The following is a 142511-nucleotide window of genomic DNA, read 5'->3' as shown; positions in this document are numbered from 1 at the left end:
GTGATGTAAATGTTAAAGGCGAGGCTGACCTCACAGGGGCAGGCTGCTACTAGAACAGCAAAGCACAGTGGTCTCTCTGGGAAAGGAAAGCCTGCATCCAGGCACAGAGAACCTCAAAGGTTTCAAGGGTAAAGAAGGGATTTGTTTTGGAGGTGTTACGTTCCATCTGTAGATCTGTTCCCTGTAGTTTCAGGATGGTAGAGGCTGTAGATGTTCCTGTGGTATTGCTTACTCCCCTGTCAGGAGTTTCTCAATTTGCCTGAGGCTTTTTTTGTCATTCTTTCATTCTAGACCCTGAGATAAAGTCTGCATGTGTGGGGGGGGGGGGGGAGCATGGTTCTTTTTGGCTGGCTTCTTCTTGCTAGCAGAGGGAGCATTATTCGGGAGTTTTTGCATCTGGAGTGACTTTAAGAGAAGCGTTGCTTCATCTTATCCTGTGTGGTAGACCCACAGATAGTACTGATCTGATCCAAGAGGAACGTGTGTGAAAATTTTAAAAGATGAGTTAAAATCCTAAATATAAGGATAATAAGGGAAATTAGAGTTGGTTATCGTTAACAAGCACAGAGCAAGCACAGCTGGCTCATAGCTAGTCCATCCTGATTGGCCTTTAACCAGTCCATCATCAGGGACCCTATTAACAGGGAGTGGGGGATGGGTTGTTGTCAGGGCCTTGCTTCTAGGATGTTAGACTTTTGTCCCTGGAGAGGAAGACCCCAACCATTTTGAAAGCTTAACATCTTCATCACCTACTCTACCCTCTCCCCATCTGCGTATCCATAGGGTAGTCTATCCTCTTTCTCATTCTCTTTCTCAGAGGAAGAGAACATGCAAGAAAACCATCCAAAGCACCTTGGACATGTGTCCTAGAGTCCTATTGCTATGGCAAAACACTGAGCAAAAAGCAAGTTGGGGAGGAAAGGCCTTATTTGGCTTACACACCCATAGCACCATTTGTCATCAGAAGGAAGTCAGGACAGGAACTCAAACATAACAAGAACCTGGAGGCAGGAACTGATGCAGAGGCCATGAATGGTTGCTGCTTACTGGCTTGATCCCTATGGCCTACTCAGCTTGCTTTCTATAGAACTCAGGCCCAGGTATGGAACCACCTACTATGGGCAGGGTCCTCCTCTATTCATCATCACTAATTGAGAAAATGTCCTACAGTTGGATTGCATGGAGGCATTTTCTCAATTGTGGTTCCCTCCTTTCAGATAACTAGTTTGTCTGTCAAGTGGACGTGAGATTAGCCAGCACAGCAGGCTTTGCCATAGGTGTTAGCAAGACTAATTTCTGTCATTTGTCCATTACAAGAAGTAAGGCATTGGATGGTGGAAGAAATCAGACATTTTCCACTGGCCAGTGTGTGTTCAGCATCGGTCATCTGTTTTCCTCCTTTATAACCTTGTGGGGAATGTAGTGGTTTGAATGAGAATGGACCGTATAGGCTCATAGTTTGGATACTTAGTCATTAGGGAGTGGTGCTATTTAAAAGGAGTTGGAGGTGTGGCCTAGTTGAAGGAAGTATATCATGGGTTGAAGGGAGGTTGGGGTTGAGCTTTGAGGTTTCAAAAAGTCAATTTCTTGTTGCCTGTGGATTAGATGTAGAATTCTCAGCTACATCTTCAGCACCATGTCTGCCTACATGCTGCCATGCTTCCCACCATGATGATAATGGTCTGAACCTCTGAACTGTAAGCCAGCCCTAGTTGAATGCTTTCTTTCATAAGAGTTGCCATGGTCACCATGTTTCTTCACAGCAATAGAACACTGACTGTGACAGGGACCTTTAAGAGATGAAGTTCATGAGAAAAATGTTTTAGCATCACAATTAACATAAGTTTTGTTTAGTAAGGTGAAATGCAATTGTCCAACAGCCTGGCCAGGCACTAGAACTCTGTAGAAGGATAAGGTAATTGTGTGATTATCTGTTTACATTCGACTCCTGCCTAAGAAACTACCTCCTAGAAGCTTTGTAAGAGAAGTCTGTTAAACTCAGCATCTGATGGACCACTTAAAAGAGAAAGAGGATCTTAATGAGTCCTTTTTATAAGACTGTCCAGCAGTATCCCACAGACACCATTTAGGTATCCTGAATAATTTCCCCAAACCTGTGAGTTTGACCTCAGGCTATTTGGTAGTCTCCTTTAATTAAGAAAATGGACAATTACGGTATAGATAGAAATATTGGCATTTAAGAAGATTAGTCTAGTTGGGGTTTCTATTGCTGTGATGAAACAGCATGACCAAAAGCAACTCGAGGAGAGAAAGATTTATTTGGCTGATACTTTCACACCACTGGTGACCAGTGAAGTCAGGACAGGAACTCAAACAGGGCAGAAACCTGGAGGCAGGAGCCGATGTAGAGGCCATGAAGCTTACTGGCCTTTCCCTCATGGCTTGCTCAGCCTGCTTTCTTATAGACCCAGGACCACCAGCCTTGGGATGGCACCAATGGGCTCTACCACTAAGAAAACGCCCTACAGGCTTGCCTACTACCAGATATTCTGAAGGTGATTTCTTAACTGAGGCTCCCTCCTCTCAGATGACTCTAGCTGACATCAAGTTAACATAAAACTAGCTAGTACAGCCTTAAACACACACACACACACACACACACACACACACACACACACACACACACACACGAATAGAATCAGTAGTGAGAAGTACACCTTTTCGGCTGGTGTTTAAGACCATGTAAATAGCCAAAACCAATCTTGTCTCCCTTTCTGTCAAAGCCAGTTGAAGGTGTAGTCTTCAGCCCAGTTTGGTCTGGAACAGTCTTTGAATCTTCTGGTCAGTCTTTCTTTCCCAGTTAATTCATCTTCTCCAGGATGAGTCAAAAGCCTTGCTTGATGAGTGTTACACTTGGAGATGTGGAGGAAAATTTTTGTGTTGACTCTTTTCTTAGAAGGATCCAATAACCTGGATGCTGGGGAGAATCCGCCAGATGGGGTTTCCATGGCCTTCCTGAACAAAAGAATAGGAGACTCCATGTGGAAACAGAACACTGTGATGGTCCATGGTCTCCTGGGACCTGGTTGACCTTGGAGGGCAAAGGAGAAAATAGTCCTCCTTTAAATTCCTTTAACCATAATAATATAAACCTCCAAATATGGTTATTGAATATTCAGAAGGTCAGTTACAACAGTCTGGTATTTTTCTTTTAAGATATGGTTTCTCTGTGTAGCCCTGGCTGTCCTGGAACTTGCTGTGTAGATCAGGCTAGCCCAAACTCAGAGACCTACCTAGCTTTGCCTCCTGAGTGCTAGAATTAAAGGCCTGAACTATTGAGTAGACAGACCAGACAGTGTCTACTCCTTCCTCATAAGGCTCTATAGACAATCCAGAGTTTGATTTCACCAGTGTTCTCCCTGGGGAACAGATGAGCCCACCAACTTTACCTACAGGGAATGATAAAAGGTCACTGATAGGAATGATCCAGAAGTGGTCACACTGAAGTGTCTTCACCAGGTAGGTATGGCTGATTTCCCACAGCTGCCTAGGCAGCTCTCCCTCTTTCTAGCCTTCTCCAGTCTATCACCCTAGGTCCTTCATAAGACTTTGAGGCATCATATAATTAAGCCTTAATTGTATAAGATAGGCTGGGATGGTGGGCCTATCTGCTCTTTATCTATGAATAAGTCTTAACATTTAATGAGTCCCTGTATGGTCTCTTTGGGCTGGCCCAGCTGCAGGTATGAAGATGCTTGGATTAGAAAGCTAGGATAGAAGCCCTGCATTCTAACACATAGACACTGTTCTCTCTTCTGCCGGAAGCTATGTAATAGTCTAAGGTCCTATTGTTTGTGGTGATGTAAATTCTTCCTCTCATGGACAGAGGTGAGTAGGACACTGGCACATCTTAGCTAGTGACCTGAACAAGTGATAGTCTATGAGAAAGTCACAAGGCCCTTGGCTTGACATGAAGTGCTGAGTTTCTCATGGGGGAGGGGAAAAGTACATATTGTCCTGGTGAAAAGGGGAGGATGGAGTTATTCAGTTTTAGGGTCTTCCTGATACCATGCCCATTTCCAAACAGATAAGCACTTCTGGTGATTTTATTTAAAGAGGGCAATATCAATTGGGAGACCATTCTTCCCATCTACCACAGGCAAATTGGGTTTAAATCCCTGTAATCTAGGAGGATATTGGCCATAAAAAAATCAAAACTAAACTAAACAAACAAACAACTAAATATCAAAAAGAACTCAGCCAGGCGTGGTGATGCATGCCTTTAATCCCAGCACTCTGGAGGCAGAAGCAGGAGGATCTCTGTGAGTTTGAGGCCAGCCTGGTCTACAGAGTGAGTTCCAGGCCAGCCAGGGCTACACAGAGAAACCCTGTCTTGGCAAAATCAAACCAAATGAAACAAACAAAACCAAAAAGAACCCAGAAGCCCAGGGTATTAGACTGTTCCTTTGTCTTAACCTGTTACTGTGATGGAAAGACCAGGGAGTTTCATAGGCACCACCATTTTGATTTATGCCATGTGATTACATTAACCAAGATGGTAGTAAAGTATTCAGTATTTGCCTTCTTCATATCATTAGCGGAGACAACAGTTAAGTCATACACCTGCTCCTTGGTGATGGTGAGCTCAGCTCAACAACAAAGTGAGTCCATCCTCATCATATACAAATCCCTGTGGGATCTAGATATTTCACTGACTTAATGTGGACCATCACTCCCTTTCTTTAAAAAAAGACACTTTAGTTAGGTTGGTACCAGTAGAGGAAGAGATGGCACCTATGGTTTAGGCAGATAGGCCTAATAGAAAAATAAAGAAACAGAAGAAGGAATTCCATGGCCTCAGCTAAAAGAAGAGGAATCCATGTGTACCCATTAGAGTAGCTAGAATCCCAGTGTGAGTTCTTCCTCAGCTTGGGTTTAAAGAGGGAGAGAAAAGAAATTCAAATGTCATTTAATTTTCATTCAGAACAATAACGAGCCTGTCTTTCTTTCTCTCAGGATTGCCTGACTAGACAAGGGAAGGATAAGAGATACAGACACTTTGAGAAATCAAAAAGCTTGTCCATCCCCAGGGAGAGGGTCACTTCCCAAACCTCCCTAAGGCATGTCCATCCTTCCAGCTCATGGGTCAGCTGTGGCTCTGACCAGTGTGAGGTAAATCTGCCTGGAGCCTGTTCCCAGGCTAATAGCACAATTTTAACATCCGTTTCCAGGTCTCTAGTCATCAAGTGGTTTAACTCATTTCCTATGATATATAGACATTAATGTGAGAAGGAAAGGTGTCCAAGGGGACTCTTTTAGAGAGAAGACAAAAATTATGGCCCTTTTCCAAGACTCTGGGACCTTGGAAGGATGCCCTTGGCTCAACAGTTACTTTGTATTCTTTCATCCTAGTTGTTTTTATTTTTATTATTTTTTTCAGCACAATGAGACAGTCTTTATTATATTTGTAACTACACACAGCAGGTAGCAAGCTCACCAGGCATGATTTGATAATTTTCAAATGAGCCTTCGACAACAATAATCAAAGAATAAGCCTTAACTGCACAGGTAATTTGGTCCCTGTTACAATCTCCCGAGGTATAAGAGCCAGCAGCATAAAGTAACATAAAGGTAATGACAAAGAACTCCTGATGTGCCAAAGCTACAGGTCACCTCGTTAAACCCTATCTTTGCATTCTTCAAGTTACAGTTATTCAGCAAGATGTCAACCAAGCATGCAGTCCTCATATAAGAATCCTGCCTTGTTGTTACCATTAACACTCAACTTTTCCTTACCCGAAAAATTCAATGAACTGTGACTCCAGTGTTTATGTGGATTTTGCGTCACTGGTAGTATGCAAAATTGATTTCATTTTTAAGGCTAAATGGCAGACTGACTTTGCATTTGGTGGTGAGTTGTGTATCCTAATGTTTATCTTTGATTTTCTTAATAAATTGAACTATATTTCATAAGCCCCGAGATATTAGATAACCTGCTAATGATTGTTCACTTTTAATGTGTATTCTATTCCGTTTGTCCTAACTCTACATAAGTATTTTAAATTATTCACACATAGTTGGAACTAATTCAATGATAAAATGTATTACTGTATAGCTAAGACTACTGATAAGGCCTTTAAGTAAGAGTTGCATATTTGATGTATTACTTTGTGGGAAGCAACCCTCAAAAACTACTTCTACAATTCTGTCACCAATTTGTGCTTTCTTTCTGGTTAATTTTCCATGGAGGGTCAGACTCTTTTCCTTTTTTTCCTTTGTTCTCCTTCAAACATAAACACTGGTTTTTCAACTGAACAACTGCCAAACAAGCTTGACACATGAAAACCACATTAAGAGTTGTCTGCCCGGCAGAGAAACATTCAGAGCACACTTTCAATAGATATCCATCTCTCGTGGAAGGAGTGGATTGTAAGGCAGTTGTCTGAGTCATAAACCACTGATCATATACTAAAGTAATTTTGCTTGTCTAGGAAACCTGGTCGATCATATTTAATTCTACCTCAAGTGTAAATGTAGGAAACTGATGTTAAAAAAAAATCAATGGATTTGCCAGTTCTCAGGACAACAAAACTGGTGAGTCATGGCAGCTACAATAACATTAGATGGGGCTGGGGGTGTATGTCAAAATCACTTTCCATGAACTACTATATGCAATTCAACAAAGAAAAAACTTAAACCAGAAAGGTATTAGCTAATACACGTCATTTTCTCTGCATTGACCCATGTGGTTTTTTAATACACATATTTATCCTGCTATGTTTTCTAGTTATAGATAAGGTTAATATCTAAATAGATTTCCCTATCTCTGTGGGAACATAATACAAATGAAAGGCCTGGATAAGTAGAAGATTCTATTTTTAGGTCAGCCATATTTCTGCATTAATTGTTGGCTAACATTTTATGTCCTTAAGTAATGCTGTATACTTTCCGTCTCCGGCCGCCATAGGGAGAGGAGCCGCCGCCATGTCCGCGCATCTGCAATGGATGGTCGTTCGGAACTGCTCCAGTTTCTTGATCAAGAGGAATAAGCTGACGTACAGCGCGGAGCCCAATAATCTCAAGGCCCGAAACTCCTTCCGCTACAATGGGCTAATTCATCGGAAGACCGTCGGAGTGGAGCCCGCGGCTGATGGCAAAGGGGTCGTGGTGGTTATGAAACGCAGATCTGGTCAGCGAAAACCTGCCACTTCTTACGTGAGGACCACCATCAATAAGAATGCTCGGGCCACCCTCAGCCGCATCAGGCACATGATCCGAAAGAACAAGTACCGCCCTGATCTGCGTATGGCTGCCATCCGCAGGGCCAGTGCCATCCTTCGAAGCCAGAAGCCTGTGGTGGTGAAGAGGAAACGGGCCCGCCCCACCAAGAGCTCCTGAGCCCCACACCCCAGAAGCAATAAAGAGTCCACTGACTTGTCAAAAAAAAAAAAAAAAGTAATGCTGTATAGAGTATGAGACAATCTGCCGACCTCCTCTTAGACTTCTGCTTAGCACATTCATTTCTCTGTTGATAGCTTTGAAGCATGTTGCACACTTGCCATCTAGCACACTAATACGGAATTGTTACTTTTTAGAAAGGACACACTCGCAAACTTAAGTTAATGGCTTTAGGCTTTAACCCAACAGTCAGTGCGTTACAGGTTACAGGACAATTGCAACTGCAAAAACATTAACGATGCAGTTCGTGGTTCGGTTCTCCCATCCGATGGTACAGGCTCCATCAGATGTTGTATCCCAGAAACAGGAGCTGGCTGCATAAAATCCATATGGGCTCCTCTGGACCACTGCACAGATCACGATGTACTTGTAAGCTTTTCCCATTTTGACCAAATGGGCTATGAATTGCTCCACTATGTTTGCGGTCCACTGGTTGATGTTATTCTGGTTGTAATTGTTACCACCAAGACTCCATCAACACACTCTTTGACTATATTATGTACTTCATCAGCATTGAAGCCAACCTTGCTGCAGGGCTGGTGGTACCCGTCCATGTTGGCTTTAGTAGTCCCGGGGGTGGGGGACGAGCAACTCTACTAGTTGTTTTTAAACACAGAGCCACCTCAACAGTTACTTTGTATCTTTTTATACTTGTTTTTAACACAGACATACTGTATTATGAGATAAGTAATAACAACATGATGCAAATAGTTTACCAACTATCTGTCCTTAGGTCATGTTTTTTTCTTCTTGGCTATTTCATTTTTCTTTTTTTTAAATTTCTCCATCACAGAGTCAGGGCTAGTCTGACCCAGGACAAGGGTTTTTAGAGGATATTTTGAGAGAAACATAATTGAGTCTACAGTGGGAGGATCAAATCCCACCCTCAGAGCCAGCTTCTCCAAGGACAACTGTCAGCACATCCTGTACATAGTAGGTAATGTGTTCCTTCGAGCACAGGTTTGATTTTAAACCAGTGGTCCTCAACCTTCCCAATGCTGCAGCGCTTTATGTTCCTCATGCTGTGGTGACCCCAAGCATAAAATTAGTTTTGTTGCTACTTCATGACTATTATTTTGTTACTATTATAAATTGTAAGATATCAGCGATGCAGAATAAGTGATGTGGAACCCCTGTGAAAGGGTCTTTTGAAACCTGTCCCCTCAAGGGATTGTGGCCCACAGGTTGAGAACTGTTTTAGAAGCTCTTGTTTGGCATCATAGCAGATAAAATTCCACTGTGACATACCTGAGCTAATCAATCAAACAAACAAACACACAAAAAACATCCAAAACCTCATGGACAACAATATGCCCTTTTATTATGGGCAGGACTTAGGGGTCCCTCAGGAGACAAAAGGTCCCAGATTTCAATTGCACCTTTTATATCAAAGAAAAAAAAGTCAGAAGTTTATTCCTGAAGCCTAGAGAGGGTAAGCTTCAGGGATCCACAGAGAGAAAGAGGGCACTGGTGGGTAGATGGTGGAGATGGGGTATTGTGGAAGGAAAGGTGGGTGTAGAAAGGCAGAGTGAGAGAAAAGTTTGCTGGGTGGAGATGGAGACCTCAGCTTGATCAGCATCTGAGAGAGAGAGAGAGAGAGAGAGAGAGAGAGAGAGAGAGAGAGTGAGTTTAGGAAATTATGTTTAGATGTTTGAGCTGCTAAAGTCTCATGCACAGAAGTGGAGGAACAAAGGGACAGACAGAAGTGGAGACAGGAAGACTTGAAAGTGGGGAACTTCAGAGCGCTTGCTATTCTGTCTTATGAAGTTGTCAGCGAGACTTTGGACATCAAAAGCACCAAATTCAGGCTATACGTTATTGTTTAATTTGCACTGGGTCCAGCCCTTATTGGGTGGGAGTACCGATTTCTTGAGATTTTTGTTTGTTTGTTTGTTGTTTTGTTGTTGTTTTGTTTTGAGGTTTGCTGTTTGTTTTTAGGACAAGCCTTATTTTTGGTGATAAGCCATCACCTACAATTGCAAAGTGGCCTGAAGTGATAGACTAGGGTCTGAAATGGGAGACCCCTGCCCCCATCCCAGAAACCTGGCAGCAAAGTAAAAAATCCCAGGATTCTAAGGGGTTTTGGTCAAGGGTGGCTGTAGACTGAACTGAATCTTACCTTGGCATGTAGATGACAGATGTGCCACTGAGGAACAAATGGCTTCAGAGGAGGTAGGGAAGAGGAGGGAGGAGGAGGTGTGTGAGAGTGGGAACTGAGTTTACCTAAATTGGTCAGTAAGATTCCAGAAAGGGACTTGTACCACTTACAACAGCAGAGGCTATGAAAAAAACCAACGTTTTTTAGGAAAGAAAAGAATTTCATTTGGTTTTCGTTTTCTTATAACAGTCAATCACCAAGGGAAGCCAAGGCAGGAACTCCAGACAGAAATCTGGAGGCAGAAACTGAAGCAGAAGCCATGGAGGAGTGCTGCTTACTGGCTTGCTCTCCATGGCTTGCTCAGTGTGCTTTCTTATACAATCCAGGATCATCTGCCTTGGACAGCATCATCCATAGGGAGCTAGGCCTTCCCACATTAATCATCAATTAAGAAATGTCTAAGAGATTTGCCCACAGGCCAATCCTATGAAGGGAATTCCTCAATCATGGCTCCCTCTTTCTGGATGACTGTAGCTTGGGTTAAACGGACAAAATATTATCCAGGACAGGTTCTTAGGGTAAGTATATAATACACCCAATTATGGGAGTAAGCTTCTCAAGAGAGGCATGTTTAAATATCTTCATGGTAGCCATATCTATCTGATTTTGGTGGCTCTTGAAATTATATTGCTAATATATAATTTCTTCCTTTCTCTCTTTCTTTTCTTTCCCCCACCCCTCTGTGTTTTAATGTCTATTTGAATATTGAGGCGGCACTATCTTAAACTCTCACTAATCCCAGGGTGGCACATGATTCTTATCCTTACTTTAAATTATATTTTCTTAGTGTGTCTCTGTTTGTGTGTCTGTGCATGCGCCCAACTGCCCTTGTGTTCATGTGGCGGCAAGAAGATAGCTTTCAGAAGGAGGTTCTCTTCTTGCACCTTACTGATCCTAGGAATCAAATACACATCATCAGACTTGGCTGTATGTACCCTTACCTCCTGACTTATCACAACATCCCATCTTATACCTACTTTTCAGATTAGGAAACTGAGACACAGTGAGATAAAGAAACAGTTGTCTCTTATACAGAGGTCTCAGGGTACCTTTAGGATTTAATCACATTTATTTCTTTACAGGGCATGTGCCACAGTACAAGTATGGAGGTCAGAGGACAACTTTCAGGAGCTGCTTCTCTCCTTCCACCATGTGGATCCTGGAGATCAAAGTCTGATTTTGGTGACAAGGCCCTTCCCGGCTGAGCCATACCAACTCTTCTACCTTTGAGTTTTAAATCATGGTTCACTGGCTGTGGGGTGGGTTACAGACAGGGCTGTGAAGAATGGACTTTCTGGGCTGTTTGGGAGACTGAGGACAGTCCTGAGTGGGGCAGACCAGCAGTTTGGCAGACAAGGACTTTAAGTGACCAACTCTGGGCCAGCTTCTCTGGCTTCATGCTCTGGAAGACTCAACTCAGTACAAAGAAGCAGTAGCTTTGCATAGTAGACAAGTGACTTCAGTTCTGCAGACCCAGGTAAGAGCCTCTCTTCTTAGAATTGCAGACTTTAGATGAAAACCTGGGGGTTGTCCTGTTATAAGGATTTCTAAGAGACTCACATTTAAAGAAAATGGCACAATAGGACGGTTATGGGGATATGGGTAAGATGAGCGCTGGTAAAGGCGGAATTGTGGGTCACAAAAGAGTACCTTCCTTTTACTATACATGGAGGTTTTAGTCTTGTTGTGAGAGTCCCAGAAAATTGTGGATTTATAGCTAGTCACACTTTTTTTTTCTTTTCTGATTTTATTCATGTTTTGGTTTATTTGACAATCGTGGAAGTCAAGAACTCCAAAACGTACACAGGATCCACAAAGTTACTTGTAAAGGTTCAAATGTAAGAAATAATCCAGTCAAGCCAAATAACAAGGTCACTACTGTAACCTCAGGAGCGCACCAGACATACTCCAAGAATTGTTTTTTTTTTTTTAATGACATGTAAACAAACAAGACATATTCTATTTATTCATTAAATCTTTCAGTGAAGAACAAAAAGTTTACAAGGCTATGACAAAGCATCTCAAAGCTGCCATGTTGTCTTTCTGAATTCACTATGTCCCTGTTCCCACAGTCCATCCAACCGTTCCCTAAGTCAAGCTCAGCCCCCAAGATCCCAGTCACTGTACATCCTTTTGTTTCCAACCATCTGAGTAGTGTCTAAAGTCACAGTCCCCGAGCACTCTGAATGAGAGATGTGTCCCAAAGTGTCATTTATTCAGGTCCAGAAGTCCTGTATCCATTTTTACTGCAAGCAATGACAAAGTCTGGGCCCCTGGCCATAGAGATTGCGCTCACCACACTTGTGGCACATATCTGTGGCAAAACAGATGCTCTTGGGCTGCCTTATGGCCCTGAGTGTATCCATGAGCTCCAGACAATATTGGACAAAGCTCTCTCCAGAGACACGACCCAACTCATCATAGGACTCCAGAGGGGCAGGGTATTGTTCCACAGTGACCTTGCTCCAGTTGCTTGTGTGCTGAAAAAGGTCCTTCAGGATGGGCATGGAGAAGTCATTGTTGTAGAAGTTGACCTTGTTGAGCTGAGAACATTTTCCGAGGGCAGGTAGGAGGGCATTGAGCTGTGAGTCTTTCATCCTACATCCCTTCAATTCCAGAGTCTCAAGAGTGTCTGCCACCTTCTCTAGGAGACCACTCAGAGGCATAATATCCAAAGCCACTAAGACCACACCCTTCATCTCCAGATGTTTTAGCTGAAACAGGCTCTGACAGCAGGAGAAGGAATCCAAGTCTGACTGTGAAATTTGGTAGTGAGTGATGGAGAGGGTCTCCAAGGGTGTCTTTAGGCACCTGAAGAACTGATTCATGTGGTCTTTGAGAAAGTGGATACCACTCATGGAGAGATGCTGGAGACAATTGAATTTAGAGAAGAGAGCAACGAACTTCTTGACACACTTCTCTTCTCTGTCTCCTGTCCTATTGGCCATCTTGAAGACATTCTTGTAGAGGGGTGCCAGGAGGAGTTTGCGAAGATTTCTCATTTGCCCAAGACAGGGAGCAAAAGAGGCCAGCTTGAAGATATTCCACTCAGTGTTCAGTTCCAACTCCTCGATGTGCTCTGGATGAAAGATATTCAAGACCTTTCTGATAAAGTCCAGGGGCATAGCCCAGATCTTCATCTTCAGACAGCAGAAATGTAGGGAGCCCTTTCTCTGCTGTGCCCACTTCAAGAAGCATTCTTGTGCTTCATCGAGGCGAGGCCTGAGGCACAGCTCGGTTACCACCTTCAGGTGCCGCCTCAGCGCATATCTGGGCAGGACCCTCACTGCTGGCTTCTCATCCAAGGTCTCTGAAGGACAGCTGTCGTCCTCTGCACCCGCCCATATGTTCCAGAATGCATGGTGCACATTCCTCAGGTCCAGCACCTGAAGCTTCCCTCTAGGGTAGGACTTTCTTGTCACTCGCATGTCTACTCCATCTAAAATGGCCTTCAAGGTTTCTAGGTTATGTGTCTTAATCAGTGCCCCCACAGGGAGACATGGGAAAGGCCAGGCTGCCACCATTGCCTTCATAAGCATTGTGTGTCTGCCAGCAATGGCCTCTTTGAACAGTACTGGGAAGAGACCAGTAGGCAGCTCCTCCAGAGAGGACACAGCCAAAGCCTCCTCTCTCAGCAGAGTCTGCCTTGCCAGCTTCTGGAGTGTGGGTGGGTTCTGAGCACTCATCCTCGAAGGTCTTCGGTCAGAAGCCTCCTCTTCATCCTAAACAAACAAAAAGCCAGGCTATGTGGATCAATATTGATTTCCAGTAAGCAGGGTAAAATCAGGGAATTTCTACAATTTCAATTTCTTTTTTTGGGGGGGGGGGTCTAGAAAGAAGAACATGTTCACAGACCAAAGCTATGTGTAAAAGATGCAAAGCAAAGCACAAGTGTAACTCCAGGGCTTGGGAGTTGAAGTAGATCAAAGATACATGGTCTACAGATCTACAGTGTTAGCCAGGGTCTCACCAAAACAAATGAAGACCATCTGTGAAATGAAACATGAGAGATCATGTTAGTCAGAAAAATCTGATTTCTAGCTTACCCAGAGATACATGGCCTGTTCTAGGAGAGTGTATTAGTCAGGGTTCTCTAGAGTCACAGAACTTGTGAATAGTCTCTATATAGCAAGGAGGTATTTCCTGGTGACTTACAGTCCGTAGGCCAGTCCCTTAAAAATGGCCAACAGCAGCTGTGGAGTCCAAGGACCTAGCAGATGCTCAGTCCCACAGGGCAAACAAGCAGAGTCCCACGAGGCAGGCAGGCAAACTCCCAGAAGGCAGGCAGGCCCAGAGAGAGCCTTCCTTGTTTCACCGTTTTTATGCTTGTCTCCAACTGTAGGTGTGTCCCAGATTAAAGGTGTGTACCACCACACCTGGATCTGGGACTTGCTTGTCCCAGATGATCTTGAACTCAGTGATCTCCTTGCCTTAGTTTCCTAAGGTTCTTAGTCTCTATGCCTCAAGATCAAGATCAAAGGTGGGCCTCCCAATTCTGAATTGTGGTTCATTCCAGATATGGTCATGTTCAATCCCCTAACAGGGTGTGTGCTCACTTGGTAGGAAGCTGTTCAGCATATACTGATTCCAGGGTGTCCTCAAGGAATTTCATCCAAATTGTGGAACACTGTAGATTATAGTTTTCTTGCCCACACATTTTTTTCTCTTATCAGTCCTTGTTGCCACATTAGGAACTGTGAAGTAACACATGTAAGCCTTAGAGCAACACCCATTTGCTGCCGAAAGGCAAGAGCAGACATTTGCTCTCCTCTTGATATTTACACTCCCCAGGCAGAAGCCAGACACTGTACACTTTTAATCCAAAGAAAATGCTGATCTTGGCTTTTCCATATAATTTTTCCAGAAATTTGGCTGTTACAGGACACTTGCCACACTCTTTCTGACTCTTGTATGTAAACAAACAGCCAACTAAACAATCCTGAGACAGAGCTAGGTGAGGTGGTACACCAGTGTAGTGGCTAAATCTGGTTGTCAACTTGATCATATCTGGAATGAACCACAATCTCTAATTAGGAGTGCATCATTTGCGTTGAGGCACAGAGGCTAAGAATCTTAGGAAAACAAGGCAAGGAGATCACTGAGCATCTGATAGATCCTTAAACTCCACAGCTGCTGTTGGCCATTGTCAAGGGATTGGACTACAGACTGTAAGTCTCCAATAAATACCTCAATATGTAGATACTACTCATATGTTCTTTGACTCTATACAACCCTGACTAATATAACCAGTGTAAGGAACAAGCAGAAACACCTCCTGACTTGTCTACCAAGTGAGTTATAGACCATCCTGATTTATACAGAGACCCCATCTTGAAATACAAAGTAATAAACAAACAAAATATGGGAAAAAGAAAAAAAAGCAACATACAATTTGGACCAGGCCAAAAATATCAATAGAAAAATAAGTCATAAGTAGAAAGAAAGAAAGAAAGAAAGAAAGGAAGGAAGGAAGGGAGGGAGGGAGGGAGGAAGGAAAGAAGGAAGCCCAAGAATTGTTTTTAACTTTCCCTGTATGCTGTCATTGGTTTTCAAAATTCCTTTAGTCTGTCTTAGTGTTGAGAAGAACAACTCACAATCTGCTTTGAGCATTCTGGCTGACTTAGCAATACATAATGCCACACATTCTTTCTTCTCACTGTGGGAATTGCTGTCAGTATGGTTGGGTTACAGTATTGAATAATGTCTACATTTAGTTGTAGATAGCCAGAATTTTTCTCCTGAATAAAAATCTGTAAATTTATATATACATAGGCCATATACATAACACACTGCTATTAAACTAAATTCACAGTGTCACAATTCTCACCAGATAATACAGATGCCAAATACTCAATGGAGTTGGAAGATCATGGAAATCAATAATTCTTATTCTTATATGAAGTTTGTCTTTAAATTTTTTTATTAGATACTCCCTGTATTTACATTCGAAATGTTATCCCCTTTCCCCATGCTGCTCCCATCCCTCCTCCCACTCCAGTTGTCTCCACAAAGTTATACCTGCTCTTAATCACCCTTTCCACCTCAGTGCCTTGGCATTCCCCTACACTGGAAAAGTATGCCCTCACTGAACCAAAGACCTCTTCTCCCATTGATGCCAGACACTGCTATCTTCTGCTACATTTGCAACTGGAGCCATGGGTCTCTCCATGTGTGCTCAGTTGGTGTTTCAGTCCCTGTGGAGAGTTTGGTTGGTAATGTTGTTCTCCCATGAGGTTGCAACCCCTTTTAGCTCCTTCAGTCCTTTCTTTAGCACCTTCATTGGGGTCCCTGTGTTTAGTCCGATGGTTAGCTGCAAGCATCCTCAGCTGAAGCTGTATGGCTCTGGCAGAGCCCCTGAGAAGGCATCTCTATCTGGTTCCTGCCAATAAGTACTTCTTGGCATCAGCAATAGTGATTAAGTTTGGTGGCTGCATATAAGGTGGATCCCAAGCTGAGGCAGCCTCTGAAAGATCTTTTTTTTTTCAATCCCCACTCCTCTATTTGACCTTGTATTTCCTCCAGTGAGTGTTTTGTTCGCCCTTCTAAGAAGGACTGAGGCATCCACATTCTGGCCTTCCTTCTTTTTGAGCTTCGTAAGGTCTGTGAATTGTTTCTTGGATATTCAGAGCTTATCAGTGAGTGCATACCATGTGTGTTCTTTTGTGACTGGGTTACCTCACTCAGGATAATAGTTTCTAGTTCCATCCATTTGCCTAGGAATTTCATAAAGTCATTGCTTCTAATAGCTGAGTAGTACTCCATTGTACCACATTTTCTGTATTCATTCCTCTGTTGAAAAACATCTGGGTTCTTTCCAGCTTCTTGCTATTATAAATAAAGCTGCTATGAACATGATGGAGCATGTGTCTTTGTTATATGTTGGAGCATCTTTTGAGTATATGCCCAGGAGTGGAATAACTGGGTCTTTAGGTAGTACTCTGTCTAGTTTTTTGAGGAACTGCAGACTGATTTCCAGAGTTGTTGTACAAGCTTACAACCCCACCAACAATGAAGGAATGTTCTTCTTTCTCCACATCCTTGCCAGCATCTGCTGTCATCTGAGTTTTTTATCTTAGTCATTCTGACTGGTATGAGGTGGAATCTCAGAATTGTTTTGATTTTCATTTCCCTGATGACTAGAGATGTTGAGCATTTCTTTAGGTGCTTCTTGGCCATTCAGTATTTCTCAGTTGGGAATTCTTTGTTTAGCTTTGTACCCCATTTTTAATAGGATTGTTTGATTCTCTGGAGTCTAACTTCTTGAGTTATTTGTATATATTCAATATTAGCCCTCTATCAGATATAGGATTGGTAAAGATCCTTTCCCAATCTGTTGGCTGCCATTTTTCCTTCTTGACAGAGTCCTTAGCCTTACAGAAACTTTGCAATTTTATGAGGTCCCACTTGTTGATTCTTGATCTTAGAGCATAAGTCATTGGTGTTCTGATCAGTAAAATATCCCCTGTGCCTGTGTTCTAAGCTCTTTTCCACTTTCTCTTCTAATAGTTTCAGTGTACCTGGTTTTATGTGGAGGTCTTTGATCCACTTGCACTTGAGCTTTGTACAAGGAGATAAGAATGGATCAATTTGCATTCTTCTGCATGCTGACTGTCAGTTTTACCAACACCATTTGTTGAAGATGCTATTCTTTTCTCATTGAATGTTTTTAGCTCCTTTGTCAAAGATCAAGTGACTATAGATGTGTGGGTTCATTTCTGGGTCTTCAATTCTGTTCCACTGATCTACCTGCCTATCTCTGTACCAATACCATGCAGTTTTTATCATGATTGATCTGTAATATATCTTGAGGTCAGAGATGGTGATTCCCCCAGAAGTTTTTTATTGTTGAGAGTAGATTTTGCTCTCCTAGGTGTTTTGTTATTTCAGATTAATTTTACTAATTTCTTTTTCCAACTCTATGAAGTATTGAGTTGAATTTTGATGGGGATTACATTGAATCTGTAGATTGCTTTAGGCAAGATGGCCATTTTTACAATGTTGATTCTTTCAATCCACGAGCATGGGTGATCCTCTGAGATTTTCAATTTCCTTCTTCAAAGGTTTGAAGTTCTTGTCATACAGATCTTTCACTTTCTTAGTTAGGGTCACACCAATGTATTTTATATTGTTTGTGACTATTGTGAAGGGTGTCTTTTCCCTAATTTTTTTCTCAGCCTGTTTATCCTTTGAGTAGAGGAAGGCTACTGATTTGTTTGAGTTAATTTTATAACCAGCCACTTTGCTGAAGTTATTTATCAGGTTTAGGAGTTCTCTAGTGAAATTTTTGGGGTCACTTAAGTATACTATCATATCATATGCAAATAGTAATATTTTGATTTCTTCCTTTCCAACTCGTATCCCTTGTCTTCCTTTTGCTGTCTAATTGCTCCGGCCAGGACTTCCAGTACTATATTGGATAGGTAGGGGGAGAGTGGACAGCCTTGTCTAGTTCCTGATTTTAGTGGGGTTGCTTCAAGTTTCTCACCATTTAGTTTGATGTTGGCTACCGGTTTGTTGTATATTGCTTTTACTGTGTTTAAGTATGGGCCTTGAATACCTGATTTTTCTAAGACTTTTAACATGAAGGGGTGTTGAATTTTGTCAAATGCTTTCTTAGCATCTAGTGAGATGATCATGTGTTGTTTTTTTTTTTTTTTTTTTTTGTCTGTTGAGTTTGTTTATATAGTGAATTATATTGATGGATTTTCATATATTGAACCATCCCTGCATCCCTGGGATAAAGACTACTAGATCACGGTGAATGATCATTTTGATGTGTTCTTAGATTCTGTTTGCAAGAATTTTATTGTGTATTTTTGAATTGATGTTCATGAAGGAAATTGGTCTGAAGTTTTTTTTCTTTGTGTGGTTCAGGTATGAGCTTAATTGTGACTTTGAAGAACGAGTTGGTTAGTGTTCCTTCTGTTCCTATTTTGTGGACTAGTTTGGAGAGTATTGGTATTAGGTCTTCTATGAAAGTCTGATAGAATTTTGCACTGAATTCATCTGGTCCTAAACTTTTTTTGCTTGGGAGGCTTTTGATGACTGTTTTTATTTTTTTAGGTGTTATAGGAATGCTTAGATGGTTTATCTAATCCTTATTTAACTTTGGTACCTAGTATCTTTCTAGAAATTTGTCCATTTCCTCTAGATTTTCAAGTTTTGTTGAGTATAGGATTTTGTATTGGAATCTGATAATTTTTTGAATTTCCTTAGCTTTTGTTATTATGTCTCCCGTTTCATTTCTGATTTTTGTTAATTTGGATACTCTCTCTGTGCTCTCTAGTTAGTTTGGCTAAGGGTTTATCGATCTTGTTGATTTTCTGAAAGAACCAGCTCCTGGTTTTGTTGATTCTGTGTACAGTTCTTTTCGTTTCTACTTGGTTAATTTCTGCTTTGAGTTTGATTATTTCCTGCTCTACTCCTCTTGGGTGTATCTGCTTACTTTTGTTCTATAGCTTTCAGGTGTGTTGTCAAGCTGCTAGTGTATGCTCTCTCCAGTTTCTTTTTGGAGGCACTCAGAGCTATGAGTTTTCCTCTTAGTACTGCTTTAATTGCATTTCGTAAGTTTGGGTATGTTGTGCCTTCATTTTTATTTAATTCTAAAAAGTCTTTGATTTCTTTCTTTATTTCTTCCTTGACCAAGCTATCATTGATCAGAGCATTTTTCAGCTACCATGTATATGTGGGCTTTTGTTGTTGTTGTTGTTGTTAAAGACCAACCTTAGTCCATGGTGATTTGATAGGATGCATGGAATTATTTCAGTCTTCTTATATCTGTTGAGGCCTGTTTTGTGACCGACTATATGATTAATTTTGGAGAAGGCTCCATGATCTACCAAGAAGATGGCATATTCTTTTGTTTTAGAATGAAATATTGTATAGATGTCTGTTAATCCAATTGGTTCATAACTTCTGCTCGTTTTTGCTGTGTCTCTGTTCAGTTTCTGCATCCATGATCTGTTCATTGATGAGAGTGGGGTGTTGAAGTCTTCCACTATTATTGTGTGTGGTGCAATATATGCTTTGATCTTTAGTAAGGTTTCTTTTATGAATATGGGTGCACTTGTATTTGGAGCATAGATGTTCAGGATTGAGCGTTCATCTTGATAGATTTTTTTTTTCTGTGATAAGTAAAAAGTGTCTTTCCTTATCTTTTTATATAACTTTTGGTTGAAAATCTATTTTATTCAATATTAGAAAGATTACTCCAGCTTGTTTCTTGGGGCCATTTGCTTGGAAGGTTTTTTTTTTTTTTTTTTCCAGCCTTTTACTCTGAGGTAGTGTCCGTGTTTCTCTCTGAGATGAATTTGCTGTATGCAACAAAATGTTGGATCCTGTTCATGTATCCAGTCTGATAGTCTATATCTTTTTACTGGAGAATTGAGTACATTGATGTTAAGAGATATTCAGGAATAGTGATTGTTGTTTCCTGTTATTTTTGTTGTTAGAGGTAGAATTATGTTTTTGTGCTTTTCTTCTTTTGGTTTTCTTGCAAGATTATTTTCTTGCTTTTCCTAGGTGCAGTTTCCTTCCTTGTGTTGGAGTTTTCCATTTATTATCCTTTGTGGTTAAATTTGTGGACAGATATTGTGTAAATTTGGTTTTGTTCTGAAATATCTTGGTCTCTCCATCTATGGTAATTGAGAGTTTTGCTGGATATAGTAACCTGGGCTGGCATTTGTGTTCTCTTAGGGTCTGTATGACATCTATCCAGGATCTAGCTTTCATAGTCTCTGTTGAGAGGACTGGTGTAGTTCTAATAATAGGTCTGCCTTTATATGTTACTTTTCCCTTTTCCCTTACTGCTTTTAGTATTCTTTCTTTGTTTTGAACATTCAGTGTTTTAACTATTATGTGTCAGGAAGAGTTTCTTTTCTGGTCCAATCTATTTGGAGTTCTGAAGGTTCTTGTATGTTCATGATCATCTTGTTCTTAAGGTTAGGGAAGTTGTGTTCTGGATTTCTTGGATGTTTTGGGTTAGGACATTTTTGATTTTTACATTTCCTCTGACTATTGTGTCAATATTTTCTATGTTGTCTTCTGCCCCTGAGATCCTTTCATCCATCTCTTGTAGTCTGTTGGTGATGCATCTATGACTCCTGATTTCTTTTCTAGGTTTTCTATCTCCAGGGTTATCACTTTTTGTGATTTCTTTATTGTTTCTATTTTTATTTTTAATTCCTTCACCTGTTTGTTTGTGCTTTCCCAGTAGGTCTTTGAGTGATTTTTGTGTTTCCTCTTTAAGGTGTTATATTTGTTTACGCGTGTTCTCCTGGTGTTTCTGTAATTGTTTAAGGGAGTTATTCATTCACTTTTTAAAGACTTCCATCATCATCATGTAGTTTGATTTTAAGTCTAAATCTTGTTTATCTGGGGTGTTGGAAAATCCACTATTTGCTGTAGTGGGAGAACTGGGTTCTGATGTTGCCAGGTTGTCTTGGTTTCCATTGCTTGGGTTCTTGCACTTTCCTCTTGCCATCTTGTTATCTGTGATGTTAGGTGATCTTGTTGTCTCTGACTGGAGCTTGTCACTCCTGTGGGTCTGAGGGAGATTGCTCCTGGGTGTTCAGCTCTTTTTGGGCAGGCAGTGAGTTCTGATGGCAGTGACTCGATTCTGTCTCTGTGGGCTTGGGTGGGAGAGTGCTTCTGAGGCTCTTCTGGGTACGCAACAGAACAGACCCATTCCCAGAGAGCACCAAGCTACCTCCCCTGAGAGTTCCTGGAAGTCTCTCCCTGGATGGTCAGTTGGGGGCTCACCAAGGGCTCAGGTGGGAGAGCACTTGTGAGGCTCTTCTGGGTGCTCAGCTGACTGTGGGCAGGTCCTGAGTCCCGATGGCAGTTACCCGGCTCTCTCTCTCTCTGGGCTGGAACGAAGGAAAAATCACACTTGATCGCATATACTTACACCTGAGCATGGGGAAAGTCACACTTGATTGAATACACTTACACCTGAGCATGGGGAAAGTCACACTTGATTGAATACACTTACACCTGAACAGGTTCACCTGTGCTCACAGCACCGTGTGTCAGATTGCAATTGAAATCTTTCAGGTTTTTTTTTTTTTTTTTTTTTTTTGTCTTACTATGTAACTCTCCCTGGAACTCGTTGTGTAGACCATGCTGGGCCTTGAACTCATATAGATTCATCTGCCTCTGTCCTCCCAAATACTGGGAGTAAAGGCACGAGCTACCTTGCTCAGTTTCTGAAATACTACTGCATAAAAGGAATGGTAGGCTGGGGAGGACTCAGTGGGTAAGATTACTAACTGTGCAAGCAAGGGGACCTGCGTTAGAATCCTCAAGTCCCATGGGAAAACAAATAAGTTAAAGGGATATCACCTCTGTTGCCTGACTTCAGAGTAAATTTTATTGATTGCACTGGGATTTTTGTGTTTGTTTGGTTTTGGTCATTTTGAGACAATGGTTTTTCTACATATCCCTGGCTGTCCAGGAACTCAATCTGTAGACCAGGCTGATATCAAACTCAGAGATCGTCCTGCCTCTGCCTCCCGAGTGCTGGGACTAATGGCGTGTGTCACCATGGCTTCCATGCTCAGCCTGTCCTGGGGTTCTTGAGCAGTTAGTGAGTGAAAAGCCCGAATCTTTTATGCTTAAAAGTTTGTCATCCTTACTTTTAGTAATGACTTAACCTCCCTTCTCTACCACCCACCAGACGAAGTAGAAAAGGAAGGCTACAGGAACCTGTTTAGAAATTGTTCTTTGAAGTAAATCCCATATGCATTTGGAGTAAATCCTTCATCATGTGTCTTTTCACATGCTTGCTTTAGCAAAACATTCTTTCGCCTGTGTCTGCTTCAGGTAAACACACTTCACGTGTTTGCCCCGGCAAAACTCCATGCAACACAACTGACTTTCCAAAAAACCTTTAAGTTTGCACTTCATCAGTCAGACTCTGGGGTAAGTGGTTCCTTTTCCCTCCCATGTCTCCCTGATTTTCTTATCCTGTCCTGCCTCAGGACGACTTAGACCTCCTACTACATAAAGTCATAATGTACCTTGACCAGTAAGACGGGGGAGGAGGATGGGAAGGGCATTATTGAAGAGACCTGGGAACCTGATTCTTTCTGTCTCTCTCTGTCTCTCTTATGGTGTGTGTGTGTGTGTGTGTGTATAAGTGTGTAGGGCAATGCACATGCCTGTGCTTTATCATGATCCAACTTCTCCTTTGAAATAATGTCTCTCACTGAATCTGATGCTGGGCTGGTGACCAGCAAGCTCCAGTGACCGTACTGTCTCTGCTCCATCCAGACAACACAGGACGTTTTCTATGGGCTCTGGAAACTTGACCATGGTCTTACTGGCTCTTACTGGCTGACGATCTCCCCTCTCACAGTTTCCGTATCTATCTCTATGGAGTTTGGTCTCTAACTGCCTGCGTCCTCATGTATCCATCTTTACATGCCCAGACACAGAGGTCTCTGGAAGAGGGAGCCTCTTCCTGCATGGCCTCCCTTCCCACAGAGGCAGAGAAGGATGTAACCCTGGGCTAGAGTGCTCTCTACAGTTGTGCAAGTGGCCGTTTGAAAGCCTAAGCTGTGGTCATGTGCGTGCATGTGTGTATGTGTATGTAGACATCATCAAAGACCTTGGGCTGTGCTGTCTGGAAAGGACTCCCCAGGCTCTTGTCTAGTGTCTGAATTCCAGGAGGAGAAGACACGTGACTTTGACGCATGTGTTAGGGTGAGCATGGGTTCTGGCTCCTGGCCCATGTCGCTGCAGGAAAGTAAGACAGAAAGAAGAAAACCGGAATTAGGAAGTGGAATATCTCTAAGGGCCCTGAAAGCAGGTCTTAGCATATTAGGGAGAATTATGGAAAAAGCAATGGCTTCAGGCTCTGCTGTAAACTAGAGGGCAAACTGTTGCTGGGCAAGAAACATTTTCTCTCTACCCTTTTATGATTAGTACCTGGGCACCTACAAATTAAGTGGTGAAAAGAGAGAAGGTTTACTGGTGTGTAACAAGCATTCAGGAGTTCTGGGTGATGAACAACGGAAAGGGAGGTATATCAATCAGCTGTAACTGTAACTCAATGATCAAGGTAGCCAACTTTATAAAGAGAAAAGGTTTATTCGCACTTTGGATGGCTGAAAGCACAAAATCAGGGATCGGGGTAAAGAATGGGGAAAGGGACACAGTCTGGCCTCTGGTGGGGAGGGTGGTGGATGATGGCCCATCACAGCCGAATGTGTGAGGAAAGGTGTATATCAGCAAACAGAAGTCATAGAGGGACCAGGATCCCCCAATTCTTTCCAGTGGTATACCTCCACTGACCCAAGGACTTCCCACTAGGTCTTACCTCCTAATACCACCACTGTGGGACCAATCTCTAAATCTCATAGTATCTTGGCAGACACTCATGCCATTCCTAAACCATACCAGGTGTATACATTAAAAATATATTTATACTGTAAAATATTATATATTTAATATATGTATAAATTATATATTATAGTTAAACGTATAATATAATATATATTTAATTTAATAGCTATATATATAAAGGAAAAGTTAGAGAGGGATAAAGTGCAGGCATGTACATTGCCCTCTTCCACATATAATATATAACATGGAATGTAGTATAATATAATATTACATATAATATTATATATGTTATATATATTACATATAATATAATGTATAATACTATATTTACATATAAAACATATTTACTTTTATCTCTGTCATTCCTAGCATTACTTTATCTCTCCTTATGGTTGTCAAGTGTTTTCTGCACATTCACTTCCCCCATGGATCAATGCAACAAGGTCTTACCCGGCAGGACCTTGACTTGGAACTCCCCAGTCCTAGTGACAGAAATACATAGCATAAAAGAAATCAACCTCACCATCTTGGTTAGCCGGTTTGGCTGGCAATAGACTAAGACATACATACCTTGGTTGGGAAAGGGATAGGAGAGAAGAACAGACAGCAGAGAGGGAAGAGATGCCTTCGGGAAAGGCAGCTGGGGATTTTAGGAGAACAAAGAGGAAGGAGGCCAGTTTGTAGATCATACTGTTTATCTGGACAGCCATGAGAAGTCTGTGAATCTTCAGGGTCAGAAACTAACCCCAGGAGTGATTTACAGTGGTTTTACCCTTCATATCTTTACAGGGAGTAGGGCTACTATTGGAGAGAATGTATGTGAGCCCTTACTTTTCAGAACTCCCTGCTTCCCTTCAGATAAAGAGGGAAGAAAGTCTTTCTGCAGCTGCTGTATCTCAAATGTCCTCCCTTCAAAACCGGCTCTGTGCAAACATAGCAGTGCCTGGGTGGTCATCCTGCCCAGTTGGCCCTCCTCTGTCAGAATCTGTGAATTAATTAATTAATTAATTAATTAATTAATTAATGAGTAAGTAAATGAGCACACAGAAGGTATGTGAGGAGACTGGATTTTATCTACCACTATGTGCTTAACCACCAAGCAACAAATTGCCCTCTCTGGGGAGGTGACCCCATAGTGCTAGGCTAGACTTCCCCTGCGCACAGTTCAGCGCTGACAGAGGCTGCACAGACTAATCTGTGCACCAGCTGGGCTCCTGGGCTTCCCTGACAGCTATCTGCTGGGGCTCGGCAGTTGGTTCCTAAGAGGATTGAAGCCACAGGTAATGTGCAGTGGGTTTGAAGGGAGAAGTCTGAGATTGTAAGTCTGCAACTCAGTTCATCTATTCGATTTGGTCTTTTTTGAGAGATGAAACTGGAAAGCAAGCGCTAGACTGGTTCTCCTTAGGGCTGCTGGCTTAGGAAAGGAGCGGTAGGCAGGAGAAAGAAGACAGTTCTCCAGCGGGTCAAAGGGCTTTGCACTGAAAGACTCCCACCCCTTCCCAGCAAAGCCCTTCAGGCTAGGAGAAAGAAGGAGGAGGAGCTGGGCAGGCTGAATGCTGCCCAAGTCAGTGAGAGAATGAGAACTGGTTATCAATAGCTCTTCAGGACTGTGCTCCATTTCTTACCCCAGCCCTGCCCAATCTGGGTTCTTTTAAAAGTCTGTTCCCCGTGCATGCAAAGTCCCTGGTATTACATTCAAAGAGGGAACTTGATGTTCTTCACAAAGTGGCCGCTGTCTGGACGCAGACAAGATGGGTTGTCCAGATGTCCGGCTGGTCCAGCTGCAATGGTGTTAGCAGAACTTTATTAGAAATACATAATTTGAATTCCATAATCTTCAACTCGGCAGAGCTGATATGCCCTCTGGGCTAGCATCTTCCTTTTCTCACAGCAGATATAGAGTTCTCGTGGGCTAACGGACAGCCGGAAGAAGACAGAACACCACCCTCCTCTGTGTTTAATGTAGCTTCTCTATATAGCCTTCTCAGGCTGTTCTTAATTCATGGCAATCCTATCTTTGTATCCCAAGTGCTGGGATTACAGGTATGTACCATCATGCCAAGCGGAGGAGGCAGTTAAAATGTGTATGTGCATGTATGTATGCATGTGCACACATGTTTTTGTATGTGTGTGCACACATCAGTGCATATAGGTTCAGTTGTTCTCCAAGGACAGAGACATCAAATTCCCTTAGAAGTGTAGTTGTAGGCAGATGTGAGCTGCCTATATGGGTCTGGGAATCGAACTCAAGTCCTCTCTCTACAAGAGTAGTCCATACTCTTAACAACTGAACTCTCTCTCCAGCCCCAAGCACTCAACTTCTGAGGGAATAAAACCCGAGTGTCCCGGCAGCAGCTTGGCAAAGTCTTCAGGCAGGTAATACGTGAATGTGAAACCCAAATTCAGGTCTCAGGCTCCAGACCTTTCTTTAACCATTCCTGGATGCCTGTCAGAGAATGGCAGACCCAAGAGCAAGAAGACACATCGGGTGCCTTTCCCTGGTGAGTGGGAGCCACTGGCTGGCTCCACTGTTCCTCTGCCAGACATTGAGCGGAGGGAAATTAGTCAATATTGGAAGGAGGTCCAATAGCCGTTCTGGGTGGGGCAGTGGTCAACAGAATCCTCCAGGGCGATATGGAAAAACCACACAAAGAAAGCTCAGAAGAGAACCGTTTTAGTGAGGAAACATTTTTTCTTTCCAGTTTAAAACTGAAGGCATGTTTATTCCCCAACACTGGCCTCTGGACCTTGGCCTCTGGCTTAGGAACAAAAGGGGGTTGTTTGGTTCCTGAGCCTGCCTTTGCTCACAGACTATGATGTGTGCCCAGAGCATCTGGTTTTGGGAGGTGGTGTGCATTTGGAGGGATGAGCACAGGGCTGTTCTACTCAAGCTTAGCCGAGGCTTGCAGTTGACAGCATTGTGGAGAAAGGAGATGGGACTCTGAAGCTCTCCTCCTCTCCGTGGAGAAGAGAATGTAGACCCCTGAGGTCACTTGTTCTTATGAACACACCTTCTTCCTGACATGGGTCCTTTGGTCCAGTTGCCAACACAGGGATCTCACTTCCACATCTGTGGTCTGCGTCTCATTGCATGCAGATCTCTGCTCCCAGGATGCATCTATCTCTTCTCCTCCTCTCCCTCCCCCATCCCTCCTTCTGGCCCACCCTCCCTTCCTTTCTTCCTTCCTTTGAGACAGGGTCTCCACATCGACCAGGATGACTTCAGCCTCGTGATTCCCCTGTCTCAGCCTCCCAGATGCTGGAATTACAGGTGTCCATTACTGCTCCCTGCTACTTCTGCTCTCGAATTAGGTCTACACCTTGGGTCTGGACCTACTCTAGGGAACAGCCCTATTATCCATCCAACACCCATTTGGGAAGGTGCTTTCTTTGTACTGGCCACCATGCTCAGCTGTGCACAAGGAGATGCCTGTTGTGGGTGAGACCAACAGGCAGCGGACCGTTGATTTCATCTATCTCCTTGCCAGGCAGTAGCTGGGTGGCCTCCTCTGTTCCTCTCCTGCCTGACCCCACATACCCTTCTCATCAGCACGGCGCCGGGCTGGTTCTAATTCTGAAACACATGTGCCATTCACTTTCTTGCTCTCACTTTTTTCCACACTCTCTTTTTGCCAACCGCACTCCTTTTTCCTCCTGTACCCGAGCAACCACCCCAAGCAACCACCTCATCTCTCCTGGACCAATGCACTGAGCATCCTGCTAGGCTCTGGCCTTCCGTCCTGCCTCCCCAGAGCCTCTGTTCCACAATTAACCAGAGGGAGGACTCATCTGAGACTCTCAACACTCGTCTCCTTGAGACATTTCAGTAGGTTTCTTTTTAGGTTTTTCTTTTTAAATTAGTATATATTAATTGTGCTGAGCAATGAGTTTCCTTAGAACATTTTCATGTATGAATACAATATCTTTTGATCAAATTCATCCCTTGTTACCCTCCCTTCTCCCCTTTGCTCCCTTCCTTTTCTTTTTTCTTAGTAGTCTCTCTATCATTTCATGAGCTTTTAGGATTTTATTTTATTTTATTTTTTTGCTATATTTCACACATGAGAGTAAATGTATAAAATCCATCTTTCTGGGTCTGGCTTGCTTTGTCTAACAGTGTTAAGTTCCATCCAATTTCCTCCAAACAACATGAATTTATTCTTCCTGGCAGAATACACTTTACCTGTTGATGGACACCTAAGTTGGTTTCATGTCTTGACTATTGTAAACCATGCCAAGACAATCATGGTTGTGCATGTATCTCTGTAGGTATCTCTGTGTAGCCGGATCATATGTAGTTCTGGTTTTGTTTCTGACAGGGAATGAGTTGAGAGGCCTGGTCTCACAGCAAAGCCAGCCTTGGACTTGCTATGTGGCTAAGGATGATCAGGAAAGGATTCTCCTACCTCCCAAGTCTAGGACTAAAGGTGTGTCCCACCATGCCCAGACTCTGTTTTTAGCTTTTTGAGCACCTATTATATTTGTTTTTCATAGCTGCGATAGTTTACATTCTCACTATTTTTTTTTCTGTTAACGTTACAAAAACTAGAGTCATCTGGAAAGAGTCTCCTATGAGGGTCTGTCCTGGTGAATGTGTGTGGAAAGTGTCTTGATTGTTGGTTTATTCTGGAGGGTCTGAGGCCCAGCCCACTGTGGTAGGCAGTGCCATCCAGGAGAGGGAAGGAGGGGAGGAGGGAAGGAGGAAGGAAGGGAGGGGAAGAAAGGAAGGTAGGTCTTCCATGGAAAGGAGGGGTATTCCTCCACAGTTTCTGCCTCAGTCCCTGCCTCGACAGCCAGCAGTAATAAATTGCCAACTGGGGATGAAAACTGAATAAACCTTTTCCTCCCTAAGTTGTTTTTGCTCACGGTGTTTATCAAGGCAGCAGAGAGCAGCCTGGAGTACCGACTATCAGCATAGGAGGGCTCCTTTAACTGAGGGTTCAAGACTAGCCTGTGCTACATGACAAACTCCTGTCTCAAAAGATCAAACCAAAGCTGGGCCCTGGAGGTGCACTGAACAGGGAGAGGCGGGCATCTGTATGCTCAAGGCTAGCCTGGTCTACATAGTGACTTCCAGGTCAACCTGGAAGCAACAACAATGAATGGCTACCACACTGACTTCTTTTTGTTTTGTTTTGTTTCTTGAGACAGAGGTTTTCTTTGGAGCCCTGGCTGTCCTGGAACTTACTTTGTAGACCAGGCTGGCCTCAAACTCACAGAGATCTACCTGCCTCTGCCTCCCCATTGCTGAGATTAAAGGCATGCACCACTGGGCGACTTCTGACTTTTAAGTTACTGACTTGTCCTTCTGACTTTGACTTTCATATACGCAGAATCAAAGAACATACACTTTTTGTGACTAGGATACAAGCATTCTCGCCATTGAGTGAATGATGAGGAATATTGGTTTTAATCTATGTGTAAAAGCCCCATATAAAGTCCACAGAAGGAACAAGGTATGATACTTGGCGACATCTACAGCTTAATGCATATCCTTTACGGCTGGTGATCCCAGCAGACATTGGCATAGCTCACCAAAAGACATGCAAAGGTTTGATACAAAGCTCAAGCTAGAAACTCTCAGGAAGCAATATTAGCCCCATTTTACAGGTTGGGAAACTGAAGCTTGGAGAGAAATTAGAGAATTTGCCCAAGATCTTTCACTTGGTATGCAGCAGAGCCAGAATCAAACCCAGGTTGACAAGGCCAAACCAGACTGGCCCCTCTTGACTCTGTGGTAGTCTTCTCTCCTGTCACCTGTAATTAGTCCAGTGGGGGTAAGCATTCTTGCTTAGTTAAGCAGGCTTATGTCTTTCTGAAAGCCTAGTGTGGTCGTTTAAATATGTTTGGCTCAGGAAGCCTCACGATTAAGAGATATGGCCTTGGCCAAGGAAGTGTGTCACTTTGGGGCTGTGCTTTGAAACCCTTCTTGTAGCTACCTGGATGAGAGTCTGTCCTAGCTGCTGTAGGATCAAGATGTAGAACTCTCAGCTCCTCCAGGGCCATGCCTGCCTGGATGCTGTCATGCTTCCTACCTAGATGATAATGGGCTGAACCTCTGAACCTGTAAGCCAGTCCTAATTAAATATTGTTCTTATTGTCTTTATAAGAGTTTTCTTGGTCATAGTGTCTCTTGACAGCAATAAAAACCCCATTTAGTACATCTAGTTATCTTTTTTTTTCCTTTGGAACAGAATCTCATAAAGTCCAGGCTGGTCCTGAACCTCTGATCCAACCGCTTCTACCTCCCAAGTGTTGGGATTACAGGTTTGGCTACCTCACCAGATTTCACACTGTACTAAGGATTGGATTCAGAAGTTTGGGCATGCTAGGTGAGTACTCTACCACTTGATTTATACCTGCTACACTAAAGGCCTTTAAAAATATTTTAAATTTTAGAATAGGTTGTACATATAGAAAACTTGCATTTGGACACAGTGGCAAGCGCCTGTGATCCCAGCACTTGGGGCTGAGGCAGGAGGATGCCTGTGTATTCAAGGCCAGCCTAAGCTATAGTATAAGATGCCCTTTTAAACAAACAAACAAACAAACAAAACGACAAAAAAAACCAGTATGGATAATTAAACAAATAGAAAACTTACAAAAAGTTCAGAGTTCCCAAATCCTTACTGTGAACATTTGTCACAGCTCAGACAATAATGCCAGCTGAGATTCTGTGTCCCTTAGATCTCCTCAGCTTGACATAAGCTAGAGTCATCGGGCAAGAGAAAACCTTAGTTGAGAAACTGTCTTCACCAGACTGACAAAATGTGTGCAGCATTTTCTTCTAACGGTTGACATGGGAGAGTTCCTGCCCTGCCTTCCCTCCATGTTGGGTAGCCTGTGAAATTACGTAAATGCTTTCCTCCCCAGATTGTTTTTGGTCATGGTCTTTATCACAGCAACTAAAAGCAAACTAGGACATCCTCCGTGCTTTGTTTGGATGTCATTCACCTTTTCCACATCATTTGTTTTGCTTCATTTGAGACAGGGTCTCCCTGTGTAGCCCTGGGTGGCCTCCCCTTTCACAATCCTCTGGTTTTTACTTCCTCAGTGCTGGGCTTACCAACTTGTCCCACAATGCCTGGCAGGATGGCATCTTTCCTTGGCTCCAGCGTTCCATCCAGGGACACCACAACTCACTTACGTCTGCCTCCTCTAGCCTGTGACATTTTCTCAGGTTCATTTTCTTTCTTAGGACTTTGACAATGTCAAGGAGTCCATGATCTGGCTCTGTGGATGTGTCTCAGCAACTGGATTTGTCTGATGTTTTCTAACCCAGAAAGCTTAGACTGGAGCTGTGGGTGGTTGGGAGAAGATGGCCGAGTTAGAGCTCACATGATAATCTATCAGAGCATCACTGAGGAGCCTGTCAAAGGAACAAGCCACTTTCTCTAAAATGGTTTCACGGACACGTCGCTTCTCCAACGAGTTTACAGAAATTACTTGTAATTCTTCCTTAAGGAGGATGTGCCAGTCTGCTTTCCACTGCTGTGAGAAAACACCTGAGACAAACAACTTTCAGGGACAGAAGGATTTGCTTAGGCTTACAGTTTCAGATGATTAAGATTTTTTTTTTGCTCTTTGGGATTTTTACACATGTATGCAATGGTTATTCTTTTTGTTTGTTTGTTTGAAATATTATTTATTATATATTACCTCTCTCCAATTCTCCATGGGAGTCAGCAACCTTTCTTCCTTCTGACTTCATGTTTTCTTTTTAAAAAAATAAAGTTATGATTGTTAGTGGCCCACTGTGTCTAACGAGTGCCGACTGACCATGAGCAAATAGACATGGGACCATTCACCAAGGAATGGACAACCCACCAGAGGCCACATCGTCAAGGAAAAGTGCCACCAACTGCCACTAACTCCTTAGGGAGATATCACAGGAGTGCGGCCTCAGGAACTTTCCCTCCATCCTTTCTGAAAATGTGACTGGCTTAATCTTATTGCAGGCACCAGAGTGCCTGGGCGCTGATGTGTGCCTCGAACACACCATGGCCACGAGAGCTTTGATGGTGCTCTTCCACTTCTCCAGTTCTTATAGTTCCTTCCTTCCTTCCTTCCTTCCTTCTTCCCTTCCTTCCTTCCTTCCTTCCTTCCTTTTTCCCTTCCCTCCTTCTTTTTTCCCTTTCTTCCTTCCTTCCTTCCTTCCCTCCTTCTTTCTTCCCTTCCTTCCTTCCTTCCTTCCTTCCCTTCCCTCCTTCCTTCCTTCCTTCCTTCCTTCCTCCCTTCCCTCCTTCCTTCTTCCCTTTCTTCCTTCCTTTTTTGGTCTGTCTTTCATTTCTTTTTAAACCTTTTATTGACTTTTTGTGAATTTCACATGATGCACCCCTATCCCACTAATCTCCCTGTCCCTACCTACCCACCCTTCCCGCTGGTAAACCCCACCCCCTAAAGGAAAAAAAAATTCACCACGGAAGCTAAAGTATGTCATCCTGTGTCACAAGTATATCCTTTTGTCCAGACATCTTTATTTTCAAATGTTCACTTCTATGAGTCATTGGTCTGTTCAAGGCCTCTGACTTCTGCTACACTCTCATTTCTGGATCATCACCCACTCCTCTCGGATATCCTGTTGCCCTGTGTCGTGAAGACCCTGGAGCTTTGGATCTGCACAATTGGCTCCTTCATGAGCTCTAGCAGTTCACCAATGGGGTAGACGTTGGGGTGGGCCAACTCGAAGCCCTGGATTTGGGCCTGGGTAGTAGCTGAGCAGGTCAGCTGCCAGCTCTCCCATACCGGGGCATCAGCACTGCCGGGGCTAGTTCATACAAGTGTCAATTTTCCTGCTCTTATGCCCTGCCCTTGGGCTGGCTCATTTGCACCCATGCCACCAGGGCCAGGTCTACGGTGCTGCCCAGGAGAGATGCAGGGTTGCCCTCTTGAGTGCTGCAGCCAGTTGTCTTGGCTGGTCCTCTGTAGAAGTAGGTTCCAACAGATGCTCTGGCAAGTAAGTGCAAGCAGGCGAGGAAGTCTGAGTCTTCCTTTATCTAGTGTCCTTATATAGGCCTCCAGCAGAAGGTGTGGCCCAGATTAAAGGTGTGTGCCACCACGCCTGGGTCTGGAACTTGCTTTCACCCAGGCTGGCCTTGAACTCAGAGATCTGCTTGCCTCCATTTCCTGGGATTAAAGGCATGGACTATAATTTTCCTGGGCTTAATCTTTTCATAGCCACTATCAAGATCTCCATGTCAAGATCTGGTTCAGAAACCGGAGTCTTCCAGCCTTAAGATCTGAGTCGCAGGTGTGCCCTCCATCTCTAGATTGTAGTTCACTCCAGATGTAGTCACCATGACAACCAGGAAGAGCCCTCACACTGGTCCACCACCATGTGAAGAACATTCATCGAATGCTACCACCACAGATGGAGCTACTCTGACCTGCTTCCCTCCCATGGACTCAAACCCGGAGTCTAAATAAACAGTTCCCCCTCAAGTAGATTCTGGATAGATGCGATCTGGTATTTGTGTCCCGAACTTAAAAAGTAGCAAATGGGGCCTCCGCCTAAAGAGGTTTCTGAATTGTTACCCTGTATCTCTACGAGAAACAGCTTGTCTGACTGCACACCAGTGATGGCGAACAGTTGCTGCCTCTGTAGGTTTTCCTGTCAAGACGCTGCTTTTCCAAGCTTACCGAGCTCATTCCTTTCTTCCCCACCACATTCAGTGAGGCTGTGTCCTCGGCTGCCACGTGGTCCCAGTCTGGCACTCACAACGTTCAGGTTGATTTTCAAAACCTTGACAACAAACATTAAAGTTTATTCATTGTGTTGTAAGATCCTCTGGGCTAGGCAGTTGCATGGTGTCATGTGTCTATGAGTCCAGTGTCACACAGAGCAATGGCATTCTCTGAAAAACCCTCTCCGACAAACAATGGCTCTTCTCCAAGTCCTGGCAAGCACGGATGTGGTTTGATTGATTGTTTTTCCAGACCTGTTCTCACTATCTCAGGCTGGCCTCAAACTTGCCATGTATCCAAGGATAGCTTTGAACTCTTGATCTTCTTGCCTGCACTTTCCAAGTGCTGGGGTTGCAGATATGCATCAACATGCCTGCCTGCCTGTTTTTGTAAAATATGGTGGATCAAACATAGGGCTTTATGCATGATGAGCAAGGCCTCTGTTAACTGAGGTACATCCCCAGTCCCCCACCCCCATTTTTTTTTTTTTTTTTTTTTTTTTTTGGAAACAGCTTCTCAGTGTGTAGGTCATTATGTACAGCAGGTTGGCCTTGAACTTGTGGCAATCATACTGTTTCTGCTCTTAAGCATTGGCATAACAATTGTGAACAACCACATCTGGTAAATGATATTTGTGTGTGTGTGTGTCTGTCTGTCTGTCTGTCTGTGTGTCTTTGTGTTTGTGTGACTCAGACCTCTCTTTCTCTCCCTCTTTTCCTAACAAGGTCTTATACTACTATATAGCCCAGGCTAGCCTGGGACTTGCTCTGTAGGTCAGTTTGGTCTTGAACTTATGATTCTTCTGCTTTCAGTCTCCCGAGTACGCAGCTGGCTACAGAGCAGTGCCTCCACATCTGTTTCTTCTCCTTCCTTTCTTTCTCTCCCCTTTTTAATTTTTAATGGGGGGTTAGAATAACAAATAGCAAGTGCTGCTTGACTTAGAAGTAACTCATGTGGCTGGCCTCAAACTCACAGATACCTCCCAAATGTTGACATCAAAAGTGTGCATGGCCATGCCTGGCCCCCCCTTTTTTCTTCTTTTCCAAAAATGATTACATGTATCTGTGTGTGCAAATGTCCACGGAGGCTGGAGGCATTGAGTCTCCCTGGAACTGTACTTACAGGTAGTTGTGAGCTACCTAGTGTGGGTGCAGAGAACTGAGCTCAGATCTTCTGTGGGAAACACCAGGCACATATTCTTTTTTAAAAATTACTTATTCTCTGCATTTACATTTCAGATGTTATTCCCTTCCCCCAATCCCATCCCCCCTCCCTCTCCTATTGCCTCTATGAAGGTGCTCCCTTTCCTGACCACCCTCTCTCACCTCAGTACATTGGCATTCCCCTACACTGGCAAATGAGCCTTCCATGGACCAAAGGCCTCTCCTCTCACTGATGCCAGACAATGCTGTCCTCTGCTGCATATGCTCCTGGGGCCATGGGTCTCTTTGTGTGAACTCATTGGTTGGTGCTTTAGTACCTGAGAGCTATGGCGGGTTTGGTTAGTTGATGATTTTGTTTTTCCCATGGGGTTGCAGACCCTTTCAGCTCCTTCAGTTCTTTCTCTAGCTCCTTCATTGGGGTCCTCGTGTTCAGTCTGATGGTTAGCTGCAAGCATCCTCCTCTGTATCAGTATGGTTCTGGCAGAGCCTCTGAGGAGGCATCCATATTATGTTCCTGTCAGTAAACTCTACTTGGCATCAGCAACAGTGCTTGGGTTTAGTGGCTGCATACTGGGCATATACACAAAAGAAGCTCCAATATATAACAAGGACACATACTCCACAGAGCAGCCTTATTTATAATAGCCAGAAGCTGGAAAGAAACCAGATGTTCTTCAACATAGAAATGGATACAGAAATTGTGGTACATATACACAATGGAGTACTACTCAGCTATTAAAAATAATGAGTTCATGAAATTCTTAGGCAAATGGATGGAACTTGAAGCTATCATCCTGAGTGAGGTAACCCAGTCACAAAAGAACACTCATGGTATGTACTCTCTGATAAGCGGATACTAGCCCAAAAAAAGCTTGAATACCCACGAAACAATTCACACAACTTATGAAGCTCAAAGAGAAGGAATGGCAGAAGGTGGATGCCTCAGTCCTTCTTAGAAGGGAAAACAAAATGCTCAAGGGAGGAAATAAAGAGATGAATAAAGAAGCAGGAATTGAAGAAAATAAATATCATCCAGAGACTGCCTCACCTGGGGATCCGCCTCACAGGCACACACTCTTAACCACTGAGTTGTCTTTCCCCACCTTGCTTTTTTTTTTTTTTTTTTTTTTTTTTTTTTTTCTATCTCATATAGCTCGGTCTGTTTTTGAACTTGCTATGTAGCCAAATATGTCTTTCTATGTGGAAGGTGGCTCTTTATGGGTGGTGTCAGCCCTGAGTTATAAAAGAAAGCAGAGTGAGCAAGCCAGGGTAAGCATGCAAGTAGGCAACAGTCCTCCATGACCTCTGCATCAGCTCCTGCCTTTAGGTTTCTGGCCTACTTGAGGTTCTGCCTTGGGTTTCCTCAGTGATGGACTGCAATGGGAGTCCTAGGCCAAATAAACCTTGAACAAGTCTCTTTCTGTCATGGTAATTTATCTCAGCAACAGAAAGCAAACTAGGATGTCATCTTATCATTAGACTCTGGTCCAGGATACTGAACCAACTCATAGCTCCACCAATGAGGTGTAACTGTATCAATGTCCCCATGACCCACTGGCCCAAGATTTTTAGCAATTTAATCTCTAATGTTAAGTCTGTAGAAAAGATAAAAGGTTTCTTAACTGAGTAAGCCTATGACTAATGAAAATACATAACAACTGTAAACGTGGCTTTGCCACTTGTAGAAACAAAATCTGAAGGTTTGGGTCAGGTGTGGTAGTGTATGCCTTTGCTTCCAGGACTCAGGAAGCAGAGGCAGGAAGATCTCTGTGAGTTCAAAGCCAGCCTGGTCTATAGAGTGAGTTCCAGGCCAACCAGGTCTATCTACATGATGAGATTTTTCTCTCTCTCTCATATACATAATCTGAAGGTTTTATGGACTGCTTGCTTACTCTGGCTAGTGTGATAGGGTCCATGGACAATCTAATCAAATCTTGAGTGTAATATCACGATGTCCCGTTGCTGAGGACAAGAAGTTCTCAGGCTGAGAAAACGCCATTCACTCACTGCCTGTCTGAAGATCAGGATATAGAAGATACACTCCTCCAGCCCTTCCTTTGCTTGCTATCAGCTCTGGATCCCAAGGCCAAGGTCTTTTCTTTCTCAGTGAGTCTGCCTAGTGGTTCTTACACTGGTTGTGCAGTTGTTGAAAAGAAATGCAGGTCCTTAGGTTTCATCCAGGGATTCTAATGTAATTGGTCTGTGGGGAGGAGCCTGGTGGTTGATGGTTTAGTCACCAGTGTTACCGCTTCTTATTACTGCATTAACCACATGCTCAGTGGGTATTTGCTGAATGACTCAGTGATTGAATGAGTCTGGATGAGGTAACTGTGGCAAGTGGGTAGCAGAGAGCTGGTAAGGGCCACTAGGAGTCTCTCCTCTGCAGGAAGAAGGGCATCCACTGATCAGGGGGCTTGCTGTATAGCTGAGCATGACCTTGAAATCTTTATGTGTCATGTGAGGTAAAGTGTCTTTCTTCTTCTTTTCATTTTCAGTCTCGGGGCTTGAACCGTGGGCCTCCCACTAAGTTGCCCAGGCTGGCCCTGAACACGCTCTTTATTCCAGGTAGGTCTTAAACTGTTAACCTGCCTCAGGCTCTGAAGCAACAGAAATGATTGGCTTGTGCTATTAGGTCCAACTAAGAACTAGAATTGCCTTTATTAAAATATAACTCATATAGTAGTCAGCCTTGTATAATGTACACTTTAGGGGCTTCTAATATACTGTTGTGTGACACAACTTTTCCTGGGATATTTACTACTTACCAAAGCTAAGGAAGCCATGACAGAGAAAACTACAGGTACCACCAAGAGTCCAACTTGGTGAACCCGTTTTTTTATTGGGATTGCTTACAGGAATGTGGGTGAAGGGTTAGTTACGGTAGCAGAAATGACTCAAAGACATCATCCAAATCCACAATAGGTGACAGCTCACAAAAGCTGGGGACCTGGAACACACTACATAGCCCGCAGACAGCTCAACAGATTGGAGAGTGTTCTTTCCAAGTGGTCTAGACCTCTGCCAAGGCAGCTCAGCTGGTTTCTGCTACTGCCAGGCACCTGGTCTGCTCTTCGAGGGCCAAGGTCCTGCCTCAGTGTGAGGAGGGTCCTGAGGAGGGTGGGAATGGGAACGGTTCTGACTCAATAATGGCTCGGAGTCAGCAGTAGGTGCAGGATGCTATTTCAGATGCTCTCTCTGTTCCCCGACAGCTCTCTGTATTCTTTATTCTTCAGCTTAATAGCCAGAGAAAGCCTAAGCTCAGTCTTTTATTTACTAAAACTACATCATCAAGGCTTTGACCATTGTTAATAATCATTAAAAGTCTTAGATTTACATAAATGCTATAAGTCCCAGATCAATAGTGCCCGTTTCCTTAAAGCAGAAACTAAACTCAAAGCAAAAGCACTTTTCCTTATAGGTGGGCACAGCCTGTTCTTCAGCTCTTGCGGTCTCCTGGTGCAGGAGACAACTAACTGTCTTTAGTAACTAGTCTCATGTAAGAACATTAAAATGACATTAAAATGAATCCTTGCAAAGTTTATGAATTTATTGAATTTATGTAAACAAAACGGCTAGCTTTCGCTAATATCTTTCCACGCGTTATTATCTCCAGTTCTTCCAATGGCCAGGAGAACAGAGTCCTAACTTTTATGTGCCTCTACATTATCTTTTAATTCTTCATTTACTCAGCTTAGCAATCCCATGGCCTCATGTGCTTTCCTTCTGATCCGGTTTATTCCTAAATCATACATAATTTCCTACTTTTTTCTCTCCATGCATTTTCTTCCCTGATGTCCCCAAGTTCACCCTGGCTAATTAATGCGGCAGTCATTGGACCAGAGGGGACATGTATCTCCTCATGATTCCACATCCAAGGCCAGTCTGGCAATGAACTATGTGTACAAAGGACCATGTAGGCTTTTATGGCCTCTGTGGTTATGTTGTCTAGCTCCTTTCCCGTGGCCCCAATGCAAAGCGGAAGGCCTGTTCCTTGTCTCCATTCCTCATTCCTGAAAACCACATCTGCTTCAGTTACTACGGCATGATTAGCTCTGAGTAATGGAGGAAGTGTATTCCCCAGGAAGAAAGATCGAAAGTAGAGTAGTAAAGACAGCAGATCCGGCTTTGGGGCAACAGCATCGGCAAGCGTGCGGATGACGGGGATCAATGGCCTGGCGATGCGCCAGGGGCAGGAACTCTGTCACACCTCCCCTTACATAGCTCTGCTGGTCCAGCACTTGAGTCTTCTTTGTGTCTTAGCTTTCTTCCATCTGAGAGTGACTCTCGGCCTTGATCACTTACTCTGGCAGGGAGGAGCCTAGTAAATCTGGTTCATTTCAGGGACTTCCTGAAAATATTCCTTACAAAGTTTTGAATTTATGTAACTAAAACTCAAAAGTTGTTTACCTTTGTTTAAGGAACTTCCCGTAAGCTGGAATGTTTTAGTTTTTGAGGAAACTGTTGCACAGCATACACTCACAAGGTTGTAAATTAAAATTTTTAGCACTGTTGAATTAAAAATCTTTACTCCTTAAACTAAAACTTAAATAAAGTAAAAAAAAAAAAAAAAGCCAAAGTCTTGCGTTCCTTCTTCTCCCTTAATTCCAGCCCTGGGTGATTATGAAGTCTCTGTCTGTCTTTAGAGACTTACCAGATCTGGACATTCCTTTTCTTTTTTAAATTTAATTTCATGAGTGAGAATGTTTTGCCTGCATGTATATTATGTATATGTGTAATGTGTAAATGTTATATTGGGGTTTGGTGTCTGTAGAAGTCAGAAGTTGTCAGATCTTCCGGAACCGGAGCTCGAAGGAGGTTCGCAAACCATCATGTAGTGTAGGGAATGGTTGTGATGCTAATATCCTGTTCCCCAATTAGTTCTTGATCCATAAGTAAAGATACCAGCAACTAATGACTCAGGATGGGGGCGGGACACTTAGGTTTTCAGGAGGACCAGGGACAATGGGGAGAACTGGAAAGAAGGAGGTGTGGCAGGAGATAAAGCCAAACCAGCCATGTGAGTTTTCAGTTGGAGTGGCCAATGACCACTCTATCCGATTATACCTGGGGTGCAGGAAAGGCTGAGTGCCCAGTCATTGAGTTAGCAAAGGCATTTTAAGGTTAACTGGCTCCTCTCTCTCTCTCTCTCTCTCTCTCTCTCTCTCTCTCTCTCTCTCTCTCTCTCTCTCTCTCTCTCTCTCTCTCTCTCTCTCTGTGTGTGTGTGTGTGTGTTGATTTCAAGGGAATTTGGGCAGGGCTGGTAGAACAGGCCTCCCCACCCCCCCAGGTTAAGGCAGAGTATCAAAAACTACACGATACAATGTAGCTACTGGGAACTAAACCTGAGTCCTCTAGAAAAGTGACAAGTGCTTTAAATACAGAGCCATCTCTTTGGCTAGCCTTGGACATTTCACATAAGAGCTATATGTTACATTGTCAGCATAATTCCAGCACTTGTGAGGCAAAGGATCTCTGAGTTCAAGACCAACTTGGTCTACAGAGTGAGTTCCAAGGTAGCCAGGGCTACACAGAGAAGCCCTGCCTTGGAAAATCAACAAGACAAAGCAAGCACAAACAAAAAACATACTTAGCATACTGTAGACCATGGTTTTAATCCTCAGAACAACAAACGTACATATACACACATATACATATATTATATACAACACACATATACATATAATATACTCAAAAACACAAGAACGCAAAAACACAAGAACAAGTCCCAGCTTCAGTTGAAGACAGTATTTTTTTTAGGGACTGGCTGTTGTCTTTTTACAGTCCACTTTCCCCAGTCTGTGAGTGCCGGAATCACAGGTCCCTGCCACTGAGGCTTTGTGTCTGGTCTCTCCCACGGAGGATGTTTTCAGGGTTCACCCATGTGTTAGCATGCGTCATTATTCAACCCCTGTTAGGACTGAATAGTTTTTTACAGCCTAGGTATACTACACTTTTGTTTATATATTGGTCAGTCAATAGGCATTTGGTTTTGGCAAGCTTTTAGCTCTTATTAATTTCCACGTGTGAATTGTTGATTTTCACTCTTCTGTATTCATACAGGACCTAAGCTCAAGCCAGCCTCAAATTCACTATGTCCTATAAGCTCCCAGGATGCCGGAAATGTGGACACCTGGTACCTCTTCTTCTGAAGAAATGTATATGTAAATATGCATGAATAAATATGCTATATAGGTTTGCATTTAATTTTGTTTATTGAGGTAGTCTCAGGAGTTCAAGCTGGCCTTTAAACTTGTTGTATATGACCTTGAATTCTTGGTCCTCCTGCCTCCACTCTCCAAGTGCTAAGATCACAAGGATGCTTCACTGTTTGGAAATTGCATATTTATTTTATTTTACACTCACATTTATTATATGTATGGATGCTTTCTCTGTCTGTACGTATGTGTACCCCGTTTGTGCCTTGTGTCCAAACTGGACAGGAGAGGGCATGGGATTCCCTGGAACTGGAGTTACAGACAGTTGTGAGCCACCATCTGGATGTGGAAATCAAACCCAGATCCAGATCTTTTGGAAGAGCAGCTGGTGCTCTTCACTGCTGAACCATCCTTCTCTCCATCCCCTGTGTGTGTGTGTGTATGTGTTTGTGTGTGTGTGTGTGTGTGTGTGTGTGTGTGTGTATTTCTCCCATTTTTCAGTATGTGGTGATATAAATACATCCCCATATTTCAGTACTTGAGATTATACCAGAACCCTGTTCATGCTAGGCCAACACCCTATCACTGAGTCATACCCCAGTCCTAAAATAGCTCTTTAGCTTAGGCTGGATCTGGCTACGTGTATGCATGTCCATATGCTGTGTGTGTGCAGTGTGTGTATAGGCGTAGTGTGTGTATATTCTTGGTGCTAGAGATTGATCCTGGTGTCTGATGCACGGTAAGCAGTGTTTATGGATTTTAGAGAACTCTGATTGTAACACATGTCCTTGATATGTACATACCATCTTGTTCAGCTTTAAAGTTCGACCATGTGAACTCAGCAGGGATGTGTGGGTGACTTCACCCGCTTTTGCCTGATGTACACTGAACTTTGGTCATTGTTTAGTAGGTAAATAGTAACTTGCACTAGTCTAAAGCTTAGGAAATGGGAAAGATTCTTCTTTTCTTTCTTCACTGCTAGGGATTGTCTTTCCAATGCTAGACAAAGATTCTACCACCAAGCTGTATGCAGCTGTCTGACAGACTCTTGACACCAGCGTGAACACTGACAAACTCACTGTGGATGTGACCACGGACAAGCTCAGGTGATTATGTCTTGCTTGACCATGTTGGTATTCTGGTTGGGAAGGGTAACCTAAGACCTGTTTGATATTTGGGTTTAGCTAAGGACCAGACATGGAGTCAGGGTTGGTGATCCCAGCACTCAGGAGTCAGGCACATAGGAAACAAGTTCTGGGCCAACCCGGACTACACAGCGATTTCAAGGCCAGGCTGGACTACATAGAATCCAACAAACAAAACAAAGCCAGACTTTGGCAGGAACCTGCTTTCTAGGCTGAAACTGGAACCAGCTTTCTTTTGGGTTGTGCTAATGGGTATCTTCATCCTTAGCCAATTCTTGATGTGGTGCTTTGGCCCTGTGGTGGGAGGAAGGCCTTTTCAAATATCACAGAACAAGCACTTGTCTTGGATATTTCTTCTTGCACTAAAATGAAGACTAAGCCCAATTTGGTTTCAAATGTCTATTGGGAGAAAAGAAACCTAGTGACTGATTTGATTTGTGACATATGAATGGCATCATTAAATCTATTTTGTGCATGGTACTAGAAATCAAACACGGAGCCTTATGTATGCTAGCAATATACTTGGGACCTTATCTGCTCCTTACACATCCATTCTTCAAGTCCCCAGGTTTTCTGCTTACCCCCTCTCCCCAGTTCCTTTCCCCTTCAGAGACAAGGTGTCATGAGGCTCAGGATGATCTGTGACTTCTGATCCTTCTGCCTCTTCCTCTGGAGCAGGATCATAGATATGGACACCTTGGCCAACTTAGTGCTAAGCCCAGGGGTTAGTGCTAGTGCATGTTAGGCAAATGGTCTACCAGCTGAGCTCCACGCTTGGTACTATTATCACATTTAAAAAAATATTTATTTATTATGTACATAGTATTCTGCCTGCGTATATGCCCGCATATAAGAAGAGGACATCAGATCTCATTACGGATGGTTGTGAGCCACCATGTGGTTGCTGGGAATTGAACTCAGGACCTCTGGAAGAACAGTCCATGCTCTTAACCACTGAGCCATCTCTCCAGCCCCCCCCCCATTATCACATCTTATTTTGATAATAAAAATTCTTCCTGTAGTACTCCACCCCCCACCAAAGACTCCTGCATTAAAGGGGGAGGGCCACTAGGGGTGCAGTTCATAGAGCTCAGAGGTAGTGTTGGTTTAGAATATGTAAGGCTCTGGATTTGATTTTCACCAAAATAATATATGCAAAAAAAAAAAAAAAGAGTAAATAAATGAAGTGCCAGTGTTTGGGCTGCCGCAATGAATAGAGGGGCTTGCCACCAAATCTGATTAGTTGGTTTCGATCCCTAGGACCTACTCACTGGAAGGAAAGAGCCAACTCCTGAAAGTATTATTCTTAGACCTCGGCAAGTATGCTATGGCATGAGGGTGTGTCCTTTCCCTGAAGTAATTAAAATAGAGAGATTTGTGTACAGTCATCTTGTGTCCTGCAGCCTTGTTTACCCCCATGAGCTTTCATAGTTTTTGTGCATGGGTTGTTTAGACTTTTCTAGGTACAAGATCATGAGATCTGTGATTAGCTATAGTGGTAATTTTACTTCCTTCTCTTCTACCTGAATAGATTTCCTGTTTCTGACCTGATTGTCCAGGTTCCCATCTCTTGTGCCATTTTAGAGGAAGTGGCTGAGCAGAAATCCTTGTTTTGCACCATCTTATCCCCTTAGTGATGGTATTAGCCGTGTTTGTTTATTGGGATCCAGGACCTTTAAGGACATTTCCGTCACTCCCAGTGTGCTGAGTGTTTCCCATGGAGTGTTGTTGAAAATGGCCGATGCCTCTCCCTTGGAGGGAGCTAGACTTCTATTTTTAGCTTTGTTTCTATTTTATGTGCATCAGTGCTTTGCCTTTCCTCAGAGGCCAGAAGATTGTGCTGGATCCCCCGGAACAGGGGTTACATATGGTTGTGAGCCACCACGTGGGTGCTGGAATGGAACCCTGGTTCTCTGTAAGAGCAGCCAGTGCTTGTAACAGCTGAGCCATCCCTTCAGGCCTCCTTTTTAAACAACAAAAACAAAAACAAAACAAAAAGAAAAAGCCAGTTGAGGAGTCATTTATTTTGTGTCCCCAGTAAGGCATCTTGTTGATGGCTTTTTGGTAGCCACCCTGTAACCTTTTGTGCTCAGTCTTGACCTGGGACTGGACTTTAGTCCTAAGCAGACTGTGAGGGTGTTTTATTCTTGTATCCATAGAGACTGGGCTCCACAAGTCTGCATTTGGATTGGTTGTGGTCTTCTGTAATGCTCTCTACCTGGTGCGAAGAGAAGTTTCACTGATGAGCGGCTACACTTATCTGTGGGTGTGAGGACAGGGGTTTAGAATGAAATTAGACATTAGGCTGGTTCAGTGACTTGTCAGGTCACTGGTTGTCAGGTCCCCTCCAAGATCCGTGACTCCACTAGCACCGAGCAGTTGGCTACGTTGTCTATAACAGGCATGGTTTCCGTTTTGTGGGTGGGTCTTAAGTCCGAATAGAGAACCGGTGGTTACCACTAAGGGGCGCGTGCCTCTGTACCCTTTAGGGGTACCATGCCATGCTGCTTATTGTTGTGGTTTGTAGGCATTGGAGCTGGGTAGGACTGTCGTTTGCTTCTCTCTTTGCAAACTTGCATGGAGCCTTCTGATCGCTCTCCGGGAGGAGGTATTTAGGTCAGTTCCAGCACAGTTTTGACCCCCTGCTTCTGTAGTACATGGTGCGCTCAGCAACAGGGACTTACCTTCTACCTCTGCCACGCCCCCATTTTGAGACAGGGTCTTATGTAGTGTAGGCTGACCTCAAACTTGTTCCGTAGCCAAGGATGGTATAAACTCCTCCTGAGCAACCTGCCCCCTACCTTCCAAGTGCTGGGATTACAGGTGCGCACCACCGCGTACCAGGCTCCTTTCAGAACAGTTGTAGGAGGGGTCTCCTCCTCATAGTAACGTGTCCCATCGCAGGTCTCAGTGCACAGCCGGTACAGAGCCATGTGGCTGCTCTTTGTTTCCATTTCACTACCCGGACTCAAATACTGTTATTAAAACACGTACGTGGAAATGGGTTGCATTCGCAGGATTAAAAAGAAAAATCCATAGCCTGTCGGTAGTGACAAGCCCCTCCCCTTCAGCTCTGTCCTCTTGTCAGCCCTGTAATACTCATTTTCCTGCGGTAAAGGTGCTTTCCAGGGACAAGGCTGTTTGTTATACTGGTCATCAAGACCCTAGAGCCCACAAATCCTAAATTTTGTATAGTCACCGCCACCACTGCCACCACCTCCACCACCGCCATCATTGTTTTGTAGCTATTATTCTGAGGCATTGGGTCTCACGTAGCTCAAGTTGGATTTCCAACTCCTTGTCTAGCAGAGGATGACCTTGAATTCCTGGTCCAATTTCTCCACTTCACTCGTGTTGGGATTACAGGCCAGAAACTTTTAAATGACGCCATCATCATCCTCATCACCACCACCACCATTAGTGTGTATGTGTGTGGGCACACATGTGCCACTGGATGGGTGTGGTGGTCAGAGGTCAGCTGTGTGGACTTGGACTCTGCCCTCCCAAAGGACTTGTGGGCACTGGACTGACGTTGCCACGCTCTCTCAGCAAGTGCTCTACCCACTGAGCCATCCCTTTAGCCGGACTTTTATTTCTATTTTCATTTATTTATTTTTGAGATAGAGTCTCACTCAGGTGGTCAGAGTAGCTGAGGACTCACTATGTTGTCCAAACTAGCCTTGGACTTTGTATAATTCTCCTGTCTCTACTTCCAGAGTACGGGGATTACAGGCCTGAACTACCACACTGGCCAAAATCCTAAAGTATTTTCTATTTGGAACTTATACACCTTTGCTGGTTTTTTTTTTTTTTTTTTTTTTTTTTTTGTCTTTTCATGGTCTGTAGAGATGTTATGATATCACTGTGTAGTGTCACTTTTGCACAGATGTTTGTCTCATGGACACAGCTGTCTCTGAGCACAGCTGCTAGGTCTTAAGGTGTTGATATTTGTCATTTTGAAAGATATTACCAAAGAAAGAAGCTGAGCTGGCTTATACTCTGTCCAAGGTCCGCATGCCTCGGCCTGTTGCTCCACAGCCTCCACTAACTGCTAATGGCCTGATGCTTGCCAATCTGATAAAGAAAACACAGTACACATTGTAGCTTGAATTTGCTATTCACTGACTACAAATAAGAATTAGCATTTTAAGTCTAAACAGTTATTTTTAATTCATTAAGCAACAAATAATCAATAAACAAACACGCTTAGGAAAGAGGGTCCCATTCTGTAACCCAGACTAGTGTGGAACTCACTACGGATAGAGCCCACATTAGGACTGCTGTCTGATGTGGAATTGCTGTCTGATCCTTCTGATCCAGCTTCCTAAGGGTTGGAACTACAAGCCTGAGCCATCACCACTCCTGGATTATTTTATTTTATTGACTTATCTTTGCCGGGTTGAGGATCGAATCCAGGTTCTCCGGTATGCTTAGGGAAGCACTGCATCGTCGAGCCACTTTTTAAAATCCCTCCTGAGCAATTTCCCTCTGTCCAGTTCACTCAGGAAGCGGGACCTGGCTTCAGGCTGCAGACTGGCAGTGAGATGCAGGGTGTGGCTCGCCGGGAGGCTGAGGCACTGGACCCCTCACTTCAGCCCTCCCTCTTTCCACTGTGGTCTCGGAACTCCGCCCAGAGTCTGCCCGGGGCTGTCCGGGGCGGAGCCCTTGGGCCAGTGGGCGGAGCTGAGCGCCTGATTTATTCCCTTGTGAGAGGAGCGGACGCAGGAACTCTCGGATCCCGGCGTCAGAGCGCGTGGACCCTTTCCCGCGTCCCGCAGGATGCAGCTCTCCCGTGTGCTGGCCGCGCTGTGCGGCGTGCTGCTCTGCGCCTCCGGCCTCTTCGCCGCGTCGGGTGAGTCCCTCTGGCCTCACCCCTCTTCTGCCCGCCGCTCGGAAGTTCTCAGCGGCGCCCTCCCTCTATCCGTACTGTTGACAAACTTGAGCAGAGCCTGGAGGGGGACGCTCAGGGGCTGCGTCCGGGTAGGAGGGGTGAACGTGCCTCGGCACGCTCTGTCCTGGGGCCTTGGGGCTGTGGTCGTAGCTTTTGCACCGAGCGGTGACTCTGGACACCCGGTGACAGTCCTGCCTCCCCCAGGGATGTGACTTACACATAACAAAGGAATCCGCTGCGCCGTGCCTCTCTTTACCGCGTCTGTAAATTGAGGCCACCGAACTGTGTCTGCTTTCTAATCCTAACAATATGGGAGAGTCTAGGACTCTTGTGCGGGGGGTACATCTCCAGCTAACTTGACCAGAAACTCTCTTCTGAACACGCCTGGCTAGAGAATCCAATGAACTTTTGCGCCCCACTTGTTGATGTTTGATCAGCTAAGGGAAGAAAGGACTGAGGGGCGGGTGTGAGAGACTGACTGTAGGTAGGGCGGGTCTGGAATTTAGAAAAGAGTTTTCTGCCCCCGGCTGGCCTTGGCCGGCTGCTTTATCTCCCTTAGCCCTCCTCCTCCGCCCTGAGGTCCCGGGTAGAAGTCCGGGCCTCTTGCGAGATGCTACTGGACAGTTCATCATGAAAAAGCAGTGCCCACGTGGGGCGGGTTAGCTCTGCGGCTCCAGCAGTCTCTTCATCATTTCTCATAGAAATGGTACAGGCGAGATCACAGGCACGAGAGATCACAGCTGGGCCCAGCTCTGTCGCCTAGCACAGGATCTGACCTCGGGGCTGGAGCTGAAGGCATTGGGTGCTCCAAGCTTCCACGAACTGGAAACTCCTACTCTGTCCACTCAGCTGGAAAGATGCTTGGGGTCTCCTTTGTCCCTTTCCAACTTTGCCCTCCCCACAACCTGTACCCTGGCCAAATGTTCCTGGAGACACTTCCTAGAGCAGGACCCTGAAGTCCCATAGGATTTATAGAGGAGCTGGCCTATTCTGGATTCATATGCAGGTGGCCAGCCTCAGTCCCAACGCCGCTGCTGGCCACCTTCCACTTTCGGATTTCCTCTCTTGGACCCTTGGTTTGGTTCCAGGGGCAGCTGTAGGGAAGGCTGGAAGCCGGGCCCTTGTTGGTGTGGGGTGCCTAGACCTTGGCCGATCCAGAGCCTCCACGTGAGGCTGTGACTGTGCCCTTCCAGGTCAGAGGGGGATTAACCTGCTATTTAAAGCAAGTGACTAATAGTTCTGCCACAGAGCCTTAGGATCCCCAGGCCCTTGCTGAGGGAGCTGTGTGGGCTGGTGCTCATTAATGGTGTTGCCTGCCTTCAGCTTGGGAGCCTGAACTCCCTGGGGCCTTGAGCTTTGAGGAGGGCCCTTGTGCCTTGGGTGGGCAGCTGTGGGGAGGAGGAGAGATCTCTTAGGTTTGATTCCAGCCCTGAGTTTGGGGTGGAGTCTAGTAGGACAAAGGGGAGCTACTGTTCACTGGTGCCAGTGTCAGGGTACCGGGAAAGATGGGAGTAAGGTAAGCTTCTGAGACAGGGTGCTTCCAGTCCTTGTTTGGACATGGTGATGGGGTGGGGTTTGCCAGGCTGAGCTGCATATAATATAGCCCATCAGATCATAGGCCAGGTGATGTCAGCTCCTGCTTACCCCACCCCTCTTCCTGTGTTCTCCGTTCTGGTTGACAGTGCACATAGGTCACTCAAGGCGCCCCCAAAGCTCCAGTGATCAAAGCCTCACAAATTCACCTGTTGGTGTTCCCCTTGTTGTGATGAGCTTCCTCATCATTCAGGCTGTCAGCCTGTCAGCCTGTCAGCCTGTCAGCCTTGTCCTGAGGTTTCCAGCCTTTCGGACTTCAATCTGTCTGGCTTCAGAGAGGGAGGGACAGAGATGGAGAAACACATACACACGGTGGTGGTGCTGGTGTGTCTGAGACTTGTTAGCCAATGCTGGGGAGACTTAAGGAAGGTTAAAAAGCTACCAACAGAAAGGTTAAAATGCTACTGCAGCATACAAAGTCTAAACTTCTCATTAAAAAAAAAGATTTATTTATTTGTTTATTTATGTAATGTATATGAGTACACTGTCGCTGTCTTCAGACACACCAGAAGAGGGCATCAGATTCCATTACAGATGGTTGTGAGCCACCATGTGGTTGCTGGGAATTGAACTCAGAACCTCTGGAAGAGCAGTCAGTGATCTTAACCACTGAGCCATTTCTCCATCTCCCTAAACTTGTTATTCTTAAGGTCCCTCTCATTCTGGCCTGAGTCCAGTCACATCTGAACAATTCTCCAACATACCATGCCCTCAGTGTGTCTCTGCTTCTCTCTAGAATATTATTTTTTTTTGTTCCTTGTCATCTTTTTCCATTCTGTCTTTTAAAAATTGTATTTACTTTATTGTTTCTCTCTCTCTCTCTCTCTCTCTCTCTTTCTCTCTCTCTCTCTCTCTCTGTGTGTGTGTGTGTGTGTGTGTGTGTGTATGTGAGCCCAAATGTATTATATGTGCTCTGTTTGTAAACTACCATGTGGGTACTGGGAACCGAAACCAGGGGTTTCTGCCAGAGCGATAAGTGCTCTTAATCTCTGAGCCATCTCTCTAGCTGCACCTATAGATTTTAAGATTTATTTATTTATTTGACAAAAGTCTCCGTGTGGGCAAGTGCATCTGAGCACAGGTGCCTAGTGGGCTGCACATGGTAGACATTGGGCTATATTCCTAGTCTCCATGACTTCTTGAGGATAGGCTAACAGCTGACTTCTGTCTCAGGAGTCCAGCGTGTGCACATAGTAGCGGGACTCTTGCATGCTTACCAAACGATTGTGTGTGGTCTGCTGTTGCAGGTGACTTCTGTGACTCCAGCCTGTGCCAGAATGGAGGGACTTGCTTGATGGGCCAAGACAATGACATCTACTGCCTCTGCCCCGACGGCTTCACAGGCCTTCTGTGCAACGAGACTGAGAAAGGTACGTGCTTCTGGCGGCCTGCCTCCCCTGGTTCTTCCCAAGTGGGTAGCCCTTGTTCCAGTAGAAACTCCCAGTCACTTGGAAAAGCCAGCTACATTAGTATATGGGCAAATTGATCCTTCTTTCAGTGACCCTCTTGGGTCCAGGATGATGGGAGGGAAGAGGCTGATTTGGATGGATCATTTGAGGCTGGGTCATGTGCTGCTTTTTGCTGTGTTCTCAGCTTTTTTCAGACCACCTCTTCATCTTGCTTCCAGGTCCGTGCTCCCCAAACCCTTGCTACCACGATGCCAATTGCCTGGTGACTTCGGAAAAACATCGAGGGGACATCTTTACCGAGTACATCTGCCAGTGCCCTGTGGGCTACTCGGGCATCCACTGTGAAATCGGTGAGCATTAGGGACCTGTTGCTTGGCACGGGCACTGGTGGTGAGGCTGCATCTGTGAAGACTGAGGAACGGGCAGAGTTTAGTGAGGACCCCATTGACCCGTACCAGGCTTCAGGCCTAGCTTGGAACTTTAGGTCAGGCTTGGTGTTGTTGTGGGGAATGAGAGAGTGTCGGGACCGAGGTCATGGGAATGCCATTGCCTGAAGACATACAGTGTCAGAGTTAAATCTTGGGACTCTTTGTTCACCAGTAAGAAGAAATAGGCATGCTATTTAACTTGGAGCGGGGACCAGATCATAGAGGTCAAGGAGGAGGGGGAAGCTGGGTTGCCCTGTGCTATAGGAAGGCTAGAAGCCTGGTATATAGGGAGGAGCTGACCTGTCTGACCTGTTTGGCTTTCCCCTGGGATCCAGAGTGGCCTGGATGAACGCCAGCTGACATTACTGGTGATAGTTCAGCATGCTGCCCCCAACTCTGTCCCAAGCATACCAGGGCATTTTTTTTAATCCTGTGTCACATGGGAAGGGCTATGTTCAGACAAGGGAAGGAGGAAGGGGTGTGTGTGTGTGCACTCTCGTTTTTATAGCTATCTAAGTCAGGAAGTGGACATTCTGGGGGCCCTCCTTCAGGCAGGGGTGTATTGTGCTCTGAGGTTAGCTGAAGGGGGTATGTTGGGACTGGGCCCCAGGATGGGAGAATATAGGCAAAGTGCCTGGGATGCCCCTGACTTAAAAGAGACAGAGCAAAGGCCTGGTCTTTGAAGGCTAAATGAGTTTGAGATCCTTAGGGGAGGAATGGGGGAGCTCCTGATTACTAAGGCAGATGGAGGGCAGGGTGGAGCCAGGTAAGCCTGCTAATTACCGAGTGGGAGCCGGGCTAACCATGGTGTACCTGGGTGTGAATTAGCTACGCAACCTTCTCTGGGCTGCCAGGTCTAGAGTTGGCTCTAGGCTGGATGGTGGCACCTGGAGCAGAGGGGAGGTGGATGGTGGCACCTGGAGCAGAGGGGAGGTAGATGGCGGCACCTGGAGTAGAGGAAAGGTGGATGGTAGCACCTGGAGCAGAGGGAGGTGAATGGTGGCACCTGGAGCAGAGGGGAGGTGGGTGGTGGCACCTGGAGCAGAGGGGAGGTGGATGCTGGCACCTAGAGCAGAGGGGAGGTGGGTGGTGGCACCTGGAGCAGAGGGGAGGTGGGTGGTGGCACCTGGAGCAGAGGGGAGGCTGATGGTGGCACCTGGAACAGAGGGGAGGTTGATGGTGGCACCTGGAGCAGAGGGGAGGTTGATGGTGGCACCTGGAGCAGTGGGGAGGCTGATGGTGGCACCTGGAGCAGAGGGGAGGTTGATGGTGGCACCTGGAGTAGAGGGGAGGCTGATGGTGGCACCTGGAGCAGAGGGGAGGTGGATGATAGCACCTGGAGTAGAGGGGAGGTGGATGATAGCACCTGGAGTAGAGGGGAGGTGGATGGTGGCACCTGGAGTAGAGGGAGGTGGATGGTGGCACCTGGAGCAGAGGGAGGTGGGTGGTGGCACCTGGAGCAGAGGGGAGGCTGATGGTGGCACCTGGAGCAGAGGGGAGGTTGATGGTGGCACCTGGAGCAGAGGGGAGGCGGATGATAGCACCTGGAGTAGAGGGGAGGCTGATGGTGGCACCTGGAGCAGAGGGGAGGCTGATGGTGGCACCTGGAGCAGAGGGGAGGTTGATGGTGGCACCTGGAGCAGAGGGGAGGCGGATGATAGCACCTGGAGTAGAGGGGAGGCTGATGGTGGCACCTGGAGCAGAGGGGAGGCGGATGGTAGCACCTGGAGCAGAGGGGAGGTGGATGGTGGCACCTGGAGCAGAGGGGAGGCGGATGGTAGCACCTGGAGTAGAGGGGAGGTGGGTGATAGCACCTGGAGTAGAGGGGAGGTGAATGATGGCACCTGAAGTAGAGGGGAGGTGGATGGTGGCACCTGGAGTAGAGGGGAGGTGGTGCCCACACAGGCCACAGGAGCGAGGGGCACAGAGGGACCACACTTGTCTTTGTTTACACTGTTTCTGGTGCCAATGCCAAGGCTGCACCTTGGGTCCCTTGGTGTGAGATGGTGGGAATGAGGCATCAGCAAGCTGAACTTGCCCAGATCTTAGGTGTCCAGCCCCACTTGACATCTTCCCCTCTCTGTAAGATTGGTAGCACTTGTTCAGGATGAGCCTTCACTGCTAGAGCCCTGTAGGCTATCCCTGGGTCCCCCTAGTAGCAGAGCCTGACCACCCACCGTTCCTGTCCAGAGGGATGGAAAGGTCCTCTGGCCAGCAGTTTCGATCGCTATCCTGAGTTTCTGGTGTCATGATACTGATTATGCACAGCTGATGGAGCTACGGCTGGGAACATTCTGGTGGGTGGGTAAGGACTTGGTGGTCAAAGGTGCAAAGGCTACAGAAGAAAGCAGAGTGGCCCTCATACTCTCCTCAGAAAACTGCTGAGGGGATTCTAGAAGGTACCATGTAGAGACAGATGTGATGCCAAAAGCCTCTAATTGGAGCCAAGGCAGGAGAATCCACAGGTCCAAGGCTAGCACGGGCAACTGGGAGTGACCCTGTCTCAAAACAGTAAGGATTGGGGATGTAGCTTAGTGGTCGAACCCTCGCCTAGCTTGTTCAAGTTTAATCCCCCAGTACTACACACACACTAAGAAGATGAAGAAAAGCCTGCTTTGTGTGGAATTACCTTTGCTGTTCTGAACTGTCCAAGGCAACTCCTCCCCCAAAGCCACCCCTCCTGGGTGAGCCAGGGCTAGGGATGTGGAGGAAAAGGCCATCCTGCTTTTCTCTCCTACCAGAGACCACCTACTACAGCACGGATGAAAACTTCCTGTCCACCACAGAGGTCTCCACCACAGTCATCCCCACCCCGGCCCCCACCCCCGATCTTTCCAACCGCGTAGCCTCCCGTGAGTTAACGCTGCTGGCTCCTTGTCTCCTGTGTCTCCCGTGCCGTCTTCTCTTCATTTGGTGTCGGTGCCCCTTGGTGTTATCTGCTCTGAGTGAGGGTCTGAGGTTCTCTCTGTCTCTAGGTCCTCATCAGAGGCCATGTTGGTTTTTTTTCTTCTCTTGTCCTGTGGACATGGTTGGGCTATAGAACTTTGGATTAGGCCCCTGATGATCGCTCTCTCCCCGCAGGTTGTTTCACAAAGCTGGGCATGGAAGGGGGCGCCATTGCTGATTCACAGATTTCCGCCTCGTCCGTGTATGTGGGCTTCATGGGCTTGCAGCGCTGGGGCCCGGAGCTGGCTCGTCTGTACCGCACAGGGATTGTCAATGCCTGGACAGCCAGCAGCTATGATAGCAAGCCCTGGATCCAGGTAAGAAAACACACAGGGCAGGGTGATAGGGAACACAGAGAGGTGACCATGAGTGAAGCATCTGTCTATGGAGGGCAGCCTTGGGTCTGGAACCAGTGGGCAGATTATGAGAAGAGATGGCCTTCTTTGATGGAGGGGTTTTGGCACCTACAGGCCTCTTGGGGTCTTGAAAGCCAGGGGCTTTTCAGAGCATAGGTTCTAGAGCACCAGGAGAGAAACCAGCCCCTTGGAGAAAGAACTAGTGAGTTAGCGAGTTGGCTTTGGATGGAAAAACTAAATGATGGGGAGACCACCTCTCTCACCCGGGGTCCAGGTGAACCTTCTGCGGAAGATGCGGGTGTCAGGCGTGATGACGCAGGGTGCCAGCCGTGCCGGGAGGGCGGAATACCTGAAGACCTTCAAGGTGGCTTACAGCTTCGATGGACGCAAGTTCGAGTTCATCCAGGACGAAAGCGGTACTGGAGACAAGGTGGGTCTAAGGAGGGGGCGCTAAAGTCAGGACCCCTAAGAGTCTAGCACTGATGGAGAAGCAAGAGAAGTCTTGAGTGATGGGGTTGGAGTGAATCTTCAAGCATCCCTTGATATGTGGAAATGGATAGACCTTGATCACGTGCTGTGTTTGCAGGACGTAATCTCACCAGACAGAGACTTGCTGTGATCATAAAGCCTTTTGAGGATGTACCCAGAGGCCTTCTAGATAGTCCCATGTGAACGGGTTTATGCCAGGGTCTTGTGATGACCAAGAGGCAGGTGACAAAGACACCATCTTGATGGTGGTGGAGTCAAAGCAAGGGCTGCAGGCTTAGTCCTTGTGGGCTCGGTGGAGACTGGTCTTCCAATCTTTGATGGCCTCTTAGGCAGGAAGGAAAAGAGGCGTACCTACTTCCTCCTCCAGTCCTTACCGTTTCTTTTCTAGGAGTTTTTGGGTAACCTGGACAACAACAGCCTGAAGGTTAACATGTTCAACCCCACCTTGGAGGCACAGTACATAAGGCTGTACCCTGTTTCCTGCCACCGAGGCTGCACTCTCCGCTTTGAGCTCCTGGGCTGTGAGCTACATGGTGAGTGCCCAGATGAAGCTTTGTTCGTCTGTCTGTCTGTCTTATGTCGTGAGCTGCTCAGGAGCTACTGTGGAGCCTGACCCCTTGCTTCCTGCCTGGGAGTTCCAGTGATGTGCTGTCTGCCAGTCCATTGCTCTGGGCATTTTAGTGGTCATTTTCCCGTCTCAGTATTTCTGCTTGTTCTGGTTCCTGGTGCTTCTAGAACAGGCAGTGAATTCCACCATTGCAGGGGAATTGTCTGTTTACTTTGTTGCTGTGTTCCCTGGGCCTCAAACACATGGGTGCTTATGTTGTTGATGAGGGGTGAATGAATGAATGAATGCAAGGACACCTAGCTGTGCATTATTCATCCAAGACACCCAGCTGGGAGGTGCAAGCATAGTGCTTCCCCTTCCTGCGTCTGTCACCTGCATTGTGCCATCATGCAGGTGCTTCTAGGACCATAGAGCTTGGTGTTTGGCGCTTCTACACACAGGGATTTAGGAAGGGACAGGTTGCTGCTGAACCAGGGAGATTACCCTCTGCAGAGGTCCTTTTGACCAATGCTATCTAGTTGAGGCCCACTGTCTCTTCTTGAGGTCTGTTTCTCTTTGCAGCCATGGTGCCACCTGCTGGCCACATGGGGTAACTATAGGGCTGACTCTGCGGGACTGGAGAGCTCAGTGTCTTTGAAGACCTGCCGGAATACCCTGCTGTGCCTTCTTTTCCCCCATCAAAGGCACTGTTTCCTGTTACTGCGTTTTAAATACCACCTACATCTCAGTTCTGGGTCTTACTGGCTCCCCTCCCCCCTTAAGTACTAGCAACTCTTGACTTTGTGAACGTTCGCCCAACCCTCCACTACTGAGCCACACCCAAGCCCTGGTCTATATTGTTTTGTTTTTGAAAGTGGGTTGTTCTATGTAGCCCTGCCTGTCCTGAAATTCAATGTGTAGAGAGAGATCTTCCCGCCTCTGTCTCCTGACTGCTGGGATTAAAGGCATCCAACATTATGCTTACTCCCCACCTCTTTAAAAGAACAGATTTAAGCTAGTATGCTTCTGTTACTAAACTTGGGTCCCAGTCTGTACCACAAGAAGTCAAACTTGGTCCTTGTGCTCGAGAAGCCGATTGAAACAGTGAAGTTAATGGTCAAAAGTGGAAAGAGATTTATTCAGTGTGGCCATCTAAGGGAAGATGGGCAGAGATCCACTGGTCCCCAAAAGTCCATCTTTGGGATCCTGAACTGTGTTAAAAATTTAAAGAGAGGACCAGGGACGCACAGGTCTAAGCAGTCCTGAGTAGTGGCCCCGCCCACTCCTGACTCATCTTTGTCTGGGCTTCTGTCTTTTCCTGGTCTGGCAAGTTGTTAGAATGTATAAAATCTTCAGGGAGGTACCTTCCACCTCTCACACCCCTTTCCGGGCACGGGATTCCCAGGGAAATTTGCATCTGTTGGTTCCCATTGTTTCAGTGGTCTGATAGAGGGAGAGACGGCTGTATCTTTTAGAATACTGATTTTTGTATCGTGTGACTTAGTATGTGGCAAAGAGCAGAACTAGGTCTGGTCTGGCCACTGCTCCCTGGGGTCACCCAGCCTTCACTGCTGGCTTGAGGCCTTTGGTTCCCCAAGTTGCCAGGATAGTGAAGCCCCGAGTGATTTAAGTTTTAGGATGTCGCAAGCTGAGCTTCATACCAGAGAACAGAGCTGTGTCCTCTGCTTCCTTCCTGTCCTGGTCCACCTTTCTCTATAACCCAGTCTGTTAGCTCCAGAGTGCTGACTCGCATGTGCAAGTGTGTGTGTGTGTGTGTGTGTGTGTGTGTGTGTGTGTGTGTGTGTGTGTGTGTGTGTGTGTGAGAGTATGCACTGTACATGTGGGTGGAGTGAGGCCCAGGTGTCCTGGGAGTCCCAAGGCTTCCCAGGCCAAGGTTGTTATTTTTAGCACACTGTGACTTTGGTGAATTAACTGTTTATTTAAACAGTTACTAAGTTTCCCCTAATTACCTTGATCCAAGGAACTGAACAAGTTGAGACCTTTGACCTCATGAAACTTGCTGGGAGTCAGCCATGAGATTAGCAAATAAAAAGAAGGTGGGGGATGGGCAAGATGGCTGAGTAGTTAAAAGCACCTGCTTGCTCCTTTCCCAGAGGATCTGGGTTGGTTTCTAGCGCCCATAGCAGGAGCTCGAAATTATGGGAAGGCCAGTTCCAGTATCCCTGTGCTTTCTTCCGGCCTCCATGGACTGCTTCTACAGAAACAACGGCACACACACACACACACACACACAAATAAATACGGCGCTTAGGCACATATAAAGAAAGAAGAGAAAAGAAGAAGGGTCAGTTAACTGCAAGAAGTCTGAGGAAGGAAGTGGTGGGGTCAGCTGAGAGCCAGTCCCAGGGGGTCCTTGGAAAGAGTATTCTAGGTGGAGAATTACCAGACAAAGGTCCAAGGCTCGTAAAAGAATAAGAATGGGGCTGCATCCCAGAGTGTGCAGGGAGACTTGGAGAAGGGTGGGCTCCGCCCACCAACTGTTTAAGCATCTTTCAACTCGACTCTGGACCTGCTGGGGCAGAATTTTTAATTTAGTTTAATTTCTAGTTCTGGTATTTTATGTGTATGAGTGTTCTATTTGCATGTATAGAAGAGGACATCAGATCCCAGTATAGATGGTTGTGAGCCACCATGTGGTTGATGGGATTTGAACTCAGGACCTCTGGAAGAGCAGCCAGTGCTCTTGACCACTGAACCATCCCTCCAGTCCCCCCAGTTCCAGTGATTTCACCCAGGGAAGGTACTTTGTCATGGACAGACACATTATTTGTCCAGGAGTTTTATTTTCTACGTAGTTTTACTTTCTACCTAGCATTACCTGTTTATCCAGGAGCAGTCTGAGTGAGAACTTGTCGGCCATCCCTGAGAGTGAGCCTGAAACAAAGGCTATTCTCTGGGTACACTCCCTAGCACGCCAGAAATGTTGGGGTGAGTCAAGGCCCTCCACTAGGTCTTAAGAAATGCTCTCAGGAAGGAAAAAGAAGCAGCTCCGAAACTCCAGGAGTTCCTGGGCTTCAGTAGTCTGTAGCCTCTGGAGGGTTAGAGGTGTTTGCTATACACTGCCGGATGGCTCCATACAGGGCTTTACAGGTCCTGGCATGGGGGATGATGTCACATTTGGGGTGGCAGTCAAGATCAGGTGTGTGAGATGTGGGTACAACCTCTCTGTGGTTGTGGGCATCGCCTTTTGACCTCCCATTTTCTCGTGCATAGAACAAGGTTGCCGATTTGCTACTTACTTGCTCAGTGTGTTCTGTGGCTAAAGTAAGTCCTTAATGTCAGAAAGCACCCAGTTGTGTGAAGTGTTCTGAGAGAAAGGGGGGAGTGCTGGGGGCTGCAGCTGAGTCTAGCTGACTGAAGTGAAGATAGTGGAGAGCAACAAGGATAAGAGAACAGTTGGCCTTGAAGGCAGGTAGGAAGTTCAAGAGGATGCTAAGTTGGGCATCTCGTCCCGGATGTTAGGAAGCTGAGGTTGAAGGATCTTCTAAGTCAGGGTTCTCTGTGTAGCCCTGGGAGTGCGTGGCTGTAATTCCTTCACTCTGGTGATGATGGTGAGGGTCAGATGTTCAAGGTCATCCTTTGCTGCATAGTGAGTTTAAGTCAGCCTAAAATACCACCACAGCCCTTTCTCTCTTTATCATCTTGTACCTACACACACTGGTGACAGCCCCTTTTGCACACAGGATGTTCTGAGCCCCTAGGCCTGAAGAATAACACGATTCCTGACAGCCAGATAACAGCCTCCAGCAGCTACAAGACATGGAACCTGTGTGCCTTTGGCTGGTACCCCCACCTGGGGCGGCTGGACAACCAGGGCAAGATCAATGCCTGGACAGCTCAGAGCAACAGTGCCAAGGAATGGCTGCAGGTAAGAGCGGTGGGGTCTGTGACCCTGCCCAGCCACATTTGCTCTCCAAGGAATTTTTCTCTTTCTTCTTCCCAGGGTACCCATTTTCTCTTGATCCTGCTTTGCTGTGCTGTGCTTACACACATACACACACACACACACACACACACACACACATACACACACTCACATCCACACATGTACACACACATACATGTACACACTCACGCACACATGCACATGAACACACACACAAACTCAGACACATACACACAAATATGCACAGGCACACATACGTACACTTACATTTACACATGCTCACACATGCTCACACATATGCATACATGCACACATATATCTACGCACACATATACACATACATTCATACATACTCACGTATACACATACCTACACAGACATAAACACCCATGCACACAAACATGCACATACACACTCACATATACACATGCACATACATACACATATATGAACATATACATGCATACACACAGACACACACACAACTATACCTACACACAAACAATACACACCTACTCACACACATAAACATACTCATAGACACGTACGCACATATACCTACACACATACATACACACTGACACACTCACACATTCACATACATTCACATTCATGCACACACACATACATACACTCACACATATACACATACATTCATATTCATACAGACACTCATGTACACACACACACACACACACACCACCACCATCCTTTCAGCTGCCGCAGAGTTGGCAAGGCTTACCTGTGGGCAGCAGGGCAGGATGGCAGAGGGCATTTTAAGCCAAACCACTGCAGCAAAACCCATGTGTTTCCCTGCTCAATATAACTGGGAAATCTCAGAGAGAATGGAAAATCAGAGGTAGAGAATGCAGAATGCAGATGGGGAAACTGAGTCCTGGCAGACTGTGTGGTATTTACAGGCTACTTGTGGGTGAGCTGGGCTTATAGCCTAGATCTGGGGACTGCCTGTCCAGGGGTCAGTTTCCAGGACAAACCTAGGCCAGAGGTGCTCAGTCAGAATTGGGTTCGTCTGGAGCCACCTCAGGACCATGTGAGGCTCCAGGCAACCTGACAGGTTTCAGAAGCAATTCCTACTCCTGTAGGCTGTGGTCTGTCAGCCTGTTCATCATACATCCGATGCAGGAGCTGGCAGAGCTGGCCAAGGCCCGGACCTCTGAAGTTCTCTTCACTAAGCTTTACTGTGCTGGAGTCCGTGGGTGTCAAAGTGGACTATTCCCGTGCCTTTATTTATTTTGACTTCCCATTTTTGTGTTATTGGAGATAGAACTCAGGGTCTTGGGTATCCTAGACCAGTGCTGTGCCCTTGAACTATATCCCCTGTCCTTGGTATTTCGAGGCAGTGTGCTGTGTAGCCAGGCTGGGGTTACAGGTGAGCACCATACATGGCTTTATGTTCATCTTATGGATGAGTCTTAGGGCTTCTCCTGCTGGGATGAAACACCACAACCAAAAAGCAAGTTGGGGAGGAAAAGGTTCATTCAGCTTATACTTCTGTATTGCTGTTTATCATTGAAGGAAGTCAGAGCAGATGGGGCAGGAACCCGGAGGCAGGAGCTGACTCAGAGGCCATGAAGGGGTGCTGCTCACTGGCTTGCTCCACATGGCTTGCTCGGCCTGCTTTCTTACAGAACTCAGGAATGGAACCACTCACAATGGGCTGGGCTCTTCCCCCATCAATCACGAATTGAGAAAAGGCCTTAAGAGCTGGATCTTATGGAGACATTTCTTTTTTTCTCGCTTGAACTTCTCTCCTTTCAGATAACTCTAGCTTGTGTCAAGTTGACATAAGACTAGCCAGGACAAGGAGGAAATAGGCTAACAGGTCATCCCCAGTGTGCCTGCCTTTACACCTTCCTGAAGAAGCTCCAACCTAGAACATTTTTTTTTTCCCTGTAGGTTGACCTGGGCACTCAGAAGCAAGTGACAGGCATCATCACCCAGGGGGCCCGTGACTTTGGCCACATCCAATATGTGGCATCCTATAAGGTAGCCTACAGTGATGATGGTGTGCAGTGGATCACATATGAGGAACAAGGAACCAGCAAGGTGGGTGTTTGTCTGGCTGTCATTCCTGGGATACCATGGGGGTTCTGTTGGGTGGGGCAGGTGGCAGATTATGGCGCATTCCTGACGCTCCAACTCTTTCCAGGTCTTCCAGGGCAACTTGGACAACAACTCACACAAGAAGAACATCTTTGAGAAACCCTTCATGGCTCGCTATGTGCGTGTCCTTCCATTGTCTTGGCATAACCGCATCACCCTGCGCCTGGAGCTGCTGGGCTGTTAGCGCTCAGTCCTTCTAGCCCAAGTGACGAGGACAACCAGAGGCTCAGGGGCCTCCTGGCCCTGCCTCTCAGGCCTTGTTGCCTTCTGTAGCCGATGACCTTCTTCTCAACCCTCCCTCTTGATTGCACTGGGGCTGGAGGCAGGAAGTTGCCCTTTACCCTTTCCCTTACCCTGCAGCCCCCACAGGCCTTTTGCTAGCCCCTTCTCTCAGGCATTCTGGGGGAGTTGGACAGGTCTGAGATGAATAGAGAAGAAAAGTGAAGTTGGGGTATGTGGGCTGCTGTACCAACCACCCCAAGTCCTAAACTCCCTCCAGGGGTTGACTGAAGACTAAAGGGAACCTCTGGTTGCCCACCTGTCTCTGCACACCACACATTTCTCCATGTTCCATTCCAGGAAGGAGAGGTCCACGTCCTCTAGCTGCCCCTTGGGTCACCAGATCCTGCCTCTTATCTCCCGAGACCCCCTCTTGACCCTTGCTCTGGAGCCTCAGTTGACAAGGGGACTGGCAGGTCTGGAGAGATAGGTGGGCTCCAGGCAGTTGGTGAGCTGGCTGCGGGACCTCTGCTGGCTTGCTACCCAAGTTAACAAGCAGATTCCAAAATACATTTGTGTTCTCCACTGGACCTTCTGTGCTTTCTCATTGCTCTGTCTAAGCCAGACTGCCTGGTGCTACTCTCTGTCCCCATCCTTACCCCTGTCCTCCTGAGCCCAACACTCTTAGGTCACTAGCTAGACTACAAATAGCCTAAGAGCAGGAACGGGAGACTGGGGTGAGGTGCAGTTAGGCGTAGGCTTTCTTCTTTTCCAAGCTTGACTCATGGCTTCCCTGTCTCTACCTCTATACTGCTCTGGCCCTGGCCTGCAGTTGCCACCTGGTGAAAGGCCAGAATGGTGGTTCCTGTGACTGCTAAGAAGATGGGTGAGGCCTGGATACTGGGTTCTCTTTGGTAGTTTCCATTTTTTTTGAAATGGGTGTGCTGGGCTGAACAGTTTTTTTTTTTTTTTTTTTTTTTTTTTAAGAAACCCAGCAAACCTGGCTTTCAGAGAAAGAGGGCCATGGTAGACTGGGCGAGGTGGGTGTGGTGGGGGAGGGTGCAGTATGGAAGAAAAGGAAGGGGTGAGGGGTTGCTAAATAGGATTGTGGGCAGGGGCATGCTGCTTTCTAGAGTTCACTGATGGGAGGGAAGGGGTCTCTGCCCTGCTCTGCAGAAGTGGCCAGTGGAGCCCTGCTGGCCCGTGTCTTGGTCTTCTGGAGAGGGGTGACTAGCTGGCTGGCAAGATACTGAATGAAGCACACACCCTGGTTTTTAAGATTTATGTCTCAGCCAAGCTTCAGGATCTACACCGTGGCTTTCTGCGAAACAGAGAGGCAGCTACTTGGCTGCTAAAAGGAAGAACAAGTAGTTTTGGAAGTGCATCAGAGACACTCAGCTGGAAGTGCTTCTTCCTAAGAGCTGTCCACTGTTGTGCCAGGGCTTCTTGTGGGTAGGACAGAGGAAGAGGCTCAGTGGTACTCACCCCATTAAAGAGAGATGGGACCCCGCTGGACCCTGAGGGCATCTCAGCGGGAAGCCTTGCTCGAGCATTATCACTGGAGTCATGTGGTTGGAACTTAGCATCTAGTCTTCCTGGGGTTTGCTGCCCTCAGTCCTCCCTCCTGGGGGGTACTACCCAGTCCCTGATCCTGACCTTCCCTGGGAACCAGTGAACAACGGGAGAAGCATCCCTTGAGACATACTGCTTGGGATGGCTTTGCCTCCTGAGACTCAATACTGGAGAGGAATTGACACTTCTCCCCACCTGGATCACTGCACAGCCATTTCTGTGGGTGGATGGTGTGGGAGACTAGAATTGCCCAAGCTTGTTTCTTGGTTTCTTCTATATAGCCTTGTATGTGTGGGCCACAGCCTTGAGAACATCTCCTTTTTGGGATCCTAGCTTAGTGTCCCTCACTTTGACCTTGGTTTTCTTTCCCTTTCTTGGCTACAGTCTAGACAGCCAGACTTGATATTCTCTCTGCTTACTGACCACCCTGTCACTTGCTGTGACAATAGACCCTTCTGGCTGACCACAAGTCTGCTTCCAAACCAGAGGCTGTTAGTTCTGAGACCACCTCCCCTGCCTCTGCCTTTTCCAAGTTTGAATATGATAGAGTGGTCTGGAGCCTAAAGTCACAGGGCAGAGAATCTGTTTATATTCTAGTTTTGAGTGATATTGGGCCTCGGGTATCTAAAAAAACAGGACTAGGAAGTCAGAATCCATGACATTGATGGACTGAAGGAGAGAGTACAGATCACAGACACCAAGCCCTGCCCAGCCACAGCCTCAGAGGCTTGTGGGAGTTTCCTCATTGGTAACCGGATCCTGTTTATTTTCTCATTAGTACATCCAAGGCTTAGTACCCTCCCTAACCTGGTGGAGAACAGCTCCCTTTGCTTGTAGAAACATACGCACGCGCATGCGTGCGCGTGCACACACACACACACACACACACACACACACACACACACACACACACAGGGAGGGCATCAGGGGTATCTAGAGTTGTGTTTAGAAAAGCTTGGGCTCCTGACCCAGTGACCTTTCTGAAGGACCTCTTTAGGTTTCTCTGTTGAAACAACTAGGCCATGCAGACCAGGACCTGGTCATTTTGGACAGGAAAGAAAACAACACCAGGTCCAAACAGCAGCATTCTGAGTAGTGGCTGCCTGGGGGCAGATGTCAGAGGGCTGTTAGAGGAGTGCCCCTCCTATCCTTGCTCACCCCCACCCCAGGACCTCCTGGGGGTGGTCTATGTGTGTGGCTCGCCATTTATCTCTGGACCCAGCCTCTGGCAGAAGGTTGTCATTCCTGAGCTCTCAGGGAAGCAGGCACACATAACTTACTCCTGTTGAACTATCTAGGGCAGCCATAGCCCACCCGCAGACTGCTGAAGAGGCTTCCCTTTTAAGAAGCCTGGGTATTTTAATGGGACCTCCCACCTCTATAAACAATTCTCTGCCACCTCTCTTTCAACTCCTCCAAGATATGACTCCTGAGTCTCCATCTGTATCTTGCCAGCCAGCAGCTCCGGGTTTCTGGTCTGGACTCCAGCGCTAACAGCGGCTACTCCCTGGGGGGCCAGGCCTTTTGGGACTGGAGGGAAAGGGACTGTGTACCTTTAAGGGGCTGGTCCGGCGGGAGCGCGCTGTCTGTTGGTTGCAGCTTCCTATCGGGCCATTCAAGATCCCAATTCTTCTGCTGCTTCAGACCTGGACAGCCTGTGGCCTCTGCGTGCTGCAGTGGCCCCAAGCGTCGAAGAGCTTGCTGGGGACGGTACACGTGGCCGGGGGTGGATGTTTCGGGGATCTGTGCATGTAGGTTTCTCCCTTCTCATGTAGGGGACCCCGCGGTGGTCGAGAAGGGTGGGGATAATGAGGATAAGAGACAGGGAACAGGGGGCAGAAGGAATGAGGGATTGAGGGACTCATCTGTCACATAGTCAGCCATACTGACTTGCGTGCGACCCTTTTGGGATACTGAGGTCTGCTGCTTTCTGTTTGTAGTAGATCCGTACCAGCCCTGTTTTAGGTATCCATGGGATGCTGCAGGAACCATCAGAGACCTGGAGGGTGGGGGCGATGACTGGGGACAACCCGCCTTGGGGTGGGCGGAGGGTGCATGCTTTTAGTCTACTTTGAATACTTGGGGGTAAAATGCAAGATGTCTGGTGAGCACCTGGAGCGCCTGCCTTAGGCACCGGGACAAACTTTGGGTGCAAGCTGGTCACATCCAAGGAGGAGGCCGGGAAGGAAAAGAACATAGTCCCTTGGACCCAGCCCTACCCCAGCTCATTGGGTGGTCATCAGCCACCTGCTATCTTGCTTAGACAAGGGCCTCCAGGGCTGACCCAGGGAGTGCCTCTGTTCCTTAAGAAAGGGACAAAGGTGCCTGTTTCCTTCCAGCTCCTGACACCGGGAGGCCTGGAAAGACATGGAAAATGCCCCCTCTCTTACCTTCACCATGGAACTTCAAAGGCTTGGTGAAACCTATTTGTAACAGGGCATTTATGTCAATTCCTTCCTGAACTAGGCTCATGTATCTGGGGGGCAATCCTGCCCTCTGCCGGTGTCTAAGAGACTAATACTTCACCAGTGGCTCAGTTGTAGAGATAATATAGGTAGGGCATCAGGGGGCATCTTATCTCTTCCCTGTCAGGACTCAGTTTAATTTTGTTCTCTTTGGATGCTTCTTGGCCAGCGGTGTCCTGAAAAGGCAGAGGACTGATGATCACGGGCCCCCAAATTTCTTCTGCCTCAGATAATAGAGATAAATAAGGCCTCCTGCTGGATCACTTTTTCTTAACCGTGAAGAGAAGTCAAGGGTGGCTGCTTCTCTCCTAGTTGCTCAGAAAAGAAAAGGATCGCCTGCTGTTCAGAACAGTCGCAGCTGCCTGGCCAGAGAGTTCTTTGTTCTTTATCTTCCATAGAGTATTTTCTGACTGACAGTGTGGACCCTTTTATGAATGAAGAGAATGAGGCTCAGACACGTGTTCAGGGGCAGACTGGCTGTAAATGGACAGAGTCAGAGCAGAACCCGGGCAGCCCGTCTCCTTGGTGTCATAGTCAGAAGGGGCTGTTGGCTGAGACAGGGTGGATTAGACACCCACCCAGGCTTCTGCTTTGTGGTTAGCCTTAGCATTTTGGGGCCACCCTTGTCTTCAGCCTCAGAAGCGGGGAGGCTTCAAATTCCAAGAGGCCAGATGACTTACCCAGGGTCACTGAGAAGGTAGTAGAGTCTAGGTTCAAAGCCAGCAAATCGGATTTTTCAGGTTTTATGAATTCTCCCCTGCCGTGTAATTATTGGACACTGGACATATCTTGTCTTGCTAACTTCTTTTATTTGTCCTGACACCTCCCTGGTGGAAGGCTAGCCTCAGACTCTTCACTTGCATAGGACTAATAAAGTCAGACTGGAGTGGAGTCTGGTGCTCAGGGAAGCTGAGGTCAGAAGGGCTGGGGGAGGGCATTCTTGGTATTTGATGTGAAGGGGATTTGATGACACACATTTGATTAGAGGTCAGAGGTCACTCATAGCCATCCTTGAAGATTGTAAATCAGATTCACACCATGCCTCTTCTGAAGATTGTTTGCCCTTTTAAAAATGTCCAAGGGGGAATATATGACAGGGCGTCTAACCACCACCTGGGCATTGCTTCCTGATGCTATGGGGCTCCAGCCTTTTGGCCTCTGAGCTCTCCCTACAGTGTCTTCCTGACTTATGGTCAAGGAACACACAGAGCTCAGACTGTGGCTTACCTAGCACTCACAAAGCCTTGAGTTTCATCCCAGGCACCCCAAAACTGGACATGGTGGCACACACCTGTGATTCCACGCAGAGGTAGGAGAACCAGAAGTTCAAGATCACCCTCAGCAGCTTGAAGAGTTCGAGGCCAGCCTGGCTTGCCTGACACCCTATTTTGAAAGTAAATAAATAAGCACCTGTCTCCCTGCTCCATCTTCCTTGTCACTTGCAGTCCCACCTGTGCCTGTCATCACCTTTGTGACTCTGAGGTCCAGCAGCACTCTGATTTGAATCCCTATTGCTTAGAACTCTGCCTAGCTTGTGGTGGAGGCACAGGCAGTATTTGTTGAGGAAAATAGATCCAATCACAGCTCTTTTCTGAGGGCATTGCATCCAGTTTAGCTGTCTTCAGACACACCAGAAGAGGGCATCGGATCCCATTATGGATGGTTGTGAGCCATCATGTGCTTGTTGGGATTTGAACTCAGGACCTCTGGAGGAGCAGTCAGTGCTCTTAACCGATTAGCCATCTCTCCAGCCCCAACCCCAGTTTTCTTGTCTGTACAGTGGTGATGAAGGTTCTGACGAGGGTGTTACCATAGCCAGGAAGGTGCCCTGACATTTAGAGGATAGGTCACAATTCACATCAGGCAGCAAGAGTTCTACCCTGTCAATCAGGCAAAAGGAATTCTGCTCTGTCATTTCCTGGTTGTGTGGTCTTCTGGTAGTTGATTCACGACTTTGTTTACTTGCGGAGTAAATGAAGAGAATAAAATTCTTCCCAGCAGTTATGATTTGAGACCCCTTGGGAGAAGGTGCTAGATGAGCAGTTTATTAAAACCCAGGGAGCTAGTCTGGGGTACAAGCTGGGGGTTGTGAGTGTTTCCAGGGTCTCTAAGGCTGGCAAAGCCAGCTTTAGGCACTTGCACTCTGTTATTGGTGGGAAGCTCAATGACAGTTCCATGTATTTCCAAGCTCTGGCTACCTTCTCTATGACTGAAAGGATGAAGGGGGTCAGTGCAGTGGGGAAACGCACTGGCGCGGCAGCGGTGTTCCCCAGTACTTGAGCGTCTAGAGATTTCTGACTGCTGAGATACTCCTCAAATTACTATGTCGTGTGAATTCTGATAAAGCCTGGCAGAAAGCACCCAACTCAGCATCTTCATCAACATCCAGACTATTGTAGGTCACTATCCGGAGCCCAGGAGGCCAACAGATGGGGGTGCTTCTGAGTTCTTGCTAAACCGAATTCCCAAATCATTTTTCACCATACCAACACAAGGATACAAGCAGGGTGAAGGGTTACAACCCATTTGACTGGCTCAAGGGAGTTTAGTACCAGAAGCCTTCTAATAAAACCGGGAGTCAGATGAAGAAATTCTAAGACAATCCTGAATTTAAAAACAAAGACCAAACCAAACAAAAACAAAACAAAACCCAGAGGAGGGGAATCTAACCTAGGGCATCCTTCCTGACAGGCGAGTCATCAACCATGGATCTGGGCATACTTCTCATTTGGACAAACTTAGCTCCTCCGCTTTCTCCTCCCCATCCTCTTTTTAGAGATCTATTTATTTCACGTGTGTTTTGCTTGCCTGTATCTCTGTGTATGACATTTGTCAGAAGGAGGTGCTGGATTCCCTGGACCTCGAGTTGTGAGTTACCATGTGGGTGCTGAAAACTGAGCTGGTTTCTAATGATCTGAGTGCACTTCAGGGAGTTCCACCAAGAACGAGGAAGCCTTGACCCATGACCGAAAGGCCTGCCCTCTGTTACCAATTCCTGCAAGAATTTGTGATACTATGGGTTTTTTGCTTTGCTCGTTGAACCTTTTGACACTGTGATATTTATTACATGGTCATCTACGGAGTTCATGCTTGAGAACCATGCAATCAAATTAAAAATTAAATAAGGAAATACATACATAAATAAAAGTCTCAGGTCTGGAGAAATGGCTCATCAGTGAAGATCACTTTGTGTCTCTCCAGAGGAGCTGAGTTCAGCCTCCAGCACCCATCTTGAGAGTCTCACAACTTCCTGTAACTCCAACTATAGGGGATGCAACATCATCTCTGGCCTCCATGGACACCTGCACACATACAGCACAACAACCCCCCAAATCTCATAATGTTTTCAGCTAGTTTTATGATTTTGTGTTTGAGCTACATTCTACAACCTAAGATAGCACCATGAAACGGGGAACAAGTGTTTATGCGCATAAACCTATAAGGTCATGTCATATGACTATGAAGTAAGACTTTTCAACATAGAAAGGCTGAGCTATGTTCATAGATACTCAACATGTGGTGGTTTAAGCTCAAGGATACTTGTTCCTGGACCATTGTAGGTAGAGGATGCCCAAGCTGGAGGGAGGCTGTGGTTCCCATCTCTATGTGTTTGACTACCGTGGTCCTAGCAAGTTAGAGAAAGAACATCAGGACATGGCCTTTCTGGGAGTTCCCACTGCAGGCCTGGACATTGTTACACAGGGTATTTCTGCTTATCAGCTGTTTTGCCCATATCTAGAACTCCATCACTGTAGGAGGAAACAGAGGCCTGCTGGGGAGAAGTAAACCAGGCAAGGATTATGATCTCCACCTCAGAGCTGCAGACTTAGAGTCACACAGAGACGAGCAATGGGCCTCTGATGTCTGCATCTGTACACCCAAGCAACCACAGAGAGATAGTCAGGTGGGCTTGTCAGTAGTTATTATCCAGAATTAGACATCGGTGATCCCGAGAAGACCCGCAGTGCACAAGAGAATATATAGAGGCTACATGCCAGTGTGATGCCACTTTATGTCAGAGCGTCCTTGGATAGCGACACCCATGAGGGTCCTGAGAAAAACTGTCCACTAATACAGAGGGATGGTGGGAGTGGATGGAGATGGTTTTGAACAAGGATCTTCTAGTTCCTCATCAGGAGGCTTTGTGGGTATCAGCAAGGCTCTGTCTGGCTCTGCATAGCACAGCAGCTAAGTCTAGACTTGCGATTGTTTGCAAATACATCCAAGAGAAGAGTGGATTCAACCTTCAGCCCCCTCTGTGTCTATTCTTCCTTCCAGCAGGAACTAATAGTTCTGGGAGCAAGAATGTTCCCTCCTGAGTCTGGTCCCTCTCACAGGTCAATGTTTACTTTGCCTGGCCCTCTTCTCCCTCCCTCCCTCCCTCCCTCCCTCCCTGCCTCCCTCCTCTTCCCCCTTTCTCTTTTTGGAGCCCCTGCCTCCTCTGGTCTTGCACACAGACATTCTCCATCAGGCCACATGTTTGCAATCAGTGTGGCAATTGTGTTTTGCTTTGTCGTCACAAATGACACCCTGAGCATCCTCCCACATTCCTCTACGATAACCATACAATTCTATTTACGAAGGCCTGCGGGCACTCTGATTGTGCTGCACTGAAGATTGCCTCCTGCCTGCCTCCAGAAGGCCGGCTCTAAAATGTGAGTCTGACCTTGCTTGAAGCCTTTCGTTTGCATTATCAGGACAGAAACTTGGGCATCTAGGCTCACCTCCTCCCAAGGCTTTCAGACGGAGTCCCTGCTCACTGACTCTCCTCCTTCTTTTCCCAGGTCAGTCAGGGGCCGGGCAGAAAGCAGAATTCACTGCAGATGGTTGCAACAAGGAGATTTTAGTCAGGGGATCTTCTAGAGAAGGGCTATAGGGATCAGACAGAGAAGTTGGAGGGTGCTGGACAGACATCAAAGGATGTGATCCCTGGGTGGAAGGGGGCAGGGTCTTATTTCCTCCCATTCACTGAATCCCACTGGAAGTCAGAAGGCTGGGGGCAAGTGACCCACGGGGACAGAGACATGGTGACAGCAGACCTGGGGTGCATGGGAACACATGGAGAGCATCCCTCATGCCTGTCCCTGACCACTGTACTTTCTAGTGTCCATGCTCTACTAAAAAGACCAGGCTGCCCACTCCACCTCAAAACCTGCCCAACTTCAGGGTTCCTTTGCGTTCTCCCATCTTTAGACAGGTTCTTGTGTAGCCCAGGCTGGCCACCAGCTCCATTTGTGATCTAGGATGGCCTCGAACGCTTAATTTTCTCGATTCTATCTACCCAGTGCTGGGATTACAGGTGTGTGCAAACAAACACACAAACACAAACACAAAATCATTTTGGGGAACTATTCCCATGTTGGTGGGCACTCAAAAGAGGCAGCTGGCCCATGGGCTATAGGTTGTTTATTTTGTTTTAAAAGTATTATTTTTTGATTGTTAAGACTTGTTGAGGTAGAGGCAGGAAGATCAAGAGTTCAGGACCACCCTCTGTTACATGATCAGTTAGAGGGACATCTACGCTACATGAAATGCTGGTGTGCTTTCTTTTTTCTTTTTTTTCTTTTTTTGGTTTGTTTGTTTTTACACTTATTCAAATAATACGTGTATATATGTGTGTGCATGCTCATGTGTTCATGTGTATGTATGTGCGTGTGCATCTGTGTGCGTGTGCATCTGTGTTCGTGTGTATGCGTGTGTGCCAGTGTATGTGCATGTGTTAAGGTTAGACAACATTGTGAAATAGGTTCTCTTCCACCTTTATGTAGCCAGAGATTGAAACAAAGTTTCCAGTGCAGACTTATTGTTACTAAACATGAAACTCACCCTGCAGGGCTCTGCTCTAGTCTCCTCTGTTTTCCTTAAAAAGTGCTTGCTGTTCACAGCCTTTGAAATTCAAACAGCGTGGGGGTGCTTCTCCTGTGTTGAAATTCACGGGTGCAGTTCTTCCCCACAAGGCAGACTCCTCTTTAGCTTGTCCTTGTTGCTTGTTGCGCACTGAGGACAGTGCCTGTTCTGTGATGTGCATTGAGTGTGTGTGTGTGTGTGTGTGTGTGTGTGTGTATGAAGGATGCTGAACAGAGGAATCGCAGCCCGATAGAGTGGAGCTTCTGTAATTGGCTTGTTTTTTTTCTCTTTGCAGTTTTCCCAGGGTCCAGCCTCATTCAAGACACCCTGGCACTGCCACCACGCCAGCCAGGATGGGTCTGCTGTTCCTTGTCCTTCTTTCGCCTCTCTCCTGTGTTTGGGGACTTCCATTCTACAATGGCTTCTACTATTCCAATGGTCTGCAAAGCAGGACCCAAGGCAATGGCCACAGGGAAGGTGGGTGGCTCCTAGGCCTGTGTCCTGGCTTCTGTTGTGATATGTAGGTTCCAGGCTAGGTTGGAGACTGCAGGATCTTCCCTGTCTGGGCCTCCAGAGGTGGACAAGCTTTGCTTTTAAGATGAGAAGAGATGGCTTAGATACTCTGAGTTCTTCTGGGATGGCCCAAGTTCCTAGAACTGCTAGTTCTTTAAGATCTAGCCCAAGTGTAGCTATCCTTGGTGTCTCCTGCAGAAGGGACTTTGGAGTCACAGGGGTGTGTGTACCTCTTTTTGCCTGGGTGGCCTTGGGGCATGGGGCTTTTGAGATGGCAGTTACTGTGTTCCTGCAGTGAGTTCTGTTGTTTAGGGAGTTCTGTCATTTGGACCCTGAGCTCTGGCAGTCTCCTGCCTTGACCAGGAGGAGCCCTGGCCAACAGTTGGCTCTAACTGTATAAAGGAGGTATGCTGTGCTTTTCTCTGGTCACTGTGGAATGAAGTGGACTCAGGAATATTTGAGGCAGGGCGCTCACTGGAGCTGCCTTGTTCCTTGGTGAAGTTTTTGTCACGGCAGTTAGCATTTCAAATTATGTTTGCTTGTTTGTTTGTGTTTGTTTTTGAGACAAGGTCTCATGCAACCTGTGTTGATACCAAACTTGCTATGCCACTGGGGCTGGTCTGGACTTCTTATCCTTCTGATTCTGCTTCCTAAGGTCAGGGATTACACGTGTGCACTTTTATACTCATTCAGATGCACGGTTGGAGACTAAACCCGGGGCCTGTTCATGTTAGGCAAATACTCTCCTAACTGAGCTACACCCATAGCTTCTTATGACAGTCTAGACGTTTCTGTGTAGCTGAAGACAGCTTTGAGGCTCTGACTTTCCTGCCTTCACCTCCCTAGATCTGTGATCACAGGCAGGAACCACCATGAATAGCTTGCCTGTTAGCTTTGGATGTAGAACAAACACTCCCAAACATGGCTGCTTAACAGCACACCTATTAATTGAACTCTGCAGTTTGGAGTGGGCTCTGTTTCTTCTGATCTTATAGCCTGCCTCTCTTTGGGGAATACAACTCCATGTGTATCCTGAGTTTCTCTTTGAGTCTTGAGTGTAGGGATGGAAGTTGGGAGTGAGGGTGGGGTGTGTGGGTCTTCTCTTGCCAAACTGTGCAGCAAAAAGAACTTTAGGTCAGACGAGAGTTTATTCATTAAGCAGCCAGATAAGATGAACAGAAGAGCACCTGTGGATGTTGGGAGAGCATCTATGGGGATCTCAGAATTTGCTGTATGCTGTGAGGCCACCTAGTCTATAGCTAAGCTTAGATATTAGGGGAGGAATGTGCTGGTCTATCTGCTTTCCCTTCCTGTAATCAGCAGAATTCTCTCCTTGAGGAGAACTCCGAGCAGCCTTAGCTGGGAGATTTTAAAAAAATCAATCAATTACTCACATAAGGGTCACAAGGAGGCTGGAGTTGAGACATGACTTATTAGCTGTTTTTAGAAAATGGTTTCGTCTTCTTTCCTTTACTCTTGAGAATTTCATAGCTAGGCAGGCACGTCTGGGCTTGTACTCTTAGTGACTGACAATCAATGTCCTCAGAGAAGAGGGAGTCCACAAGAGCTCCCAAGCACAATGGGACTGTCATTTCTACTTTTCATCCAAGTGGCAAGCAAGGGGGGCAAGGCCCACACAAATTCAAGGAATGGATGCTACCCTCTCTCGCTTTTTTTGAGACAGAGTTTCACTGCATGTAGTTCATGCTGGTCTCAGACTAATGTTAATCCTTTTGTCTCAGCCTTCCTATGGGTGTGCCTGCACACACAACTCAGTGGAAGTAGGCACGAAGTCACATGGTTGGGTAGCGGAGGAGTGGAGGAGCAGGCGCTTGCAGGAATGGGGCAGGGTGACTCTCTGCATCCCACAACACTTGAGGCTTGGGACGAGGGTATGGGTAAGCCTTGCAAGACCATTGTCCCATCTGTGCCCCACCTTGTCCCCAGGCCTATTCAGTGGCGTGAAATTAGTGGTGGAGACGACTGAGGAGTCCCTGTTCAGTCACCAAGGAGCCAACGTGACCCTGCCCTGCCACTACCACTATGAGCCAGCCCTGGCATCCCCGAGACATGTGCGTGTTAAGTGGTGGAAATTGTCAGAGAATGGAGCCCCGGAGCAGGACGTGCTGGTGGCCATCGGGCAGAGGCACCGCTCCTTTGGGGACTACCAAGGGCGAGTTCAACTGAGGCAGGACAAGCAGCAGGAAGTCTCGCTGGAGCTTCGAGACCTGCGGCTGGAGGACTCTGGGCGCTACCGCTGTGAGGTCATTGATGGGCTGGAAGACAAGAGTGGCCTGGTGGAGCTGGAGCTTCAGGGTGAGGCCCTGAATGGTGCCACTGGGACCCGAGGGAGGGGGAAAGGACCCAGAGAAGGCATAGACCTTTACACTTTGCACAGGTAAGCACGTCTAAGTCTTAAAACAACCCTAAAAGGAAGTTATTATGGCGTCATGACCCCTGTTCTCCAGAGGAGGAAATGAGGAGAGATCAAGGAACATATTTAAGGTTATGTAGCTGATAGGTGGCAGGGCTGGGGTTTGAACTCAGGGAGCAACTTCCAGAAGCCGCTGCCTCCTATTCCCTCTCATCTGGTCCTGTTTGGAAAGAGAGCAATGGGAGCTGGTTCCGCAGCTCATAGGAGCCAGAGCTGAGGTTTCAGTACGGGTAGTCAGCAGGACATATAAACATGGAAGAGTCACGGGGGAGGGGAGACAGTAGAGACTGGTAGAGCCTGGGGTGCACTGCTGAACCCCAGTCCATGTAAAGAAATCCACTTAATTTAGGCCAGTTGTGATACCAATTAAGAATGCAGGCCTATTGCTGTTAGATTTTCATATTTAAGTATAAAATGTTGTGTGTGTGCTGTGGGGGATAAGAACTCAGGGTCTCGGGCATGATGGGTAAATGGTCAGTCAGTGAGTCACATAGCCAGCCATTGGACTCTCTGGAGTAGTATGTAAAAATCATGTACTTTGAGAAGAAAACTTAGTGCTGTGTGAACCAGCCAGACCCTATGAGTCATTTATCTGGTGGCTCCAGTTTGAGACCTCCTTGTTGCTCAGGCTCCTTTGCATCTTAGAGGGGAGCAGCGTGCCTTTATCTAACTATTTGACCCCATTTCAGCCCACTCCAACTTCGACTCCCAAGCAGGGCTCATCCGGAAACCCTGGGTACAACAAACAAGGAAACAATTGGGCAAGTAATAGCGGTGCTTTTGTTACCTGCCTTGAATACTGAGAATGAATTTGCCTCCTGGAAAAGATCCCTATCCCTGCTGCTTGCAAGGCCTAACCACGGTCAAACTGCTCATTCTGAAGTCTGGGCTATCACAGGGAACGGTCATCAGGGCTAGCCTAGAGAAACAGGGGGCCCTCATCCCTGAGGCTACAATGAATGAGAACTCAGGGTAGGACCAGGCATACAATCACTAACCGCTGTACCTCCCAACCCCCACCCAGTCGGGGCCCATGAACTTCAATGCTCCCCAGTCTGGCTGTGCCAGGTGCCTGGCCACAGGGTGACACTTATTCAAGGTTCTGCTTCTAAACAGCACATGCTGAGGAAAAGGCCTGCTCCTGGACCCTTAGCTTCGTCTTGATAGGGACTGAATGATACTTAACAAGTTTTAAGTTGGGCTGGGGATATACGCCAGTGGTGGAGTGGTAGCCAGTGTGAATGAAATCCTAGGTTCAACCTAGCTCACACCAACAAAAAAATAAATACATAACTTTTTATAAAATAAGATTTCAAACATGCACGATAACATGTTTGTTTTGTTTGTTTCTTTGTTTTTAAGTAATGTTTCTCTGTGTGGCCCTGACTGTCCTAGAACTCACAGAGCTGCCTGCCTCTGCCTCCTGAGCCTGTGCCACCATACCCTACTCTGTGCTTTTGCTTTCTGAGACAGGATCTCATTTTGTAGGCCAGAGTAGTCTTGAGTTCATGGTAATTCTTCTGCCTCAGTCTCCTGAGTCCTGGGATTATAGAAGTGAACCATCACGCCCTGCTAGCATAGTAATTTTTGAGGGGAACATGTGTGTTGAATTTTCAAAAAGGAGGCTCCCTGCCCTTGGGTATCCTTGGCCTCAGGCCTTTTAACTAAGGGCTCTTCCCAACCCTTTTCCCTTCAGGTTTTATGTGCCCCTATATATCCCAGGGTGACCTTAAACTCATTGTAGTCCTCAGTATCAGCTCCCCGAGTGTATGAGCTACCACATTCGGCTTCTTTCATTCTTTTAAGACATTTTTCCCATTAAGAAGCCAGGCTCAGTGGCACAAATCTCAGTACTTAGAAGGCTGAAACAGGAGGGCTGCAAGTTTGTGGCCCGCTTGGATTACATGGCAAGGACTTTGTCCTTATCTTAATTAGGATTCTTATTGCTGCAATAAAACACCTGCTAAGAGCAAGTTAGGAATGAAAGGTTGATTTTTTTTTTTTTTTTACACTTCCATAGCTCTGTTCATCATCCAAGGAAGTCAGGACAGGAACTCAAACAGGGCAGGAACCTGGAGGCAGGAGCTGATGCAGAGGCCATGGAGGGGTGCTGCTTACTGGCTTGCTCCTTAGGGCTTACTCAGTCTGCTTTTTTTTTTTTTTTTCATAGAACCCAGCCCAGGGTAGCCCCACCCACAGTGGGCAGGGCCCTTCCAATCCCTAATTAATAAATGCCTTACAGGCTTGGTTACAGTCTGATCTTATTGCGGTTCCCTGGTTTCAGATGATTTTAGCTTGTGTCAAGTTGATACAAAATTATTCAGACCAGTTCTCCAAAAACTAAACCAAACCAACCAACCAACCAACCAACTAACCAAACAACCAAATAACCAACCAACCAACCAATCAAACAACCAAACGATGTGTTTGCTAATGACCTATGAAGCTGGTCTTTCCTGTCTGGTCTGAAAATTAAACTGCCTCAGAGGGGCCTGGGAAATGGCTTATTGGTAATGGCACTTGTGGCTAAGCCTGACAGTTTGAGTTCAATCCCCAGGACCCATGTGATGGAAAAGAATAACTGATTGCTATGGCCTGCTTCTTGATTTTCATGCACGTGCCCCAACACACAAACAGACAGACAAATAAATAATGGATACAACTAGAGAGATGAACCAACTCATAAATCAAAGTATGCACCTGTGCCTCAAATGCAGAAGAAAGCCTTAGAAGAGTAAGCCTTGAGCTCACCACAGGTACCACACAGCACCACACAGATCCATGAGGATGACGTGATTTGTGGGCTTCGTGTCAGGATCTTAAGCAGTTAACAGGCAAATTGATGTAGACTAGAGAATGTACAGATGTTACATGCAGACACTGCTGTATTTCGTAAACTTAAAGGCACCTTTAGAACTGGGAGAGGAGCTAAGCCTCACCCCTGGAGCCCAAAGCACAACAGGATGGTCTTGTCTTCTATCCTGTCTATAGTCAGGGGTGTCACTTGATGGACTAATAGATACTTTGACTTGAAGTCAATAGGTACTTTCTGGGAACGCTGCTCAGGTTTAGGAGGAAGGTGAGAGGCAGGAGAAGGCTCCTCTTGGGCTTAGGTAGTAGACAGGAACTCAGAATTTTGCTGAGCTATCAGAGTCTGTGTTTTGGATGCATGTGCATCTTGGTGGGGATGAAAAGCTCCTGCCTCCTCCTTCTGACTCCTCTGAGACCTTCTTCCCAACCCCTCTGAGACCTTTCTTCCTTCCTTTCCAGGTGTGGTTTTTCCCTACCAGCCCCGTGAAGGGCGCTACCAGCTCAACTTCCACGAGGCCCAACAGGCCTGCCAGGAACAGGATGCTGTGGTAGCCTCTTTTGAGCAGCTTTTCCGAGCATGGGAGGAAGGCCTAGACTGGTGCAATGCAGGCTGGCTACAGGATGCCTCTGTGCAGTACCCTATAGCACTGCCCCGGCAGCCTTGTGGAGGCCTGGGTCTGGCACCTGGTGTTCGAAGCTATGGCCAGCGCCACCCCCACCTGCACCGTTATGATGTCTTCTGCTTTGTTGCTGCCCTCAAGGGTGAGTGGAATGGCTAGACATAGGCCTGCTAGGCTTGATGGTTACTCGAGGGGGAGCCTGTGGAGCTTCCAGAACCCTCTGCTCTTCTCTCCCTGCCTGACCTGGCCTGAGGTCTGAAGTGTTAACAGTTCTGAAGGCAATGTGTCCGACAGTTCTCGGTGCTTTGTCCTTTGATGCTGCACAGCCTCCATTGGTTATGCATTCATCAGAAACCTTCTGAGCATCTATTATATGTTGGGCTGTGTGTCAGCACAGACAAACCATGTCTTTCCTGAGACACCGCCCTTATCATTCACCGGAAGTTAAATAAAAACAGAGGGTTGTTCGGTGCTGAATAGTGCAACCTCAGCACTTGGGAGGAGGAGGCAGGAGGATCGAGTTCAAGTTCAAGTTTAAGGTCCTCCTTGGCTACTTAGTTGAAAAAAAAATGTCTGCTGGCATGTAGTAGGTGCTTAGTAAAAGGCAGACGGGAGACTGGTTCAGTCTGGCTGGGTGCCCATTCAGAATGCAACTGTGGCATACAGAAATGACTAGAGCAACCCCAATCCTGTGGCAGGTATGATGGTGGGTTAAGGCCTGTGGCAGGCTCTGCTGCTTTCTATGTTGTATAGCACTCAAATGCTCCGCTTTCCCACAGGGCGAGTGTACTACCTGGAGAACCCTGAGAAACTGACGCTGCCAGAGGCCAGGGAGGCCTGTCGGGAAGATGGCGCCCAGATCTCTACAGTGGGCCAGCTCTTTGCTGCTTGGAAATTCCGAGGGCTGGATCGTTGTGATGCTGGCTGGCTGGCAGATGGAAGTGCCCGCTACCCCATCCTTCACCCCCGGTTCAACTGTGGCCCCCCTGAACCTGGGGTACGGACCTTTGGCTTCCCAGACCCCCACACCCGCTATGGTGTCTACTGTTATCGCCAAGACTAGCAGGGTGACCAGCTGCGCATCTGCCCTGCCCCTGACTTCCTGGGCTGAGTGCCTATCAGGTGGACCATTGTCCCTTGTGGGTAGGGGAATTTTTTTATTGTTTTTATACTTCCCAACTTAAACATTTAAAGGTATTATTATTATTATTATTATTATTATCATTATTATTATTATTATTATTATTATTATTATTATTATTATTATTATTCAGACCCAACTCTTAAATCTCTTGGCATCCTTCTCTGAGGTATTTGAGTTTCATTGTGTCATGTTCTGGTACAACTACCATCCCTACTGGAGGAAACCAGTGCTCACCACAGATAATGGCCGTGACTAGCTCCCTTTCCTCAGCTTATAGGTTGAAGAAGGCTGAGTGTTAACTCTTTACACTTCTGCACAGGGTCCTCAGACTTGTGGGTGAGGACTTAGGCAAGAGAGAACTTCTCTTCTTCTCATGGTCCCAAAGAGTCTAGGTCTCCTTTCCAAGGTCCCCTGCTTAGGAGTGACTCTCTGAGTATGTGTACCTTATTTGGCTAACAAATGGTGCAACAAAGACTCCCCTTCTTTCCTTTCCAGATGACCACTGTATCTGACCCTTTGTCTCCTTCAGTCTCAGGGACTAGGGATCCCAGCCCTGGGTAAGCATGAGATAACTTCTGTCCTCAGTCTTCCCCTGAGCTGACCCCACATGCTGGTTTGGTTTGACCTTGTCTAACCTACAGCATACCTGCCTCAGGTTGTTGGCCCAGCCACTGGGGATTTGGTCCCCTTCTTCTACCCCATGATGGCCCAGTTTTGAGGGCCTCAGAAGAATAGGGGATGCCTTACATGAAACAGGGGCTCCTGTACTTTCTAGAGGGTCTCAGAGGCTGAGGATCCATGTTCCGCACCCTAATAATGCTTCAGAGAACCAGACCTGTACTTTGTCTAGATATCTCCTGGTGCTTAACAATCAGGTGTTTATTCAGCTTTTCTTTTCTTTAAAGTGTGTGTGTGTGTGTGCTCGCACATGTGTGTGTATATGCATGTGTGTCTCTGTATGTGTTTGTATGTGTGTCTCTTTCTGTGTATATGTCTCTCTCTGTATGCGTATGTATGAGTGTCTCTGTATGTGTATACATGTCTCTCTCTGTGTGTATGTGTGTGTGTGCTCGAGTGCATGCATGCATGTGTGTTCAGGCATGTGTTTGCGTGTATGGGCATGTACTTCTTCTGTTGTTTTGAGACAGGGTCCTACCATGTAGCCCAGGCTGGCCCCGATCTTTCAGTGCTCCTGTCTCAGCTCATTGAGACACCATGCCTTGTCTTAAGTTTCCAGGGTGCCCACTTGCAAATCTGCATTTCAAACCACTGAATGACACTGGGGGACAAGCACATTCAGGCATGCACACACAAATAGGTCACATGTGTCTACACACGTGTTCACATACACTCGGGTACAGAGTCGGTCAAACATAGTGTCATTCTGACAAATATGAGGCAGCTAGCTGTGACTGAACACACAGGACTCACACACTGTTTTGGAATCGGGTGATCAAAGTGTGACTCCATAGAGGTCCCAGATCATGGTCACCTTTGGCTTAAATAAAACATAGAGTTCTTCTTTTAAAGAAAAAGGAATAGAAAAGAAATAGATCTCTTCCAATGTCTTTATTATTATAATTATCATAATCTTTAGTTTTTTTAAAAATATAAATAGGTGCATGGAACACTGGTGCCTGCACCGTCCCGGGGTGGGGAGAGGGAAGGGGACGGCGGAGCACCCCTGGGAAGGAAGTGCCCCTACCCAGTCCAGCCGAGAAATGACACCTGCTAGGGTGGTCGACCCAGATGAAAGGTCCTTAGGAGAGGGGCCATGGAGGAAAGGCCACTTCACCTCCCTTTGGCCAGCCTGCCCCCTGCCCCAGGCTCCTTCCCACAGAGATGGCACAGACCTCCACTCCTACTGTCCAACACACTAAGCTGTACTTTGCCTCTTCTGAGGCCTTCAAGCTCCGGCATCTGCCCTGCTCCTCCCTCCCTGGCCCTGTCTCCTTCCAGTGTCTTCTCTGCCCCCTTGGGCTCCCTGGAGGTGACGAAACCAACCGTTGTACTGTTCTGGGGTAAAGTCAGGAAACAACAAAAAATAATCTTTATTTAATTTAACCCCTTCCTTCTTACCCTGTCCCTGCGCTGGTCCCTAGAAAGGCACGGTGGGAAATCAAAGAAATGTCTCTAAACTCAGTCCATGGGTTACATTAAATTTGCTTTGGCTTTTTTTGGGGGGGGAGAGGGGGATAAATTAAATGCAGTTTGGGTGATATGGGGAGTGGGGCACACACAATGTGGGTTTTTTTTTTCCTTCTTTAATGGATTCCTTATATGACAAAAAGCGACAAGAAGACACCATGTGGGTGGGATGCACGGTCGGCATGGCCGGCCGCTGGGCTCAGCATCCTGGGAACATTATGGCAGCTCCTCTCAGTGGGCCATGCTGGGGCGGCTCCTCCGTGTGGGTCTCAAGCTCCGCTTCTGTGGCCTGTGCTTGGAGGTGTTGGCTGCAGCAAAAGGGAGGTGAGAAATAGCAGTGAGAGGGGAGGAAACAGGGCCAAGGTTAGAAACAAGGTCCTTGTGCATTGTGGGTTTCATAATGAAACCCAAAGCTGCTTTCACCCTGCTCCCCTGGGTTGGATTCTTATTAAACTCCCTTAGGCTTAGAAGATAGTCATAACCCAGGCTACCAGCTTTCTTACCTCCTTTTAGGGAACAGCATCATCCCTTGTGCTGGGGACCAGTGTCGTGTTTGATGGAGAGACCCTTAATGTCATCCCTGTGTGGCTTAGCCCCTACCATGGTAGGGCATCTACAGTACAGTACTAGCTACCTCTGTGCTCTGGGGAGAGCAAGAAGACCTTTTTGGTGGAACCTGACTCTGTGCCATGTGAGAGACCAGGGGGTGGGCGGGGGCAATGCTCACGGTCTGTGCAGGTGATTCGAGGCTCTTCCCAGTGCCCGCTGGGCTGGCACCGGATGGTGGGCACGTGGCGCTGGACAAAGCCCTCGGTGCACTGGTACCGCACCAGGGAACTGATTTCGTAGCGATCCTTCTTCTGCCCGAGGGTTCTTGCATGCTCCACCACTGGAGGGTCTCCACAGGCCACTGAGGAACAAATGCCTTTTAGGAAGGGGTCTCATGATATCTTCTGTGTTGGCCCATGTGGGCGGAGTCAAGGTTATCCCAGAGCCCATGGTAGGATGAGAGAGGGATTAGGCTGTGCTGCCCTGTGCTGAGCCTGAACTGATGGAAAAATGCAGGGCCAAGAATCCTGAGCTATTCAGTTCTAACCTCTGGCTTCCTCAGTGGCTCTGGGAGGCGGGAAGGGAATATAAAAGGGGTCTTGAACAATTGGGAGAAGGTAAAAAGGGGAAAAAGATGGGGAAAGAGGACATTCCAGTAAGCCACTTGTGACTTCTTTATAAAAATGTCTAAAGCCAGGGAAAGCGGGGCCCAACGGGAGGCCTGAGGATACAGGCTGTGAGTAGGAGCAGCAGCAGCAGGCCTGGTTCTCTAAGCACTGGGATGCCGACGGCCTTAAAGTTAAAGCATCTAGGCCTGACATCCTTGATTCTGTGACTAGCAATTTTAGAGCCCCAAAGAAAGGGTGGTTCACCCAGGGACCATTAGGGGTGACTTTCTGTTGCTGACATCTGAGGGACTGGCATACGAATGGCATTGAGGATCCTATCCTCTAGCCCATGACTCTTTTTCCCCGTGAAAGGTCCCCAGGAGTCATCTTGCTCTTGCCATTGGCCCTGTAATTGCCCACGAGAGGCCCTCACACCAGCACCCATGTGCTTCTTGAGGATGCTCCCAGTAGCTAGGAGACAAGAGAACTCGCCTCAGATCACATAGTGAGCGGCTTCCTTCCTCCCCCTGAACCTCCTCCCGCACCTCTCTTACCGGTGCCCTTTTTACACGTGAAGGGCAGCTGGTAATTGCAGGGGACGTCGTTCCATTCGCCTCTCTCATGCCAGATCATCACCACGCAGTCCTCTCCGGTGGCAAAGAAGTTGTCAGGCTGGTTTGGACGCCACTTCTCAAATTGCTGTGGACAGGAGAGGCAAAATAGTAAGGGAAAGGCTGAAGCAGTATGGTTTGGCTCGGCCACCCCACTTTTCTCCCAATCAGCTCCCCCATCTCCTTCTTCCTTTCCCTCCAACATCTGAGTTGTAAGGCATCTGCTGGGATGCTGGGAATCTGATCTTATCAGGATCATCCTGGATGCTATGGATTTAAGATTAGGCACCTGGTTATATAGCCTGACTCTGATTCTTTTTCAGAAGCTCATAACCCCCAAGGATTCATTCCCAGTAAAATTCAGTTTTTACACTGACCTGTAGCTACTACTCACACTGTCTAGTGATCTCTGTATTTTATGCCTTGAGTAGATACCAGTTTTTCACACATAGGAAACTCAAACGTCACATACTTTTTATTGTGGCTTGCTATCACACCTTCGTTTTCTTTAGGTTCCTTTCCCCATCTTGTGCCTTCCCTTGTGACGTCTACCCAGCTCCGGGTCAGCTTCCAGAGACACAGAGGAAAGAGACACAACCTCTTCCTACATGGCTCCTGCTTGTGCTTGCCTGATAGCATCTGCTCAGTGAGTTTGCTGTTCTTGGGGTCTTTCTCCCACTCATTCTCTGGGAACTCACCAGGGAGTGTCCGTCAGACCAGCGGAAGTCCCCTTCGATAGTCCTGTCATTCAGACCGATCCACTGGTAGTCTTGAGCATTTTCTGGAATGGGAAGATAGGCTTGCACTTGATGTTGGGTACCCTGCCCTGGTACTCAACTTGAGTTTCACTGGGGGCTGGAACTCAAGGAGAGGGAGGAAGGAGGCAAATGGCTCCTAGAAGCATTCCACTGGTTTCTAAGGACCTTGCAAGGGTCTCAGGATCCGCATGTTTGTGGTATGTGTTGGAACACCTCCTCAGGCTGGTATAGGCAGGTAACAGCTACAGGGTTAGCCCAGGATAGCTCTGACCGTCAGGGTTTGCCCTGGGTCAGCTGGGGCTGCTGGTCCCAGTGACCTGTGTCTTCTCTGAGGAAACTGTGGGAACATTTGACCTTCTTCTTCCAGCACAGCCTTGCAGTGCACCCAATAGGCACCCTATCTCTAGCCCTGTATCCTTTTCTCCCTTCCTGCAATGCTTGACCTTGTATACCCAAGGTACGTGCTGTCCACCCCAATCTCCAGTCTGCTCATTTCTGACCAGCAAGGATTTTTTTCTCTCACTGCCGTGCCCCTCAGCCCCCGCCACACTCACTGTTGACAAACTCCTGCTCCTCAGGAGTGACAATGCTGCTCAGATGTGACTGTTGCTCTCGACACCGTCTCTCCGCATCCACCCAGGTCTCTCGATCAGGAAAGTGTCGATAACAGTGGCCCTGGAACTTGGTCCACCCCTCCTCACATTGCTCCTGGTCTGCAACACAGGTCAGGGACTTGAACAGGGGGCAAGGCTGGAGTGTTGCCAGTCTTGTGGCATGGACTTCTATGTTTAATCCACCTTAAATGCTGTGCCCTGGAGAGAGGCAACATGCTCAGCTAGAAAGAGGCTCAGGTAGGAAGCCAGTAACATCTGACTTTTGGAAACCTCCATGTGTATGCTCCTTGGGAAAGGATCTTTTCTTTTGGCTCCTAAGATTTCCTCCTATGGATGGATTCATACCCTGTGTGGGTGGGTGGAGGGCTGGCCGGGTCCAGCAGGCTGGGGGACAAAGGGACAGTCTGCTGGGGGGTTTGGAAGTTTTAGGAAAAACATAGTTGAGAGTTTCTGAGGTGTCCTGGGAAAATGGGGCAACAGGCGGAGGCCAGAGAACAGGATGCACACGATGGAGCTGGTACCCTCCTCCTCACAGAATCTTGTATGAGGCCAGAGACTCTCAAGAACTCTTGGGAGTCCAAAGAAGAGCAAGCTTTAGGCCAGGATCTGAGCTGGTTGCCACTGTTATATTGTTTGTTTAATTCTAATTAATTTGTACAGTTCTGGAAGGAAATCTGGGGCCTCGGGAATGCTAGGCAAGTGTTGCTGTGCCAGGTCCCTGAATTGGTGCTAGCAGAGCCCCACCATGGCCTAATCTGAAAAAAGATGCTGTGTGCTGGAGGAGGGCCTGGTTCGGAGTCCTGGAGTCATCTTTAGGGGCAGAGTAGGGGACATCTTGGAGCTAGCTCATCAGGACCAGAAGAGGAGACTGTGAGCTAACTCACTGTGGTAGCAGCACATATGATTGGAGGTTGGCCCTGGTGGAAGGGTTGTTACCTCAGGACTGGAAGGAAGCCTCCTGTTAGGACTCCCTCTCCTCTGTGAGAGTTAGCAGTTAAACATCTGTCAGTAGAGCACCAGAGAGAGCTCTAAATCTATCTCTTTTTCCTTCTTTGCCTGGAGCCTCCACATGAGGGGGAGGAGCCTGGGGCTTAGGGAGCTGCCACAGGTATTTCAAGATGAGGGGCAGCTCCCAAACTAGGTTGTCTCAATACTCCGGCTGTTCCAGGGAGGACAGGGAGTTTCCCAGAGGGGAAGAAGTCTTCCTCGGACTAAGAGGTGGGTGCTTGTCAAGGCTGGGAAAGAGGGGGAGTAGAAGGCCGGCTGCCAGAGAAGAGAGCAGCAGAGTAGAGGCCAGGAGAAAGAGAATCCCCCTGATACCAGTGCCCTCCTTAAGATAAACATCTGGAAAGAGGCTAAGGAGGCCTCAGAGGATGTCAGCACTGAGATAGTGACACCATCCCCGGGGTCTGTGGGCCAGGGTTTACGCCACGACAGACCCTGAGGGCTGAGCTGGGCAGGAAGGGTCAGGGAGGGAAGGAGTTGGCCATGGTTGGGAGGACCACGCCAGCAGTGAACATAAGTCAGACTTCCAAAAAGGCTGGAAAAAGCAGTGACAAGGCACAAGATCCCAATGAGGCATTGCAGGTTGTGACAGAGCCTTCCCTCCCTGGGCACTCAGGCCTAGGGCTTGGGTGAGTGGCTCTGGAACCGCATTCCTGGTCTATAAGGATGCAGAGCCTGGCCTCTGTGGAAGCCAGCCCCTGTTGCAGCAGAGGCTCTCTTTCCCGGATGAGTTCAGTGCTGTTGTCTGTGTGGATGCTCCAGACCTCTCTCCCATGGGGCATCTTGGAGGGAAACTCTTTGTACTTTCTATTCCTGCCCAGCTGAGACCCCTCACACCTGACTTATAGATAGAAGGCAGGAGGCACAGGAAAGATGAGTGTTCCTGCCTTACTACGGGAACCCTAAGCTCCTCCATCGGCTGTACCCTTTGGCAATGCCTCCAAGGAATGTGTGATTCTTATAACCTCCTCACGCTGTTCAGGCTCGAAGGAAGATTTACCAGGAGTTTCAGCTGCTTTCTGGAAGTTTCTCTAACAAGCATTTGTTGAAAAGGGTTTCAAGCCCATGCACACTTCCAACTTTCTATGAGCCAATGACTAACGCCTAATGCCTCAGGTCTCCTTTTCTGCACTGGGAGTTCCTGAGGCCAGAAAGGCTTACAGGCCTAGAAAGCACCATTAATAAGAGTGCTGGGTGTCAGCCTGGTCCTACCTAGGGCTCCTGGCCCACAGATGCACAAGCAGAGGTGTTGACAAGGCTCATCAGAAGAAGCTCAGCCCCTGCACCCTGCAACAAGACCGCTCTGCCAGGCAAGACCTTTGCTTTGTACGAGGGAGCAAGAAAAACAGCAGGGACCAGTGAGACATTGGGAAGGCAGCCGCCAGGGTGTGATGGAGAGAGGATGGCATGCACGGTTCCTGTTCATGCACGATTAAAGCATACTGGTGACAAAAGCCACAGTGGACCAACCACAGCTTCATGCCAGGAGAAGAGGAGGGCAGCTTGGTTAGCATGGTACTGTGGCTCCCTAGGGTCACGGAAAGGACATGAAACTCCCACGGAGAACACAGCAAGACGGTGCCCATGATCACGCCGAGAAGATCTGTGGCCATCAATCAGTAAAGCGAGAACCCACTGAGGCTACCCATAACTTCCTCCAGGACTGATGCTGTGTCGTTCTAGCGGGACACATGCACTGAGCTCTGCGTGGTCCAGCCAGCAAGTCTGCAAGCCCTGGAAAAAGGTTAGAATTTGCAACGCTCCCTGAGCCCCACATCCCAAAATATACTCGTATCCTGCTGTCACATCAGCCAACATTTCAGGGGAAGGTCCCCAAGGGGAAAGAGCAAGAACAAGAGTTAAAACCGGGAGGCAGGCTTCTTAGTTGTGTCCCCCAGAATGGCTCTCTAGGTAGACTTGTGGGCCCCAGCCCAGGCCTGGAACCTGTGGTTAGAGGGAAAGGGTGAGGGAAGAGGAGACCAGCGGTTAGTAAGGTCAGCTGAAGCCGAGACGGCCGTACCGATCTCACACAGGTCCCCTCTGTAGCTCGGAAGGCATAAGCATGTGAAAGTGTCCAAGGCATCCACGCAGGTGGCTCCATTCAGACAAGGGCTTGAGAGGCACTCATCAATGTCTGCAAGAAACCAAGGGCCACCATTAGGACCTCTGCTGCCCATTTATGAGCACCATGGCTTCATTATGGGTGGCCGACCCTGCTGCGCTCCGGAAGTTGAAAGGGACCTGGCTGGATTTCCTGAGAGCCGTTGCTGCTGCTGCTGCTGCTGCCGCTGCTGGCGCCACCATCTTAGCCAAAGATCCAAACAGTTTTTCTTAGATGTGTGTGATTTTTTTTTTGTCTTTTTTAAAAAATTAGATAATCTCCATAAAATTCATAGCCCAGGCTGGCCTCCAACTGGTGATCCTCCTGCCTCTGCCTCCTTCAGCAAATCCTATTGGCGAGAGCCACCACAACTGGCAATGTGTGTGATTCTTGATGAGCAATCTTGGAGCCATTTTTCCGGGTTGGAGAGATCTGGTGCTTCTGAAGCCAAATGCCTTCTGTGAGTCTGAGAATAAAGTTCCTTCAGGAAATCTTCTGTTGTGAATATGTCAAGAAGCTGGACATCTGGATTGACCATGGCCATGGCAGTAGGCAAAGAAACTGGCAGTGGAATTCTTGAAGCTTGGTTAGAAGTCTTGCTTCTCTTGGTTTCCTGTGCAGTTGTGAGACAAGGAAAAGATGCAAGCCATGTTCCAGAATGAGCCATCTAGAAGTGGTCTGAAGGGCATATAGAGCCATAAGAAAAGGCCATATGGGAATTTTGCGTGAAGCTCATTAGAATTTCCAGGTTGTAGAGAGTGTCTTTGTTGTCAGTAAATAAGATTCAAGGGTTTTTGTGAAGATGAAGCCTGAGGGTTCTTTTGGGGGGGAGGTATGAGAGATGGAGAACAAAATCTTGCTCAACATTTCCCTTGTGGTCTCCTTCCAGCTTCAAGCCGCAGGTGGGCATCTTCGATGAGTTCTCATTTCTGGATGGGCATCTGGTCAAACATGCGAAGCTGGCTAAATGTTGGCTAAGACTAGCTAGATCCTCAGTTAGTGAATGCAGACTCTGTGATTCAGCTGGGTGCCCAGACCTCTTTGCCTGAGGTGGGCTCCTCCTCCTTTTCTGCCATTCTGCTTCCAAGGCATTCTTTTTGGATGAACTTCTTTGCAAGACTCAAATTAGTATGTCAGTTGCATTTGCCTTAATTTATTAGTAGTCACAGTGAGAACTGAATCTCTCAGACTTGTTCATTTGCACCTTTCTGGGAAGCCAGGAGGCCTGGGGCGTGAGGGGTAGGGCTTCTGCTGTCTTCATGTTTATAACTCCAGAGCTGCCCTTGAACCTGCTGCATAGCCGATCTTGAACTTCTTCCTGATTCTCCTGTCTCAACTTCCTGAGTTCTGAAATTACAGGTGTGCATCATGACGCCTGGTTTGTGTGGTGCTAAAAATCAAACCCAGGCCTTTGTGTATTCTAGGCAAGCACTCTGTCAACCGAGCTGTATCTCCAGTCTGGAGGAGGCTAATTCTTTTTCGTACATGCAATTATGTTTACTTGTGATCCGGGATCCAATGGCATGCTGGGTGGTCTCCTTAGGATCAGCCAGGGCCTTGGCTGATGAATAGAACTTCAATTTATCCGAGGATTTAGATCTTGCTGACCGTAATAGCAATCTAGACTTCTACATCAGTTCCATGCTAGACAGCAATACACTTCCCTCTGGGTCTTCTTGGCCAAGTCCATGTAATCTGTGTCCTGAGCATCCCCGATTCTTAGGTACCTTGCTCAACCTGTGCTGCCCCTCTGCTCCATATCACCGGCATCTCTTCTCTTCTCATGAAGTTCTTAGCTTCATTTCAAGAAGCGCACGCCATGGATTAGAAACTCACAGTTCCAAGCAACCCCAAAATGCATGGAGGAACTGACTGAAATCCCGGCATGCACTTGGTTTCCCAGCATGCACCAGGATTCCCAGCAGCAGCAGTAGCAGCAATAGGTCAGGTCAGTCGGCAGAGTGGAAGCTGGGGGCAGCTCTCCAGCTTCAGGAAAGCTAACTGTGTTCCCTTTTGTCCATTAGCTTCATTATGGGATACCAGAAGCACTAGGGCAGGGGGTTAAGCAAATGGAGGCGCTAAAGCAGTTGTATAGAGCAGGAATGGGGTGACCTCAGAGGTAAAAAAGCCAGACATCAACCATCAACTCTGGGGTCCTTGGCACAACCTTGACACAAGGGGCAGGAAAGGAAGAGGTCTGGTGGATGCCGGGCTAGGTGGCTTCTGGTTGTCCCAGAAGTTTAGAGAGGGCTCTAGTCTGGCCAGGGATATGAGAACTTGTGCTATTTTCCTTTTGTGTTTGGCCAGGGTATGAAGTTTGGGAATTATTTCAGCTCTGGATACCAAGATGAGGACAAGCCACAGTCTTGAGAACTGTATAGTAGTGGGCATTTTAGAGCTTTTACACTGTAGAGTCACTGTGGGACAGTAGAGGGTGTCCTATACACTGTTTGCTCAGAAGCACTTGAGCACCTTCCTTTCTCTCCCTTTTCTTACAAGAGCTATTCTGGACCTGATTGTACAGCTCTATCTTTACCAGGCATTTGGGACATCCATTGGTTATTGGGACTAAGAAGTAGCTGGAACCTGTTAGGGCAGGGTTTCTCAACCTGTGGGTCATGAGCCTATTGGTGGGTTGAATGGTCCTTTCACAGGGGTAACAAATCAGATATCCCGCACACCAGAGATTTGCATTGCAGTTCACGACAGTAGCAAAAATAAAGTCATGAAGTAGCAATGAGAATAATTTTATGATTGGGGAGTCACCACACATTAGGAGCCATATTAAAGCACTAGGAAATCTGAGTACCACTGTTCTAGGGGGCTCTGGACAAGGTGGTAGCAGGAAAGGGGAGGGATGGCTATGGGTAACTGCAGCCTCTACAGTACAAGAGAGGGAATGAGGGGACCGATATTTGGTGAAATTGGATGCTGTGGACCCACTTTCAGTTGTGATTCTCACACTGTAGTGGTACAGACACCATTATGCCCCTGGCAGGCAGGGAAACAAGTGGCTCATGAGAGAGATCGGAAGGAATGGAGGAGAGGCAGGAAACGGAACTGGAAGCTAAGTGTCTGTCTGTCCCAGGTAGAAGGGAGACCTGGCTCCTGGACTATCAGCATCTTGTTACCATTTATGCTTTTGCCCCCAGGAACTTACGCAGAGTCACAGAATACAGACATGGGGGGCGCTGTTTGCCTCTTGAGCAAGGCCCCTGAGCAACGACTCTATCTTGGGAGAGACAAAGCTTTGGATATCTTAGTAAAGGCTGAAGGAGACAGACTTGCAAATGACCACGTTGGCATCTAATCCAGACACATTAGGCCACCACTTTGAGTAGGTCTTATCCAGGTTTGGCCTCAATCAGACGAGTTCATGACATCCAAGTTACAAGAGGTTTTTATGGCTCATGAAAAATATCGAATGGGGAATGGAAGCTGGTGGTTTTCCTCAAGCAATAACTCAACCAAGTGGTTCATCACTCAACAAATAGACAGACAGACAACCCCCTGCATAGCCACAGTGCTCTTCAGGTTGCTCAGGGCACAGCCTATATTGTTGTGCTGAATGTTCTTGGGCATAGCTTTCCAGAAACAAGGCTGGGAGATTCATCAAGCATAGAAAAGAAATTCTGACCCTAATAAATACTCTTAGATTCTGAGTTTCCAGTTGAACGTCTCACTCAGAAGAGAGAGAAGGATTATAAATATGTATTTATCCATCTCAATTTGCATTTTAAAAGAATGATCTTCACGTTTAAAAGTATGGCATTGTTACTTACGCGTTTCAAGACTGCTCTGTTTTAAAAGTTGGTCTTAAAGGTAACTTCAATTCAGCTAGTTGCTAGCTGAAATAATATCGGCCTAGGAACTTTTTGGTAAAGCGAAGTCATGGAGGTATATGTCAGTATATCTATTATTATGTTATCAATCACTATATTTATTTGTTGGATGTGGAGGTTCACACCTGTGATTTCAGCACTCAGGGGCCCGAGGCAAGGAGGACTGCAGGAGTTCGAGGGCAGCGTGGGGTGCACAGTGAGAACCGATGTGGGTTGGTTATTTTCTTCCACCAGATGGGTCTTAGGGATTGAACTCATGTGGTCAGGTTTGGCAGCAAAAGCTTTTACCTGCTAAGCCATCTTACTAGCCCCCAGAGTGCCGATTTTTAACTGGACCAGATTAAGAACCTGAGCATTCATGAAGCCAATGTTGTTGTCGTCGTCATCATCATCATCATCATCATCATCACCATCATCATCATCATCATATCTATTTTGAGATTGGGTATATTCTAGGCTAGCTTCAACTCACTATGTAGCCTAGGATGACCTTGAACTTCTAATCTTCCTGCCTAAGTAGTATATCATAGGCATGTATCACCACACAGAGTTTTAGATATTTATCCTGACGTCAAAAGTACGGGTTCCTAATTTCTCAAGAACTTGTTTATGGACAGAATACCGACTAAGCAAGGTGACAGTTACTGCTGAATGTTTTCTTTGGGAGAGGATACCTGGATACTCACATATCATAGGAACAATGTTGCATCTTGGTACCTGTGGCTCTTGGGAAGATCTGAGCAGCAGAGGCAGAGTGAAGGAGACACAGGTAACCAGGAGGTCTGTCCTTAGGAAAGATTGCTACTCTCTCCCGTTTTTTTTCTTCCTTCCCTCTTTCCTTTTATTTTGAGACAGTGTCTCACTCTGCAGCTCAGGCTGGTCTTGAACTCTTGGGAATCCTCCTGTCTCAGCTTCCTGAGTGCTAGGACTGGGGTTATAGATAAGAGCCACTATTCTGGGAAGAATAAAGAATTAATTCTACTGCTGCTTTTATTAATTTTAGGGCTGCTGAGGTCCATTCTGTTTTCCCAACCCCTCAACAGAACCTCCCTATGTAGCTGAGACTGAACTTCTCCCCCCCCCCCCCTTCATAAGAGCTAGAATCACAGGTGTGCACCGCTATGCCCAACTGAGGTCACAAGTCTTGCTTGGAACTTTTGCAGGTTGGAAAGAGTTCCAAAGAATGGTGTGCCCAGGTATAGAGGGTTTGGCCCCATAGTCATTAGAGCCTTATGACACTATTGTTTCTTGGGAAGGAAGAAAAGTCACATTCTCTGTCCTTGGAGTTAGACACCTGTAGGTTCCGGTCTGTCAAGAGTGACTCCAGCAAGGGAAGAAAGGGTAGAGAGCCTCCACTGTCTGTACACACGTGTATTCACTATGTATGTGCTAAGTATGAAGTATGCTCACCATATCTGAGGCTGTACTATATGGTGAGGTGTTAATATGCTTGTATATCTAAGAATACAATCTTCTGTGTGTGATGTAAAGGCTTCTGAGGCTTGGGACCTGGCCAGCAGGAAAATCTAGTTGGGATTTCTCCTAGGATTCATTTCTCCATTTTCGAATGTGTCCCAGGAATAAAGGTCCTTTATGAGACACCCTTCCTTAGTAGAGAGGCTGGTTCCGCATGATTTCCTCTCCGGAGGCTGCAGGAGTCAGTCTATCTAGCACCTGTCTGCCCCCTCATGGCTAATGAGAGCTTCCCTATGTCACAGTGGCCCACAAGTATGTTTCCAGGTATGTCCCTGGGTTACCAGGCTCCTCTAAACAGAACCTAGAAGATAGGTGTCAAGAACCCAGCTGCCTAGAGATCAGAACATCCTCTGAGTTCCCATGGCCAGGTGATGAGGTGCTCCAAGCCCTTGAGGATGGCTCAGAGTCAGCTCACTCCTGGGGGTTCTGCCTTCCTGTTCCCTCAGTCCCCAATATGTGGGATACATGTTTTCAGATCATGAAAACTGTCCCAGTACAGTGGGGGAGTCATGATGCCCCCAAATCTAAAGCCCCTGGGGCTTGGTGGCTGGGTGAGGCTCTGGAACAGCACTGGGAAGGCCTGGTGGCCTGGGATGGATTGGGAACACAGAGTCTAGAGTCATGACAGAGCCAACATGAGACTTCATTAATTCCTTCAACTCTATAGGTTTTAGCCCCACACAAAATAAGTATTTGGACATAAATGCCACCAGCAGATGAACTCTGTGACCTCAGATTTACTTGGGAACAGGTTGGCAAACATAATTTCTACCGCTACCTAAAGAGGTCCTCTCTTCCTGTGCACAGATGGTGACGCCCACACTGAGTGTTCATGGGATCTAACCCCGGTGGGAGGAAGTTAGCCATCTTTACAAGGCCATGCTGTGAACACGACATGCCGTTCAGCACTTGCTTTGTTCACACCTATGTCCTATTTAGTCTTCTTTGGTACTGTTCCCATTTCATGGATGAGGCTCAGAGAGATTTGGAGTGTTATCTGACACTGTCCAGCTTTGAACTTTAAAGCTACTGTGCCTCCTTCTGGATCACACTTGCCAAATCCCAAACACACTTAGAGAGAAAATAACCCCATACCTGCAGCAGCTGACTCTGTTTCCCCTGACCCTTCTGGAGAAGAGAGGGTGGGGGCGTCTGTCAGGAATGTGGCTGTTTCTGCTGTTTGGGTCTCCTTTTCTGAGTCTGAGGGATGTGGGGACTCGATATCTTGAAGTGTTTCTGTAGGATGCTGGGTAGGCTGGGCCCACTCAGACTCTGGGATGATGGTGCTGATGCCAACATTCACCTCTGAGGTGTGATCAGACCATTCTCCACTGAATTCGGTCCTGTCTCCAGAAGCCATGGGTGTGGCAGAAGGCACACCGGAAGCGCCTGTGTCTGTGTCGGAGGCAGTGCTAGATTCTCCACTCACTTCTGGAGCAGCCGATCCCTCCCTGGTGCCTTCCTGAAAGGTCCACGGGTTGCTGCTCACCTCCGTGCCTTGGGTTGTCATCTCCACATGTGTTTCATGGAAGGCAGAGGTGATTCCATGCAGATCTGGGATCTCAGACAATTTACTGCTGGCCTCAGGGGCAGCAGACACTCCCACTCCAGCCTCAGGATAAGCAGATGGGTCGCTGCTGGCTTCTGGGACTGAAGCTTCTATCCCAGACCCAGGGAAGTTTGTTACAGTTCCACCCAGGTCCCCGGATGCTGAGGCTTCCCCACTGGCTTCAAAGGGGGTATATGTCATAGAAGGACCATGGCCAAGTTCCTGGGAAACACTTGGTTCAGTCACACCCTCTACTAACTCTGAAGTGATTAAAGTGACTTCCGGAAGCCCTGAGGTTTCCCCACTGCCAGTTGTAGCAGCTACGGATTCTCCACTTACATCAGCAGTGCTAGAAAAGTCCCCACTAAAATATGGGGAGCTTGGTGGGTCCATGCTGGCTTCCATTGGCCCAGACTGCAATGTGCTTAGGTCCAAAGACCCAGAGAGGTCCCCAGATATGTCTGGTGTTCCAGAATGAGTACCACTGAATTCCAAAATTCCCGAAGGTCCTTCTCCAGCTTCTTGAGCAGTAGGAGCCAGGGTTATAGATTCCACCAAAGTTCTGTCTACGAGAGACACAGTAGGGAAACCTGAGACAAGTCCACTGCCATCGTATGCTCCCGAGGGCAAGCTGCTCCCTGTTTCAACTCCAGAGATTTCTCCACTGACTTCAGCTACTCCACTAGGGAGGCCACTGGATTCTGGGGTGGGGGATGGGAAGCCACTGGAATCGATTGCTCCAGAAGATTGTCCACTAACATCCACCATCCCAGACGTGCTAGACGGATCCATCTCCCCAGAAGGGAGGCCACTGAGTTCCACAGATCCTAACCCCTCTTCTTCTTTAATTGTAGTAGGGGTCATTTCCACAAAACTTGTGTCCACAAATGTAATGCCAGAAGAATCCCCACTGCCACTTACGGTGCCAGAAGCCAGGTCGGGGGTTTCAGGTGTTGTTCCGCTGAACTCTGGGAATCCTGAGGGCTGCCCGCTGAGATCGGACATCCCTGAGCTTTCTCCACTCACAGATGTTATGCCAGAGGACTGGCCACTGCCAAAGAGAATTCCAGACCCTTCTCCACTGACATCTGGTTGTCCAGAGGACAGTCCACTAAGCTCAGTCACACCAGATATCTCAGTGGTGTCAGGAATCCCTGACGGTTGCCCACTGACTTCAGAAATCCCAGATGTTCCCTCGCTGACGCCAGACGACCCAAATGGCTGTGCACTAACATCAAAAAATCCAGATGTTTCTCCACTGGCATCAGGAGATCCAGATGCTTGGCCACTGAGTTCGGTTCCTGACGGGAGACCACTAATGTCCACACTACTATCCAACCCTGATTCTTCCCCGGCACCACTGATGCCGATGGTCCCCCTTCCTTCCAGTTCACTGGCAGTGGTGGCTGTGATGACTTCCACTAAGGTACTGTCCACAAGGGAGACAGTTGGGAAGCCAGATGGAAGTCCACTAAAGTCAGGCAGGCCAGAGGATGGGCCACTTCCAATGTCCACTCCAGAATACTCACCACTAAATCCAGAGGGGAGGCCACTAGCTTCTGGAGTTTGACCACTTCCTAGAGTCCCAGAAGGTAGCTTGCCAAAGTCCAGGGCTCCAGAAGCTGACCCTTCCAAGTCTTCTTTTCCAAAAGGCAAGCCACCACGGTCCTCAGCCCCAGAAGCTGAGGTCTCTAGGCCTTCTTTTCCAGAAGGAAGTCCACTGAGGTCATCACCTGCCCCAGAAACAGAGGTTTCTGGGTCCCCTCTTCCAGAAGGAAACCCAGTAACATCTACTCCTGAAGCAGATGTCTCTAGACTATCTCTAGTGGAAAAGCCAATATCTTCTACTCCAGAGGCAGAAGTTTCTAGACCCTCTCCTCCAGAAGGAAGACCACTCACACCATCTTCTCCAGAAGGAATCCCACTGACATAGTCCCCAGAGGCAGAAGTTTCTAGACCTTCTGCTTCAGTAGGGAACACAGTAATGTCCTCTATTCCAGAGGCAGAAGTCTCTAGACCTTCTTTTCCAGAAGGAAGTCCACTGAGGTCCTCTACTCCAGAGGCAGAAGTTTCTAGACTTTCTCTTCCAGTAGGAAGCACAGTGATGTCCTCTATTCCAGAGGCAGAAGTTTCTAGACCTCCCACTTCAGTAGGAAGCTGGGTGACGTCCTCTGCACCTGAAGCAGATGTTTCTAGACTTTCTTCTCCTGAGGGAAGTCCACTCAAGTCTCCCACTCCAGACGCAGAAGTTTCTGGACTTTCTCCTCCTGTCGGAAGTACACTGATGTCCTCTATTCCAGAGGTAGATGTTTCTGAGCCTTCTTCTCCAGAAGGAAGTCCACTGAGGTCCTCTACTCCAGAGGTAGAAGTCTCTAGACCTTCTCTTCCAGTAGGAATTCCACTGGCATCATCTATTCCAGAGGTAGAAGTTTCTAGACCATCTCCTCCAGAAGGAAGCCCACTGATTTCTTCTGCCCCAGAAGCAGAGGTTTCTGTAATTTCCCCTCCTGAAGGCAGCCCACTAAGGTCTCCTGTTCCAGAGGCAGAGGCAGAACCTTCAAGGCTTTCACCTCCAGAGGGCAGCCTGCCAACTGTGGGAGTGCGGGACCAGGGGACTTCTCCATCTCCTGAGGCTGACCCACTTTCTACAGGCAGGCCTGAGCTCACTGTGGGGCTGAGACCACTGGAGTCAAGGTCACTTGAGGGAAGTCCACTTTCACTGCCTCCTGATGGCTGCCCACTGGCGTCAAGGTGCCCTGAAACGTCTCTGTTGTCAGTGAAGTCACCACTGAGCTCGGGTGCCCCTGATGTGTCCCCTGAGCCTGGCAGCTCTGTCTTGCTTGTTACTGCAAGTGAAGATGTGTACGGCTCCTCTGGGGTGGAAGGAACTTCCGAGGCAGAGGGGCTTTCAGTGTACTCCTCTGCTCCTGGGATGGTGGGAAGCTGTGTGGGAGGGATCCCTGGAGGAAAGAAGGAAGCCAAGGTGAAGTGTGGAATTGTGAACTCCACTCCATTTCAAAGGCCTATATAGACCTAAACTCCTCCCTTCCATAGAAAATGTCTTTTAAGAGTATAGGAATGGGCTGGAGAGATGGCTCAGTGGTTAAGAGCACTGACTGATCTTCCAGAGGTCCTGAGTTCAAATCCTAACAACCACATGGTGGCTCACAACCATCTGTAATGAGAGTTGATGCCCTCTTCTGGTGTCTCTGAAGACAGCTACAGTGTAGTTACATATAATAAATAAATAAATCTTTTAAAAAAGAGTGTAGGAACATGTCAGATGATCACTAAGGGATATGTTTTAAGTGTTATGATAAAGGAGTCAAAAGGAAAGAGAGGAATGAAGGAGAAAGAGATGGAAAAAGATGAGAGGAAGAAAGGAAAGAAAATTAAAGGAAGAGAATGGTCCAGGAAGCTTTACCCTCAGGGCCAAAGGCTACATTACCCACTGGAAGTGGGGGTTATCCTTGTAAAAACCAAGTTCCCCCTTCAAGTGCTTCCATATTGTCTCTTGTATCCAACTTATGGGTTTCATCTGTGGGCTACTAGGGTCTTGGTCCATAAGAAAATTCCAAGCCCCTAACAGAGCCCAATGCTGATAGAGAATCTGCCTGTTCCTGCTTAGGACTGTTTGCACAAGCCCTTCTGGCGATGCTGGTGCTGTTTGAGTGGGAGAACCCATCTCCAGGTGAGCAGATGCCTTAGTTTTCAAGCTGAGGTCCCTGTTACAGAGGACCTGAAAAGCAGAGCAAATCAAAACATCCCACCATCTGAATCATGACCACACCCTGCTTGCCTTGTTTTTGTTGTTTTCAATACAACTTATATCTGGGTTTGGCGATGAGTTCAAGCCCTACCCTCCCTAGACTCCACCCTCACCTGGGCATTCCATAGCAGGTAGGAGTGTGGGGTTAGTGCACATGGCTTCAAGGCATGCCCCAGAGCCCAGCCATACTCACCTGGCAGTGGGGATGTGCCCGCTGGGGTGTAGGCTGGCTCCCATTCAGTCTGTTTTTCTGACTCAGTGGTGGAATATGGCACTTCTGTTGTCTCTGGCTCCAAGGGGACAGCATCCACACCAGGCCCCACCCGAGTGACGATCCAGTCCTCTATGTCAGAGGGCGATGTGGGTGTACCACCTTCTTCTTTTCCTGGAGAGGGCGCCACTGACACACCTGAAGAAAATGTGGGAGGTGATGTCCTGCCCTTTGACCAGAATCCATTCTGCCTTGCCCTTCAGGGACAGAGGAGCAATGGGACCCTGAGGTACACCTGTCCTGTACAAGAACCTTGTTAACCCATCTCAATCTAAGTCATTGAGACAGCTGTTTGCCATGTGTATTCCTGGATAATGGCAGCATCAGCTTAGGGCAGAGTACTCTGGGGTATCTCTTTCACACAGTCGATCATATATGCTAGACCTCAAATCTTTATGCTTATAGCCATATTTTACCTTTAACAGAGAAGAGATTGCATCTAACAAGTGGTGACTTGTTACTGGGACTTGGCCAAGGGCAATGGCTTAGAAGTTCCGGAGCAAATCTCTCAGTTCATGATCCACCGTGATCCTATTGACCTTGAAGGCAGAACTAGGTCCTGAGTGACAGTTCCCTAAACAGGAGGCTCATCTTTAGATTCCACACAGCTAGCATAGCATTTGCATGGGCAGAACTCACAGACGTGGTGTTATTTCTGATTGGGGGGAAGCCAGCAACCTGGAGGAGGTCAGGAAGGAACCAGACTTCTCCACAGAGTGATAGAAGGTTTAAAGCCTCACATAGTAAAACATGACTTTAATCTCAGCACTTGGGAGACTGAGGCAGGCAGATCTCTATGGGCTCAAGGCCAGACTGTTCTACATAGCAAGTTCTAGGACAGCCAGAGCTACATAATGACACTCTGTCTTAAAAACAAACAGATAAACAAAAAGAAGGTTTGAGTCTATTGAAAGTCTTGGGTGGGTGGTGGAAGTTATGGTTAGAAATTTACTAGTAGGTGTGCTGGTTGAACCTCTAATGTTCACTGGAACGACCTAGTCTGGGACAAGGAGATCAGCAACTCCCTTGGGACTGGAATGACCCTCCTAAATGAACTATTGGGTTTTAATTAATATATTCATTTTTTGAGATAGTATGTTTCTATTCATCACAAGCTACCCTTAAAGTTGTGGCAATCCTAAAAGTAAATTGTACTTTATTTTGGCAGGTTTTTTTTATTTTTTATTTATTTTTTTGTCTTATTGGTCTTTTGTTTCTTTGCTTAGCAGTATTTTATCGTTTGTTTATTTTTTATTTTATGTGCATTGGTGTTTTGTTTGTGCTCTTAACCACTGAGCCCTATTGTTTCATTCATTTTTGTTTTTTTAAAGAGAGAGAACAAACATAAAGTTGGGTAGGTGGGGAGGCAGGTAGGACTTGGGAGGAGAAAAACATGGTCAAAATATATGATAATAATTTTCAGTAAAAAATGAAGGCAGGCAATCAGAAAAAGATAATGCCCAGTGAAATATAATGCTGTGTGTGTTAATTTACTTTTTAAATTAGAATTAAAATGCTAAAATTACACACATAAAAAATAAGGCTTCCCCCTCCCACCAGACATCACATTCCTGTAATCAGAACACTAAGAAGTGAAGGCAGGGGGATCAGGAGTTCAAGGCCAGCTTTGGCTACATGCGACTCTTTCTCAGAATACAAACAATAAGTAAAATAAAAAGGTGTCCCTCTAAGACAGAGAAATGTGGAGGCCTTTAGTTAGAAGCAATCCTTGGGCCTGACAAGATGGTTTAGTGGTTAAGAGTGTGTACTCCTCTCACAGAGGACCTGAGTTTGAATCTCACAACTGCCTGAATTCCACTTCCTTGGGTGTCTGATGCCTCTGGATTTCAAGGGCACCTGCACTCACATGCACATATGCCCCTCCCCCATACACATAATTAAACACGGTAAAAACAGATCTTAAAAAAATTAAAATAATACTGATTCACAAGAAGTCATACGGACACTCAGTTTGATGTGTTGATATGTTGAAGCCACGGTTCACAGTAGTCTACAGTCTCCATTCTGGTGGGTAACCGTTACCTTATATGGATGCTGTGAGAATTGAACCAGTCAGAGCCTAGCATGTTGCTCTCAACAATCTGACTGGTTAAGGTGGCTGACACTGTAGTGACAGTGCCTCACGGTGTGGGTCAGTTAAGCAGGAAGCTGGCTGGTGAATGACAAGGACACCAGACTGATTCGATTACACTTATGAAGGTATTTACAAGTAGAAGAAAACTGACAAGAATATATAAGTAAAACAGTATATAACATTATACAGAAACACATATGGGGTGTTTCCCATACACTGCCCCAATTCATATTTAGATGTAACTTCCTTTAAAGTAGGAACCATTTGTCACTATAGAGGAAGCTATGACTACGGTACCTCGGAAGCAGAAGGCATGGTGCTTTGACAGTGGGTCAGGAAGGCCGGTCTGGTTGGGGTAGAGGTAGACAGTTCTCACGCCGGGTTTGTCACCACCACAGGCAGGCCGAGGGGTGACGATGGGGTATCGAAGGGTGCCATCTGCCAGCCAGCCAGCATAGCACTTGTCCAGGCCATGGCTCCAGGCGGCATAGAGCTGGCCAGTGGAGGCCAGGGTGGCATTTTGAGCTGCACAGAAGGTCTGCGCTTCCTGGAAGGTGAATTGCTCGAGGCTTGTGGCAAAGAACACTTCCCCTGGGGACAGAGGCAATGGTGGCGTATCATCATGTGTGTCATAGTTCTGACCCCCCTGTTCTGAGGCACCTGGCACCCCCACCAGATCACCAGGGCTGTTCATATATGATATACAGGAGTATGCAGCAATGCCCTAACAGGCCCCAACTCTACTCAGTCAACCCTCCAGCCACAAGGCTCCACCCTTAGCTCTCTTGGGATCCTGGGCAACAGAGACCAGCTTCTCCATTTTATACTGAGTAGGAATTTCCTGGGACTTGGAATGTCCCTTACTAAAAAAATTGACAGTGTTATAGTTGAGCTGGGCTGAGCTAGTCAATCTATGAGGAATTAGCTTCTACCCTGGACACCCCCATTTTAAGTTTCTCCATTCACATCTATGCTCCATTCCCTTGACTAACAGTGGTTCCCCTGGCAACCCCAGTTCCCCAAGCATTCTTAGCTACCTGTTCTCTCATTAAGCTCAGTGGCTGCTGTGGACCCCATTCCCATTCTTTTGGGGGTTCAGTACCCACATATTACCTAGGGCCCTATCTGAGTTAGGGAGAAGGAAGCTCATACATGCCCAGCATTTGTTTGTACCAGGCACCTTTTATGTGTCTCAACTAATATGCAGAGGATCCTCTAACATGAGTATTAAGCAGACATGTTTTATAGATGGGGGACCAGAGGCTTGCAGATGTTAGGTGAGTGGCTATGCTTAAACTTTTCCAGAACACTGGCATTTTCCAAATTGGGCTCAGTGGAAAGGGAATTTGGTGATGTTCATGGCGATGAAAAGAAATGAGACAAAACGGGTCTGTAGTTGAATAAGCTTGGGCAATGCTAACTGTAAAGCGTTAAGAAGATTTTAAGCTGCAAGACTTCTCAGAGCCTTTGACTTCTTCAAGGGCACTGGGAGGGGATGTCCAACATTTATTTATAATAAATTGATCCATTTAGCCACTGAACTCATCGCTTTATGAAGGACCAGTGTCACGCTACAACACAAGGGGAAAATCATGTGAACCTTTGGTGGGGGAAGGGAGCTGCTGTCCCCCTGGAAAGCTGTGTAGGATCAGGCCAGGTTGGGTGGTGACAATTGTATCCCTCTGTTTTGTGACTCTCCCCTATTCCCTGCTGATCTGGGGACTGGCATGCAATAATATGGCCTGTACCCTCAAGCTTGTCCACGTAGCAATAGACATCATAGGTTTCTGATGATGGGCGCACGCCATAGGTTCTGACTCCCGGGCTGCTGTCCTTGTCACCCACACATGGGGTCCGAGGGCTCACAATGGGGTATCTGCAAAAGAGGATGGGAAGGGGGTGAGGGGCTGTCCTAGGGTTAGGAAAGGCGTATCATGGGCTATCTGCTATGATTCAAAGCAGGTGGTGTGTTCATTGTAGCAAGTCTCTTGAGCACTTGGAAGACTTCAGCACAGAGACCCCTACACAAGAGTATGTTCTGTCAAGCGTCATAGATAGAAGTGCTTGAAAGTGTCTAGGGCTTTGTCTGTGTCTTGAAAAAAACCTTACTAAGATCTTGGCCCAGCAAAGTTCCTGCCGCCATCTTTCAGAATATGCCTTGGTTTGGGTGTGTTTGTGTATGTGGGACTTGGGGAGATATTCGATCACTGAGTTCCTTAGAACACAGAGTGCTAGGTGACCCCTGCCCTGGGGCTTCTTGGTTGGGGCTGGGAATGGTAGGCTCGTCTTTTACCTGACAGTCTGGTCCTGCAGCCAGCCAGCATCACACTGCTCATAGCCTGCCTCATAGGCAGCCTGGAGCTGCTCAGGAGAGGCAATGACCGCCCCGGTGTGAATGCAGGCCTGCTGTGCCTCCTCGAATGTTAGCGAGTATCTGGTGGAGCCCGGGCGGTAGTGGAATACAACTCCTGGGCAGAGAGGAGAGGGGAGAAAGAAACAGGTAAGACCGATGCTCATGCAGTCTGTTCTAAGCTTAGCTCCTTTGTTTAGTTAGACATAACAGCTCAATCCCACCTGAGGTTCTACTTGGTGTTATCATGAGAGTCATGGCAGGTGACAGTGTCATCTCAGGTGGGGACACCAACAAGACCCTATACCAGGATGTAGATTTGCATTCGGGGATCAGTTGGGCTCTGCTGAGTGACATCTCTGCCCAGGTATATCACCCCCCTAACCTAAGAGCTGAGTGTTTTCCAGATAACCACACCAGGCTTTTCTTCTTTTTCTTCTCCTCCTTCTCCTTCTTCTTGAGATAGACTCTTGCTATATATACCACACTGGCCTTGAACTCACAACTCTCCTGCTTCACCCCCCCCCCCCCGTTTCTGGGATACAGATGTTTAGCATTACACCTGGTTTCTAGAACAGGCTTTGAGACACGATCTCATTCATTTGCTTGACTCCGCCACAGCCATCCTAAATTAGCCACAGATAAAGTCTTAAGTAAGTGGATGTGGCTTTGATCCAATCAGACTCTACTCAAAGGTACTGAAATTTGAACATATTATCGTTACATAATTTTCACATATCATAAAATACTTTCCTCCTTTTAGCTCCTTCCCTCCCTCAGTTACTTAAGACTGTGGAAGCACTGTCAGGTCACCATTTCCCCAGGCCAGCTGCGCTCAGCCTGCTCGCCAAACTTGGTTGATTTTCTATCCTGGTGGGAGGACAAGGCCAGCAAAGGCCCATAGTGTCACCCGGAGCAATGGTTTTCAGTGGGTCCACTTTGTGGTGAACCATGTGGTACTTTCATCGGCTTGATAGAAACCCTGTTTTCCATAGGTGACTCCATTTGAGGTTCATGATTTTTGACCAAAGCGTGGACACTGCCTGTTCCCCAAGAGTACACTTACCCCCTGGCAAGTGGGGCTGACCAGGGACTTCAGCTGCACCTGGAGAGATGGTTACTCGCACCACCAGGTCCTCACTGGCAAAGGCAGTGGCAGAGTCTGGCCCACGTGTGACTTCCTCAGGAAAGCCCCAGGGCCTGGTGGCCTCTTCAGTACTCTCCTCAGCCTCAGGGAAGACTGTGGTTCCCACTTCAGGGGCAAGTATGAGGGCCTCCCCGGGCTCTGAGATCGTGGGGGACAGGCCGAAGATGGGCTTTGCAGTGAGGATCACGTTGCCCCGGACTTCTCCCTCTGTGATATTACGGGGCAGGGGCAGCTCCAGGTCTGGCCAGGTCACTGTCTGGATGGTGATATCGTCTTCACCACCTACCCCGAAGAAATTTTCCGGGATGTCTACAAAGTCTTCACCTGGGACAGGAGGAAATGACAGGCTTTTTTTTAGTGCTGAGCTTAGGGCTGTTTTGAAGGGGACGAGCTGGATATGTTCCATTTCCTTCTACTTGGCTGGAGGCAGGCACCTGTCCCTGCCCGTCACAAGGGCCTCAGGTGTCTGAGTTCTATGGCTCTTCCTTTCCCTCAGGATGGTTCTAAACCTCCCACAGAGTCACTCTGTGAATGCTAAAGTCCCTTCTATAACTTTTGGGCCACTGCTAGAATCTAATGTCATTTTGCGGGGGGGGGGGGCGGGGGGTTGCTTATAATTTCTCAAACAGTGTATGAACCATTTCTATTCCAATACCATTTCCAGAGTATTGTTTGCATCACGGTGGCAAGAAAAATTCCGCACCTATTCAGTACAGATGCAATTAAATTATTAATAAGAGTCTGAGCTTCTGGATTTGCAGAAGCGCTAGGCTACTCATGGTATATTGATGAACTAGCTTGCTGCTTATCAAATAAAATCTGTTCCTTTCTCCACCTCCCCACCAGCCGCTACTTTGCCCACTTCGAGTCCTAGACAAATGAAGGGCTGGCAGATATAAGGTAGTTATTAATACAGAGAATGAATATTCATGAGGGTGATACGTCCAAAGAGTGGTCTGGTTATCAAAAAGAGAAGAGGAGCTTTTAGGAGAGGGTGTCCCTCTTCCCGTAAGATTGGTCTGTGGAAGTGAAATAGGAAATAAGCGATCATTGGATGGAAGAGCTGGGATTCAAACCCAAGAAAACAGCAGCTAGAAGCATAGACCTTAAATGCTGCTCTGTGTGGATCTGATGAAACAGGGCTGGATACATTGTGACTCCATTGTCTCTACACTAAGAAGTAATGAAAACAGAAGACAGGATAGAAATAGGGGGTTCAGGAACTCAGTGGTCTCTTCCCAAGACCTTATTGAGATCTGATTTCGGCGAGAACCCCCTTCCCACCTTCAGCCCCAGCCCCACCTGTATAACAGATGGCGTCATAGCGGGATGAGGGATCAGGATAGCCTGTCTGGTTGGCGTGCAGATAGACGGTCCTTACACCCAGGAGGTTGCCTCCGCAGTTGGGCCGAGCCTTGGAGATGGGGTAGCGTACGCTGCGGTCCGCCAGCCAGCCAGCGCTGCACACGTCCATACCGCCCTGCCAGGCCAGGTAGAGCTGGCCCGTGGTGGCCAACCGCGCCCCCAGCCTCCGGCACTCGTTGGCTGCCTCCTGGAAGGTGAATTTCTCCGGGGATGTGGCATAAAAGACCTCGCCTGTGAAGGACACATCACACTGGGTGAGGATTTCACTCACATCCCAAGCTGCCTGTGTCCCTGCGAGGTCCATCTTTTCTCGGAGGTTTATCTTTTTTATCCTTGGTTCTGCGTTAGTATCTCACGGCTTGTCTGCCACTCCCCACTCTCCATTCCTCTCAGAACTTTTGGGTAGGATGACACCAATCTCCTAACAAGGACGTCCTCCTCCCCTAATTTGAAAAATAAAAATAAAAAAGCTGCCTGAAGGGCAAGGGTCATGGAGCAATCATGAAACTCGAAGTCCCGGTGATTGCTGTTCACGCTCCCACCACTAGGGGAGCTTTCCTTTAATACCGACACTGCCCATTCCTAGGGAATCATCCCAAATTCAATTTCTGATGAGAAAAGCAGGTCTCACCTTCTGATCCCTTAGAGTACTGCTTTCCAAACCAGGATCAGTAGCACTCAAAGAGGCCATTATAGGGTCATTTGAGGTCTTCTAGCTTTTAAGCATCATTTCCTAAAACCTGGCAAGGTTGTGGTTAAGGATGGGGTGGCGTTTCTGATCACATTTTGGGTAGTTTTAGGTGTCCTTGCTCAGCGTTGCCTCAAAGAGACTGTTGTATTTGTTTAGGGTTAGTCAAACATGGGAACACATATGCTTGTTACTTAATAGAGGCTTTGGGTACTGAGATGGGAACTAGAAGGCAGGCCACGTGGTAAGGAAGGCGGGGTATATCACCACCAGCTTTTCTCCCAGCGGGAGAAGCTTGGGAGCTCTGAGAAGTATATTCTGAGAGTGAATGGGATTTCCAGAGAGGCAGATGGGAAAGGGGAGTCATCTACCTGGGTACCTCTATGTTTAAAACAGTACCCTTATTAAAAAAAAAAAAAGAAAAGAAAAGCCCCAGGTTTCTCCCTCAAACAGCCCCACAAAAGGTCTAGGGTAAGACTTCAAGCTGGGGGCCAGGAGGTGGAGAGAAGATATCTGGGAAATACGTGTGTCTGTTTGTCTTCCATAGAGTAGAGTATCGATGGAGCCCAGGGTCTACCACTGAGACCCCTTTCAAAGTGAATAACATGAATTCCAGAAAAAGACCACTCATGGCAGGAGAGGACTGAGGGCCGTGGCCTCGTGTAGCCCAAATGAGCGGAGTAATGGGAATGGAAAAGGCATCTCGGAGGCAGCCAGCTTTCTCACCCTCCATCTCTTCAGCGAAGCAGTACACATCATAGGTCTCATTGGTGTCTCGGATCCCATAGGTTCTCACTCCAGGGAACTCGTCCTTGTCACCATAGCAACCTTCCCGGGGAGTGTGGATGGGATATCTGTTGGGAAGTCAACGTGGGAGTGTGACACTAGGAACAGAGGGGACCCCAAACTCACTGTTCTTGTAGCCTTCTCCTCCACATGAGGAGACAAAGGCAGAAAACTACCTCTGTCCAAGTCTGCTCTGCATGACAGCTGAGCCTCCAGTCTCAGTGCTGCTCACGAGCCTGCCCGCCTCTGCCACTAAGTGCTCCTGGTACCATTCTCTCCCCGAAGACACTTTCCATGTAAAAGGCCAGAATCTTGTGGGGTTTGCAAACCATGGATTCATGTGGGGATCATTTGGTGTACAGCAGCATGGAGCATTTATAGACAGGTAACTGAGTGAGCATGGCTAGGTTTCAGCACAATGACAGTCACAGAAACAAGGAACGGGCTGGGTTGGGTTTTGCCGTGGTGCCTAATTGATGCTTGAGTCTATGTCCACTAAGTGATGCAGGGGCTGCATTCTATTTACACTTGAACTAAGGTCCAGAAATGTTAACTGATTTGTTGACAGATGCATAGCTTCCAAATTCCAGGGTTGGGATTTGAGTCTAGCTCTTCCTGAGGCCAAGACTCTTGCCATTTTATTAGACTGTTGTCTTACTTACTTTTTTTTTTTTTTTGCCTATCTATAAATTTTTGTAGAAAGTGCCTGCCTCAGTAAGCTCCAGTTGTTAACTTGACACAGTCTAGAGTCATCTGAAGGGGTCTCAATCGAGGGATTGCTCAGATTAGCTTGTGGTCAGGTCTGTGAAGTCTTGAGCTTTGGTCAAGGTAGGAGAGAGCCCAGCCTACGATGGATGACACCATCCCTAGACAGATGGGCCTGGGATGCGTAAGAAAGATCATGAACCTGTGGGTGGGCCAGACAGTGAGCCCCAAGCAGCATTCTTCCATGGTTCCTGCCTCTAAGTGTTTCTGCCCTCACTTACCTTGTTGATGAATTGTGGCCTGGGAGAAGAACCTGGGATAGATCGTTTCCTCCCCAAATTGCATTTGGTCAGTGTTTAATCTCAACAGCAGAGATGAAACTGTAACAGTGCTGTGTGAACTTGTGACCTAAGACCCCCTAGCCTGCTCCAGCTGCACAGCTACCTTCCCGAGGCCTTGTGCATCCTTAGGATGCACACGGGGTGGACAGTCTCTTCACAGGCTTGCCACACTGTACTGGGATGCTCGAGGCAGGCCTCTATCTGCTCTGCTTTGCCATGTGGCTCCTAGGACTCACTCAGAAAAGATGTTTCTAGACACTTGATGTATGTATGTCTTGTCTTACCAAAAAAAAAAAAAGTATAAATAAGCATGCAATATAAATATATTTATATCATGCAATATATAATAAGTGATTATAACATGTATTATAATTTATAATATGTGAACCAGGCAATATAAATAAAAGGAAATAGACAAAAATAAATAAAAGTTCAAGTTTAAGACTGACAAACAAACCAGAAGCAAATAAACACCAAGAGGACAAACAGGCGAAGAGGGTAGTGGAGTTCAGAACAAGGCGGTGTCTTCTCCTGGGAGCGTGAATAATGAGGACCTGGGATGGGATGGTGGGTATGTATGTTAACAAGGCTGGGCTCTAGACTGGCCGGAGGATCATGTGCACACCAGCTCAGTGCAGGTCACTGCCTCACCCCATCATCTGCCAGGCCTCCAGTACCTGGCCTCCAGTTCCCACAGTTTTTCTTCTGGAGGTCAGGGTCTCACCTGACTGTCTGGTCAGCCAGCCAGCCCGCATCGCATTGGTGGAAGCCATCCTCATAGGCAGCCTGCAGTTGTTCAGGGGTAGCGATGATGGCGCTGTTCTGTAGGCAAGCCCGCTGTGCTCGGTCAAAGTCCAGTGTGTAGCGTGTGGAAATTGCTCTGTAGTGGAACACAATACCTGTGGAACACGTGGACCAGGGGGAGAGCCAGTTAGGTGTGCGCTCTGGTTATTGAAGCCCTTGAGAAATGGTGATAAGAATTCAGGGGACCTTGGGCACTATCTGGTCCAGGCTGACATAGTTCTCTTCATTGAATTTTTTTCTTTTCTTTTGTTTTTGTTTTTAAAACAAATTGATGATGTTTAGTTTCTTTTCTATTTTAAAAATATATTTATTTTATGCATATGAGTACATTGTAGCTGTCTTCATACACAGGCACTTTCTCCCCTAGAAGCCATCAGATCAGCTGCCCAAAATCCTCAGCTACTGAAGTGTGCTCTTGCTGGAACCCTGTTTCCTCTTCACCCTCCCCCCCCTCAACTTAATGGGGTATATACTCCTCCTCCCAGGCATTCATTTGAAAACACCTACAATAATTCTGAAAATAAGAAAGTTATTGGAGCAAGGCCAAAACTGTCTCCTTGTGATTCTTTTTGTCACTTCAGGACCCTCTAATCTTCCCCACCCTGTCCCGAATCCAGGGAGCCTCGGATGGAGACTGGAGAGTTCCAGGTCTCCAGTAGCCCAGGGGCATCCTAAGGAGACCTCTTAGAGACAAAGGAGACCAGGAAGTGAATTGTCAGTCTTTTCTTTGGCTTTAGGAGCTGAGAATAGAGGGCAGTGGAGGGGACGGTGAAGATACCTGGATGACCTAGGAACCCACTTTCCCTCCTTTCTAGGATCACTGCAGGCATGACTTCAGCTCATTTGCTTAGTGAAAAAATAGGCACACTTACAAAGGCTGCTGTGAGGTAGGAGACACACCCCTCGGTATGTCTGTGAGGGGTTTAACTGAAGAGGCAAGACCTACCCTGAAGGTAGGTGGCACCATCCCACAGTCCAGGGTTCCAGAGTGAAAAAAAACCCAAGAAAGTGAGCTGGGTGAACACTCGGACTCATCTTACTCCTCCTGACTGTTGATGCAGTGTGACTATCTGCCTCTGACTTCTACTGCCATCTTTCCCCACCATGGTGGACTGTGTTCCTTCAAACTGCGAGCCAGGGTAATGCCTTCCTCCCTCAAGTGGACTCCCGTCAGGAGCATAGCAACAAGAATAAATGGATACACCCAACAAGTGAATGACTGTTGGCAAACAAGCTGCCAATACCAGGATGTCTTTATGTGCCCCACTCCTATAGTCCCAATCCCAAAGAGAACAGCATCTGACAGTTAGTCCCACATTAGGGGAAGATAAGAAGACAATGGGTATGCAGAGGGAGTGGGAGAGTTAGTCACCAAGGTTCACACTGCTCTGGGCATCATTCTAGTTCTTTCTACAGGCAACATGGCATCCCATGTGGGAGGCCCTTCACCTTTTACTATGACCTCCAAGGTGGCTTCGCTGTCCTCGATGCCATGCATCACTTCACACCGATAGATCCCAGAGTCATTGGAGCGAAGGTTCTGGATTTCCAAGGTGGCATCACTTGGGATGGCTGGATAGTTGGGAAGTGACACCTTGTCTTGGTACATGCTGTTGACTCGAACCTGTCCTTCGGTGGCCACCAACAGTACCACCTCTTTTTCCTTGGAAACACGGCTCCACTTGATTCTTGGGGTGAGGGGGGCGGTGGAGGGGGCAGTGGTCACAGGATGCATGGGGTCGATGAAGTAGCAGGGGATGGTGAGGGAAGTCCCTAGGAGGACCTTCAGTGGGGATGGTTGAGGAATGCTCACGCTCAGTGAGTTGTCATGGTCTGTGAGGAAAGACATGTTTTAGGATTTGTAGAGACCACAAGTCTCTGCCTCCCTCCCCCAGGCCTGAAAACAGCCGCCCAACCAGCCCACATCCAACCCACTATGTGGGAACCTCACGGATTCCCAGGGAGCCTCAGACTCCAGACCTTCTCCAGACTAGCATCTCTGAGGACTTCTGGTCCCTTCACCTTAAGACAAAATTCAGAGACCCCCAAAAGAGTTCCTGGTGAGCGTGAGAGTCCTCAAACCTTAGACACCTTGAGGGGATGCTAACCCATAAGTAAATATTCTTAGAGTAGTGATATTGATTATTTTGGATGAGTTCCCCACAAAAGGTTCATGGTGATGTTATGAGAAGTGACTAGGCTGACATGTGCTCCCTCATTGGAGGGAGATAAATCATGCAGGTGTGACTTTGAAAGGGATATCTTGTTCATGGCTTTACCCTCCAGTCTCCCAGCCTCCCTGTCTGTCTGTCTGTCTGTCTGTCTGTCTGTCTGTCTCCAGGTCACCATGAGGTAAACTTCTCCCCTCTACTGTACCTTCAGGCATGATATTTCTGCCTTGCCACAGGCAAGCTTTTTCCAGAGACATTTTCTCATAGAGGCAGAGACTGTCCTACACATTGGGTGTAATGATTAGGGGTTATATAACATTCTATACAACCTTTAAATTTGGGACACAGAACTTCAAAGATATAGCCCATTCTGGAAGGTCTGCTTTGGGCTTTAACTGGGACCTTGTAGAAGGGCAAGGATTTTGAAGTAAAGGACAAGAAGACTGGGGGGAGAACAGGAAGTCAGACTTTTTTTTTTTTTTTTTTTTTTTTTTTTTATTTGGCCTGTAGAGTCAGACCTGGAAATACAGGACTGAGTAGGACTAAACAACATAAAAATCGTGGAGCGTGTTAACAGAGAAGATATAGTGTTTCCTGAATTCTGTGGAATAGGAGAGAAACAGCCATCCACATAGCACCTTTCATGGCAGGTCGAAATAAAAATGTTTAAGATAGTTGTGGGAGAGACATAGCAGGGCAAGGATAGGGAGCCAGGAATGTCTGGAGTCCAGCCTGGAGCTTTTGATGTCTGGACAGGTTCCACCATCTCTCCACAAACACCTCCATCTGCTGCCCAGCCCTGACGGCACTGGCCACAGCACGGCTCTGTAGTAGTGGTCTTCAGGGAATAGCCAGTGGCCACTGTTCAGTCCAACTTGGTGGTTGTCAAAGCTCTCAGCCAACCCTAGTGGACCGTTTTGCTGATGTGGACATATCTCCCCAGGTGATGGCTAGGGTGTGAATATTCATGGGTCCCTGATCATCACTGGAGGTCCAGATAACCACATCTACATATTCAAAAGCTGTGAATCGGGCCAGTATATGACTGAATAAAATACTGTGTGTCTTTCCATTTGACTATGGAAATTTTTTTCAATACCCTGAAGTCCTGCAGTTTGGCATTGGTATATAGTGGGCTGGTGTGGGGAACGGTGCTCAAGCCTCCTCTTGTCCCCCCCACACACAGTGAGGGAGGTCTCATACATGTGTTCAGCCCTTAAATCCCAGATCCCCACACCATATGTAAGGTTCTTCACCTGTCACTTGAGTCAGGGGTGGGGAGCTCACACCAATGCTGTGCCCTCATTTCTAGAGAAAACAGTCTTTTCAGCGTTGTTCCTTGGGTTCTTTTATCTTCTTTGGTGGTCCTATCCCCATTCCCCTTCTGGCTCCCTGTGTCTCCCCTCTACCCCATTCATACTGTGCATTGATTATGGATGAGATCACTGAGGGGAGGGTTCTGTGAAGGAGGCTGAGTAACTCTTTTTTCTGAGGGCATCCAGGAGTAGATGCATTTGTAGTAGGTTGTGTGTGCGTGCGTGTGTGTGTGTGTGTGTGTGTGTGTGTGTCTTCCTACTATGTCTAGAAAGGGCTAAGAAAAGGCTAAAAGAGGGGGAGCAGGGACTGTGTCCAAAATAAAGTCGTATCCTGTACTCAGAACCCAGCACTCACCCCCTACTGAATAAAGAAGCCGGGCAAGGGACTGTTCTCACCTGGAACTTCTTCTGAGATCACTGCGGCGATGACCCTCAGAGTCACAAAGACCAAGAGTAAAGTGGTCATAGTTCAGCTGGAAGAAATAGCAGAGGCGTTATTTGGACAGTTAAGGCACAGGATAGTTAAGGAAGAGATAGTGTGATAAAGTAAAATTCATGCCCAAGGCTCTGAAATCACATTGCACAACAGTGGGTTGCCATGGTTTGGGCAGTGTTTTTACTAAGAATCCTTTCCTCGAAAACCTTCAACTTTTCTTAGCTTTATTCCAAGATGGTCGGTACCCCAGCTATCCATCTTTTAGCCAGTGGAGACTCAGCCTAATGAATTCCTGTGATGGCTAATAATATGTACCAGGCGGACTGCAGATGCACTCTGTTAGGTTTGCACTCTGTTCTGCATGTTCTGTAGGGCTTTCACATAAACACTGGAATCTGTAGACCTAGAATGGCCTCCCTTTTCCATGTCGGTGGGTCACAGTCAACTACCTGAAGACTTTAACAAACAAAGGACCCTCTCTAGAGGGAGAGAGACTTCTTCTCTGATGGTCTACCAGCTGATTTTCTCCTCCCTCTGGACTTGCCCTGAAGCTTTTTCTGGGGCTTGAACATGTGGAGTTTCAATATGAAGATGTGCAGCCACCTTGTAAGTCTCCGCTGCTCTGGGGACCCACAGCCTGTACTTGTATTGTCTTTCCCTTCCCTCTGACACACACAGAGTCAAGCTAGGGGATGTCCTCTGCAAAAATGAAATGATCGGTCAGTGGTGGAGCACACATAGAACAAGAAGACTATAGTGGAGGAGAAAAAGCTCGCTGTCGCCTGGAGATACTGTACTGTTGCAGTACAGCACACTTCTCACTTGCCTGCAAAGATGACAGCGCAAACCCATCTACTTCATGCTAATCACATGAAATTATTGAGAACATGATTATGTATATAGTACATGAGACTTGGTAATGGTAATAAATGGTGGTTACAATGTATTTTCTATACTGTGTCCTTATTATTTTAGCATGCATCACTGCTTATCGGAAACATCATAATCGAACTAGTCCACCAGAGACGCACTAAGTAGCCCCAGACCCTTAGCATTTATGGTGCATCTCAATTGTACCAAGAAGCTATGGTAGGGTTAGGCGGCTGTTTAGTGCTCAAGTGTTTTCTTAGCATGCTTGATACCCACTGACTCACACGTACACATGTGCACACACTGTGTGCACAGGTGCATATGTAGCAACAGCTGTGCTGAGTGACTGAGTCACTTAAGATATGCTCAAACACACTAATGATGTGGGAGAGGGAGTGACAGAAGGAAGGGAACAGGGAGGAATGGAGATTGGTGGAGGAAGAGATGGGAAAAAACGGGAGAGGGAGAGAGTACACAAAAGGGAGGAGGGGAGGGAGAGAGAGGGAAGAAGGTAAGGGGAGAAAGGGAAGAAGGGAGAGAGAGTTGTTTCTTTAAAAAACCCTAGGATGACCCTTCAGATGCAGAGAAATGACAAATGATCTAGCTTTCCTGACAGAATCTGGTGTGTGTGTGTGTGGGGGGGGGGTTGGTGGTGTGACACACTCACTTTAAATTTAGAAGCCATGTATATTTTAGCACGGATCCTGTGTTGAGGTTTTAGGCGAGATTCAAGGTCCTGGCTAGAATCAGGAAGACAGCTCTTGATCAGGCTGTGAGATGAACAATTAATACCAGGGGCTGAGAACCTAGGACTCCTGTGGCCTTCTTATGGCCACATGAATTACAAGTCAAGCTTTCCTGATTATCATCAGCTGGCCACTTGCCGTTTGTGTGTATATATGTGTTAACCACCACTTAAAGCCCTCCCCTGTACCACTGGGGACCCCTAACGCCAGCCAGCATAACCAAATTCAGCATCACCTGTAGCAGTAAAGCCTTTAGCCAGCTGCATGTAGAAACAGTCTGGACCTCATGGTACCACTTCCTTGGAGGATACACAGTCATGTCACACACACCTCCTGAGACTTGTACTGTGTGATCCTGTGCCCCACGTTCAGCAGCAGCAGCATTTACTTTTGGTTCAAGGAGAAGAAAGGAAGTCTTGGGAATGAGACAGTGGAAAAGGACAGATGGGGTCTGCAGCCACAGAGATCATCCTTCCTGGAGACCGGGTCCCAGCCTCCACACCTTAACCTCAGCTCTGTCGGAGTCCGACAGTCCAGTAGGTGTCACTCTCTGCTTAGTCATCATAAGCTGAGCTGGGACAGCGCCGGGATCAGGGAGCAGCACCCTTAAGAGCATCAAGAGAGGAGACACTGACATTTCCCTTCAGGAGTGCCAGGCGAGGAACAGTCTGGGCCCAGGACAAGGTGACCCTTTCCTGTCTCTGGAGCTTTGGCATTTTTGACCATCCATCCTCTACCCATGCCTGAGAAATGAAAGGCCTGTCTGTGTGGCTGAGGGCATAGAGGCACATCACCCCCATGCTGTAGGAAGTCTGGAAAGTTCCATAGTTCTGAGAAAAGGCCCCTTCCTTCTCCTTAGAGATTTTCTGACTTAGATTCTCACTTAAAAAAATGTTCTGGGGCTCCAGGTCTGGTACTTTGAGGAGACACAGAGTTGGAGAGGGGTTGTTCAAGATTATTTGACCAGCCAGGGCTAGGAAATAGTTTCCTGGAAGGTCAAGGAAGATCAGCCTGAGGCGTGTTTACAGAAGGACCTTTACCCAAGTCCTGGACACAAAGCTAGCCTGTTCCTCCCTAAGAACACCTTTCACTTGGAAGTCTTGTGTATGTTTCGGAGTTGTGTTTCTTCCCTCGCCCTCTGAACAAACTGGACGTTGTCTGGGATGCGGTGGTGCTCTGTGGGGCTTGGGCTGGCTCCGTTTTCCTCCCTGGCTCAGACCAGGAAATATGAAGGAATGAAAAGGAGGGGGTGGTTGTGGAATGGGCAGCAAGACCAATTTTATTCCTTCTTCTTAAAAACTTTGGGATAGAATTATCGCAATAAATATGCTCTTGTGTTTGCGTGTGTTTTCCCAGTGTAAAGAAAATAGGGAGCAATTCCATTCTGTCTGGGTTCCAAGTCTCTCAGAGACTCTGTGAGGCTTTTATGTGAGGCCATTGACTTTGCCAGCCCACGCTCACTCGTGGACAGAGAGGCCTTTCTCAATGGGAAGGAAATGACTGTGGGAAGGGATGGTACATAGAGGGCTCTGGGGATGGGGAGAGGGGAAGGGAGGCCTGAGAGGGACAGCAGTGGGGCTCAGAAGCATGGGAGGTGGCCCAGCAGAAATCCCCAAGATCCCCGTGAGTCAGGGATTGACCAATTGTTAGGAAGTTTGGCCAGGAAAAGAAACAGGCTCCTGCTTTTCAGTTGTGTGTGTGTGTCTGTCTGTCTATCTGCATGGTTTTGTCTTTCTCTGTGTATGTGTGCCTGTGTGCATGCATGTGTATATGTATTTGTCTATTTTTGTGTGTGTGTCTTTGTATGCATGTGCCTGTGTGTTTGTGTGCACCTGTGTGTCTGTGGTCCCTAGTTGGAGGCAGGGACTTTATCAAATCCCATAATGGAAAATGTATCTCTTTCTCATTCTGAATTCCATTTTAGCAGCTGTCAAGACTCAGTCTCAGGTCCTGGCTCTGCCAGGTCACCTACTGCCTATTAACACAAGACCTGCTCTTGCTGTTTCACAAATGGAGTGCAATGTCCTGCCAGCCAGTTCTCATCTGGGCTGGGCACTGTGCCTTTGGCACTGTACACATACAGGCTGTAGCATCCACAGGGACCCACCAGTGCCGCTCTCTCCCACCACCCACTTGTCAGCCTGTGTGAGACACTTGGAACAATTCCCGTGGGTTGGAATGGATGGAAATGGTTGTGGGAAGGGAAGCTTCCTACCTGACAGAAGGATCAGACTGGGTGACTTTCCATAAAGAAAAAAACTGTGTTCATTTCAAAAGCGACACTGCTGCCCTTCCAAAAGACAGAGAAACAGGAAACAGGAATGAGGAGGAGAAGGAGGAGGAAGAAGAGGAAGAGGAAGAAGAAGAAGGAGAAAGAGAAGGAGAAGGAGGAGAAGAAGGAGAAGAAGAATCTCAGTACTCCTATATCCCAATCCAACCAGTGTTAGTTTTTGTTTCTTTTTTTTTTTTTTTTGCTGTTGTTTTGTTTTTGTAATTGCTATCTTTTTGCAACCTATTTTCTGTTTTCACAGAATTCAGCTAATCAAATGACAGTTTTGTTCCTTCAGAGACGACCACAATGGGGTTTTACAGTGTGACCTTCCTTCCAGGAAACCTGTGCAGGTAGCTTGGGCAGGGAGACCTTAGCCTGTTCCTGGATGGGACCAGAAGTTCCAGTTCCACCATGCATCCCTTGTTTAACCAGTGGTTCATGACTCTTGTGATCTTTCTGTGGCTCTTACCGCTCAATCCGCAGAAAGCCCAGGACACTCCAGGGACTGTGTGCTCCCTGCCTACTGCTCTGTGGTAGTCATTCTCAGCTCTACACACCGCAGCTTCCAGAACTTTCCTTCTTGGAGCCACAGAAGGCCAGAGTTGGGACTGACCACTGTGAACTTCAAATTCAATACATTAAATTTACAGCTGAAGAAACCAGGGCCCAAAGAGGTTCAGTATTTTGTTGAGGACCACACAGCAGGTTAAAAGTGGACCTATAGCTGGAGTCCAGTTCCAAGGATTGGTCCTTCCTAATTCTCAGACTTTGTGAGCTTCACGAAGTAGTGACCATAGCTAGCTTACTCCATGTTATTTTCCAAATACTTACTATAGAAGCACACAGACACACACACACACACACACACACACACACCCACACACACAGACACACACACACACATACACAAAGACAGAGAGACAGAGTCAGAGATAGAGACAGAGGGAGAAGGAAGGGGAGAGGGAAGGAGAAGGAAAGGGAAGGAGAAGAGGGAGGGGAGAGGGAGGAGAGAAGGAGGGAGAGAGGGAGAAATGAGAGGGAGGGGAAAAAGCGGGGGAGAGTGAAAGGGTTCTGGGCATCTTGGGAGTCATCTCCTTCAGCCCAAGGTCTTAGGGGTGGCACTGGAGGCTCACAATGGTTCAGCATTTTTGTGTGCAGAACCCTAGCAGATAGATCCCTGCCCCCACTTCACATCTGTAGGTCTCAGCTAGAGCAGTAAGCTTGCTCACAGTGCGCATAGCTAAACTGGCACATCAGCATGGCATGTGACTTCAGGAAGGTCACAGTCTAGCCACAGTCCAGAGAAGTAAAACCAGGGCCTTTTTTTTTTTCTCCCAGGACTCCCAGGGAAACCGAGGCAGTGCTACACTCAACTCAGACTATAGCTTACCACAGTCGGTATAAAGCATCTCTTTCAATTCCACATTCAGCAACTGTTCCATCTGAAGTTTGCACTTGGGTGTTATATGGGAGTGTCTATACTGTGGTAATCAGCAAACACCCAGGAGGTGAAAGCTCTTGTTTTTTTTTTTTTTTTTCTGAGAGTGGATTTATCAGCACACTGGAAATAACTTATGCTAAATATAAAATGAATCTGGGAGAAAGACAAGAGGTGCTTCTCCCTTTTCATCTAGTTAAACCTTATTCTCTATCCACTTCTCTGTCTGGTAGGGCTGGACAGCCTTCATCTGCACGCCCACTGGGATTCTCTCTATGGTGAACTGATTATGTGATTGGACACAAACCCCTCATCTTCTCTGACCCTGGAGGCTCCCACTTCCTACACAGAGCCTTGTCAGTCAGCAGGGCCTGCCCTGTGGTTCTGTCTCTCAGTCACACCTGCATCCACACTGTCTTTGGCATTTCATTGTCTCTTTGATTTTACGTGTGCAAGCTTTGTCTCATTGTGAGAACATGACTTTCTTATGGCTGAAAAGCAACACTTACTGGGCAGTGTTAACTTGTATGGGGCCTGGACATACACAAAACAGAATGTGACATCTCCTCACCAAATGCATGAGTGGAGACTGGATTTGGCAGATGGCCGAGCCAGGAAGATTGGCTCAGGTGGACCAAGGTGTTCAGCGTCATTAGTGTAAGTCCTGGAGAAAGGAGCAAGGTTTCTGGTTTTTCCAACCACCATCCTCAGTCTAGCCACCTCTGCAGGCTAATCTTCAATGGAGCCTTTCCAGTTGTCACCTACCCACAAATAAAACCTACCCGAAGGTCTATGCATGAACCATAATGGCATGTGTCATTAACACTGGGATTTCTAATCTTGCACAGGGAAGGGCCAAGTGGAAGAGGGGCCCCAACCTTAGTTTGTTCTTTTCCTGTGTATCTCAAATAGACAGGGTGGGATGGGGGTGGTTAAAGGGAAGCCGATCTCAGCCCAGTCTTAACTCGCTGTGGAACACACAGAAGGACCATGATGGTTTGCATATGCTTAGCCCAGGGAGTAGCACTATTAGAAGGTGTGGCCTTGTTGGAGGAAGTGTGTCACTCTGGGGATGGGCTGGGAGACACTCCTCCTAGCTGCCTGAGGATGCTTAGTCTGTTCCTGGCTTCCTTTGGATGAAGATGTAGAACTCTCAGCTCCTCCTGCACCAAGCCTGCCTGGATGCTGCCATGGTCTCAACTTGATGACACTGGGCCGAACCTCTGAACCTGTAAGCCAGCCCCAATTAATATTGACCTTATAAGAGTTGCCTTGGTCATGGTGTCTGTTCACAGCAATAAAACCATAACTAAGACAAGGACTGTTTGCAGTCATTGCATATCTAAGTTGAAGGCATCAAGTACACACACACACACACACACACACACACACACACACTGGAAATGGAAATTATTTTTCTTAAATGCCCTTTTTTAACCCCTTTCCTTCCCTTGCTTTCTCCCTCCTTCCCTTCTTCTCTTCCTTCTCTCCTGTTTGATTTTCTTGTTCCCAATTTATTATATGCACTATTCTCACTGAAACATCCTGAGTCTAACTCCACAGATCCATCCTGATTTCGAGTTAATTAAGTGAGGCCTCTTGTGAAGGCATCATCTGTGGGCTGGGGACTACTGCATATATACCACTCAACACCACAGTTTGGTCTCCCTCAAGAAGCTCTGGACTGAGAGAAGCTAGCAAATGGGAAGAAGGGGCTTTTCCTCCCTCAATAGCTTATAGCTTATGGGTCAGGCAAACCTAAACCTAGATATATGTACTGGCTGGGTTTGTGTCAACTTGACACAAGCTGGAGTTATCACAGAGAAAGGAGCCCAGGTTGAGGAAATGCCTCCATGAGATCCAGCTGTAAGACATTTTCTCAGCTAGTGATCAAGGGAGAGAGCCCAGCCCATTATGGGTGTTGCCATCCCTGGGCTGGTAGACCTGGGTTCTATAAGAAAGCAAGCTGAGCAAGCCAGGGGAAGCAAGCCAGTAACTAACATCCCTCCATGGCCTCTGCATCAGCTCCTGCTTCCTGACCTGCTCAAGTTCCAGTCCTGACTTCCTTTGGTGATGAACAGCAATGTGGACATGTAAGCTGAATAAAACCTTTCCTCCCCAACTTGCCTCTTGGTCATGATGTCTGTGCAGGAATAGAAACCCTGACTAAGACAAGATAGTAGACATGAATGAGGGGTGCTGAGCCCTAACCTGAACCCTGAACAAAATGGACTTTAAATGTTCTATTTGTTTTTCTTATTTTGAGACAGGATCTCATGTAGCACAGGCTGGCCCTGGACTTACTATGTAGTAGAGTATAACCTTGAACTTCTGATGCTCCTGCCTCTGCTCCCTGAGTGCTGGATTACAGGTGTGGACTATCACACTCATACTGTGCTCGAGACAGAATCCCAGTCTCTGTGCATTCTCAGTAAGCTCCCTATCAGCTGAGTTACATTCCCACCCAAACCTCTGATTTTCTAGTTTGGAAATGGGAGACTCTTGGCCCTGGAATTCTCTGAGATTCTACATGCTAACTTCATGCAGTCTAAGAGGCTTTTGACATCTAGGGAGAGACTAAGTTCCATGTCTCCCTTTCATGGGCTTCTTGCTTAGGGGCCTCCTGGAGCTTGCCTGCTCTGTATTCAACAGCCATCACTATAGACAAAGCCTATTCTCTTCGAGAATTTCACACACGTGGAAAGAAAGATTCTGGTTACCCTTTCCTGTAGTGAAGGAGGAGAGGAGACGGGTGGTGAGGGCACGAGGGTCCGGCCGTGTGTACAGGATGTGGGACATATGGTGGGGGAGAATGAGGACAAGAGCCAGACTGAAGGGGTACCACAGGGGGTGGGGAGCAAGACATAGAGAAGTGACACCTGGCTGTCTGTCTGTCTGCAGCTTTGGTTCTATGGTAATGTGGACTTGACCTTGACTCCCTTTGTGCTGTGTTCCCTTCCCAACCTTCTTCCTACTACACGGTTCTGTCCGTGTACAATATGTCCCCACAGCTCTAGTGTGACCTTGGTAAGAAGCAGTCTTCTCTTGGCCATGCCTTTTCTTGTCTTTGCTGTGGTGCTGATGATGGAACCTATGGCCTCTTATGGTCTGAGCAAGTACTCTACATCCAACTTCACTCTGCTCACTTCCACTTGTTATTTTGAGACAGAGACTTGCTATGTTGCCCAGCCTCGCCTTGAACTCACTGGGTAATCTACCCAGGCCTTGAATTTGTAATGCTCTGCCTCAGTCTCAAGAGTACCTGGGATTACAGGCCTATCCAACTAGGGATAGCTGTTCTTTGACCTTTTCTGTGTAAAAAGCAGTTTATGAATGAACACATCCTGACTGGTGGCTTTTTTCTCATAGATACTCTACTCTATGAGGTCAGCTGTTAACAGGCCATGAGGGGAGTCGTTCCAAGGGATGGCTCATAAAGGATGATACAGAGGTTTGGGGGAGGCGGAACTATACACAGGAGTGTGGCACTGGAGTCAGATAGATCTTGGCTCTCCTCGGGGCTCTGCTTCCTACCTCTGCAGTGCTGACAAGGCAGGATCAACTGCCCAGTGCAGGACCGCTGTGGGAATCTAACGAGAGAAGCTGTGCGGCCTCCAGTGGAGTGTCTCTTCAAATCTTAGGATCTTGGCTGACAGGATTCTCCCTGTGACAGAGAGCCCCTGCAGTGCAGCCCCCAACTGCTGCATTCAGTCTCACTGCACTGACTACATACTGTGGATGGGCCTTGGGCCTCTGCATCTAGGAAGCTCTCGCCCAGTGTGTGGCAACTTGAGTGTGATGCGCGCGCAGCCTTAATTTAAAGGAAGCCTCCAAGTGCCTAGCTAGTGAACCCTCAGTGACAGCAGGGGATGGGAACACCCCTTCTGCTTGGCTCAGACTTGTGACACTCATTCATTCAGGTTAGGTATGGGATCTGACTTCAAGTGAAACTATAGACCATAATAGGAGCCAACTGCAGCTACCTCTGTCTCCAGGACTTCCTTGGTTACTGAGGGCAGCCATCTTGTCTCTATCTTCAGGCAACAAGGAACATTTTCCAGTGAGAATCAACGTGATAGCCTCATGAGCAGTTTAAAGAGCTTAAAGGGCCTGCTGTGTGTCAGGAATTGTGTTCTTAGCCACACCAAGACTATTTCTCATCCTTAAAGCAATCTTCCAAGCCAGGCATGGGGGAACATGCCCCAAACCTCAGCATTTAGGAGACAGGGTTCAAAGTCATCCTTGGATACACAGTGAGATCTAGGCCAGCCTGGGCTCTATGAGACTCTCAGAAAATAAAACAAACCCAAACAGACAAAGCACCTTGTAAAAAGGTAAGCACTGGAATCCCCTAGAGATAGCTGATATCTGATCAGAGAGGTGGATTAACTTGGACTCACACAGTTGTGAGTGGCTGGGCTTGACCTGATGTATAGATTTCAGCCAACGAGGGGATAAGGGAATATCATAGAAGAGAGGGGACTCTGTGTGAGCAGTGAAGGAGACAGTCAGAATAAGGAATCACCAGCTATATTCTAAGGAGAGAGATAGGAGAGCTCAGAAGTCCATGAAGGAAAGAAGATCAGGACAGAGGATTCACAACATGGAGAAGTAGGTGAATATATCTGAGTCAGCTCATACAACGGAGACATCTATAGGAATCCCAGTGTGACCCCAGGCTGGAGGACACACGGTTACAGAGCCCGCATCTGCTGTTGCTGTTCCATGTCTGTAGACAGCGGCTGGCAAGCCGGATCCCCAGCTTGCTCTGGGACCATCAACTCATATAGAGGGTTTTGCTGGGCTCTGAGTCCTCTCTTTCCCTGCACTTAAGTGCAAGTCAGAAATCCACTGAACTTTTGTCTGTTCTGCTGACTATGCTATTCTTAGCATCGTGAACAATGTTTGGCACACTAGGGGAACTCATCATTTGTTGAATAAATGAATGACTCTTGTGGACTCATTCTGGGAATGGAAGTAGTGCTAAGCTTAAGATGGTGGTTACTGTTAAGTGTCACCTGTATCCCTTACTGGGGGTGAGGGGATTTGAAAATCCTCTAGGGGTGTAAGCAGGACTATCGAGAAGCCTGAAGCATACATGGGGCCTGGGGACCATCCCTCTTACTCCTCCCCTGCTCCAAGAGGACTAGGAGTCAGGCAGGATGGGCCAGGGGTTACGAAGCAGCACTCCCAACAGGGCTCTATTCTGACTAAGGCTGTCTTTCTGAGGAGTGGGAGGCCGCTCGAGGCCTGAGCACCAGAGAATAGCCTATAGCCACTTATGATTCCCTAGTGAATGTCTGGAGGAAGTTCTGGCTCTTGGCTAACCCACCCAGGGCCCTGTTCTGTCTGTGGAAAGGACCCCAGTACTTGGGACCTGCCTCTTCCTGTCTCAGCCTTTCACTCAAGCCTGGGGAACTCAGATGCTTTTGCTGCATTAATTTCAGACTTTGTGTAAATACAAGACTCGGGTCTTTGGAAAGGAGTGTCCTTCAGCCTAAACTTTCCGTCAGGAATGAGCTCCTTTCCTGGAGCAGGGATCTTGGGCCAAGAACTCAATTCCTGCTGCTCAGTGTTCATTGCCAACCTGGCAAGACTAGGAGGTGTGGGGGGAGGGGCTGGCACCCATAGTGACAACACTCCTGACGGCCTTCCTCGGTGGCAGTTGGGCCCACACTTCCAAAATGATGTTTAAGAAAGATTAATAAAAACTGAGGGTCTTGGTAGAAATACCAACTCCCACTCCCAACTCTGCCCTCGGAGTGTTCTTAGGTGGAGCTGGACCTCATGTTTGGTTAAAATACTCAGACTACAAAAATGAGTTGTTTTGTGTTCACTTTAAGGACACAAGTTAACAGCCTCAAGTAACCATCCTGTAGAGTTCCCACTGGCTCCACCCATTTCCTGGACCACTTTCTTCTCTGTATCGATTAAACAACCAGCCCACATTTCTTCCTCCTCCCGGTTCCTGGTTGGCACCCTTTACAAAGGAGCTTGAATAGAAATTAGTCTCAAGAGAGGCTCACTGTCATACATTCTATTTTGGAACCAAGGGGACGGAGAGAGGTGTGGAGAGGTGATTAATCTGACATCCCACAGCTGAGGAGCAGCTCTCTGCTTCCCACATGTGCAAGGAGCTTACTAATAAAAATGCTGAGGAACAGGAGTCATTAAAGGGCCTCTGACAAAGGGTCAACCTGGATTTGTTTGTTTGTTCATTTTATTTGTGTGTGTGTGTGTGTGTGTGTGTGTGTGTGTGTGTGAGCATGCACTCAAGTGTGTGTGTGTCTGTGTGTGAGCATGCACTCAAGTGTGTGTGTGTGTGTGTGTGAGAGCATGCACTCAAGCGTGTGTGTGTGTGTGTGTATGTGTGTGTGTGTGTAGTTGCCACAGTGTGAACATGGAGGTCAGAGGACAACCTGCTAACATCAGTTCTCTCCTTTGACTATGTGACTCTCAGGGCCTAAATTCAGATTGTCAAGTTTGGTGGCAGCGCTTTTACCAGCTGAGCCATCTCATAGACTATTCCCTCCCCCCACATTCGTTTAAATCATGAATAAAGGTAGAAGAGAGATGGTTTAAGAGCAATGACTGTTCTTCCAGAGGACCCAGGTTTGATTCCCAGCAACAATACTGTGCCTCACAACCATCTGTAATTTTCAGTTTTAGGGGGTCTGATACCCTCTTCTGGCCTCCATCAGCATCAGGCACACACATGGTGGGCAGACTTACATGCAGGCAAAAACACTCAGACACATAGAATTAAAATAAGAATTAAAAACCAAAATGATGGATTATTGAGAGGAGTCTATAGCCCAGGAGCAGAAAACTCTAACAGCATGTGTCCATTTTTAACATTGGCAATGAGGTTGGGGGAATCACAGGGTAAGAGATATACATTGAGTTTCTGCTACAGTGTTTTCAGGCTGGTCTGTTTTAAAATTAGAAGACTAAGGTGCCTTCAGATGGGAGGCCTGTGCCCTTAAAGGGGTGGAGCTTATCCTGAGTCCCTCACAGAACTGGGGCTTGAAGAAGAGCAGAGAGCAAAGAGCCACAAGCACTCACTAGCTGTCTCTTCTTGCGTCTTCTATCTCCAGCACAGCCTCCTCCTCTGGCTGGCCTGCTTAGGCGCATGACCATCCTCAGAGAGGCTGTCAGGACGATAGCGTCCAAGAACCTGTCAGCAGGATGTCGGGTTTGCTGTTTCTCTCCTTGCTGCTGCTGCCAATTCTCAAACAGGGTTCATCCCTGAGGTTGGGCGCAGAGGCAAAGCTGACCTGTCCTGTCCTGTCCTCTCCTTTCCTTTTGAGATAGGGACTCAGGTAACCCAGGCTGGCCTAGACCTCAGTCTATAGCTGAGAATGGCTTTGAACTTCCAGTCCCCTGTCTCTGCCTCCCACGTGCTGGGACCAGTGTGAACCTCGCCACCTGCCCTATATGGTGCTGGGGATTGAACCTGGGGCTTTTTGAATTCTGGACAAGCACTCTCCCAACTGAACTATATCCCTAGCATCCCTGGCTCTCCTTTTTAAAAACGACCCCCTTAGAATTGTGTTAAAACACATATAAAATGAGTCATTTTGTGTTCACTTTAAGAACACAAGTTAACAGCCTCAAGTAGCCATCCTGTAGAGTTCCCACTGGCTCCACCCATCACCTGGACCACTTCCTTCTCACAGAGCTGAAAGTCTGTATTGATTAAAGGACCAGCCCACATTCCTCCCTCCTCCTGGCTCCTGGCTGGCACCCTTTACTTTCCGTCTCTGTGAATTTGGCTTTTGTCTCTCCTCCTGCAGAGGCACATTGACAGCTCCCCCAACACAGTTTTGAGATCTCCTCCCATCCTATCTCAATTAGACAACTATCCTATCTTTCCGGAGTCCTGTATATATCCAAGAGAGATACTTCTCCCTCATAAACAGGGCCTTTGCAGGTGCTGTACTGTCAGCAGCATCAGTAGCAAAGGACATCACACACATTTCTCAGAGGGGTAGTTTCTTTGTCAACGTTGGTTCTGAAGCACCGCAGAAGGCAGAAAGGAGGTTGATCAAAGTTTTCCTCTCCGAAATCTCCCAGGCATGTGCCGTATTGGGCACCCCGTGCCGTCTGTCAGTGAGTCCGACACAATTCATCTCTCTTCCATCGAGATGCCAGGCTATTGATCCTCTATCTAAGCACCTATGAATCAATTGATTTATTGTAAGGGCCATGTAGTATTTAAGATGCTCATCATTCAGGACTGGGTGCTCTAGGAGAACCAGGGAACCAGGGTCAATTCAAAGTAGCAAGTTCGGGTCTTTGGCTTACAGGGACACTTATCCACTGGGAGAAGTGGGGCCCTGCAGTGCTCAGTGACACTGCTGTACTTCAGCTGCGCCTCAGATCCATTTGAACTAGACGCGACCAGCTGTGATCCTTCTGTCCTCAGTGGAAACATTCACTGGCCATTGCAGCATCAGCAGCAGGACTTGGGCAAAGCTAGATAGAGCTCCCTGCACCGTGCTGACTGGGAGAAATCCTGGCAGATGGTCTCTTACCCACACCACAGGCTCTTCGATGACAAAGAAAACTCTCTACTCCTCTCAAATGTGTCCTCTACTGTGACCAGGAAGAGGTTTGGTGTAGAATATTCAAGTATAGAAACTGGCATGGAGACATGTCCATGCTGTATGTTAACGTCAAGAAGCAAGCCACATGATAATATGTAGGTTATGACCTCATTGTGTTCTAATGCATATTCATGAGATAAAAAGAAACACACAGGAATGTGACATTGGTTATCTTTGGGGTGGAAAGTTTAGAACAGTTTTTTTTTTTTTTTCACTTCACTGTTTATCTTCCCCGAACTTTCTACACTGTCAGTCCTTTACTAGTTTCGACAGGCAAAAGAATTTCTAGAAATGAAATACATTTTTATTTATTTATTTATTTATTTATTTATTATAAGTTATGTTGAACTTTGATTTCTGTCCTAATAAAGGGAAATAGACATGGTGGTTAGTGAAACTTGGTAAGTGGCACTGTTTGAAGGAGCATCTCTGAGTTCTGTATGAGGATGTCTATGTATCCCGTGTGAGGAGAGTGTGTGTGTGCACATGTGTGTGTGCACGATATATATATGATATGTATCCTCATATAGATACACATCTGTATGGGTGGAGGAGTGGCGGTAGATCAATGTGGTAGCCGTTCCTGTTGGTGCTTAAATGACATGTAAATTCTCACGGTAAAGCAGGTTAAATGTCCTGGAACACAAAGGAAGTTTTTGTTTACCTAAGTGTGTAAAAGCTGATCTGTAGACAGACTGCTAAACAACACTTGCAGATAATTGCTCAGAAGAAATAAAATGTTAAATACTTTGAAAAATTTGCATCCAATGTAATCACAGGAAGAAATCAATTCTAGCCCTGAGAGCAATTAGAAGAACTGGAGCTTTCGAGTCAAAGCCACATGGGCATTTTAGTGAACAAAGTGGCAGCCAGCTGGGGACAGTGGGGCAGGAGTTTCTTGATGGGTAGGAAAGCATGCTCTCTTTGGCTTAAAACCAGTAGGAATCTGGCCTGGCAGACAGCTCAGTGGGGAAAACACTTGTTTCACAAAACTGATACCCCGAGTTCAAGCCCCAAACCCACCTAAAAAAGCCAGGTGTGGTGAGAGGATGAAGTTCTCAGTCTCAAGCTGGTTCTCACACAACAGAAAGAAGCAGGGGCTTGCCCCAATTCTGGGTCACATCAGTCATGGTGGAGACTATGCTAGGCTTGGGACCCCTCTAACCATCCATGTTTGGATGACAGTAGCCTTGAGGATTCTTTTGTAAAGTCATCAAGAATGAAGCTGCCAACAAAACTAGCAACTAAAAGATGACAAGATGGCCAACAAAACTAGCATCTATCTCAACTAAAAGATGACAAGATGGTGCTGTGGTTCCAGAAGGCCCCAGGGGTGGAGCTTTGGGATGAATACAGATAAAGGGAAACGTGGGGAGTGCCTCAGTAAAGACATGAAAGGGAAGGCTCAAGGCATGTATGGGCTCATTGGAGGGACTGGGGAGCCATGTCCCATCTCCTTCCTAGTCTCAGAACCCAACCTGCTTTCTCTCTGCCATGTCCACATGGCACAGGGACCCTGAACTCACAAGACTGAATAGAACTACCAGAGGTGGGCTTTGAGGTCTCCCAGTGCTCAAGCTCCACCCAGTGAGGAAGAAAGTCTCCTCTTGGATACCTGCAGATCAAGATGTAGAACTCTGGGCTCTTCTAGCCTACACAGTGCCATGCTTCCTGCCATGATGATAATGGACTGAACCTCTGAAAACTGTAAGCCAGCCCCAATTAAATGTTTTTCTTCCTAAGAGTTGCCTTGGTCATGGTGTTTCTTCACAACAATAAAACTCTAAGACAGAATGCATGACTGAACCACTCTTGGGTCTTTTGGGAGTTTCTGCAGTACAGTGCTGAGAAGGGGCCGTATAGATGGCCATGGCATTTGATTGCTGTATACATCTAAGGGCAAACCATTCCACGTAGGGCTTTTAGTGCATCGGCTCTCTTTTCCCAGCCACCACACATTGCTAGAGCTTATCTAGATGTCAGAGAGCATCTTCCTGATTTGGTTTCTGGTAGTTCAGGAGCCCCTATGTAACTGCGACAGTAGGTGGAGCTCCAAAGAGGAGGGCAGAGGACTCAGGAAGGCTTACCAATCTCAGGCCATAACCCAGTGCTAAGCTTTTTCTTGGTTATAGCCCTCCCCATCCTTACATTCCCATCTGAGTCAACACTCATTCCCCAGGAATGGAGGTGAAACCCGCAAAAAAAAAAAAAAAAAAAAAAAAAAAAAAAAAAAAAAAGGCAGCCAGGTCCTACAAGCATGGAGGACTCTCTCTGCTAAAATATTAAAACTCGATACAGAAGCAAATATGGGTTGGTTTGGAGGAACCAAGTAAGTATCCCAGGGTGAGGCTACTGGAAAAGATATAGATGCCTTGAGATGTGGGGCAGCTCCTGGCTGGACCCTGTGGGCCTGGGATGTTATGTATGGGGTGATAGAGACAAGTGCTGACAGGACAGCTCCTTTCTGGACTCCAGAGGCACTGCTTACCTCCCCTGGGTGCCATCCATATGGTCTCTGGTGCCACATGAGAGGGAGGTGGCACACATGGAGCTCTGCCTCAGTTAGGAGGCTTGGAGGGAGTTCAACCCTGCAGCAGGACCGGCCTGAGGCTCCCACACCACTGTCTACCCGTGAACAACAAACAACCTCCCTGTGGTCCAGTGAGTAACAGTAAGAGCCAAAGGGAGAGTGTAATCACACAGACCTGTAAGCAGAAGGCGACTGTGGAAATGAGAATGGACCCAGCCCACAGGAGGGTGAAAAGGGCTTCTGGCCAGTGATGGGAGGAAGCTGAGAATTTTTATTTATTTCCATTTTTTGAGAAAGGGTCTTATGTAGCCCTGGCTGACCTCATTAGGTGATCAAGAGTGACCTTGAAGTTCCAGTCTTCCACCTCTGATTGGCTGGGATTACAAGCATGCACGATCAAACCTAGGGCTTTGTGCGTGCGAGACAAGCACTCTGCCAACTGAGCTATAGTCTCAGCGACAGGGATCTTTAGGCAACCTGCTGGGCCTGCCTCTTCCCTGGTCGGCCTCTGGGCTCCAGTACAGCAGCCTTTCCTTCCACAGATCTGCTGCATCAGCATCTCTCTAGACTGAGTCTCTCAGTCTGCTGTGGGAAGAAAGGTCTTCCAGCTGGGCACATTCTGCTTGGGAGACTTGAAGGAGTTTCCAGTCCACTGGGAAGGGGCTTGCTTAACTCCTCAGTCTCCCTAAGAGATGCCACCCCTTTAAAACACTGTCTATTGTCCTTAAAGGTATGCTTTTTAGAAGCTGTTTTTTTTTTTGGAGGGGGATAGGGGGGAGGTATCTTCATCTTGCCCTTAGGGACAAAAGTACTCACTTAATCCTAGGTCAAAAACAGCTGTGTTTTGGAAGCAAGACCTTGTCTCAAGCATGGGGGTGTTGGCATGTGGAGCAGTTCTTGACTCCCCCTTCTCCTGCAGAGAAAAGCTGTTGCATCAGCCACTAGCCTCTCAAGGAGAGGTTTAAGCTAGGAGAATCACCAGAAAATCAGGTTCCTGTCCCCAGCCCTCATCCCGCAGAGGAGGCTGACTTTCTGTCTGCAGTGTTCACTAGCTTCTTGGATGGCTCTAAGTTCTAGGCTGAAGGTTACCCATCTCTCTACAACAGTTCCCTTTCAGTGTCTGTCCAGGTTGGACAACATCCTGCAAGTTTCAGAGTCATCCTAAGTCTAGCTGTTCCCCTCAGCCATCTGCCTATAGAGGCAAAGGCAAGAAGGCCCGGAAGTGAGGCAGCTCTGGCTTGGGAGATCAAGATGGAGGTGGGGATGATGTGATGAAGAATGTCAGGCCAACAGTTCAGGATCTGGGAAAACCATCTTCCATATGGAGAGGGTGGTGGCTGGAACCGGGGAGACATCCTCTCCAAGGCAGGTAAGAGCCTGAGTTGGTGTTTGGACACTTCTCTCATAAAAGGCTTTACTCTTTAGTGTGGCCCTGGAGCCAAGTAGAACATGAAGGCCAGAGACAGAGACGACCCAAGGGTGGGTGACAGATGGTGACTGGCCTGGGACCCTCTGTTAGGTTCTTTTCCCTACACCTTGATTATCCGAGACAGGGACTCACGTAGCCCAAGCTGTTCTCCGATTTGCTGCGTAGCTGAGGAAGATCTTTAACTCCTGACCCTCCTGCTTCTACCACTCGAGTGTTTGAGTTTCAGGTGTGCACTGGAACCCAGGACACCACGATCCCAGGCACGTACACTAGTAACTGAGCTACGTCAGTTTTAAAGAGACAAGGTCTTGCTATCTATATCTAGTCCAGGCTGACTTCAAAATCAAGGTCCTCTTGGGATTACAGTCTCGAGAGCTGGGACTATCGACCTGTGACACCGCACCCAGCTCTGGCCGAGTTCTGATTGGATGACACAGTGCTTCTGTGATGTCCCCTCCCCCACCCCTCCCCCACTACCTTTCAGGTGGCTGGGGGAAGGGCCTGAAGAGGAAGGCAGAAGGCCTTTAAGCTGAGGCGGAGCTGAGAGCAGCTCCCTTTCCTTAAGTTGTCCCTTTCCACTTATCTGACAGCTTTCTTAAGGAGAGATGGTCGATACTAAAAATGTTTCTGCTTTAATATCTATGACCCCATAAAACGCAGGTCCAGGGATACCAGGTGAGCTACGAAAATCTATGCCTTTGGCTAGTAGCTTTCAGTTGGACTTTCATTTAGTGTAACTTTATTTTTCGAAGTAAAGACTTGGATAGATAGACCTGCAAGGAGTTCCTGATTCCTGTTCAGTTTTCTTCTCTAGAGCTGGGCTGGCCTGGGCTCTGGTACCTCCTCCCTCCCTCACCAGCCCTCTCCCCACAGAGATCCAACTTTTGTATCTTCACTGAGCTCTAGAGGGCGCTGCTTCCCAGAGACGTAGAGAGACAGAATTTACGGGATATCAGAAGCTGCCTTTTTTTTTTCAGGGGGGGTGTGGGGTGGAGGGGTGGGGGGTGGGTTAACGGGGAGAGCAAGAGAGGAAGAACTGGGCAAGTGGGTGTTACGGGTCTTCTCTTTTTCAAGAAAGAATTTTAAAGTGTAGTAGTCTGTTTGCTCATGTGTTCATCCATTCATTCACCCACTCAATTCATTCACTCACCTGGACTATCCTGTGTGCCTCAAACTGAGTGAGACACAGACATATACAATCCCTGCCTTGGCTCCCAGAGATTTCATATAAGAGATTTCATAGACAGTGGCTTCTTTTGGGGTCTCCTTTTCACAGATAAGTAAGACAAGGCTCAGAGAGGTGAAGTTACTTCTGTCACCCAGAGCTGGCATCTGGTGACTCCAAGTCTGAGAATGCTTCTACCGCCGATCCTGGACACTTCTGGCTTTTTATCAAGTCATAGTGGTGTCCATGCTCTCTGCTGACAGCTGTGTGTGAAGGAGGTGCTGATCCCACACATACCCTCCCCTTCCCCAGCAGAAAGCATTGCTATGGCAACAGTCTCAAACAGAAACCTCCTTGGGCCTGGAGATCTCAAGTTCTCACCTGCTGACGTTGCACCTTTCCATAACAGGACCTTGAAAAGCCTCAAATATTATAACACCTAAGATTTAACTGAAGGCCTACCTTGTGCTGGTATCTTTATTTGCTTTATCTTGGACCCGCTGGTCCATTTCATAGGTGCAGAAACAGGCCCACAGACAAGATTTCAACTTTCATATGGGCCACACTCTTTCCATTGGGTCACTGAGACCCCACCTTCTCCTCGCTTCCCATTTGTGACCTGCTATTGGCTGCTACCCAGACCCCTCCTCTTGCTTCTGGTTTACTGGATTCATAGGTTTGTAGCTTGACCCTGGGGCTGAATCAATGTCCAGAGTCATTTTTTTTTTCCTCTTTCAGGTTTGACACTAATGAAATTTTGGATTCTGTGCTGCATGTGTGTACATGTGTGTGTATATCTCTCTCCCCCTACCCCGCCTGTGTGTGTGTGTGGGGGGGGGTGCCATTCTATACATTCAAAAGTGGTAATTTTGATGGCCTTTCTTCACAGCATGGGGGTAGCCTTTCAAACAATGATAACAGAAAATGTCTTTAGGCATGTTCAGGCAGGGAAAACATAGCTTTCAGTTGAGAACCACTCTTTTATAGAAATGAGGAGCCAGGGGCAAGTTGATAACAGCTCCAGCTCCCATTAGACAGAGGAAGAGAGGGCAGAATCAGGTACACACAGAGCCCAATATGTAGCAAGTACTGGTGAATGAATGAATGGTGGTGGCTGTAGAATGTTCTAGATAAAATCCTGATGCTCTGGATTCCTACACAGATCCTCATAAGTTTGGGCTGGGGTGACCCAGGTTCAGTCCTTCCTCTCCCTAAGTCCTCTTGGCAAACCCTTAAAAGAGGATCATTATAGGCCTTGAAAACGCTGGGCATTCATGGTGTGTGGATAGCCAGAGAGACGAGGCTGAAGATGGGGTTTTGCCAGGTACTGCAGAACTGCCTAGCTCTGCCTCTTTCCTCTTCTTGCTTCTCAAGTAAAATTAATTACAGAGACAGGCAGCCCCCCTCTCTCTATAGAGGACCCCCCAGGAGACACGACTCCTTTTCTGGGTGGATGTCTTAAAATGAAAAACAGGGAGTCTCAAAGGTAAGCAAATAGCCCATTGGTGATGTCCAGCCTCACCCCCACCCCCAATCCACCTATTCAGGAGTTTAACAAAAAGCTTCTTTAGGATACACTGTAAGGCTATTGAGGGAGCAGAGCTGCCTTCACACACTCCAGCCAGCCCACAAGGCCCACCCTCCAACACACACACACACACACACACACACAGCTGCATACAAGGAGGCTCTGAGTCTTTCAAAGTAAACTCAACCATTTCCGTTCTTGCGCTGGATTCAACTTTTTGAAGAAAGGAACTGTTTTACCGGCTTCCCTACAAATTTCCTTTCTGGTCCTGGTCCTCTTCTTGCCTGCTCTCTCCAGCTTGCCCCCAACTTTCTCCAGACCTTTCTAACAGGCAGTTAGTCTCCAGGAAGGAGGGCGCCATCCTTAAAGGAACCTCTACATCGATTGCCCAGCTATATTCCTGGGACACAGGAGTCCATTTCTGTGACTCCCCAACAACAGAAAAGAAACACCTCTGTGTCTAAGATATTCGTCTACACTGCACCCCACTCCTTAAGACAGCACTTACCTATGTACATGTATACAGGGCTGTCTTCAGTTCTGGCTCCCCTCTCACACTGAGTCTTTTCTTTATTGAACTTCTTCTTGCCAATCCCCCCAGTTTTTACCTCCAGCTGCCTCCAGTCTGGCCAGGTATTGGTACAGTTGCAGCAAGGACACTCCAGTGCCTATCACCTGGAGTCACGAGGTCTTTTTCCCTCCCCCTTTCCTTCTGTTTTTGAGTTATATTTGTAGCCCTTAGCTTTTGACCAAGAGTCTCACAACGTAGCTCAGGCTTGCCTTTAACACACTATGTACCGGAGGCTGGCTTTAGACTTCTAAAACATGAGATTACAGTGTGCCATCACCTTTGGCTGTAACTGATATCTTCCAAGTTTTTATGGACTATAACTTGCAATTAGAAACACATCATGCAAATATAAAATATATGTCTACTTGCATATATGTATAATTATGAATATACATATCCCCGCAGAGCACTGAAAAATGCCTAATAGAAGCAAAAGTTTCCAAATAATACTTGTCCTTACTACATGGGGGGGGGGGACTCTATAATATTACCTACATTTCATCAAAGCCTAAGGTTGGACAAATCTTGCAGTCACTCATGGACTCACAATAACACGCCAGGCCAAAGTCTGTGAGCTTCCCTAGGCTCAGCCAAGGCGCCCTTGGTGCCCAACCAGCAGGGCCTGGGAAGGATCCAGTTCTAAAAGGTATCATTAAGAAATCCACACCAAACCCTGAGACACACAGTCTCTAAGAATGGTCAAAACTGGCACTACCAAGAATTTATGATTTGAGACCGAGTAAAGGAGAAGAACTAAGTAAGGCCTGTGGAGGGTTTGAAAAGGCATCCACAATAATGCTGGGATGTTACCTTTACATGCCAGGGATGCAAGGGGTGGCATTCAGGATGCCCTGTGTCCAGGGGGCAGTGATAGCTTTCAAACATAAGAAATGAGTCCCAGTGTGAACATGGCTAAGTATGCTCTTCATGGAGAAATTTAGGAAAAACACAATTACTTAATACTAAAATGAAGAACAACAACAATGAAAAATTCCTCAAGTACTTGTGGGGTGGTGGGTGGGTACTGGCCCTTTGCTGGGGTCTTCTCAGGTATTTACTGGGTGCCTGTTGTGCAACCACAGAGCCCAGAGTCTGGCCTTCTCTGAGTAGTACTCTGGAGAAAGAAAGTAATGAACAAACCAGTCCTGGCTCTAGAAATACCACATAACTATATTTAAATTCAACAGGACTTCAGGAATTCCAGCATTTTTAAGAGAGATTTTTTTTTTGTCCTCTTTGGAAATTCCATCGTCCAAAATGTTTTAAATGGGGCTGGAGGGTAGGGTTTCTCGACCTGTAATGTTTTCTTTAGGTGAACAAAATCTCCGTGGGCTTGGTGCTGGCTGGCCGACTTCAGGGCTCCCTAACTTGCCAGGATAAATAGGTAACTAGATAATTCCTTGTCATGGTAACCAGAGGCAAGGAAGAGAGAGGATTAGCTTGGAGACTTCCCTTAAATCCGCAGAGGAGCTCACTTCAGCTTCAAAAATCTAGACCCCAGTCTCTGGCCCTCTAGCAATGACCTGTAAAAAGCCATCGGACCGTTCTAGGTTCCCTTCCCTAGGGGAGATGCCATAGGTGCTTTTCTGGGACTAGGGCTGCAGCCCCAGCCAATCACAGCAACCAAAGGCAGAAGCACTAAGGTAAGCGACCTCACAGATCTTCCCGCGGCCCCACGCTGCCACTCCTCACCCCACAGAACTGGAATTAACATGCCCACCAGATCTCTGAGACCTGAGATGCTCCGCAAGGCATGCTGACCATATTACCCTTTCCTCATCTTCCCCCAATCCGTAACTGGTGAATGCCCTCTCCAGAGCCCAGCTCCGGATTGCGGGCAAGCGCATGTTCGAAAAATTGGGGCGGGATCCTTCCTCCTGAAGCAGACAACCCTCCACACCCACAGCTTACTGACACGCTGTCATCCTCCCGCCCAGTCCTGGTATCGGAAGGGTTGCAGAGAAGCCCAGAAGTGGAAAAACTTAGGGACAACTGTGCATCCCCATCTCTCCTCTTTCTACCTTGACAAACCGCCTGATCTTTCCTGGGAGCACTAGCCCGGTCCCAAGTTCTTCCCTCTTCTCCCCCACCCCGTTGAGTGTCCTGAAATCCCTGTCATAAGTCAAATGGGACCCACGAGTTCTCTCATCCTTTCTCAGGCATCTGCTGCCTATCTGATCAGCTGTCCACGTAATTTTGTTGATTCTTTGGTCAGTTGGCCTTCCCAAGAGAAGATGAAAGCCCCATGGAACGCCCAGAGGAACGGGGGGTGGGGTGGGGTGGGATAGAGTGGGTGGTATTTGAACCCATGTTTCCTTGGATTTAAAACTGCTTCTCGCTCTGCACTTCAGTTTAGCGCCCTCCCCGCCCCCATACCTTAAACTTGAAAAGGCTCTGGTCTTTTTTAATTCTGCGCACTCTGAGCAGGAGCCCCTCCACGTGTTCCCATTCACTTTGAGACGGGGCAGCAGTTGAGTTTGCTCAACTTCCGTGTGCACGCAGCTGAGGTCGTGAGTCCCAACACTCTTACCCAATGTGGGTACCAAGGCACGCCACCCCCAGCACCTAGGCGCACGTCCTCAGCAGCATTCCCAGATACCCTGGGACAGAGCTCCTCGGGAGAGAAGGAGCCCTTTCTTTACCTTGAAGAGTTGAACTCGCTCCTCCAAGAACTTCAGTCCGTTATCCCAGCTGAGCAGCTAGAAATTCCTGGGGGGCTGCCAGCCCCGGGTCTTGCTGCGCTGCAGCAGGGATGCTCTGCGCGGGGGGGAGCCCTGCGAACCCCTCCTCCCGCCGGCGTCTTCTCCGCAAGTCCCCTCGGGCGGTGGCCGCAGTGGTAGCTGGCTGACAGGGTTTCAGAGCAGGGTCGATGGAGGGAAGGGACACAGAAAGGTGCCCCGAGTTCCCTCGGCACCTGCGTCAGAGGCTAGCCGGCGAGGGTGCGGAGAGAGAGTGAGGGACCTTGAGCGGTACTGCACGCGTCCTCAGCTCTGTGAGCCCCTCTGGCACCGCGGGGAGGTAGGTGGGCGGGAATGGTGCGCGGTGACACATACATAGGGGCGGGCGGGGGAGGGGAGGGCACACACGAGGGGTGGGGGCGAGTGCACAAGGAAACCCCACCCCCCGGGGCTGGTCCGCAAGGGGAAGGGAAGGCAGAGACAGCCAGAGTGCGCTGGACCTGGGCTGGGGACCGCGCTCAGCAGGGGAAGGCTCCGGGCGCTCAAGGCACGAGGGGAGAGCGGACCCCGCAGCTCCTGGGGCCGGGGAGGAAAGCTGTGTGGGTAGCGCTGGAGGGCCCTCGTCTGCATTGCGGTCCGCAGCTCCGCAGTCCAGGTGGCCCGGGAGGGCTGCGCCCGCAGAGTGCCGAACGCACCGGGCTCATGCTGTCAGGGTGGCAGGCTGGGGGGTTCCCCTGACTTCCGGCAGCGATTTGCAGTTGAGACCAAGAAAGATGCAATCGCGCAGGACGACCCCCTACTCTGGGAATGCGATGTAAAAGAACCATCACGGAACACTGTTGGAAAGTTTTGGGGGTGGGGTACCTCGAGATGACAGGCAAGGGCTGAGAAAGGAGATGAGGCAGCCACAGAGGCAGGCACAAGGCTGGGGGAGGGGGGTCTTCAAAACTCAACATAGAGCAGGACATCTCGAGCAGGAATTCGCTACCACCTCTAAGGCACTCTTTAATAAATTTGTTTCCCGGAAAAAAGAAAAAAAAATCTAAGAGTCTTTTAAATACCTTCTATGAGCTAGTTGCAACATACAGTAATTTTAATTTCTCTAACGAGTCCAATAAGTTACATATTACAACACCACCTCTCACCTTCCAACCATGCTCACCCATACCAAGGGACTCAGAAAGTGGTGGAGTTGCAAGTTGGGGGGCTAATGTCAAGTCAAGGTCACTCCTCTGAGTCAGGAGAGCAGCTGGTCAAACTGCAGTACATTTCGGGGCTGGGGATTCAGACCTCTAACAGCCTTGAGAGGAAGTGAGTGTTCTCATTAAAACACAGTGGCCTCAGGCAGTGTAGTGGGAATCTCCTGAATCTCCCACTGGGCAAGAAGTGGGTTCTTTGCAGACTACAGAGAGAACTGACGAAGTTTCTCCTTGATGGGAAGGTCAGAAGCATTGTGCCTCAGTTTCCCCAGGTTGACTATGCTGGAACAGTGCATACCTCACTGGCTAGTGGTATTTGGGTCTGGCCCAGGCCCAGGGTATTCTCTGACTGTTTCTTTCTTGTCTGGGTGGTGAAGGCCAGGGTGGGCTGTGGTACTCAGCCCACCTCAGTGTCTGAGGCTGAGCTGTCGGATGCGCAGCCTTCTTTCCCACCTGTACATTGGCTGCTCTGGGTCACAGTCGGAAAGTTTCAATGGTTGACAACAGTGCTCAGAGCTTAGTGTGTTTGCTTTTAAAAGAACAGAGTGGAATCTTATGAGTTACTTTCTAGAAGCATCAATTTATTTTTTTTTTTAAATTGAAATAAAAAAAAAAAAACTTCTTTTTTTAGGAAACACTAGTCTCTTCAATTCCAAAGCATTTTTCACGTCACCCTCTGGGTGACAACAGACTGTCCTTGTCTGCAAAGTAAGATCATATTTGACTTATATACTGGAGGGCCTTGGGTTGATGAAGAGCAATTCAGGTCAAGTCAAGTCTACACATACTCATTGGGTAGTTCATCTTTGTAAAGAGGAGAACAGATGTTTACTGATCCTCTAATAATTTTAAGGAACAGACAGAAACCATTTTGTATATGCCTAATGCTTCGAGACACCATGGACTCCCAGGTACACACTAAGACACTGAGATTCTAAGTCACCCAGGCAGTGAAGGGCTGTGGAGACATATTATATGACACTACACTTCCTTCTGGAGGATGCACACAGACAGTCCAGGATAATGTTCATACACGCTGAAGACTGGATTCTGAGAACTAAAGCCACCACTTCAGAGAGCCCTGTGTGACACGTAGACACTTGTCCCATCCTGTTTAGGAGTCCCATTCCTCGGGCAGTCTTTCTGGTTCTGTTCATCTGTTCTCTGCAAGAATACTTTCTAATTTTCTAAACTACCTTGCAGTCACTTGGTGTCTTTGACAAGCCACCTGAGTCCACCTGCTGTCACCGGTAAGTTCTGACCTCTCTCTGCAATGTGTGGTCCACAGACTCTCTCCTACCATCTGGGAGCTTGGGAGAAACACAGAGTCTTAGGTCCATCCCAGAGCTGTTGACTCAGAATCTTCACATTCACAGGGTTCCCCAGGGCATTTTGCACACTAGCTGGAACAGCAAAATGGTGATGACATCACTCAACCCTCCGTGTGATCACAGAACCATAGAAGGAGACGCTCAGAAGACACCCCTTCTGCTAGCATGCTGTTTCCATGACATCTCCACAGGCTGGCTGCACACGTCGCTCAGACTTACCCATCGGTTAGACCTTCAGAGTGCCCCATTTTCTCATGGTTTCTAGCACTTAGGAAGAACCCAGGTTATGTAGCAGACTGTGCCAGTGTCTCTTCTTTTGGGCGGGGCAACCTTGCTTCTTTCCATCCTTTCTCATTTGTCTCATCTAACAGCTCTTGACTGGTCCATAGAAATTTTCACCAAGTGAGTCTGCACTGCCCAAGACAGAGTGATTTACAATGGAATTCAGTCTTATTGAATTCAGTCTTATTGAAACCACCCACAGGGAGAAAAGGTGGGGACAGGGTCATCTTTGTCTGAATCCTGTGTATTTAGTTCATGTAACCTACGTCTTTGGATCTTTCTGGATAGTCTCAGTGAGGCTGAACCTGCCACTTTTTCACCTGTCCCACTGTGACCCTGTGCCTGCTCTAGCTTATCCCAGTATGATGAATGGGCGGGACTTTGTTTTTGCTGTTGTTACCCTCATACATTCAGCTCACCTCTCCATAACACCTTGTTTGATGCTATTGCTCGCGGTAGCAGACCTTTTCATGAAGCTCACCAGCTTACCACACCATCTGGCTCTACCCAGGATAGCGCCCAGGAGGCAGCCCTCCCAGAACAGCACAGCTCCATATTCTAGTTATGGTGGTGTAGCAAACGTGCCCCATATTTAGTGGCTTGAAATGGCAGTAATCATTCCCCTTCACTTGTGGTTTCTACAGGCAGGAGTTGGGGAGAAACTCAGCTGGGTACTTCTGGCTTGGATTGTCTCATGAGGTTACACTTGGTTGTCAGTACAAGTGCGGTGTGCTGATAGCTCTCCAGAGGCTTGGAGACCCACAGCTAAGGTGGCTGGCTCATGTGATTGGTATTGGCTGTTGGTTAGTAGCCACAGTTCTTCTCCATAGGGGTCTCCTTTTTATAGTTGCCGCGTGTCCTCATGGCACGGTGGCTGACTCCCACCATAGTGATTTTGTGTGTGTGTGTGTGTGTGTGTGTGTGTGTGTGTGTGTGTGTGTGTTCACTCGCTGCTTTCTGCATTTGTCAAAGCTAAAAATAAGAGACCAGTAAGGATAAACATTGGCTGTAATGGGAGGTGAAGTAGGGGATGGGGGATGGGTTGCCATCTTTCTGGAGAGGAAGGGTCATGGAAATATAATAAAACTGTTTTCAGACCAGAATGATGCCAAAGAATGGAGCCTCCTGGTCCCCAGTGGCATGTTTGGAAAGTGCCACTTTATTGCTTTAACATTGTACAAGGGACGACCGAAGAGGAAAATGGCCTCACAATAGAGAACTCGGGGTAATGTAATGAAACACTTCCCCATATGTGTGTGTGGCAGGATGGTATGTGGGGACAGGAAAGCGTTGTGTCACTTAAGACACAGACCTGCAAGGGCACATTTAGGGGAGCGGGTGTTTTTGGACGCTTTAGTTTGCACTTTCTCCCTGAGTTCATATTAGATTGGTATTTCAGCAAAACCCCGCCGTTTATAAGCTTAGAAACCACAGCCAGTGTTTTACCCAGTGCCTCCTCCGTGTATTTACTACCGAGAATCCACACAGAGGGAGGGGCTGAGTGCGGTGCGGTTGACTGGGTTTATGTACCATCACTGTCAACCTCCCCCCCCCATCATCATCATCATCATCATCATCATCATCATCATCATCATCATCATCATTTCCCGAGCAGGTCTAGGGAAGGAGGACTGAGGTTCTACAGTCTCACTTCACAGGCAGCCCCCATGGCTTCTGGGAGCCTGCTCCCTCTGCCCTGGAATCTCAGGGACTACCTCCCACAGCTGAAGCTAAGCTGGCTCTGCGCTAGTATTTCCTGAATTGTACTCATCAGAGTCTCTTGGGTCCGATGGCCTAGCCTTTGCCATATCGGGAAGGGCCCCCCTTTTTTAAAATCTTTTTTCAACAGTGAACACTGGAATGTTCTGAAAACTCGTTCCAGATTTTCAGCTACAATAGCATAGATACAGAACACACACTGAGGACCACGGAGTGGTATAAATATGCAGGCTCACCTACAGGGCGTGTAGGCAGCAGCTCGGTCACATAAACGCTGTCTGCTAATTGCACATGGTGGCACACATCTGTAATATCAGCACTTGGGATGCTGGAGCAGGAGGAGGAGGCGTTCAAGGCCAGCGTAGGCTACATGAGACCCCGTCTTAACAGCGATAGTAATGACAAATACCTGAAACAGGATGTGACAGTGAATACAATGACCCACTAATGTGCAGACCTGTGAATACCTCTTGTCCTCACAAAACTTGGCATTCATCTCATTTTTTTTTTTTTTACGTGTATTCCTTTAAAGAGAGAAAAAAGGAAAAATGGCAGTGTCATTCTTAGGATATTGACTTGTTAGTGGTAATTTGCCTTCTCACTTCCGACACCCCCGACACACACAAGGTTTCACTATGTAGCCCAGGCTAGCTTTGAACTCATGATCCTCCTGGTTTAGCTTTCTGATTGACAGAGTGAAAGGAATTCGCCACCAAACCAGCTTGTGTGCTAGCATTTTTAGTAATAGCTACTCATAGTAAGAAGCTAGGCACCGTACCAGCCCCTTTCCTTTCCTTTTCCAATACTGAGATTAATATTGTAAACCCTGTGTGTAGAGATCATCATAGTCCTTTTACTCAGCTTGGAGGCAGACAGAAGAGTGAAACCTGCCACCCAAAGGGGACAGCTCTCACTGAAGCCACCACCATTCAGGACCTCAGACCCACTGTCACCACATTACAGTTTCTGTAGGAAGAGAAGCTACCAGTCAGCTTTCTGTGAGAAGGCAAAGGTTGGACCTTGTAGATAATGGACCATGAAGAGAAATGGTTGACCAGAATGTAAGGATGGAGAGAGGGAGAAAGGGAAAGAGGAAAGGACAGAGAGAATATGAGTCTTAGAAATATGAAGAACAAACTTCACAGACCCTCTCATAGTCAGGGAAATTGATATGTGTCTTAGTTAGGGTTACTGTTGTGATGAAACACCATGACCAAAGGCAACATGGAGGAGGTGTTTATTTGGCATACTCTTCCACATCACTGTTCATTATCAAAGGAAGCTTGAACAGGGACTCAAACAGAGCCGGAACCTGGAGGCAGGGGCTGATGCAGAGGGCATGAAGGGATGTTACTTACTGACTTGCTCCTCATGACTTGCTTAGCCTGCTTTCCTATAAAACCCAGGACCACCAGCCCAGAGATGGTACCACCCACAATGGGCTGGACCCTCTCCCATCAATCACTGATTAAAAAAATGTTCTACACAAGGGTCTACAGCACAACATTATGGGAAACATTTTCTCAGTTGAGTCCCCCCACCCCCCATGATGACTCTGACTTGTTTCAAGTTGACATAAAAATAGCCAGCCCAATAGGAAATACAGGTCCAGTAAAGGGACAGACCTATGTGAGAACTAACTTTCAAGATCTGAAAAGGGGCAATCCTGAGTTAGACCTGGTATTCTAGCCTATTACATGATGATTTCTTTTGTTGCTGAGGTGGTTTCTGAGCTGCTGTGGTTTGCAGCCATAGATGCTGATAGAGCTAAAGATTCCTGACTTTTACTCATGTCCCTGACCCAAGGAAACAAGATACAACTGTGATCTGATGTCACAGCATGGTAAAAGTCTCCCTCAGTGCTCATCTCTATGTTTCTGAGAACCTCTCTACTTAGCAAAAGCCACACGCAGTCTGACCTAGGACCAACAGAGCTCTGCCAAAGCCCCTTTAACCTCTGAGGAATGAAAGAAGAAAGCAGCCGGGCAGTGTTTGATCCCATTACTGACAACCCTCCTCATTTCCTATTCCCCATGATTAAGTGAAGAACACTAACCAGGCATGGTGTCCCACACCTGTTACCCCAGCCCGGTGATATTAAAGGCAGTGATCAAGAGTTCAAGACCAGCCTTTGCATGGCAAGTTTGAGATTGGTCCAGGCTACAGACAGTCATGGCCAAAACTATGGAACAAAGTCCCAACCAGCACCTAAGTTCTGCCTGTGTTACTAAGGTTTTACAACTGTGTAAGGGAC

At 47.2% G+C, this 142511-nt stretch overlaps 5 protein-coding genes and 1 pseudogene across 8 annotated transcripts; 3 read left to right on the top strand and 3 right to left on the bottom strand.

Moving 5' to 3' along the window:
- The first annotated feature begins 6921 nt into the window (after positions 1-6921).
- LOC308418436 (large ribosomal subunit protein eL28-like) lies at positions 6922-7414 on the top strand. The gene has a single exon (XM_080913808.1). It carries the CDS (start codon positions 6946-6948, stop codon positions 7357-7359), a length of 414 nt encoding a protein of 137 aa, XP_080769934.1. The 5' UTR covers positions 6922-6945; the 3' UTR covers positions 7360-7414.
- Positions 7415-7623: 209 nt separating this feature from the next.
- Positions 7624-7973, bottom strand: LOC308419069 (dynein light chain Tctex-type 3-like; annotated as a pseudogene). The gene has a single exon. The product of its transcript is annotated as a dynein light chain Tctex-type 3-like (transcript).
- Positions 7974-11820: 3847 nt separating this feature from the next.
- On the bottom strand, positions 11821-13263 carry LOC308419239 (PRAME family member 8-like; the record flags this gene model as incomplete). The annotated part of the gene is made up of 1 exon (XM_080914885.1): positions 11821-13263. The coding sequence occupies one exon, from the start codon at positions 13261-13263 to the stop codon at positions 11821-11823; it is 1443 nt and encodes a 480-aa protein (XP_080771011.1).
- Positions 13264-46771: 33508 nt separating this feature from the next.
- Positions 46772-61569, top strand: MFGE8 (milk fat globule EGF and factor V/VIII domain containing). Of its 2 annotated transcripts, XM_080915052.1 has the most exons (10): positions 46772-46922; positions 49802-49924; positions 50182-50313; positions 53133-53243; positions 53473-53654; positions 53968-54123; positions 54571-54715; positions 58434-58618; positions 60554-60703; positions 60807-61569. In XM_080915052.1, exons 1-10 carry the CDS (start codon positions 46850-46852, stop codon positions 60942-60944), a joined length of 1395 nt encoding a protein of 464 aa, XP_080771178.1. In that variant the 5' UTR covers positions 46772-46849; the 3' UTR covers positions 60945-61569. The 2 variants fall into 2 exon arrangements, with proteins under 2 accessions (XP_080771178.1, XP_080771179.1); XM_080915053.1 differs by lacking the exon at positions 53133-53243.
- A 9647-nt stretch (positions 61570-71216) lies between these two features.
- Positions 71217-78304, top strand: HAPLN3 (hyaluronan and proteoglycan link protein 3; the record flags this gene model as incomplete). The annotated part of the gene is made up of 4 exons (XM_080914458.1): positions 71217-71340; positions 73324-73692; positions 77081-77383; positions 78021-78304. 4 exons carry the CDS (start codon positions 71217-71219, stop codon positions 78302-78304), a joined length of 1080 nt encoding a protein of 359 aa, XP_080770584.1.
- A 2460-nt stretch (positions 78305-80764) lies between these two features.
- Positions 80765-111920, bottom strand: ACAN (aggrecan; the record flags this gene model as incomplete). 2 transcript variants are annotated; one of them, XM_080914866.1, is made up of 17 exons in its annotated part: positions 80765-80841; positions 81261-81443; positions 82245-82389; positions 83000-83082; positions 83614-83772; positions 86699-86812; positions 93193-96606; positions 97609-97824; positions 100079-100372; positions 101530-101657; positions 102075-102249; positions 103198-103602; positions 104581-104874; positions 106058-106185; positions 107888-108062; positions 109417-109800; positions 111851-111920. In XM_080914866.1, the coding sequence occupies 17 exons, from the start codon at positions 111918-111920 to the stop codon at positions 80765-80767; spliced, it is 6444 nt and encodes a 2147-aa protein (XP_080770992.1). The 2 variants fall into 2 exon arrangements, with proteins under 2 accessions (XP_080770992.1, XP_080770993.1); XM_080914867.1 differs by lacking the exon at positions 86699-86812.
- Between the last annotated feature and the right edge of the window lie 30591 nt (positions 111921-142511).

This window comes from Micromys minutus (assembly GCF_963924665.1).
Source record: "Micromys minutus genome assembly, chromosome: 3".
NCBI lineage: Eukaryota > Metazoa > Chordata > Mammalia > Rodentia > Muridae > Micromys > Micromys minutus.
The sequence above is the reverse complement of the archived record's forward strand: the minus strand, read 5'-3'. Positions and strand labels throughout refer to the sequence as shown.

Excerpts from the sequence above, each read along its gene's own strand:
- LOC308418436 (XM_080913808.1), top strand. The coding sequence starts at position 6,946 with ATGTCCGCGCATCTGCAATGGATGGTCGTTCGGAACTGCTCCAGTTTC.
- MFGE8 (XM_080915052.1), top strand. The coding sequence starts at position 46,850 with ATGCAGCTCTCCCGTGTGCTGGCCGCGCTGTGCGGCGTGCTGCTCTGC. Across the intron at positions 53,244-53,472 it reads TTCCAACCGCGTAGCCTCCC|GTTGTTTCACAAAGCTGGGC; the intron begins GTGAGTTAACGC and ends CTCTCCCCGCAG. Across the intron at positions 54,716-58,433 it reads CCTGGGCTGTGAGCTACATG|GATGTTCTGAGCCCCTAGGC; the intron begins GTGAGTGCCCAG and ends TTTTGCACACAG.